The sequence below is a fragment of the Larus michahellis genome, chromosome 11 (genome assembly GCF_964199755.1).
Source record: "Larus michahellis chromosome 11, bLarMic1.1, whole genome shotgun sequence".
NCBI lineage: Eukaryota > Metazoa > Chordata > Aves > Charadriiformes > Laridae > Larus > Larus michahellis.
Genome location: NC_133906.1, coordinates 17,712,253 through 17,830,533, shown reverse-complemented (window position 1 = coordinate 17,830,533; position 118,281 = coordinate 17,712,253). Strand labels below are relative to the sequence as shown.

At 44.7% G+C, this 118,281-nt stretch overlaps 6 protein-coding genes across 67 annotated transcripts in view; 2 read left to right on the top strand and 4 right to left on the bottom strand.

Annotated features, from left to right (window-relative positions):
• The window catches only part of MAML1 (mastermind like transcriptional coactivator 1), a 25,357-nt gene extending 6,470 nt beyond the window's left edge, over positions 1-18,887 (bottom strand). Inside the window, exons 1-4 of one of the 2 annotated variants that reach the window (XM_074603937.1) lie at positions 18,337-18,887; positions 7,148-8,557; positions 4,172-4,441; positions 179-293 (exon numbers count right to left, since the gene is read on the bottom strand). In XM_074603937.1, the coding sequence (XP_074460038.1) occupies positions 179-293; positions 4,172-4,441; positions 7,148-8,557; positions 18,337-18,705 (2,164 nt within the window). In that variant the 5' untranslated portion in view covers positions 18,706-18,887. Of the gene's footprint in view, positions 1-178; positions 294-4,171; positions 4,442-7,147; positions 8,561-18,336 lie in introns of both variants that reach the window. The other variant, XM_074603936.1, reaches the window with a different exon arrangement.
• Positions 18,888-21,660: 2,773 nt separating this feature from the next.
• On the bottom strand, positions 21,661-41,820 carry CANX (calnexin). Of its 4 annotated transcripts, none has more exons than XM_074604482.1 (15): positions 41,744-41,820; positions 33,212-33,400; positions 32,669-32,742; positions 32,101-32,159; positions 31,610-31,751; positions 30,254-30,335; positions 27,793-27,985; positions 26,712-26,901; positions 25,854-25,967; positions 25,199-25,355; positions 24,660-24,875; positions 24,138-24,257; positions 23,901-24,036; positions 23,658-23,749; positions 21,661-23,034 (listed from the first exon to the last, which is right to left on the bottom strand). In XM_074604482.1, the coding sequence occupies exons 2-15, from the start codon at positions 33,395-33,397 to the stop codon at positions 22,981-22,983; spliced, it is 1,815 nt and encodes a 604-aa protein (XP_074460583.1). In that variant the 5' UTR covers positions 33,398-33,400; positions 41,744-41,820; the 3' UTR covers positions 21,661-22,980. The 4 variants fall into 4 exon arrangements, with proteins under 4 accessions (XP_074460583.1, XP_074460582.1, XP_074460584.1 ...); XM_074604481.1 differs by having other exon boundaries at positions 41,689-41,766; XM_074604483.1 differs by having other exon boundaries at positions 41,580-41,758.
• Positions 41,821-54,982: 13,162 nt separating this feature from the next.
• LOC141749960 (leukotriene C4 synthase-like) lies at positions 54,983-65,263 on the top strand. Of its 6 annotated transcripts, none has more exons than XM_074604309.1 (7): positions 54,983-55,137; positions 57,393-57,568; positions 60,377-60,546; positions 61,378-61,477; positions 62,553-62,623; positions 62,853-62,934; positions 63,317-64,112. In XM_074604309.1, exons 3-7 carry the CDS (start codon positions 60,489-60,491, stop codon positions 63,441-63,443), a joined length of 438 nt encoding a protein of 145 aa, XP_074460410.1. In that variant the 5' UTR covers positions 54,983-55,137; positions 57,393-57,568; positions 60,377-60,488; the 3' UTR covers positions 63,444-64,112. The 6 variants fall into 6 exon arrangements, 5 of the variants coding, with proteins under 5 accessions (XP_074460410.1, XP_074460409.1, XP_074460411.1 ...); XR_012589526.1 differs by lacking the exon at positions 54,983-55,137 and adding an exon at positions 65,139-65,263 and having other exon boundaries at positions 57,189-57,568; positions 63,317-63,503; XM_074604311.1 differs by lacking the exons at positions 54,983-55,137; positions 57,393-57,568 and adding exons at positions 58,000-58,095; positions 58,200-60,120.
• A 7,905-nt stretch (positions 65,264-73,168) lies between these two features.
• HNRNPH1 (heterogeneous nuclear ribonucleoprotein H1) lies at positions 73,169-90,906 on the top strand. Of its 50 annotated transcripts, none has more exons than XM_074603661.1 (15): positions 73,169-73,299; positions 73,870-73,983; positions 81,668-81,727; positions 82,751-82,888; positions 83,757-83,912; positions 84,111-84,254; positions 85,765-85,903; positions 86,907-87,085; positions 87,307-87,378; positions 87,479-87,591; positions 87,749-87,884; positions 88,059-88,142; positions 88,278-88,328; positions 89,421-89,513; positions 90,114-90,906. In XM_074603661.1, exons 2-15 carry the CDS (start codon positions 73,935-73,937, stop codon positions 90,236-90,238), a joined length of 1,539 nt encoding a protein of 512 aa, XP_074459762.1. In that variant the 5' UTR covers positions 73,169-73,299; positions 73,870-73,934; the 3' UTR covers positions 90,239-90,906. The 50 variants fall into 50 exon arrangements, with proteins under 50 accessions (XP_074459762.1, XP_074459785.1, XP_074459780.1 ...); XM_074603684.1 differs by having other exon boundaries at positions 90,013-90,906; XM_074603679.1 differs by having other exon boundaries at positions 90,010-90,906.
• LOC141749715 (deoxycytidine kinase 2) lies at positions 74,661-80,840 on the bottom strand. 2 transcript variants are annotated; one of them, XM_074603712.1, is made up of 7 exons: positions 80,655-80,840; positions 79,712-79,827; positions 79,098-79,291; positions 78,688-78,835; positions 77,998-78,113; positions 76,468-76,567; positions 74,661-74,963 (listed from the first exon to the last, which is right to left on the bottom strand). In XM_074603712.1, exons 1-7 carry the CDS (start codon positions 80,752-80,754, stop codon positions 74,940-74,942), a joined length of 798 nt encoding a protein of 265 aa, XP_074459813.1. In that variant the 5' UTR covers positions 80,755-80,840; the 3' UTR covers positions 74,661-74,939. The 2 variants fall into 2 exon arrangements, with proteins under 2 accessions (XP_074459813.1, XP_074459812.1); XM_074603711.1 differs by lacking the exon at positions 74,661-74,963 and having other exon boundaries at positions 76,420-76,567; positions 80,655-80,787.
• Positions 90,907-92,090: 1,184 nt separating the features above from the next.
• On the bottom strand, positions 92,091-108,781 carry RUFY1 (RUN and FYVE domain containing 1). 3 transcript variants are annotated; one of them, XM_074603846.1, is made up of 18 exons: positions 108,544-108,781; positions 104,989-105,180; positions 104,540-104,657; positions 103,886-103,987; positions 103,437-103,560; positions 102,315-102,373; positions 101,522-101,587; positions 100,836-100,905; positions 99,772-99,873; positions 99,226-99,342; positions 98,389-98,556; positions 96,710-96,807; positions 96,117-96,236; positions 95,158-95,287; positions 94,228-94,322; positions 93,708-93,756; positions 93,440-93,517; positions 92,091-92,829 (listed from the first exon to the last, which is right to left on the bottom strand). In XM_074603846.1, exons 2-18 carry the CDS (start codon positions 105,143-105,145, stop codon positions 92,686-92,688), a joined length of 1,797 nt encoding a protein of 598 aa, XP_074459947.1. In that variant the 5' UTR covers positions 105,146-105,180; positions 108,544-108,781; the 3' UTR covers positions 92,091-92,685. The 3 variants fall into 3 exon arrangements, with proteins under 3 accessions (XP_074459947.1, XP_074459945.1, XP_074459946.1); XM_074603844.1 differs by having other exon boundaries at positions 108,495-108,775; XM_074603845.1 differs by lacking the exon at positions 108,544-108,781 and adding an exon at positions 105,483-105,803.
• Positions 108,782-118,281: the final 9,500 nt, after the last annotated feature.

Sequence of the window (118,281 nt, the reverse complement as noted above, 5' to 3'; positions counted from 1 at the left end):
GGCTGTTAATTTGCAACTGAATCAGAGTATAGGTCTAACAGTTTTAAGGCACAGTGACGTGAGAAGATGTTGTAATAAATTAATTAAAAGCCATTCAATCCAGGAAATTTGACGACACCTTGGTTTTTCACTCCTGGTATTTTTTTCTGCCATTATTTCAATTGCCATGTTTACGTACCTGTGAACTGCCCAACCTGTTGCTGGTACGGATTCTGCGGTTGATCCTGATACTGGGGAGGCGGCCGAGTCAGATGCCGCTGCAGCTGCTGCTCTTGCTGCTGCCGCTGTTTCTCCTAAGAAAGGTCCAATGCAAGACTATTAGAAAACAAGCCAAGCTTTTTCCAAGGGTGACTATCCTGGATAAAAACAAGCTATCTGCACACTTTTATGCGGAGCTGGTAATTAAAGGGGCTTCTGCAGCCTTAAAGTCACTTCAGACCTTTGTTCTCAAGATTCAAACACAGTCAATTTAATCTGATGAGTGACAAGACTGGGAACTCAGAGACAACAGGACAACAGCACGCATTACGGGAGTTACTGCAATGCACGTCTGAAGCCTTCAGACATTGGAAATCTGAGATGTTAGTCTTTTAATCAGTGACATAATCAATAGGCATTTTTAGCAATACTCTAAAGACACTGACAGGTACAAAAAGAATGAAAGTGTGTATAAAAAAAATTCACACGTGCTTTTTTGCTCTTTACCCCCAGATGAATTTATTCTTGAGCTCTTTTTAGAAATTAACGAAAAAGTACAAGTCATAAACATCAACAATGCTACACAGCAAAGTAAAAACTAAACATGTAAATATTTTCTAGGCCTTGCCTTCAAAAATGAAAAAATATGCAAACCCAAATTCTTATATACCACAGGTTTTCCTAGAAGATTATGGAAAACTGCTGAACTAGGTTTATAACAGAAGCTACAGAAGTGTTGCAATCATTCTTCTTAACAATGCACCAAGCAATTGAAACAAACCCGACTAATGATTCAAAATAACCTTGCCTCTTTAAAAGCACATCTACTTTATGATAAAATAATTCAAAAAATAAAACAAGCAGATTTTCTATTAGGAAATTTTTTGGGAAAATGAAATTTAAAACGTTGAGGGGAATGTCAAGAGTGTACATGCACTAATGGTACACTCGGAGATCCTGACAGAGTGAACAGCCAACAGGCTGCTTTTACAATATGAAACACATCAGGCATAGTATTTCTGGCTCTTCTTCCACAGGTATCTTCAACCAGACTGAATTTCTGAGATAACTAAGTAGTGATACAATGCACAACTACCTACTTATCTGCAAAGTTAGAGAGAGCACAGAAGGGGACAGAAATTCCCTTCCAAGAGTACTGGGGTAAAGACACGAGCAATAAGCGTTAGAAGAAGAGACCAGCGCAACGTAACCAAGAGGCAGATATGCATTACTACCATCCTTTGGAAACGTCTACAACTACGCAGCTGTTGAGACATGCAGAGGAATGAAGAGGGCAGGCTGCTTGACAGAAAGGACCTGCTGCTTGCAGGACCAGTCAAACCTGAAAGAGGCTGACCACAGAAGCCAAGAAGAGATGCCATAGTTCTGAGAGAAACCTAGAGCTGCAGAACCTGGCTCGGGGTGGGGGTGGGGTTGGGGGGGGAGATGCACAACACCAAACGTAAAGACAGCTTTAGAGTGGCAGGAAATGGCCCTGAAGCTACCTGAAACTGCAATTCTCCTGCAAAATAGAGATCAACGCATTCAGATTTTTTTTTTGTAAAACTCATCCAGTATCATGTATATCCAAAAAAAAAAAAAAATCAAATTAGAATGCTAACAAGATCCAGCTTGACTGGGCAGTGCAACGCCAAGAAAGATGGCAAATGCAATATCTAAGTTTGTTCAGCTCCAAAGCAAAGCTGCTCCTTATTTGGGATGAGAGTCCCGGTATCACTATACAAAGATGCAAGCTGTAGAAGTTAGTTGTAGTTACCGTAACTAAGACAGGAATAAAATATTTTCATAATACTGATATTTACTACAGCAACACGTGCAGGCTAAGCAGAAGCAAATAGGTAGGAAAAGAAAAATATTTCAACACTGTTTGAGGTATGCTACTTATCACCCTGTTAATATCCCACCCGACGCTTAGAGAGGTCTGACACCTGGAAGGTCCATTACTTAGCTAAGGAATCCTACTGGGCCACAGCTGCACGAGCTCTAGTAGAGCTCTAATAACTGCCCTTCACCAGTGGTGCAGAAGTACAAGCAGGATGCCAAGACCCCATATTTCCTTTCTCCCCACCTTCTCTCAAAGAGTACCTATTTGTTAACATTTTGGGAGAGTAACGTTAGCAATTTCTGACATTTGAAACTAACATACAAGTCATCAAAAACTTAATGATTCACTAATAAGTATTATATTTATTTATACACGTTTATAGATGACAGAACTCATACAGAAAATACAATTTTATTGATGATTTGGGCATTCTTTGTCCTTCAGTCTTTGATAGTGTATTCCACCACAATATTCCCTTAGCCCAAATTGTATTTTACCCAAATATAAAAAAAAAAAATATGTATCTTTACCAACATTCATACAATTTTGTTTAAAACATTGCCAATCACATTCTTATGTTTTATCTACACTGGGTGAAGAACTGAAGCGGCTTTTTTGTCACCTCAACCCAGTCCTCAGTTTGAAAGGAACTCTCCAGGTGACCAGAACAGCCATTAGCAAGGACTTGGCACCGCCACAGCTCCACAATGCTACAGATTCTACTATGCCCTTCCCCTCAAAATGGGCTTTCACACATTTGCAGTTCAGAGTCTGTATCATTTCCTTCTTTCTTAAATAAACTTTCTGATAGACAGCTGCTGCAATAAAAGTTAAGATGTGTGTCCCCACACACAACCATGACCTGACCTTCTCTCACCACCTCTATTTTCCAAACTATTATTACAGCAAAAATCCTGCCCACCAGCATAACAACTCCCAACTTTAAAGCTGAGAACACTGAGATTTATCAGCTTCTAACAGTGTTGAAAATTAAGGAAATTACACATTCTCAACTCCAGGAGGAGTCCAGAGCATTTAAATTGAAGGACCCCAGAGCATTTAAATTTTTTTTTAACATTTTTTTAATTCTTGGGAATAGATGAAGTTCACATTTTTTTCCGTTAAACCACTGGCTCTTTTGTTTTTCCATTATCCCCAAGACAACATTTTCCATGTCTCTTCCCTCCCTCCATTATCTTCAAAAGCAAAACTTTTCAGCAGTCCAGATCATTACACTTTTTCCGGAAGATCTGAATGCCAGGTTCTCTCTGCGTCTCAAACCTTCTTTGAAAATTCATCTTCCCCTTCCTTCATAACAGATATTAAAAATTTCTCTGTATGTACATTGCCAGTGTCTGGAAAGTGGCTGCATGGACTTTTAAAAATGCAGAAAAGCACTGATGACAGGAATAAGGCCCTTTGGGTTGATTCCCAGTTGAAAGACGTGCAGAAAGTTTAAAGCTTAGAAAGGTTCACATAAGGAGCCCATTTCCCTGAGAGAGGCCTAAAGCAGCTTTCTGCAGGCTGATGGACAGCAGAGTTAAATTCTTTTGGCAGGGTAAGATGTAAGATGGATGCAGATGTCTAATTATTTTCCCCAAATAAACAAGTGAATGATGTTTTAAAATTTGAAACATGAACTGTTGTGGATCTCGCAGGGAAGAAAGGCAGAAAGCACAATGAACTTACAGAGTCCCTTCCTCATTGCTTCCATTTTTAAAGCTCTACAGAACACATCAACGGTATCCCAACCTTATCTTTTATTTTTGCTCTGATTCCGTTTGCCTTTCTTCTTTCACAAAGAATTACACCACCGCTGGCATGATACATTCTCTCCATGTAGGTGTTGTCTTGTATTTTCACACTACTCAATTCTACCTATTTTATTCTTTTCATTCAGCACAGTGCCTTGTAATAATAGAAAAAGTAAGTCTCAGCAATCAAGTGCCACTTATTTGGGTTACTTTTCTAGAAACATAAAACAGCAATTATACTTACCATACCAAAGCACCTTGTAGTTTACATCCCCTATTTTGTAATGTGATAACTGAAAAATCTCAAATGCTGTTTCATCCACCAAAGCAAATCACCACCAAGAAAAAAAAAAAGACTGCTGGCCCCTCTCACCTGCTCAGCCAGAAGATGCTGCTGTCTCTGCTCCATTAGGAATTGCTGCTTCTGTTGCTCCATGAGCAAGTGCTTTTGTTGCTGCTCTCTCTGCTTCTGCTGGTCCATCAGCATTTGGTGTTGCTTCATCACTGCTGCTTGCTGCTGATTGCTGAGATAAGGTGGGTTGCTGTGGTTACCTGCCATGGAGACATTGGGAGCCTGGGCACCCACGCCAGGGCCCGGGACAGAAACCGGAACACGAGGAACGTTAGGAGAGGGGGTTTGATCCTGCAGAACACAGAAAAAGTGACATGAGTTACAGAAAAAGGTTAGCCCTCCAGAATTTAGAAACTGTATGTAGTTACCAGATGAGCAAAGGCATTTTCATGGTGATGACCACTGTTTGTATGCATTATTTTTATCATTTCACAAGATAAGGAAGAGAGACTTTATAAACAAAGCCTACACAGGGAAGGTAATCATAACACATCTCAGAAAAACAGAAATTGTCAGTTATTGGTTATTTGTACATTTACACTATTTAATAAAATTAGATCAGTTCCTTACATTTTGCCATCCTTATGCAATAGCTTCTTCACTTGTGAAGCTTAATGGAAAAGGCAAAGTGTGATACAGTTTCCAGTTCAGCTAAAGACAACCAAAAACCCATCTATAAAGTGCCAGACACAGAGTGACAGTTTGGAGTTAAGGTCAGAAGCTCCACAACATTTAGGAATAGAGGCTTTAACTTCAGTCCCAAAGTACTTCCCAAAGTCCAGCTCAAACAGGCAAGTACAGCCCTGCGTGCTTCTGCTCAGCCAGGGGAACGACACTAGTTACACACCAGCTTCAGTTTACTTTGGTAGCAGCTTTTCAAATACTACATTTTAAATTTTCATTATACAAATAATTTATTTAAATCCTGCCTCTTCTGTCAATGTTTAATTCCGCGAGTGTTTACGCCTTCCCTCCTAGAGTTGCTTTTTTTAGTATCAGAGCATTTACTATTTGCAAGTGAAGGGGAAGAAGGCTATCCCTGATTAAAATGAGCCTTATATTCCACAGAGAAAAATACTACTATAGATAAGCCTGTTATTAATTTTTCATAAGGCTGCTTTTTTTGGAGATTGGAACTTGGGATAAGCAAAAATAACACGGAACAATTATAATTCAAGATCTCATACTGTCCTTTTTGTACCGGCAAATCCACTTGAAATTTGACAATTTTTAAGCACAGTTCAGCCTCATCACTAATTACACAAACAAATACTACTTTCGAGTTTAGAATTCAGCTAATTTGGGCCACAAAAACGATCAGACAGATAGAACACCTCTGCTGTGAGGACAGGCTGAGGGAGTTGAGATTATTCAGCCTGTAGAAGAGAAGGCTTTGGGGAGACCTTGGAGCATCCTTTCAGTACTTAACGGGGGCTTACAAGAAAGATGGGGACAGACTTTTTAGGGGGGCCTGTTGTGATAGGACAAGGGGTAATGGCTTTAAACTACAAGAGGGTAGATTTAGACTGGATATAATGAAGACATTTTTATCATGAGGGTGGTGAAACACTGGCCCAGGTTGCCCAGAGAGGCGGTCGATGCCCCATCCCTGGAACCATTCCAGGCCAGGTTGGACGGGGCTCTGAGTGACCTGATCAAGCTGAAGATGTCCCTGCTCTTTGCAGGGGGGTTGGACTAGATGGCCTTTAAAGGTCCCTTCCATCCCAAACTATTCTAAGACTCTAATGGTTTCAGCTGTTGGTTCTCACTCTCTGCACTTTCATAAGACACCACGAGCCAAATATACATAATGCTGTGCAAGCTTTTCAGAAATTCTCCAGAGGCGTTCATCGGTATTTCTGTTAATTCAATGCAAGCGTGGCAGTGTAGATAGAAGGTCACTGAGGGGGAGATGTGACAAAATCACCTCTACCCTTCCCTTCTTCTTCCATCAAGATGTTGTTAAGATTGTTACTTCTGTTAGCTTTTGAAGAGATTAATTTTTTTGTGCCTTAGGAAGCACCCATCAATCTCAGATTTTTATTTGTACTTTAGTGTGGTCTTTATTGCAGACTAATCAGATCTTTTTCCCAGGTTTTTTGTTTTGTTGAGGGAACATATTACTAGAGCTGGATCTCCAATGGCTTTCGTTAGAGGAGCTTTAACCCATACAGCAAAGACCTTTCTTCTCAACAAGCCCTCTAGGATGTGCATTGCAGGCACATGTTACAGAATGCCAACGAATCTATACCTCCATCCACTACATAAATTTTCACCTGCAGCATATCTGTAATATCAGTTATATAAAAGGCAAAGAAGCACCATCTGGAATTTTCCTTGACAGGAAAAGCTGAAGCATATTGCCTCAAGCAGACAAATATTTCTATTATTCATTCTTAAAGGTATCATTCTCTCCTAGCCCATGCTTCCCCAATCCCCAGAGACTTAACCAATAACAAATTCTTAGATTTGAAAAATCTCAAGGAATACCTAAGAAATCAGGAATGCAGCCCCCACTTCCACCTTTCATCAAAAAAGAAGGAACCAAAAGCACGTCTTTTTATAGTAAGCCAACTCTGACACAAGTCAGGGACTAAAAAGAAGGTAAAGAAATCAAAGCTTCTTTGAGAACACTGTTTAACACTACAGTTTTATATGAGTTATTTTAGGCAAAAGTTTACAAAGCATCTATTCATCTTCCTAAGTAGAAGCTTCTATGAAGTGTGACATAATTTGTTGCCCACAAAGTATATTAAGCTAGAAATCACACATTACTACATGACCTAGAACCGGCATTAAAAACTGTCCTCAGCAGAAAATAAGAGTTCTTGACTCTTGTCTCAGCTTACTGCATATTAGCATTTTATTTAAAAATCACGTGGCGACTGTTTTGAAACAATACCAAGCAGTCTGTTCTCTAGCCTTACCTGTCCAACACCCTCTTGCAAAACCTTAAATCTGCTACTAAACGAAGGTAACAAACCCCAGAACATTCACCTGACTGTGCGGTAGTCGGTAGGCAATGTTTCCAGACTTGGGTTTCAACAGGATCATCCCATTTTGGTCATCGCTCACGTGAGCCAGCGGTGCCTGCTGGCGCTGCTGTATGTATGCCAACATGGGAGTCTTGTTCTGCCCAGGTACTGTAACCCCCTGTTCACATTCTGCTTTGTAATGTGAGAGAGGTTTGGTGTTCCCATAGTCTAGCATAGAGCCTTGACTGTTCACAGGGTTCTGGTTCAAGCTGTTTTGCTGATGACCCAAAATGTTCACATGGTAATTGCCTCCAGCTCTCGGTGAGCTTTTATTTCCCATAGTAGGCATCATGAGTTTCTGATTGTTGAAGTCTGGCTGGTAAACCGATGGGCTGGTGGGATTTTCCATGGTATATGGGACAGCCAGTGGACTATGAGAAGGCCCAGACTGTTGCCACGTAGACATTTGATTTGTTTGGTGGACTTGTGAAGCTTGCTGCTGGTTCTGCAACATCTGGTCTCTCTTCTGCTTGGCAGCAATCTGCTGAAGTTGATGAGCAGAAGACATTTCTTTGGCACTTCCTGCACCCTTCCCAGGTAACAACACATTGGGAAGAGGCCTCTGGACGTTTTGAGAGTGGTTTGATGCCTGCATCATGGACTGATTAGGATTTTCAGTCATTGACTGACTGGAAGGCTGAAACATAGCCTGAGAACTACCAACCGCTGGAGAAGCGGCACTTACAGGTGCAGAAGCAGCACCAATAAATGCTTGACCTGATGAAGTGGATCTCACCTGTGGAGATCCCATCTGTTCCTGTTCAAAGGGTGCTGGGGAAAACTCAGTCTTTATGTTAATATCTTGTGGCAATGGAGTCTGTGCAGCTGAATTTGAAGAATCTGCATCTTTTTTCTCTTCAAAGTCTTCATTAAAGAGATCCTTCATGTCTTCATCAGGCACTGATCTATTAAGCTCCTCAATAAGTTCCTTCCATTCTTGCTCATTAAGATTAAGATCAGGCATCAAGTTATTCTGAGATATAGAACCCCCTGCTCCAGCAATCATACACGGAAGATCATCTACGGGCTCCTGCTTCAGCTCTTTGTTCAAACTCAGAGGAAACGAGTCATCAGCATCACCACCTCCATTCATTTGCAGGCTGGAATCTGGAAGACACTTCTTGCTGATGCCATCTAGACCCATCGGATGTTTTCCATTAAGTTGTAAGGTATCTCCACTGCCAGATTTCTTGTCAAGATGATGGAGTGGAGACACAGGGGGTATTCCATTGGAAGAACCACTCACTCCACCAAGACCATCATCACGACGCAGTTTCTTGGACACAGAAAATACATCACCATAGCCATTCTGCTGGTCTCCATTCTGAGGGGAAGCAGCACTATCAAGCTTTCTTTTCACAGTCTCATGGAGCTGCTGAAAAAAAAAAAGGTTTTAGTTGTTTAGTTTTATGTTTCATAGATTAGGATTTTTATTTCTTACTAGAACATTGTCTAGCTCTGAATAAAACAAAGGTTAAAAAAAAGGTTACATCTTTCCTTTGATAAGATTTGTTTTATAAGTCACACATGAGATTACTTCCTTACTATAATCTCTTTCAAAAATATGTACTATATCAAACAGAGCCCCCTGCTTCAAACAGTCCTCTCCCCTCCTTCAAGCAAAACCAAAAGCCACCATATACTTTGACAAAAACAAGAAGTTGAGAAATGGCTGTGAACTGGAATATATTATTATTTTTCCTATTCAAAGTGAAAAAAATATTAAAGAATGTTAAGATTCAAATTTTAGATGAGAATAAAAACCTGTATTTTATTTGGCCCATGTACACACAGTGTAATTGTTCTCCAAGACTGCTTTATAAAGCAGTCTCACATTTAAATATTTAGAGAAAAAGAAAACCATTTCTCTTGTGATTATAATTTTTGGAGAAGAACTACATATATAAATTTTGTACACAATCACATTTTTGGCACTAAAGCAAAACCAGTTTGTCACTAAGTGACAAACTAAGTGACTGTTTCACACATGTAAAATGCAATTCAGAGTTCAGTCAATTCTATCACGGCAGAGTAAGTTTACTCCTTTCCTCCTTTCTCCTAGAGTTATTTGCCAGCTGCTCCTCTCTGCACTATGACCACCAGAGCCCCAACCAGCTCAACAGTTGGCTTCTCACAACTAGTGAACGTACATATTATTTTTCTTGTAGTGCCACCTAGAAGCAACCAGAGGGTACAGCAACAGTTTCACAGAGTTTGAGAGCCTTTGTTCAACTTCTCCTTCCTGGCAGCGCTCTTTCAAATATAAAGCTTTTTCCATTGACCTCAAAAACATCTGAAAACAGAATTCATGCACACATCAAAGATGACTATAAACTTTTCTTTCCCTCAGGTGCATTCCATAAAAAAATTTGTGCTTTGCTTGTGCTGGAACGCTACACCAAGACAGACAAACCTGTAGGGCAGAGACGCTGCTGGAACAGAGCAGTGCACTCAAAGAGGGAAAGCTCCCGTCAGCTCCTCTGACCTGTACGAGCGTCCTTATTACATAAAAAAATAGGACCTTTTTACATCTCAGCAGGGCACATGAGGAGAATCCCCACAAAAAAGCCACTCTCCTGAAGCATGGTTCATTGAACAGCAGCTTTCTCAGATGGCAGAAAAGCAGTTCATTAAACAAACCTCAAGACAAGTATGCTTATTTTAATATTACTCGCAGTCTCCACAATGCAGTCCACTAAGCCTTGGGGAAAACTGTCTCATCCAAGAACAAACAGGGGAAACCTCAAGATCTCAGTGCTCAAGCAAGAGGGTGTATGTAGAGCCAGCATAAATTATCAGGAGAATTTTACAGCACTTGCCTGGGCAACAGCATTCTTTGATTTAAGGACAGAAGGACTGGTTCACAGTTAATTGTTGTAATTTTATTTTTTTTTTAAACAGCCTACAGTTAGCTGATCTTTGGAAAAAACACTATTTGATTAATGCTTGCATAGGTAGCAGCAAAATCATATTTTTATCTGAGGGATAGACTGCAGCTTCCCAAGAGACTATAATCTTCTAGACGGTTCATGGAAACAGCAGCAGAGTAGCGAGATCAGCAGAAGACCTAGCAGGATGAGGTGAGGTGTGCTTTTGGAGAGGAGGCTGGAACTTGAATTCTCTTAATTTGAACATTAAGTCTACAGCTTGGAGTACCAGATCTAAAGTGAATTTTTCAAATACCAACTTGAAAGAATAATATTTACTTTTTTTTTTTTTTTTGCAAAAGGCGAAACAACAGAGAGCAAAGAAGCCTCAACGCAATCACGACATTTGGCTTTCAGCAAGTTTGCCATTGTTTACTTAATACTCCAACTGGGAAAACCCAAGCTCAAGGTGGATGAGTAACTTGCCCAAGGTCATATGATGAGTCAATCACTCAGACTTTAGGAATGGATCCTCCTTAATTCTAAATCACTAGGAAAAAACACACTCCCTGAAAACCGACATACAAGTAATAACCAAGTGGTGCACACTGAACATACTCATAGTTGGAGCAAATTTCTATATAAAACCAGAATATATGCCCGTTGGGGTCATTGCTGTAATTATAACTCATACAGACAACTCAAGGCAACTAGGATTTTGGTGGCATTATAGCTATAACTGCACACAGCTCTTCACAGGCTGCAAAACCCACCTGGGTTGCTAGACAAATATTCCAGAAGTTAATCTGTCCTAAGGTATTTGCTACTGTACTACACCATTTGCAATATATGCAACTAACAAGTCTAAGATTAAATCATCCATGCTTATAAGCTTGGATGATTTTTTTTAGACTACTTACTGTAGTCTAAAAAAAGATATAAACCCCTAATCTCCATCACAGGCTCTTTTCCCTCAATAAAAAAAACCCCAAACTTAGGAGCTTTCATATCTGTACGGGTTTTATTGGTTATAACACTCAGATATCTGATTTTTGCTGATATCTTGACTTTAGTCACTCTAGAAAAAGACCTTCTTTCACCTAAACTATATTACTTTGTAAAAAAAAAAAAAAAAAACAAAACCAAAAAACAACACTTTAATAAATTCACTAATGACACAGAATTTGGGGGTGATTGCTTCAAGCCTTGCTTCACCTGAGCTAAATCTAAGACTATTTGAAAGATATCCTACCTGTACGCAACAGCCAAGACACATCGGAAAGACGAAAATCTGCTTATCTTCTAGCCCGGTTCGTAACCAGGACACTTAACTTTTGAGTTTTAGAGGCTATTCACCAACTGCACTTGCATCCTAATTCACTTTTCACATTAAAGTGAGTCAAAAGCCTACTTGCATATAGTGGCAATAAGTCTACACTCAGATTTATGCTACTGTAGTTACGCTATCTACAATACCACCAGCTAAACAGCTTAAAACTAACCTAGTAACAGTGCTCCATCTTCTACCTCCTTTCCTCTCTCAAGAAAAGACAGTGCTATAAAAATTTGTGGGAGCCAAAAGTTACAGGTTCCTTCTCCTCTGCTATTAGAAATATATCCTGATACCTTCTATTTACTCATGTCTAATTTTGAGTAACAGAATCTGAAGTTCTCACACCAAATACATTCATATAACTACCCTGCAAATAATGCAACTTTCTCTTGTGAAATTCCTTTCTTAGACGCATTTCTTACATACTACCTCAGCTCTTGATTTCACAACAGAAAAAGAAATATTAAATTCAGTTCTTCCCCAATTTGGCTATGCCTATACAAATAATCTGGTTTTGGGGAAAAAGAATAACAAGAGCATGTGAGATGCAAGTCAGACTGCAAGCTATCTACATATCAAGCTGCTCCAACAGAGTACTCAAGGCAAGAAAAACCTGTTCTCTTCTGCCAAAACTCAGAAAGAAAAAAAAAAAAAAAGAAACACTGACAAAGTAAAGCAAGCTTCCTACTCACTAAGAAAATCCCTTTAGCTTTGTTATCCACTATCATTCTGTAAGGCACAGTGGCCCTCTGATATGCTGTCCAGGGTTTCCTTAGCAGAATCAATCAATTTTATTTATAATGCATGAGCCAATCCTTTCTATTGTCACAAGATCAGATGCAGAAATGTATTCCCATTTTCTCAGCCTACTTAACTTCCCAACAAAAGACGAACCTCCAAAATCCCTGCTATTTAGCTTTGCCTAAAAGTATCACCCCAAAAGCATTTATCCAAAGTATTCAAACCTATATAGGAACAGTGCAAAGAAAGGGATGTAAGTGGGCCTCAGCCCTTCAGCCCAAGACAGGATGGACTTACAGTTTTTCAAAGAGCCACTGAAGAACCATAGGCTGCACCTCCTCCACATCACATCATCAGAGCTGCATTTTATTCACATGAGCAAAACAGAGACTCCTCAACATGGTAATACACTTGGCAGGAGCACACATGCAAGTCAGGCTGTAACTGTTGATTCCTCATGCGAGGAACACAAACTGATAAAACCCAGGTGTCATCCATCACAACAAAAGGGGCGCCCAACACAAGCAGCCCCTGATCACGTAGTTCACAGTACATACACGCAGTACTTCACTAGGACACAGGACCACAACGCCAGAGATGGATGAATGCCCAGTCAAATGACAAGGCTTCCATCAGAAAACGGACAGCACACAAATAATTTTCATAAAATATATTCAATCTCAAGTCTCAAACCCACCAGTTTTACCACAATGATGCTCAGCCATACTGTGGTCTTGCTGCAGGGGCAAGTTGGCAGACTTCATAAAAACTGTCCACAAACTACCCCAGCAGCCCAACAAGAGAAAACTAGAAAAGCTTTAAAACTTCATCTCCACCTTTTCTGCTGGCAGAGTTGAAAACTTCAGAGTCCAGTGCAGTGCTCTCTTACTGCCTTGGTGGGAAAGGGGCATGAATCACTGATCAAAACAGTGGCACAAAGTTGTTCTGGTGGGGTTTTTTGTTTGTTGGGGGGAGGGTGTTCAGCTTTTTTTTTTATATTTTGGGGGGTTTTTTTTAGATATAAAGATTATTCCAGAAATCAAAACATCAGTGTGAAACGCTCAATACCTGAAGCTGGTTTTAGATAATAATCTGAAGCCAACAACCTTTCAATGCATTATTAAGCATGAAAGTTTAGTTCACGTTGTTTGCTTGAAAGCAAGAAGTCCATCACAATGCAGAATTTTTAAACTGAGGATAGTCAACTAAACTACTTCTGTAAAAATCCAGTAATTTGTTATACTTTGAGTCATGTAACTGAAGACAGTAAATAAATATATACATATAAAATAGAAACCGCATGCAAGTTTCATTTTTTCTGAAAAAATATCTCTTGAATATAGGAGAAACAAAACTTTAAAAAAATTTGGTTCCAATACTGTGCCTTTTAGGCTCCATATAATGTTCTTGTTTAGTTTTTTAAAGCATCTGCTACAGAGATTAAAATATTCTTACAGGATTCAATAGAATTTTAATTTTTTATATTTTATTTGGAAGAAGTTTACCATTTCAGTTCCAGGGTTAAGTTATGTCTACAAAGATTTGTCATGAAATACCAGCAAGAGAAATACAATGCTGGTCATCTTCAAAGAAGAAATGCTACATTACTCTAGAAACGTAGTAAAAATCTAGTTCCAATACATGTCCTAGCTAGATATCAGCATTCTCACCTAGATGGGGAAACCAAAATAGAACATATCTGGTTTTCTGCCACGGAAGTGGTAGTACTGCAGCCCAGGTAAGCTCCCATGAACCAGAGTTTACAGTAGGTCCTCTATAGACACTGATTCTCCTCTCCTGCCTGGCCAAGGACAAGAGCAACAAAGATGACAACCTCTTAAGCTGGAACAACAATGCAAATATCAGAAATTGTAGGGCACGAGTTTTGGATAGAAAACATAACATTTTGACTACACGACACAGTAAGAACTCTCCATTAACTGTGCATCCACCCACAGCTTCCGAAGTTGCACTCCCCCTGCAAGGAAGGCATTTTATTACCCAATGTGTTCCTGCATTCCACTGTGTTGTCAGAACCAAACTGCTGGACTAATTTTAATTTTGACTTTTACTTTAATTCCAGAAGACTTTTGTATTTGGGTGACTGCCTGCTGGAGCGAAGAAGGGCTGTGGATATGCACGTCTATAAATATCCCAAGCCTGCATTAGTCACAAGGGGCAGCTTCTGCTACAGGAATTGTTCTGCTGAATCAAAAAAACTGCTGTGCCTTCAGCTGCAATGCCGGATCCTCCACCTCACTTGAACTTAAACAGCAGCAGCAGATCAGTCACTCCCAGATCCTTACAATTTAGGAAGCATCACTGCATATCTAACTAATCTAGTAAGGGAAACGTTTCAAACATACAACAATACCTCACACAGAATTAAAAGGAGACAAAGAAAAACCTGTCTGAGTTGTTGGGCAACAAACTATCAGACTTGTCAGCAAAAACAAACAATGGTGGCAAGCCTACACTGCACTGTAGTTATGTATAAATAACGTGGAAATAATTTGCTATTTTTGTGGTAAAACATAATTTCACAGCTTAACACCCCTATACCACAGCTTACACAAAAATGAGGTCTTCTGAATTGTTATTGTACTAGCCTGAGCTTCGTTAGTGGAATGCTATTAATGCTTGTCAGTACAATCCAGGCATCCATTCCCTTTAATTTATTACTTTAGGTCTTTTCAACCAAGAAACATTGCTTTGCTCTCCTTATGCTTGAATTTCTTTTTAAACTTTTTACTTGGTGCCTTTGCTTAAATTAGAACTCGCCTACTATTAATGTAAAAGCTTCTATGGCTCCCAAATAAAAGCTGGTCTGCTCTTCAGCTTTAACACAAAGCATTCCCAAGACAGGCCACCAACTAGACCGTCTCTGCCCATGCCAGAAATACTGTTTGTGGTTTTGAGGCAGCTCTAGACAAAGCAAGCCATCTAAACAACAGCCGCTCTCAGGTCGCGGGGGGGGGAAACAGTAAGAAAGAGGGAGCAAGTCTCCTTCCAGGAGACCACATCATAAAACAAGGAGGGGAGATGAAAATCCAGATCTTGCCATTCTCCTTATTCACATGTCAATGAAAGACTTCCTGTTCAGCTCAGTGATACGCTCCGTTATACTCTATCACAGAAATACAAGGAAGCCAGCCTTTCTACTACAGAGAATTTCAACAGCATTATTAGAATGAACTTTATCAAATCAGAACTTGGCAGAGGAAAAAACATTCTAGGGGACAAGTCCTGCCTCTTCCCTGTTTCTCAAAAATAGAAGATTAACACAACAGACAATATATTATCCAAATACTAAGTATCTTCTACTTTGAACATACTCTTAATAATGTCATCTTAAACAACCGAAATGTCAAGTAAATTTCAACATTTGAATTCCCCATTAAATAATAGTCTAAAAAATTCATAAAAATATTAGGAAGCTAACAAATTTTGCATCTCTTCCCTCAAGTGAAGGGACAGGCCTTCATGGTGCACAAATCATCCAAGGTACTTCTGTATCAATACTGTATTCTCTTGGTTTCTGCGACTCAAATTTTAGAGTTGCTTAGTAAGAAAACAAAAGAAGAATCTATCCCTTGCTTCTGATTGTAAGCAAGATCCATCCAACTTTAGAATCTAAAACAGAGAAAAGACTAATGGAAAAGAAAATACCTGATTTTGGCCACATGAAAAATCATACAAGACATTAAGAAGGAAGTGGCGGTGCCATCCTTTTCCCCACGACTATACTGAATTTGCAGAAGACGCTCTGAAGTACAGCATCTGGGAGCACACACATTGTCCACTGTCCACACTTGTGGCAATGCAGCTTCACATCCCTCTACTACAAACCCTCTAACGCTAGATCACAAACTATCTACCTTTACATGAGTTGCTTTCTCTTTCAAGGATCAAAATAAATGCCACATTAACTTTCAACACCAAGTACCAGTTTCCAAGAGAAGATTCATATGCAGCTTCATGGAAAACTCTGGATCGTAACAGCAGCAATAGCTGATATGATGCGTGTTTCACTGATCTATCAGCATTCTTTTGAAAGGAATGTGTGCAGGATATTTTAAAACAAGATAATTTTGGTGTTCATCCAAACTTTATTGAATATTGTAAACCAAACCCATGTCCTTCCTGTACAAAGCACATGCTTGGTCTTGATAACAGCTACATGATTGCTACAGGTAAAATACCAACCTAGAGAGGTACCTTTTATGCCAAAGGAATTAAATGAGCGGCAGAGGGTTTTTGTAGCTGTTTTTTTTCAAAACTTGAATTACTAAGCAAACCAACTTTATACCCTAGTAATGAGGTGATGAATCAGCAGTTGCAATTAAGCTTAGAGTCATGTATCCTAGGAAGGAAACAGCAGGCCAGCACGAGGAAGAGTCATTCATACACTAAAACCCTCTTCTGTTGTGTAAATTGGCCGCTGGCAGCAGCTTCCTGTACAAGAAGGGCTTCCCCAGATGTGTAGTGCATTTCAGAACCTCGTTGCTGTTGAGAGTCCTCATTATAGTGGATGCTAATTAGATCAAATCCACATCCAAAGCAATTTAGAAGAAACATCACCAATGAATTAGAGACATCTTTCTTTTAAAAGATCAATATGAAGATGTGTGGTGGCAGTTTAAGCAACCGGATTTGACATGCTAAAGAGCTCAGTGTGTATACGCATTATTAATGGATAGAGCCCCATATGCAAATAGCCTTCGAGCCCGACAGGAAATAAACAGAAATGCCACCAAGACTTTAGATAATAAAACATGACTTTGAGTCACTTTTGTTCTGACACAAGTTTACATTCAAGATCAGTCTACCAAACAACGGCTACCCGGAAAGTTTTACAGAATCACTGTCAGGAATGCACAAGGTTTCTCTCCTCCTCAAGTACCCTGCTTTAACACCATCTGAAGTGCTCTAACTGTGTCACAAGTATCTTAGTCTGCAGAAAAGTCAGCAAGTCCCAGATTCTCGTATGTATATTAGTATGAACAGAAACAATTCCGCTGAATAACATTTTCAGTTCATCTTGTAAATATTGCAAACTGCACACACGCTGCCTAGTACTAGTTACATTAAAGATAACAACGATGAGCCCCATGTTTCAATATTTCACATCATGACCAGTCATATCCAACTACAGAGTAAGCTCTATCACGATTCCATTTTAAAAATTGTAACTAAATAAGGTCCACCAAGACAGGAGACAATCACATCCTCCTTCCCTTCTAATCTGATCAAAACCACAGACCACCTTAAAAATATGATTTCATCTATATATTAATCTAGAAATGTCTCAGGTTAATCCAGTATCCCATTTTAAAGACACTCACGACAGTACTGTATCATTTTCATGTAGGCCACCATTTAGAAATACCTGGTTTTAAGACAGACAGGTATTAAGACAGGCAGCCCTTATTTAAGAGGTTATCCTACTAACCTACATTACTGACACGTTACTACATAGCAGTATATTTAAAGGGCTCAGAATAAGTTAAGCAATAGCTATCTTGATATACAAACAGGGCTGCATGAATATATCCTGACAACCAGAAATGCTAGAGAAGCCAGAGAAACATTAAGATTTTGAGCTAAGCCAGTTTTTAATGGGTGGAGTGGGATTCCCATAGTGTTCACACCCACTAGAGTGAGTGGCAAATAAGCAGCTGCCTTTCCACTAAAATTTTTTCCAATATGTACCAGAATTAACAGACACATTATTTGTGTTAAAAATACCCCCTCAGTAATAAGCATAACCTTATCAAGTGACTCCACTAAATACTGACAGCCTGAATTAAAGACATAAGCAAGCAAATAAAAAATCCAAAGCCACTGTAGTAGTAATGCTCCTCTGACAGTTTCTACAGGGACATTTTAGGTGAAGTAGCCAGAAACATTCAGAACGCTACTCCGAATGCCTGTAGCCATCACGGAAGGCTACCTACCCCCTATTCCTACCCGAACAGGCAGCAGTTTTTATGCACTCCTCCAGCACTCAAAGGTGACAAGAGTGAAAATAAACCGGTCCCGATCGGCTGCAAAGCTGGAACAGCGGGGACGCTCCGCAAACCGACGCGAACCTCCGCCCTCCTACCGCGGGCCACCGCACCGGCCGGGGGGCTCAGGGCGCCAGCCCGCCTCCACCGCACGGGCCGCCGGCCCCCTCCGCGGCCCCAACTCCCCCGGTCCCTCGCTTACCGCAATCAAGGTGCTGCTGCGGCCGTGCTGATCGCCGCTCGCCGTCTCGGCCTCCAGCCCGTTGGCTCCGGTCCTGTCGGCGCTTCCCGCGACGGCGGCGGCCGGCGGAGGGGGCGCGGGCGGCGGCGGGGCCGGAGGGGGCTGCCGGTGCTTGCCGGCCCGCTTGGCCTTGGCCTGCAGGCAGCGCTGGTGCAGGGCGAAGGTTTGCTGGCGCTCCAGCTCCAGGCGCTCCGGGGAGACGGCCTGGTAGCGGGACTCGCAGGCGCTGTGGTGCCGCCGGCAGAGCTCGATGCGCCGGCGGAGCCGCTCCATCACCGCGCTGTGCCGCGGCACCACGAACTCCGCCATGGGGCAGGGGGGCAGCACCATGGACCGGAGAGCGAGGGGGGCGGCCGCCGCCGTTCACCGGCTCCTCACACCGGCCCCCGCCATGGCGGGGGACTCCCCCCCTCGGGCCTTTCCCGGCCTCCGCCGCTCGCCCACACCCGCCCCCCTCCCGTGGGCCTTACCTGGGCTCCCCGGCGGGCTCGCCCCCGCCCCGGTTCCTCCCCCCGGCCCGGCCCGGCGCCCGCTCCGCTCTCCCCGCCCCACTTCCTCCTTCTCCCCCGAGGCCGGTGCCGCTTCGCTCCCCCCGCTACTCTCCCTCAGCCCTGCCCGGCGGCCGCTGCCCGCTCCCCTCGGGGCCCGGCCAGAGCCCGCTCCGCTCCCTCCCGGCGCGGCGCGGCCCGGCGGCCGCCGCTCTCAGGCACGGGCCGGCCCGAACCCCCGACTCCCCATTGTTATCCGCGCCGCCGCCATCTTGAAATTGTTTTTCCCCTCAAGAGCCGAGTTGAGAATAAATAGGCGGAGCTTCCTGGGTGGTGGGGTACGTCACGCCGCGTAGCGCGTCACGAGCCGTGAGGGACATCCGTCCCAGCCAATAGGAAGGCGCAGCAGCGCGCATGAAGGCGCAGGGGCGTGGGCGGGAAGGGCGGGGCTCCGGAGGCGGCCTTCCGCGCGTTTAAAAGGCAGAGGCAGGGAGGGGGCGGGGCATCAGCGGCGCAGCCATTCAGGCGCGTCGGGAGGCGGAGCCGAAGGTGATTGACAGGATGAGTGGCCCCGCCCTCCGAGGCACAGCGCGGCCCGGCTCACCTGCCGCCGCCGCGCAGAAGCCCTGGTTTTGGGTCAAAACCGTCGAGTTTAGTCAGCACCTGGCTGCGGTGCGGGGAGAAAGCAGTCCCGCCGCAACGGGAGGTACCGACGGGATACCGTCACCTCGTCTTCAGTACTTGAGCCACCAGCTCCCAGCCCAAACCTGCTCCCTCCACTTCGAGTCAAGCAGAAGCGATGAAGGCTGAGGTGGTTTTGCTAATTAGACAAAGAAAACCAAACAAGCTTAAGTTTCTTTATTGATTAGTTTTTACATATTGATTTATTTTCAAGTTGCATCTACAGGTACCTTTATGAAATGGACAGGTCTTTTCTGCAAGTGAAATCACAGTCCTTGTTCAACAACACCCAAAAAACCCACCAAAACCCCTTTTTGGAACCGTGAGGCAACAGCGGCATTGAGTGGAGACCAGTTAGGGGTGGAAGCAGCAGTCACAGCCCCACAGAGGTAGCCACAGCCAAAGTGGAGCATTGCTTTTGAGGAAGGAGGAAGAAGAGAGACAGACAGACAACCACCACAACTTTGGCCTACCGCAATTAGCACTCGTAAGAATCCCTCGCCAGGCCCAGGAGTCAGCCTGAACACCGACACTCACAATGCCTTCACAGGTCACAGCCTCAAGCTGTGATAATTCACTATTTGCCAGACCCAGAAAGCCTCGGTCACATCCAACAACACTTCTGGAACAGGGCAGTTGGTTAAAGCTGCATCTTTATCCACTCCAGGAAAAAAACCTTGTTTTCAGCATTTCTGCTGCCCTGTGTTTCAGACCCTGCCTGCACCTAACTCCCCCCAGGGTTTTGGTCTGATTCACCATCTCAATCCAACCCCCCAGCACATTCGGTGGAGCAGAGCATCCTTTTCAGAAGCCACTCTCCGGTACACAGACACAAAAGGCCCAAAACCACCTTCAAGTATTTGTAAGTTCCAAACCTAGTTCACAGGTCACAACCGAGCAGAGGTTCAGTACTTCAACAACACAACTGTGCTGTAAGAGTTCTCAAGATAAACAGATAACTTTTTTCCTCCAAGGCCTTAGAAACAAGAGCGATTCCGAGGTTAAACTGAGCCACCCAAGTCAGAAAGCAGGATAAAAAGTAACTTTTGGAGTTGTCTATCCATTTTGGAAAGTCTTCATTTATTGTAGTGATTATTTAAGAAGCATACACTATGGTATCAAAAAAAAAAAAAAAGCCGTAACATGCAGACAGGAGACCTTTTCAGGAGATTTAGCAGAAGCAAATGTAGATTTACAATTAGCTTTAATATAATACTATTTAAAAGCTGATAGCAGATCTTAAGTTCACTTTTGATGCTTTGAAAGAACATGTATGCACATGAATTGTTTGGGAATTTAAGGCAATTTGCATTTAAGATAAAAAAAACATTAATAGATTTTCACGTTGTGCTCAAAATGTTAGCTGAATTGAAACCATTTACATATATTTCATCTCAAAGGACTGAGAGTCATAAATAGCAGCTGCTCCTTGATAAAAATACAGTCCTGAGAGCAAGCTAGTAGCAATGCTTAAGCTATGACATCTTCCATGTCAGAGTATAAGCTATTTTTGCAATAAGGAGCAGTATTTACCAGGTGTTCAACAGGCAAAGGCATTCTAAACATGCAATAGCTCCCAACAGAAGTCTGAAATTACTTCCAGTATCTTGCTTACAATAGTTTATTTGCACACCGCAGAAAGATCAAGAAATCCTGCTATGCATTTGTGATCACTAGTCTTTCAAACACAACAACCAAGGGATACAACATGAGGACAGGCAGCAAAAGGTGTTTTACAAAAAAAAAAAAAAAAAAAAGAAAAAAACCCCACACCACAAAAACCACAAACCCCCAAACCAAGAGGTTTTTAGTTGATTGGTTAGATTGTTTGCAAGGTAACTGCAACACTCATCCCTCCCCAACCCCTGGGAATTATTCCCCACACTATACCTATGCTATGACCAAACAACACTGGAGTGTTTAAATTCAGTGCAAGAAGAGTAATTTCAGGACATTTAATTTCACTCTAAACAAAGGCAAAAGTTTATCTATATAGACATCCAAACACCAACATATTTGGTACAGTGTAATGAAGTTACATAGATTTCACCCTCAGAGGTATGCTCTTGTAGTGATCACCTGCATTCCACACAAGAAAGTGTCTGAAACAGTATAATATGGTAGACTCCAACGCTTTAAAAAAATTTATTCATCTGGAATTGGAACTCCCTAACATTCACAATATAATTTAGGATGCATTTGTTACATGAAGAGCAGATAAAAGACTTAAAACAGTTTCACATACCAGTTCAAGATTTTCCACATGCTCCTTCCCCACCTACAATACTGACATCTTGGTTGGTTTTTTTGTTTTTGTTTTTTATTTATTTTTTTCCTTAACAAATACTCAGTCAACTTGTCTACCTGACTACCTCCCCCATTTCTACAGGAGTAGACACACAGTGATAACAGTGAGAGGATATGGGACACTGTCCTATCCAGTGTTTGGACCCTGGAAAGGAGTAGGCCTAGCTATAAAAGTAAGAGTTTGACGATGAGCTGAGAAATGAAGCGCTTCAGCAACTGAGGCAAAGCCGCGCTCAGAAAAGCTGTATAGCCACAGAGAAAGGAAAGCATCAGTGGCTGAGCAGAGGGGAAAGGGGGAAGTAGTCTAACCCTCCCCCCCCCCAACAACAACCCATAATCTTTACAAAGAGTTCAAGAACTAACAAAATCCATTATCTGCAAGGTCTGCAGGATTAAATGCCACATTAAGATGACCCACTCCAAACCCTAGATCATTTGTCAACACTTAACAGGGCTTTAGCCATGCACAGTACGCATGTTCTATAGACTGACTAACCCCTTCCTTCCACCCTTCTTCCTCTTTCCCCTCCCCACAAAAGAATTAAGTTGATTAGAGAGTTTCACTACTGGTTTCCCCATACCTCCTCCCCAGTTTTCTTTTGAGGGCAGAGGGGTTGTCAAATATATCGACAACTTTTCTTTAAACAATTATCAAATTTTAAGGGATATAAAGACACTGGTGCATTTAGGAATTTACATCTCTGTAAAAAAAACTAGTTATAAAACTGCATTTTTATCACCTAGCACTTTCAAGATTCATTGTTATTTTTCACTAATTAATATATTAAATTAAGCCAAGGTTTGAGACTGAAAAAGTTCTACCAATCTACTTAAACAGAACGGAATATTTAAAACCAAAAATGAAAAGGTTAGTTATGTTACATTCCAAAATCCACAGCCCATTATATTAAATGCATTCTTTCTACAGGAATGATGTTCTTTAAAACAGATGATTGCAAATATTTTACTGCTAGACACTCCATTACATTGGATAGTGTGACTGGAACCTGTGGATGGTGAAATCTTGAGGTTTGTCCAAGTTTCAATGTAAGGTGTCCAAGGTCCTCTCCCAGAACCATGTTTTGAAAAAAAAAAAAAGTAATCACAGATCAAGTTCTTACGACTTTTTTCAATCTTTCCTTGGCTTTCTGTTTCTGGGTGATCTATTCACAGTTTCCTCCTCCTGCAAGAAAGTAATTTGTGTAAACATCAAGGAAATAAAAACTTAAGAATACCCTTAAAATACATTTTGAGAAAACCTACAAAGAATAATCTACTTTCAGTTCTACGTCAGGATTTAATTTTTGAAAGGACCTACTGCTGCTACTACCCCTCCCTTTCTATACATGGCAAACACACAAATCCTTTTGTTTTCACAGTGGCCATACACTATTTGCTGAGAGTACTCAACAGCTTCTGCTGCCATAAGAATCCCTTTAACTTCAAGCAACGCTCCACCCATTTTTAAGTCAGCCATTATGTCAGCGTGGAGCACCTGAGGTCACATCCTAACTGCATACAAAGCTGAATAAGCCTTTTGCCTCAAGAAGATGCATTCCACGCAGTCCCACTCCTCTCACAATGCAGGGTCTATGGCAGTGCCTGTAGCAAGGTGCCCAGCTCTGCTGAAGTTGGCCGCAGCAATTCCTATTCTTGCAGGGTGATTAAGTTTTCCAAAGTTCTGACATTGGGAGGGAGTTTCACATGGGCCAGGTTAACTTTTAACACTTAAGTCATGTAGAACAAGCCTTACTGAAGAAAAAACAAATACGCACAAGACTTCCCTCAAAGATTAAGCACTCTTACCTCTGATGCAGGTTTCCTGTCCTCTTCCTCCTCCTCTTCCTCCTCCTCTTGACTAACACTTCCTATGTCAGCATCACTTTTCTGCTTCTCTTCTAAGGGAAGTAAAAAAAAAAAATACCATTCTCATTCCTGACTTACCTTTAGTTCACCATTGGCTTTACTCCACATCTGACAATCCTCCCATTTTATTGTATGAGAGAAAAAAAACCTCAAAACTGTTTCAAGATTATCTAGTTTACCTACCTAGCTTTTCCTCATTTGCTTCCTCTTCCTCCTCCTCTTCCTTGTCCCCTTTGTCTTTTTCTTCCTCTTTCTCCTCATCCATCACATCCGGCTGAGGAGCATCAGTCTTTTTGTATTCTGCAGCACTTGGCTGTTTCTAAACAAAAGTGTCAAAACCCAGCAATTATTTGTGATGCTGAGGCACATTTTGCTGGATCTCTTCTAAACATTATACTAATTATTGGAGGAAATGCATACCTTCCCAGAACAGTAGAAAAGTATAACAAGGAACACTGGCAGAGCCACAGTGAGGATATAGACTACCCAAAGCCAGGGACGCTCTTCAGCGGCTGCCATCATCTGGCCTACAACACCAGACTGCAAGATAAAAAAAATTGTCAAATTTCATCCCATACAGCAAGCCGTAGCAGTTAAGTTTAAAGACACAGAATTTTCAAAGAGGCTTTTTGCAACTTTGAACATTGTATTTCATACGTCAAAAAAATTAAAGGTAACCTGCACAAGTACTTTTTCCATAGTTTGCAAATTAAGAATTAGGCTAAAGTTAACAGCCAGAGCAAAAACCTCATAAAAGAGCAGCGAGTACTCATTGCTATTTATAGCAACCATTACCATATTATAATTAGGAATTGAGATTCTAATCTGGTTTATCACAACCCCTAGCTTTGGTACATATATGTCAATAAAGACTGTGGGAGAGAACAGCAGCAATGCTCCTGCTTTTCCAGTCAGAAGCACACAATGAAACTTATTTCTCACCTCTGCAGCACCATCAGCTGCCTTTTTCAGACCCCAGCCATCACTGGCCCAATCATCAGCCACAGCTCTTTCAGTACAGATGATGAAGTTGTCAAAAAAGATGTCAGAAGTCATTGACCATAGCTCAAGCCCCACAGCACTGAAGGGAGTCATCTTGAAAGGTTCCAAGTCTTCAAAGAAATCTGGGTTTGGGATCTTCCTAGGTTTCCATATACCCTAGAAAAGACAAGACGTTCAGCCTCATCTCCTAGAATACACTTTTTATTTTTCAGCCCATTTTGAACTGAGAGAAAGACCAATTCATTGCACTTAATTAGAATGTCTATGGGTGCAAGTCATCAGGGTTTGGGAATCAATTTTCATTTGTGCCACAAAGTGAAGCCAAGTAAAAAAAAAACGCTTAGAATCTGTCCACTTCAAACACAGTACAATCATGACAGTGTTTCTGTTCTTAATTACACCTGCTGAATCTAGATCAGAATGATTTTTGTAAGAGCAATGCTGCACTGTCCAGCAGTCTACGCAATAAAAATACCAACCTGATAGTTCACGTTATCTATCATAGGAGGCTTCCATTTGCCTTTGTAGTTTGGATTGTCAATCATTGGTCGCTGCCAGGTACCACAGCCAGGAGCTGTCTCACATTTAGGATTTGCAATCTGAGGTGCCTCCCATTCACCATCCATATCCTCATCCCTGAAAAAGGAAATTCTGTTTTGAAGTCCACCCCTTGCCTTAAAACAGAATAAGACTTAGGCAATGTCTGATTTATAGGAAAATTAAAATTCCTGCCACAAAATGGGAATACTGAAACTTTATAAAGCATAGGTCTGTAGATAAAGGCACTGCAGAAGGAATGATGATTTCAAATAGCAGCTTGGAAGCACAAAAGCTCAACAAAAGCCTGTCTCTGTGCACAGCCTCCCCCACTGCCTCTTTCAAGTGTGGTACAACCGCAAGATGACCATCTTCGCCCTGTTCAGCTTACAATCACAGCAGAGTTGAAGAGTGCACAAGTGAACACAAGAAGCCAAGATTCCTCTGACCAACTCTGCCTTCTACTTTTGAAGCAAGATAGCCTGAATCAACAACTTTGTTAGTGAGCAACAACGAACTAGCTGTTCTTATACTTGTAAAAGCCAGTACCAAAGCCATGAAATATTTGCTGTCATTTGCAACAGGCAGTAAACATACCAATCTTCAGGCTTCTCAGCATCAGGGTCCGCTACATATTCTGGCTCATCATCCAGCCAGCCCTCTGGTTTCACAGCATTTTCATCTGCAATCTTTGCAGGAGCATCCTCATCCCTTGAGAACACATTATCATGTATTAACACAGACAACATATAAAAGTTCTTAACCGAAAAGCACGATTCTACAGACTCTGAACAAGCCCACTGATTAGACAAGCAGCCTGCTTCACACTTCTCACAGGGTAAGTGTGACAATGTGATTTCAGAACAGAATTGCCTTGCCATCTGTTACCCATACCTGTGCCTCATGGAACAGTCATGGCACCAACTGTAAGGTAATATTAATTTTTTAAAACCAATCTAGGAAGGGCACATTACAACAAATCCTGCATCTTAGCGGTCGCTGCAAACACACATTTGAGCTTGAAACTGAGTATGGTTCACAAAGCATCGGTTCAACAGCAAAAACTCAGTATCCGTTTCTGATTTAGGATGTCAGATATTTCAGTCACATGTAACTAGGCATTACACAAACAACTACAAACATCTTACAGTTATATCTTCTGCAGCTCATCTTTTGATCTCATGAGGGATGAAAGCATCAGCTAGCATAGCTGTTTCAGTAAAGGCTTCATCTGTGGCCAGCACAGTAACTGGAGCACTAAACAGTAATTCCCAGAGGACATGGATCCTGTCTGCCTTTGTCTACCAAACTGCTGCTCAGATACCTAAACCGATTGTGTTTTGATTGCAAGGGTGAGACTCAAAGCCTTCTATAAGTCATATGAGCAAGACTTTTTGATCAGGACCAAATTATCAGGCTAAGGCCTCCCTCAGTTCCACCCCTCCAACAGCTTACCAGTCATCCGGTTTAACAGCATCTGGGTCTGGGATTTTTGGTCTCTCATCCCAGTCCTCAGGCTTCTGGTCATTTGGGTCCTCAATCTCTCGGGGTGGATTCACAGGAGGAGACATATCATTTAGCAAATTCCCACTGTTGACAACCGTTTGATCAACCAGTATTTCAAAACTATTATCAGGATTCAAGACTGTAAGGAAAGAAGTTGATGTAGCCATTACATATATGATACAAAGCGTGCATCATAAAGCATCGCTCACCCCCCACTGTACAACTAAAACTTCAGCAGTCCAAGCTACCACCTACCCAGCAACTGTTTTAAAGAATCGTTAAAAACCTTCCTCCTTAGGCCAACGAGTAACCAGTGACGATGTACCACATCTCACCTTGTGAGAAAGAAGGCTCATTGCAAGAGTCCTACTTTAAATATGCTAAAAACACAAAGAAGCTTGTAAAGTGATTTACCAGTTACCACAGCAAGTTGACTTCGGCACAGGAAGTTATTGCTTTATAGTAATAATGTATGTATTCATATTCTACTCAAGAATAAGACTACCTACTACTGACTCACAGGATTTTAATCTCACTCCTTTATCCATTGCTGCCTCTGTAGTAGGAAAAGCTAGAAAGATCCTCCCGAGTACCCTCTGAAAGATTTTAGTCACAGCTAATATACCAGACAAGACCTCGTACTTCAAGAACCACCGAATTTGTCTGGTACTCTGAAAGCAGCAGGAAAAAAAGACTATCCCTCCAAATGTAAAGCCTAGTATATCCCAATTTACTAGAGGGCAGCATTCAAGCAGTTTATAAATGCTGATAATTATTTTGGATATACATAGCATATCAAGTTACTCGTGACTGCTCTGAAATTCAGTTCTCCTTTAACTATTAAGTTCAAGGTCTCTCATGACCTTTCTTACATGAATCAAGACTTCTTGCAAGGAAGAAATAAGCCTTTGTATAATACAGCCAGATTTTGCATTCAGAGCTTTCAAGTGGTTTTTAGTTGTATTTTTGAGCTTTTGAATCAGGAAACATAGTAGCAGTTGTTAACATGCACAGTTAACAGTCACCATACCCAGAGTATAAAGATGGGTCTTCTTATCAGTAAAGTAAGTCTTCAGGTCGGCATCTGGACGCTTTGCGTGCTTTTCCTCATATTTGCCAGTCTTTGGGTTTTTGTGCCGGAAGATGAAGTGCAATTTATAGTCCTCTCCACATTTGTCAGGGCCAAACATGATTGTATACGGAGTTTTGTCATGGAACTGATCCTTTAAAAACAATACAAAACTTCATTCCATTATTTTGAAATATACTTAAGTCACTGCCTGTCATAAGAACTCCCAATTCATTAGAAATTACTCTGCAACTTGGATATCAACCCAGTGAAGTACCCACACTGAAGCTTGTATGATGAATACAAGCCTCCAGAAAAAACACCAAAATTATCCCAGCTACTTGATTTTGCACCCTTGGTCTCCACTTCCCAGATGGAAAACAGCACCTATTCAAGTATTATCAAAGAGATAAATGTAAGTGACAACCACAATGTTTAGGTATGTTTCTACATCACGACAAAGGATTTTGTTGAGAATTATTAGTCATTTAGCTTAAATAAGTAAGTTTTAATTAGAATAAATTACTTAGGTTATAACGTGGTGCGATTTATACTGCTTGCCTAGCTTTACTTAGCAGGAGGGGCTAGATTTGCTGAAGCCTTTAGGCAGCAATAGAGTTAATTTTCTCAGTAATTTTCCTAGCAGCTGGTACGGTGCTGTGTTTAGTCTTATAAGAAAAATGTTGGTAACACACTGATGTTTTGGTAGTATTTTCCCCTAAGTCTGGGACTTTTCAGTTCCCTGAGTTCTGCCAGTGAGCACAGGTGCACAAGAAGCATAAACCAGAAATAAGGAGGCCACAACCACCAGCAGAGACCGCAAATCAATGAGGTAAGAACAGTCAACGGCCTGCCTTGATGCAGAAGAAGAATCCCATAAGACCCCAAACCAAAAATCACTATTGTACTAAAAGACACATGAACAGCATGCAAAGAGCACGAGGGGAGGGTGTATGGATCACAAGGGCATAACTGCCCAGGGATTTCTTTGTTCATGGTCCCTCTCTGGAGGCACCCAGCTAGTTGACCCTGCTGCTGCACCTTTCAATTAAGTTATTTATTTTTATAAAATCTGATGCCTGAGACTCAGCTGTGGGAAACCTAGGGTCAAGCCTCAGGGAGAAGCTTGCCCAAGAGTAAGTGTATGAGAGGAGTCAAAAGGAGCACCCATCGTCTCACTGGAGTCACCTGCCACAAAGTGACTCTGGTCCAAGCAGTCACAACTCAGGTGGCGTGCGTGCAACTCCTTGAATAGTGTGGGAATGCTCAGGCAAAGGCTTCTCCTTTAACAGATTTTAAAAGCTACCCATATAGAAGTATCAGTTGCTGGTAATAATGAATGATTAGCTAGTCCAGTGAGTTTCTTTCACACAAAGTGAGAAGCAGCATTAACAGTGAGGCCAAGTTGTATTTAGTTTACACACTTATGAACTGGTATAGGGTCTCAATCTGAGACCTAATTGGATATAATAATCTCACCATTGAAGACTGCAAAACAAGTCTTTTTGTTCTTGCTAACATTATCTTAAAATTCAATGCACATATGGAACTGGTTAGGCAGCCAAATAGTCTTTTGGGTGTCTTTTTAATACTTTGGAGTCTGCGTTAATACTACAACTCCAGTGAGACTGCAGAATGACAGGAGAAGGAAGGGTAACAAGTCATAAAAGGTACTTCATATAAAGTCTAGGAAGACGGCAAAAGAAAACCTGTAGGGTACAAAAGCCTGTGCAAGGTGACCCAGCAGTTAAGCTTTGTCTGAATAGGCTAAACCACTTTAGGTAGGTATGTGACTGACAGGAGAGAAAATGATTCTTAATCCTTGGGAGTTGTAGCATGGTCTTTTCCAATGACCACACTTCTAAGACAATGCGTTCAAGGTTCATTTATGAAGCAAATAGTTCTATATAGCTAGTGTGAACATATAAGGATGTATCCAGTCCAACCTCAAGACTTTTTTAAAATAAACTCAGTAACAAGTGGGTTCACCTGACAAAGGCAAGGCAATAAATGCAAGGTATATTTTTAGTTATTTGCATTAGTCTGTTTTAGAAGATGAAACACGGAATCTTCCTTTTGCACAACAGCTTCCTGAGGTTTCTCCTCATAGACTGGTTGCTTTCATAAGATACCTCCTCTTTGGTCCTCGAACCTAGGGAAATCTGAAGTATTGCAGACTTTAGCAAAGCTCTAGAACTGTTCAGCTACTAGGGAAGTCCAGAGTTTTCACTCAGGAGTCCAGAAGATTTCAGTATTTACCTTCTCCAATTGAAAATAGTGGGAAACTGCTGAGTGCAAAGCACTTTGGTGATCAGACCCTAAATATGCCCGCACTGCCTTTACTGAAGAGGTTTCTTCAGGTAGAAGCAAAGTGAAAAAGCCTCCTTTCACAGCTAATACTCAAAGTAGCAGCATTACTCACCAGGTTCAATTCGGGGGTTTTTGAAAGCAATTTCACATAGGCCCCACCACATTCTATTCCATTTTGGAAGTTTACTTCATACCTAATTTTAGTTTTGGACACAGAAGGGGAGAAACATATTATACACAATGAAAAATTATTTCTGTAATACACAATTACAAATTTTCAAACAAATGAAGAGTAAGACTGTTTTGTTGTTGTTTGCTTTAAATCATGTGCCCAGTGAATACCAAAATACACACTGAACTCTAAGTACTAAGCAAATATTCACAAGGGCCTGAGAAACAAGAAAAATTGAGGATTTAGAAGACTTAATCTGAGAGAAAAGATTAAAGGAATTGAGTGCTGGTCTAGAAGATTATGATCTAGAAGTAGAGAGAAGGAAGGAAAAGCTTTCCAATGTGTAAGACACTGCAATAGAGATTAAGGCAAGCCAATTATTTTCCCCACAACTACTATGGCAGACAGACAACTCAATTTGCAAGACTACCAAAGCAACAACAATTGGATCCCAGGAGAAGCCCCTTTAGGGTTATAAGCATACAACAGTATATTTAGGAATGCCAAGGAGTCTGAAAAAGGCAAAACATCTCTGTCTGGAATAGGCTAAGTATGCTTGATCCTCTCTCAATGCCAGCAGCTGGAGTGGATGACCACTGGGATTTATTTTTAGCTTTGTATTTTGAGCCAAAACTAAACAGTCAGGCAAAGCAAAGTGACCAACTCATTATCTTATGCAAATACAAATTAGCTTACTCTGTTTAAAACTGATAAAGTAGGTAGTAATCCACAATTCAGCTGTTCACACTGAATTATTTTCTTCCCCTGACTTGCTATTCTAACATACATGCAAGTAGATTCTTCTACATCAGTCATGGCCAGAGCTAGGCAAGCTGTTCATCTTCCATGACACAGGAACTAAGACAAAGGAAGGAGGAAACGAGTGCATCTTTACCACTCCATCCACTCCACCTTGGAAACAGGGTGCAGTTCACTGCATAAGGAAGTACGCTGACCTACATACAGACCAGCTTTTGTCCAAAAGGACAAGGATTTTCACAATTAGCAGTACAAAAGTCAGTTGCCTGACCTTGTTACTACAATCAAATTGAAGTCCCAAGACAGGTTACCAAGTCAAGTTTTTATAGACTTCTTTCCTTTTCAGGCTTCAGAGAGACCCATGCTGTTCCTAACTTCCGACTTTGGGAATCTGGGTTGCTATTTTACTCTTACTTAAACAGTATAATAATAGGTTACAGCATCTTGTGTCATCAAACAGCTCAGTTATGGAATAAACATCAGCCTGCTATCATGTCACCCTTGAAATAACAGAACATTAAGTTATCCTTTACTTACTGTATAATAAGGGGTTTGGTATCAAATACAAAAGGCTTTGAAAGTTTGGATGAAATCGCATGATGCTTGGCTCGAGTTACCAATACAAGCCCTTTGTCTCCTGGAAGCTTAGTGTCCTTCATGTCTTGGACTTCCCATTTACCTGGAGAGAAATTAACCAAGTGTTATCAAAACTTGTTCAAGACAGTCTTTGTTTAGCCCAATTTTGAACAAGATAGTCAGCATTCTGTTCTGCAATAACACACTATAGGGTACCTTATCAAGTTATTAGCATAACATCTTCACTAATAATTATTTTCAAATATCCAGTTGGATATTTTGTCTAAATCAGACCTACACTTCATATTGTTAGCCAGGTATATAAATGCTCCTCACATTTTCTTCAGTAAACACAATTTTAACTGGGAAAGAGAAAAAGACTTGCACCTATTTATCAGATGTGGGAAAAGACATCAGAAACATTTATCATCCAAAGCCTGTGTTGGACTCACCATCATATTTGGCAATCTCATCATCTGCATCATCTTTTTTGGCTCTGGAAAGGATCCATCTAGAAGACAGATATCAAATGATTAGAAAACCATACTTTTTTCCCCACTAAAAATACTGCCCTTAAGATAATGCTTGCTGTCCTGTGACTACACTCTAGTGCCTTGATCCCCTGAGGAGTTCTATTCCCATGTCTGCAAAGGTTTCTGCATTTGCCACTTCCCACCCCTAAACTATGATCATGGCCTCAGTGTCTTGCTCTTGTAAAAAAAAAGTAATAAAGGCAGTACCTCACCATCCTCACATTACTTGAAGAAAGTAAAAAGTCAGATGGGGATTAAAACATTACACATGTACAGTTCACCTTCCCTTTGTTACTAGAACTTAAGGAAATACTAGTTTAGCTCAGTACCTTAACATATAGTCTCATATAGTCACTGCTGTAGTCCTCCCCAATCACTGCCCTTTCATTCAATTTTGAATAATACAGGCTCTAGAAAGGGTTTCATTGCCTTTCACCATAATTTTCAATTATTTGCTATATTGAATCATCCTTCAGATTATACTCACCCATCCAGAGTTCCTTTATCAAAGGACTCTGCAAAATACACCTCACCAGTTGGGACTGGGGCCTTGTAGGTAACCTATTGGAGAAGAGAGGCATTTATGCACCTTTCAAGGTATATTCTCTGCTCTAAAGAAACACAGGCACGTACAGCTCACATTCCCTCCCTACGCTCAAGTACAGCTTACCTTGAACACCCTTGCAGCATAAATACTGAAGTTACGTAAATATTGCTGCTTGTGCCAAGCGATTGTGCTCATCCGCAACTAAAACTAAAAGTATATATCTAGCTAGAAACATCAGCATTAAACTCCTGATAATCACATCACAGGTTTCAAGGGTGGATCTAAGTTTTCAGGAAGAACATGGGGGGACATGAGAATAGGAACGAAGCAGCTGGGCTTAACTCCAAGCCCTAATCCCAGATAACATCTTTAATAACATCACAATGTATTAAATGTTAGCTAGGTAAAGACAACTCTGATCAGACTTACATTAACCACAACACAAACAGTAATTCAATTTTTGAAAGAAGTTCCATGCCAAACCTTTGGAGTTGGAGGAGGAGTGCTCGTTTCAGGCTTTAACTCTTCTACCTCCTCAATGCCATCGTCCAAGTCATCCTCAATATCAACTACATCATCACCATCATTGTCATCATCCATATCATTTGCCTGGACAGCAAGAGTCCCGAGAGCTAGTAGGGTCACATAGAGTAGCCATTTCAGCTCCATGATCTGAATAAATAAGACAAGGCAAAGAGGTCAAGCCAGCACTGGACACAGAACGAAGCATTGCTTCTCAGTACAAAACCAAGCACCCAAGACAACAGGTGAATTGTCTAGTCATACCACTGAAGAAGTGCAAACTTATCTTTCAGCCCCAGTTTTTCACTGCATCTGGCTGGTTGAGACCACTCCAAAAGCTGGAGGGCGATACAACATAAAGCTAAATATTTAATACAAAACAAGTGTTAACTGAGTGGAGGACCATGTGTGCAAGTTCTGCAGATCATGCTGCAGAAGGGTCATAGTGTTGCTCTTGCACTGTCACAGTCCATAAGCAGAACAGCAAACTGTTGTACACAGCACTACAACCTATGTACCTGCAAAAGCCTAAACAAAACACCTAAAATGCATCATGCAGAAACTGAAATTTCCATTCAGGAATTGAAATACAATTAGCTAGCTCTTTCAAGCATGGAGAAATCTATGAAGTAACGAATCCTCTCTCCCCTGTTCATTATTTTTTTGTCCTTTCAACTGTGGGACACTAGCATTTTCATTCACCAGTCCCCTTCCCCGGGTTTTATTCCTGAATTACTGCCAACAGTCATTGATACTACTGGCAGATGCCTACAAGTAGTTAAATACCGAGGCAGACTCAGGAAGAAAATTTCTTACTATTTAACAGTTGGTTTGATTCCCCTCTTTCAAGCTCTAATTTAACAGCATAAGAAGAAAATCTGTAACAGAAGCTTAACAGAATTAAAATATCACACTTCAACTAATTTGTAAGGTGCCCAATGCATTGCCACACCTAATACATGGTAGATCTTGGCAAGATGTAGCTCAAAAGACCTTTGAGGAAATGGGTTTCAATTTGACTTTCTTTCTAGAAAAACTAGATCACTGCACCTTTAGGTTGATACAGAAGGCAACACCCCTAGTATTCTGCTCAGTTTATCTGCCCCAAAAAGAAGCAAAACACAAAACCAACCTATGCCTTGATCACCTTTGCTCCTTTGAATCACATTCCAAATTTTTCTTCCCAAACCAGAGTTGTAACTGAGTCTAACACTTTTTTTTTTGAAAACAAGTACAAAACCAAACATCCCCTCCTTCCCTTACACTGCTGCCTCAGGCTGTAGCCCTGTAGACTTCCAAACATAACTCAAGCAGAGTTAGTAGTGTCTATAGGGGCACAAGTTCATGCTAGAGAACAAACTTTCAACTTTCCAAAGCATGTTTAGGCAACTAGAAGAATTTAGAGTCTTAAAGGCTTAACAGCACTATCCAATACTCCAAAACTACGTTGCATACCAGATATACCATTCTTAGCTTACTTTTTAACTTCTAATGATGGAGAGGATGTTTTATAACTACAACAAAACCATATTTTAAAGACTTGTGCTGAGGTCATGCCCAGTTTGTCACTACAGCAACATGCAACTGCAGCCAGTTTTCTAACAATAGTGATGGCCTTGAGGATTACGGTCTAAATGTGCGCTCACAACCCCCCCCTCACGGTTCAGGCAACTGCCCCGAAACACCTCTGAGCCAAAAGGAGACCATTCACAGCATGAACAGCTGACAAAAAAATTACTTTCAAGTGTGTTACATATGAGCAAAGCATGTTTGCTTAATGCACAGTGTACAACCAAGTCTGAAAACAGTTACAGACATTGTAGCAGCTCATAGCTCTTATTACTAATGTGGGAACCACAATGCAAAACCAAGGAATGAAAACTGTCAAGCAAACACTGGTTTGGAAGTTCAAGTACCTCTTACATAGACGGCATGTTCTCTACATAAACTCATGCCCACCAGCACAAAAAAAAAAAAGTACAGAAAACAAGAGCCTGAAACTTCATTTGAAAAAGTGATTTTTAGAGCCCTGGATGTGTCCTGTGTAACTGACGCAGCTACAAATGAGGTGGCACAAGGACACCTTTCCAAGGGAAGGGCTGACTTTTCTCTTACCAACAGGGCCTCACCAAACACATTTTTAGCACAGCTAAATTCAGGAAGATTTTACGCCAAGTTTTATAATGGCTTTCAAATTGTATTATGCAGATAGAATGACCACTTCATGATTTGGAAAGTGATACAAGGAAGTTTATTTTAAAAATATAGCAAGGTTAAAGATAAGTCAATACTCTCCTCTCCTTTGAAGCGGAAGGAGTTTCTGCATACCTCCTCCCAAGCCTGTTCAAGGGATATTAATGATTTAGCATACACATAATCCCTTAAGTAATCTCACACTAGCCAACCAGCAATAAAGTTTTGATGAAAGAACTAAATCACCCCCTTCTAACTTCCATGCCAGTACTGAGTCCATACGTGATAATTACCTACTTCACAATCCCACCCCAACTACAATCCTTGGGAAGTATTTGTCAGCAGAAAAGGGACTTCGCCTCAGAGCGCAGGCAAGGCTGGTGCAGAAATTCTTCTGTCAAAGCAGCCTAGTGAAACCAGGCAATTCTGCCAGTGACCCATACGGCAGGGGCAGAAGCTATGGCACTGTGCACATCTGTGCTCCTGATATAACCATAGGCACCTACCCTGCAGGTCTACATTTATCAGTTAATGCTCCATCTGAATTTGAGGCCTCATCGAACCTCATTTCAGGGCAGAAGTACTACCTGTTGACATTCCCAAGCAAGCTTCCTTTTTTCCTCCCCAGAAAAGAAAGCTAGAAGCATGAAGAGAGCTAATCCATTTTCATGTTCTTGCCTCTTTGTCATCATTGGCAAGCAGTATTCACAAGTTTATATCCCTACAGAAAGCTGTTTAGGACACCTCCTACATATTAAATCAGTCCCAAATTCAACATAAGCTGTAATTCATACACCTTGAGTACAGACTGGTAGCATCTCCTGCAACTGCCAGTTTTCATGCCAAGCTCCTTATTCTGTTAATCTGTATCAATATACAAACTAAATTATAAGAAATAAAAGACACCGTGTTCTCAGAAGAGCAATTCAAATGAGGCACACACTTTCGATATTTAAAAAGCTACTTTTATCCGTAACGGATGTACTGCTACAGGAAAAAATTTCAACTTCACACAATCCTTAGGGACACAACATAAACATGATTATGCTGTAGTAAATTAGGTTATTCCTAAATAGAAGATAGAATGGGAGGGGAAGAGAGAAGAAACTCAGGTTTTGTATAAAACAGGCATAAACCAATTTTTCAGTGGAGCTTTAACTTGCCAGCAACTATGGGTGTTCCATTAGTCACCTAAAATGTAGTCTAACCTTCAGACGCACAGCCACCTACTCTATTATGATCAGATTTCTCCCTTGAAGAAGTGTCCTATTTCCAAGCAATTATCATCATTAGCCATTTTTTTACTCTGCCTGCACTTCCCTTCTTTAGGTTTAACTGTGTGATATTTTTGAAGGTTAGTGTATTTCTGACCACATTAACTGCCAAAAGACTTTAACAAAGGAACCCTTTCATAATAGGCAAGAGCTTGTGATGTCTCAATTCCACTTGAGCACAACCTCATTTTCACCATAACACTGCTGCATGTCAGAGAAAACCAAAACTTCATCTACTTTTTTTAACAAGGTCTTCAGACACTTACAGACATTGGCACACCACTTGGATCAAAGGTACTGTAGTATAATACTAAAGTACTAACTAGGAAGAGAGTTCAAGACTGCCAGGCCTAACAGATCATTTGTTCTATGTCTGTGTGTCCACCCACAGCCAGCTCCTACACTAGAAAAAGCACAGGTGACGTAAGTACTGTTCACCAACTCCTGACTGTCAAAAGGCCGAAGCACTTGCCCCTGGAATTTACAAGAGCTATAGCAGAGTGCTGAAAACAGACACCTGGAACAGCTGCATGACACAGACTTCACTTTTTACAAAGTAAAAACTAAACCAAATCGGAATGAAATTCAGAGACAAGATCAACTTCTTGCCATACAAGTAGCACTCTTAAAATGCAGGGCTAAGCAATGGGCTAACCTTTGGATTTCAAGGCTACCAAGGAAGTCATGCAGCTTCTGAGATTTATTTTTATTTAGAATTCCCCCCTCACTGTGCATAACAGGGAAAGTTGTTTTTAATTATTGGCATGATGCTGGAAACAATTGACCCATACAGCAGTCAGTTGTCACCTCTCTAATATACATGTCCTGGGGAAGGACAGACAGCAAAAGCACCCACACAAAGGATGCTATCATACTTCCAGAACATACTATTTAGAAAGTAACTTCCCTGTCAGGTCAAACAGAGCCTGCAAAACCAGTTTAATCATCTCCTTGGTTACTAATCTATTTGAGTGGTTCATCAAGCCAGTTCTTAACACTGCATATTTCAGAATGTATAACTACATTGGAATTGCTACTGGCTATCTAGTTTACTACTGTTCTGCTTTCAGCTGAGATAATGTTCTTCCTAGTAGCTTCTGTGTTTTGGATTTAGTATGAGAATAATGTTGATAACACATATTGGTTTAGCTGTTGCTAAGTAATGCCTATATTAAGTCAAGACGGGGGTTGGCCAGGGGACAGGAATTCACAATTGCTGCTCAGGACAGGCTGGGCAATCGATCATCAGGTGGTGAGCAACTGTATCGCTCACTCATTTTATATGTTCTTTTACCATTATAATTATTATTAGTTTCTCTTAAGTTACTATTCTATTAAACTGTCTTTATCTCAACCTATGAGGTTTTTTTTCCTTTTTTTGCCATATTCTACTTGGGGGGGGGGGGAGGGAAAGCAAATGAATGGCTGGGTGGTCCTAGTTACTTTTTTTTTTTAGAAGAATTAACAGTCAGATGAAATGGGGCTTATTAAAAATAAGTCACTATGAACTACACCTCGGCAATTTAACTGGAAGACATCTGATTTCTATTTCAGCTGCATCTGAAGTGACAGCTGAATGACTTAAATATAGGAAGAACAAAATTTGCTAGCTGTGTCCTGTGTTCCAAATACTGAATTTCAGTATGTTATTTACAGTGGAAGCTCACCAGTAAAAATAGGCACAATACATCCTCAGGCAAGACAAGAATTATAGAAGAAAAATTTAAAGGCACAAAAGTAAAGAAATTCATCACAACAAAAAAAAATTGCAATGAGACAAGAACAGAAAGGCTGAGACACAGATACTCATTTTCACTCTCAAATGAGATTTTTATGGTTTCTGAGCAAAGGCTTGGCTACCCTACTTTGTAGTCCACTAGCTTCTTAAAGTCAGAGCTACTGAATAGCAGAGGAAACCTTTTCTACATCTCACAATCACTCCACCTTCCTCATCCTGGCGCCTCTGCGGTGCCAGGGTAACTGTTTACACAGCCTCATGATGAACCAGCAGCTGGTTTAAGATGGCTGGAAGTCCTTCTGCCGTGTTATTTTAACCCTGAGTCAATACTCCAATCCAGTAGGCAAAAGCAAAAAGAGCTGTAGCAGGACAAGTGAAAGTACTGTGAGATAAAGTAAGTAGCCAAGGATAAAGGAAATTAAGCTGTTGGCAGCAGAGTCAGCTTAATGCCATAGTTTCATGTGCAGTTCTGTCATCTGCGGTTGTCTAAGACCCCTCTCTAGGCAGATTTGGGAGATCTACGCTCTATGACAAAGCTGAACAACCACGTGGCCAAGCACTGTAATTTCAGCAACCAGTACATTATCTCATCACCCCTCTGTGAGGAACATAATGAAATTATATTCGTATATGCAGTAATTTGTATGATGCAGACAACGTTATTTTTCCCCTTAAACACTTAGTTTTGTAGCTAGACAGCTCCCAGCACTGTGAAGATTCTGCCTTTAACATCATAGCTCAAACAGCAGACAAGGCTCAACTAAAATAGACTTGCTCACAACAGGCCAGAGGCAGGAGCTCTGGAGGGAAGAGTGGTTTGCTGATGCCCCCTTCCCCCCCGCTTTTTTTTTTTTTTTAAATATAATTTATTTTTAAGGAGGGGGTAGCTAGGATATACTGCTACATGAGGTTTGAGAAAAAAGTCTCCTGGAAAGGATTACCCAAACCTCTCCTGGAGAGCTTGATAGTCCCACAGAAAAAAAGTTGCCTTCTGTTTGGGTTGTAAGGAGCACAAACCAGGCAAGAGATTAAGTGTGAAAGGTGACAGCAACAAAGCTTGCTTTTATTAAGCATTTCAAATATGCCAGTTTCTAAAAATAACGTACAACAGTGCAGATACAGTAAGGGAGAAAACACCATGTACTGTTTGTCAGCAAAGAGATTACTCCCGCAGAACTGGAAGTCCTCGGAGGGCAAAGACAGAACTGCAAGGCTTTTTAACCATAAAACAGATGGGCTGCTAGGGAAATTACATTAGGCAGGGGGAGATCTGGAGGTGCCCCAAGATCTTTCAGACCACATTCAAGTTTGCCCTGCTACAGAATTGATTCCAGCAAGAACAGACTGCCATCACAATCACTACTAGAGGCAGAAAAATGAAAGGCCAGAAAAGGAAGCAAAAGGCAGGGCTAAGCACAAGTTACAGTGTATTCTCAGTAAAGGATTTATTCATTTACTTAAAGGGAAGTGCTGCAGCACATCAAGTGAGAGGGTAATCTAACGGAAGTTGCAAGCTTTCTTACGGTTTTGCATTACGCTTCCCTTCCTAGGAGGGCAGCTGATAACAGGAAGCAGTTTACATCTTATGCTCAGCTTGTGATGTTGTCTGTGAACCATACAAGTATCCCCTTCACAATTTTTTTTTTTTAACTGAAATTCTGAGACTTCATATAAACACAAAGTTTAACTTGAAGCTTTTCCCAGTTTTGCTAAGTGTTTTGGATAAGCCCATGTAATATGACCAAATAAACAATAAGGAAGTTTTTGAAGTCAGTTCAAGTGCATCAGAGTGAACCTAGAGTAACATATTTCAACCTGTATTTAACCAGTATTTTATCTGTATTATCTCATATATTATTACAGTTCCGCTATCTCCTTGCAGTATTTTAGCAACAACCCAAACCACAGCGGCTGAAGTGTCCCATAAAACCTGTGTGTTAGCTATACATATTTGACAACGTTAAGTAAACATACTGAATTTAGAATTACATTACATTCCTAGAGACTAGTTTTCAGACATCTAACATACTCTAAATAAGTTACAGAAAGAGCTTTCCACAATGCTCTGCAGAAATGCTGCAACATTAATTACATTAACACTAATAAAGTCTGGACCTTTACCACTACTACTACTATTAATACATGTCTGCTTCCCTTCACAACCAAATCACCTGCAGCATTTCTCCTTCTACAGACCAGCCTAGAAAGTTCTTAACCACAAAGCTGCATGTGAAAGTTCGCTCTTCAGAATCAGTGCAGACAAGAAAGCAGGAGGCTATGCATGCTTTAATTCAAAGGTGTGGTTTGTTGGGGTTTTTTTGTTTGTTTTAAAAGCACACAATACAATCCTCAGCCAAAAATTAAAACCAAGATGTCATATATACTATTTTGAAGACACTCAACACAAATTATATTCAGGCAGCAAAAATCGAGACGTACATTTCGGGTCCCCAAAATTCTCAGACCTTGCTGCTGCAGTCTCCTCATTTGTACTTCACCTTTGGCCTCCCTCGCTCTCTGATTACCACATCTTCCCCACCTGTTGGGCCTCCAGTTCTGCGCCTTGATCTCCCCCCTTCCAGAGGCTTCTGCTTCCCCTCGCACAGCCCAGACCAGGCCACACGCCAAGCTCCGCACCCACCTCCCCTCTATGCGGGCCTTCCTGCTCATGGCGAGCGTCTTGAGGCAGCTCAAGACGATTCCCACACGTTAGCGGCCGACATGAGAGCAAGAAGCCAGATAAAACCCAAACCCATAGGCCAGCCCACATCCACCTCCGACCCCGGCCTCCCTCCCTCTCTGAGGCCGTTCCGCGTCGTGCGGGGGCAACCAAGTGTCCCACCGGCCCTGCCACAAGCCGCTCGCCAGCCGAAAGGTCCCAGAACTTACCAGAAGACCCGCCGCTCCCCGCCAGGCCTCTCAGAGGCCTACAGGGGACTAGCGGGCTCCGGCGCCGCCCGCAGCCGCCCCGTGACCGCTCGCAGCCGCCGGGACTCCCCAGGCACGGCTACCCCTCTCGCCCCAGCTCCCGGGGGTCCCCGCTCCCCCCCACACCCAAGACTCCACCGGGCCCTGCCCACCGCACCCTCCCCCCCGGGCGGGCCCGGCTCCCCGGCCGCCTCACCCCGCTAATCCCCCGGCGTGCCCTGCGGGCGGGCCCGCTGCCGCTCCCCCACCACGGCAGTAGCGGAGCCGCCCCGGTGGCTGTAGAGGCGGGGGAGAGTTGTACTCACCCGCCGCAGCCCCCGTCCGCCGCCCCCAGCCTCCCCTCCCCTCCGCGGCCCTCACCTCCGTCACGTGTCCGCGCGCCCAGCGCCGCCGCCCGCCTATCTAACAGCTCGCCAGCTCCGCCCCCGGCCCACCTCGCTCCTCCTCTCCCATTGGCCGAGAGCGCGCCCGCCCGCCCACCCCGCCGCCAACTCCACAATTTTATTGGCTAAAACAGCCGCCGCTCAACGACCCGCCCGCCTCAAAACACGCCCCAACGGCTCTGCCCTTCGTGGAGCGCTGTTATTGGTTGGTGGGGTTGCAGGAAGTGGCGGGTGATTGGCTGGCTGAGGGGAGGCTGTTGAAATGTGGGCGGGGACCCAACGACTCTCCGTTCAGGGCCGCTGCGGCGGCTGACAGGGCGGTGCGGGCGGCGGCAGCGGACTGAGGCGGTGAAATGGACAAACGGCCCGGGGCATGGCTTCCCCGCCGCCTCACAGCCCCCGCGCCGCGGGGACGGCGGCGGCCCGGTGATGTGGAGGGGCCGAGGTGGGGGGACACCCTCGCCCTGCTGCCGCCGCAGGCCCTCAGGCGAGAGCCCAGCGGCCGGGCTCGCTTCACCGCACGGCAGCGGAGGAGCCCTGGGCCTGCCCGTGCAGCTGGAGATGGGGGGGGGGGGCTCACCCGGGAGGTCTCTCCGTGGAGGCCGCGGCCTGTCTCAGTGCTTTTGCACCGTGGTATTAAAGAGCAAAATCACCTTTACATCTGTCCTCTCGTTCCTTAGCTCCTTAGAAAGGGTTTTCAAGTTTTCCTGCCTATTCATAAAATACAGTATATCTAATATTTTTTGCTCCGTTACAAGCTGACGGTTTAAGAAAACCAGAAAAAGTGATGCACGCTCCAGTGTGTTTAGAACACAGCAGTGCTGCTCAGGCAGCCCCTTGTTTAAAGGCCTTGTTTAATAATCAGAGGCTTTAAGCTGTGCTATATTTCCAAAATTAACATCACGTGTTTCTGTAGAGGTGAAATACTGTGTAAATGCTCAACGTTTACCCATCCGAAAAAGTACATAAGCACAGGGAAGTGCAGCAATAGCTGTCCCTGCGGTACTGACAGGGAAGAAGAGGATGGAGGAGGTGGCTGGTTTACACAGGACCATGCAAGAACCTGTCAGAGCACAATGAAACTTCAGGAGTCCCTGTCTCCTGCTGCATACGGATGGCAGCGTGGGATAGTTGGACTCGATGGTCGTATGGTTGGACTCGATGATCTCAATGGTCCTTTCCAACCATGAAGATTCTATGATTCTATGGCAATGAACCGGGCCCTGCGATGAGGAGTCCTGTTACCCTGTCAGTAAAACCACTTTCAAGTTGTGTCTGAGGTGTTCCGGCTGAGAGCAGTTAAATGGAAAGCTGTGTCTGAACTGCCCAGTTTAAAGCCAGCTCCTGTGTGGTCTGTAGGGTGCGGCCTGTTTGAGGAGATAGGAGGTATTCTGTAGGAATACCAAATTCAGTATTGCTAGGAGGAGTGAAAAGATGGAAGAAAGAAGAGGGTTTTTTTTTTTTTGTAAACATAAATCTGTTTTGAGTTGATGCAATGAGTCAGCAACATAAGTCTCCCCACAGAGAAAATTCCACCGCGTTAGGACAATGCAAGCAGGGCCCCGGCGCTCAGAAATAAGGCTCAGCATAAATGAAATCAGCAAATCCCTGTTTACACTGAAGTTTGGAATCAAACGCTCGCATTTTTCCAGAAAGCCACCAAGCTGGCTTCTAAACCTCCCTGTTGAGTGAGCTACACCCAGAGACTGAACAGAAGATGCAGAGAGATAGGCAGGGAAACAGCCACAAACAGGCAGCGCAGGAGATACCAAGAGCTTTAAAGAAGAAACTAAAAACACCACGGAGGAATGCTTTAAAGGGTAAAAAAGCAGTATAATTTAGCTGTCTCCCTCGCCAGTCTAGGCAAAATAACTTTTTTCCACCAAATATCTTTTAAACCCCTCTTTGAAGCAGGTTATTAACTTAAATATAACTCGCAGGACAGCACAATACTACCGCTGCAATCACACAAGCACCAGGAAGTCAAATGCCCACGCGCATGCCTGTCACACATGCCTCCCCGTTCTCTCCCACCCTTTCCCAAAAAAGAAGACATTCCTTCCTTTTACAACCTGCTGAATCACGGCACAGGCAGGCAGCCCTGGAGCCCGCTCCTGCCTGTGCTGCTTTGTCATCGAGGGGAACCGAACAGCCTAAGTTTGCTTTTTTTTTAAAAAAGCAGCTGCTAAAAGCCTATCTTATGCTGTGATTTTCAAGATGTTTGAACTTAGATAAAAGCAATATAAAATCAACACAAGAAAGAGAGATAATACAGAAAGAAAAAAAGAAAGAGGGATAAAGGGAACAGAAGAAACATGCACAAAGATTTAACTCCTTTGGCAGCCGAGAAGGTGATATTTTTAGACCAGGCTATGGAGTGCCAGGGCAGGGACGATGAAAGAGAAAGGGAGAGCAGATACCGCATGGCAAACATGACATTGTCAAGGGAAACCATTTAGACGTGTTCAGGCTTTGCCGCAGAGTTGCCTCGTTCCACTGATAAACACTTGGGGAGCGTGCTGTTCTCTGATTTTGGCAGTAAATTTGGAAAGGCAGAAAACGGGCAATGTGGCGAAGCTGGCAGAGCCTGAACATGCAGAACTGAGAGGTGAGAGGCAACCCTCAGTTTATAAGGGAACCAGCTTTGAATAATTGTGTTTTTGGGAACTTCTCTTGCCCTGACTGTTACCAGACAGAGAAACCTCCCACGCTTTCAGCCAGTACTTTTCATTCTTAATTCCCTCTAACCTCGATCTCTGAAGTGTTTCTTCTTCCTTAATTCCTTCAGAGCACTGCCACATCGCTAGCACTCTCCTTGCATTTCAAGCATTAGTAGTAGATCTTTTCAGACTCATTCTTCTCTGGAAACCTGGCAAGAAGTGAGTGGAAAATCAAGCAGGTCAGGGTTGCGGGACATTAGGGACACCACACTGACAGATAGCCTGCAGTCAAGGCAGATGACCAGCGGGAGAATGCTGACTTTTGCTCTTTCAAACTTTGAACTGCAGGAGGGAAGACAAGCTCACATCTCTGTACGGGGCAACGTCCATGCGCCCTGGTACGCTTTTCATGGAAAACACATTTCTTTACAATGACATCTCTGGAGAGCATGCCTGAGGAAAGGATGGGAAAAGATACACTAACATTATCAAAACGGGGGGTCTAAGGAAATAATAAAGTCCTGCCGTTTTCAAAGCTAATAAGCGTGAATGTAAGAAGTGTTATAAATTAATTGCAGTAAGAGGAGGCAGACTGAGTAGAAAAAGGAAAAAGCAACAGAGAACCAGAAGCAGAGCACTAGCAGATGGATGGGAGGAGATGGGGAGGCACAGTACTGAGGTGGAAGAAGATAACCTGTCCATCTGATACCATTCGCACAAGCTAGGAACTGCCCCTGGGACCAGGGAATGTACGGAAAACTTCTGGGACCCAAAAGCTCAGAGTTACCCCAGACAAGACAATAAGTGCAAGTTTGGTCTGGACCTAAGCTAGGGAAATCCTGATGCTTTCCGTGGGTTATACACAGCTTTTGTGGCTCCCTTAGGCATCACACCTGTTTGCTGGGCACGCTTTGGTTCCCACTGTGCCCCTTTCCACCAGTTCTTCCAAAGACCAGATGTAAGGTTTGCTTGAGAGTGGCCCTCAAATATCCCCAGAATTGTGTCCTCCTTGAGGGTCTCACACTTGAGGCATTTTTATCTGAGCATGGCTGCAACGCATGCAATAAGAGTTGGACATCAGACACCTTCTGCTGTGTTGAGGTTTTGCTGTTATTCCCTCACTAGGAAAATGCAGATTATCCTTCGGATGCAAACACAGCATCCCGCAACCAGCCAACGCCTGCCAGCAACAGGCTACCACCACCTTAGTGGCCTGAGTGCATCAGCAATGCCCAAAACTTTTTGCAAAGGACAAACGCTCGTTCCACACAGCTTGCTGAGAGCCGGGGGCACAGAGAGGGGCCCTGAGTGTTATTAGCGACGAAGCCAAAAGAGAGAATGCTGTGCTGAAACAGAAGGTCTTTCTGCTTTAGCTCGCACGTTTCAGATCAGCCGGGGCCGATAGTGACTGATGGAAGCTGCTACCCCCCAGCTCCTCGTGGCTCCGTGCTAATTCCTCTACGACTGGTGTCTGTACAGCAACACGCAAACCCCCCGTGAGTCGGTACCGCCTTGCGTGTGGCCAGCCGGGGGGCTCCCCACTTCAGGGCTTGTTGTTCATTTAGAAGCAGTTGTTTTGCCAAGGTAGCTTTTGTTTGTTTGTTTGTTTGTTTGTTTTGAAGAATAAAAAACGTTTTCAATTCTCAATGGTCAAGTTTCCCAATGTCTGAAGTTTTGACGGACTGATTGGGTGCAACTAATGGCAACTGAAATTCCTCTAAAATGTAGAATATCACAGGGAGAAAGGAAAGAGGTAAACGGGTTTATTATTTAGGAGAGAGAAGGGTGGGACAATGTCCGGAGTGACTCTATGAAGGAAGGCAGGCAGAAAAGCTCCTTTTCTCCCATTCCAACATGTGATTGCTCCATGGCAGGATTGCCCAGGAGCCCCCCACCTTTGGCTTCAGGGACCACGACCGCCTCCAGCCCTGCCCGAGAAACCAAGCATCTGGAGCCAAATGCGACCCTGGGGTAACTGAGTGCTTCCCCGGGCAGCTGCCTGCCTTCCCCACCACGTCCTCTCCTTAAAAATCAGGCAGAAGTCATGGTAGAGCAGCTGCATTCCTGACATGCCATGTACACAGCGCAAGGCCACCTCGCACCCCTGGCCTGTCCTAATCCTGACTTGCTGAAGTCAATAAACAGGGAATTCGCAGCACTTAACTCGGTGACCTCTTTGGACCTGACACTCTCCCACTCGCAACCATCAGCTCCTGCCGCCGAAGAGGCTGGATCACAGGAGACAAATATTTCAGTCATTTTGGTGGGTCTTTATCTGTGTCTGACCAAAAAACCCTCATCAGTCTCTTCTTTTAAGGAAGGCAGGAACCCAGATGTGGTTGGTGCTCTGCATGCTGGCTTTTGAGCCTTATTTTTTTTTACTCTTCTGTACTGCTTTCACTTAAATCTCGCATGTGGTTTCACACTGAGCCCATTTCTCTTTGCATTAGCTGTGTGCCACCCTCCGTGTCGCTTCCTCCTTTGTGCTCGTGTGGCTGCGCCGTGGCTGGAGTTGGGCATCTGTCCTGACTGAAAACAAATTCAGCAAAAAGATGCATGGTTTGACTTCAGCTGGACTAGCAGGATTGGCCTTTTTAGGAGCAACACAGATGTAGGTATGCTTGAATGACTTGTGAAATTGAATCTCTAGCACCATGCCTGCAGGGACGGTCACAGCACAGCTGCGCTGCGGCCACGGTGGCTGCAACCCGCCGACGGGGATTTCAAGTGCGCTCACTGGATCCCTATTAATCACTCGGTCATACGTCAGAGCTGCAGGGCAGAGTGACTTTGCACATTTAGCTCCCCTTCCAAAAACAACAACGGTGCTGGAGAAGCCCTGCACACGGGAATGGTCCATGCTGGGGGTGGCCCACGCCTGTGCTCACCCCAAGAAGGTTTCAGCAGATGGAGAGGCAAGGTAGCTCTTTGTGTGCTGAGAATTTCTGTCCATTTCTCAGTTAGAACTTAATTTTGTTTGTAAACAGATGAAAATATTTATAAATTGAAATGACTTAAGAGCCATTTTCTGACGCCAGTTTCTGAGCTTACAAACCCACCAAAAGCCCTGCAGAAGTTGCAGTCACCAGCAGCTCCTTGCACCTCCCCTTGGCCTGGCCTGAGGTGCTTCTTCCCTGCCTCACCAGGGCTGGTTTCAAATCCCTGAACCGCACATGGTGTCTGCATTTCCTTCCACTACTTTGGGTGTTCCTTGACCCAGCCGTGCCTGGTGGGACGGTGACCTGCGCAGCCAGAGATGTTCTGCCCCAAGGAGGGGCCAGCAGATCTCTGGCACGTTCATCCCAGGCTGGCATCCCTCCCTTTGCAGGCAGGACATCGCCTGCTGCGCCCGGGGGGCTGCAATGCTCCCAGCTAAAGCACCTCCAGCACGTTTGCTGCCCTATGGCTCCTTGTGCATCTCCCCCTGGAGACCATCCCCACCTTCCTGTTCTCATGTTTTTATTTTCCTGTCTCATATAGCTATTACTCAGAAAAAAAAAACAACAACACTGATGCACATCTATTTCCCAAAGAAAATGATAACAAGGCTCTCTTGGCAAGATGCAGTCCCGTGTGCTTTCCTAAGGACAGCGAAGGGGGCTGGACAAGAGGACCGTACCCAGGCACAGCGGAGGGAGAGGCTCCTTTTGCTCTTTCTCCCAGGGGAAGGTCCTGCTGAACACCCACTGTTCACATCTGCAGCTCCCCACTGCCTTCTGGTGGCAAAAATGCATTAAAATCTCCCTCCCGGCCTCGGCTTCTCCTCCCAAACCGGCACCAAACACTTGTGCTGGGCATGTGGTTTGGGCCCCCATCTTGCACCCTTCCCGCCGTCGCCTGGCTCTCCCCTCCCTGCAGAGTTGCTCTGAAGTTCCTCCTCTTTTCTGCACGAAAAGGCTCAATTCTGTGCCTGAAAGGAAGGTGGGGAATAAGCAAACCCTGTGTTCATAAGGGTCTGACTCTGCCTCTGGGGATGAAAAGTGTCTCCAACATTTCTCTGCCTTGTGGGGCTCCTGGCAGCCCTTTGCCAACGGCCCCAAAAAGTGCAGGCACCTCCGAGGCGCTCTCTTGCTCCGGCTGCCAGGCGTTAGCCCGGGAATGGTGAATGGATTTCCATCCCTGGTTGCCAGGAGCAAAGCAGCCAGGAGTGAAGGGTTTATAGGATTTGCTGCTGCTTGTATTTGTGATAGTCATCTCCTAGGAAAGGATTAGCTGCTGGGTCCGGAGGTGGTCCCGCGCCCACCTGGCCTCTGAAGTCCAGCAGGGACAAAGTGCTTGCTAAGGACTTTGTCACCACCGGAGCGAACGGCTGCCAAGCCGCGCTGTAACCAGGGATGGCAGTGAAGTCAGCACGGATGCGGCAGCAGGACGAAGAGGAGGACAGCGGCTAGCCCCGGCTTCCAGCCCCATGCGTGGAGTTGTGTGCAGTGAAGGCGACCTCAGCTGCTCTCACCTGGTGGTCTGCCAGAGTTTTCTGTAGGAATACACTGCATTTTCTTGCATTGCTGTGGCTGACAAAGCCAAGATAACGTTACGGTTGTGCCGTATGCATTCCCTCCCTCATTTGAATGGTTACAGAGGAAAATTTCCTTTGGTTTGCTAGTTCTTGTCAGTCTGAACTCCTGCCCGAAAGCATTTGGTAATGGGCAAAAGGTGTGCACTCTGGAGAGGTACTGGAGATTTCTTTCATGAGAATATCTATGTTTACATTGTACCTGAGGCGACTGCTCCCAGGAGCTCTCTGAAGTGTAGTGTGAACGTGAGACACAGACTGTGGTGTCCATATTGTCTTTGTGGACATCTGAAAACCCTTTGGATGGGAAGCCAAGGCTGTCCACGTCACCGACAGGTGCCCATGAGAGGTCTGCAGCCCTCCCCGGCATCAGCCTGAGGGCTCTGCTTTGGAGCTGCTTGTGGATGACGAAGTGGAGACGAGGGACCTGATGACTGTTTCTGCTTATATTAACACCAAACATTTCTGTCCATCCTGACTCAGACCAAGGCAACAGTAGAGCCTGTCCTCTAGGCTTTCCTACTGAGTTTGGGTCTTGCTGCCACTACTGTTTCACTGCCACTGCTGCATGGGGGAATGACAGGAAACAATGCTTAGTGTTATTTCAGAAATCAAATAACTTTTTTTAAAGCAGATCTAGGCAAGAGCACGTGAAACGAAGATGTAAGCGCGAATCTGAAATCCACTGGGTTTTCTTCTGCTTCGGATTAAGGAGGGTGATTAGCGTGGCCCTAAGGGCGTGATGTTCTCGCTGTTCTTCACTGTCCCGAGTTTAGATTCTCCCCAGTTTTCAGTGAAGCCGTCTGAAAAGCTGGAAATTGTTAAAAAATCCTAGACATGGCTGTTCTAATAATGTTTCCAGGGAAAACAGTGAGTCACGGCATGAAAAGCAGCACCGTGGCTCTGTGCAAGTGCAACAAGTGGTGCAGTATTCTCTGCAGAGTTCGAAGATGCAGAAGCTTTCTAATGTAGAAGCCCAAGAGAGTGTGGAGGTGGGGATTTATTTCAGAACCGGCTGGCTATTAAAAAATCAGACAGAAGTTGGGGGATGAGAGGCTTCCTTTGATATATGGGCTGGTAGCAAAATGAAGGCAGTCTAGCGTCAGTCACAGAAAATGTCTGCGTGGCACCAGAGTGAAAGGAATGGTTAAGGTTACACAAGTGAAACTTGACAACCTTTGCTCTTATTTTCAAGTCAAATAGCTTAGAGATAGATCTTATCACTCAAGCCTTGAATTAATCATGGGGCAAGTATTATAACTGAAAGAAATAGATCAAATTAGCAAGGCAAGCTGCTACCAAGCTCAGTAGAAACTCAAAAGAATGAGGAGGAATTAAGAGACAGATCTGATTGAGACTAATAAAAATATCAGCTGCGCCCCAGGGAATGTTGCTGTTCTCAAACACAAATTCCGGTGTCAAAAATAGGGTGCTTTGATTTTCTGTCAAGAAACCAGGCTAGGTAAGAGCTGGAATTCTTTAACCCCGCTGAGAGGAACAGGCTTGTAGCTGAGCTGCTCCCTCATTTGCCGTTGTAGAAACTGTGGATTATAACTACCTGGTGCATATCAGACAAGCTCGCTATTTTGGTTTTACATTTCCAGTTCATTCCTTTAATTTATTTGAAACGTTTCCCCCATTAGACTCTCCTTTTTTGCAAGTGCCTATATGTGGAACTGGAATCGGTGGCTGCCTTTATAAAAGCACATCATTAGCTTCCCCTGTTATTTTGGGACATTTTAATCTAAGACCTTGTCCTGTGAACAGGTACATTTTTAATCTGTCCATCAACTCAGTGACAAGGGTCTTTCCTTTTGTTCCCGCTGGACAACCGTTATCCAAGATCGAAGTGGACCGAGCTGCAAGCTTTCTGCAGTCCTGGGTAGACTTTTGTTAGAGGTTGTTTTCTGATATCTTTTTACAAGGCAGCAAAAAGAATCAAAGAGATCCTCCTCCCTGTATGAATATAAAGATGTGGATCTGAGGCAAAGTCAGAAAAAAAAACCCAATTAAATTTAACGTGAAACCTGTTTCTAATTGTTTACTAATTTTTTTAACTGATTACTAAACCAGCGTCTGCTTTACAGCTCTTCATAGATTTTTTAATATACAAACGCGTATATATATTAAAAAGCTGTACCTATATGTATAATAAAAATCTATATGTAATAAAAAGATACCTAATAAAAAATCTATTTGTATATCTCTGGCTAAACCCCTCTATGTTTAGGGTTAAGAAGATCACTGGTATGAGAAATGTTAAATACCAGAAAGGGTTGATCATTAGAGGACTTTGTGAGGAATTTGAACTCATTTTCACTGGAATAAAAAAAAATGTTCTGCAGAGAGCAGCTGGCCGTGTTAATCTACTGTAAATATTGAACCTCTGGAAATGATGGATGGAGATTTTTCTGTTTTCTTTAGTAATAACCTGAACACTGGCCCCTGATAAGTCCTGTACCAACAGACTGGATTGTGTACTCCTGAGTAGCCGCATCCTTCTTCGACAGAAGTTAAAAATTATAGAAACCAGTAGTGTCCTAATAAAACCTCGCACGAAAACTTGAATTAAGGATATCTCTGTCAGGACCTTATTGTCTGCTCGACATCCACGCAGCTATTTATCAGACAAAAGAAAAGATTTTTCCTTGCAGCGTAGTCTTTGATGTTTCTTTACAGAAAAGGTGAGACTGATCCTTAAAGTTAGCGTAGAATAAATGCCCTTGTAGGTGAGCATCCACGTTCTCCTCGACACGCTTTTCCAAACTGAGGTTCAAGCTGGAGTCCCAGTTCTCTCGTCCATCTTCCCTGCTCCCGGTAACTGGCTGAGACGGGATTTTTCTTGCCTGTTTGGCTGTAGACAGTCCCAGAATCTCTCCCGTTGCTTCGGAACTATCACTTCTTGTCTTGTCTGCATTAGAACGTCTGGCAGACGGGCAGTTATAAACAGCAAGCAATTACTAGTTTGGTGATGTCAATGAATTAAAATCCTATTTGGCTGCCTTGGCCTTATAGCATTGGATTATATTAGCAAATGATGAGCAGTCATACGGTTATTGCTAATTCTCTATCTGTGGCACGTGGCTTAGAGAAAGATCTTTTAAATAGATTGTGAGACACCAGTGCTCCTCTTGGGCAATCGCAGGAATTTGAGATTGAGCTCCCTTAAATCCCTTTCTTGTATAATCTGCTTTTATTTTTAATTTCTAGTGCTGTTATTCCCGCTGCCAAAAGCTTAGTTGTCACAGAGTTACCAGAGCTCATTTGTCCTCTCGAAGGACAAGGCAAATTATCCTTTGGTATTTGCAGAACTATAGCAACAGCCAAAAATTTCAGAGGGGTATTCAGGAGGAGAAGACCAAGACAGTGAATAAAGTGCACAAGCTGTTACATGTAATCACTAACACTGTACAGGGCATAGCGTCCGTTTGGGATCTCTGCAGGTGCTAAACAAAAGGCCTAAATTGCAGTGACCAACACTAATGTCAGGGCTTTCAAATACCAAAGACTGAGCTCCTGTGTGCTGTGCTCAACGCTGCTTTGCCACGCCAGACCCCGGATAAAAGCCTCCTCCGATCCTGCAGAGGTCGGGGATGGATGCTGTCCTGCAGGCACAAGCCTGCGTAGCCGGGAGGCATCCGGCACTGACTTGGGCTTTGAGAATTTCTTTAATGGCAGTGGCTACCATCAAGACACGCAAAGTTATTAGGCAGCATCCCAGTCCTGTGCCGTGTGGAGTTAGATGGGTGCTGGAAAATGGGTTTCCTTAAGCGTGATGCAAAGGGCAGCAGGATCCACATCCCAGTCCCGTCCCTCTTGCTTATTGCCGTCACAGGCACCAATCAAAAGGAGCACGTCCACATGGTTTACAGACAATGCATTGAAAGCGTGATGGCTTGTGAGGGATTTATATCACTCGGAAAGCAACTTTTCCTTAAAACAAACATTGTGTGCACCTGGCTGGAAGAGGGCAGTGGAATTATGTCAGGAAACTGGAAGCAGCGGCATATTTATCATGTAGGGTTTACAAGAAATCTGAAATGATGACAGGTTTTCTGCCTTTTTCCCCAGCAGGGTACCGGTAGTAGGGCTTGAACCAGGAGCTCAATAACTGCCTGGTGTCACTTGGTGAATCCTCTTCTTGGCAGAGCACTTATAGACACCATCCATCCCATCTCCAGGTTTTGGGAGGCAGACAGTCTGCCAAGTAACATCGCTTCGATTGCCATTTCAGCCTCCCAGTGGTTAAAAGCAGGGGTGTGCAGGCAAGTTTGGTATTTCGCACCGTTTCTGGTTGTTCTATTCTTTTACACAATTGCATCACGCAACCATTTCACACCCTAAAAATACACCCAGCTGGTTTTAAAGCAATTCCTTTGTCCCACTGTGGGATTGATCACCACTTTCTGGCTGCTGAGAGGCAGTTTCTTGCGTTTTGCACAAGCTCCCTGTTCTTGATGAGCTGCTTCTCAAAGGCCTCTGGGAAGAGCAAGGTTTTCTAACTTAGAGACCCTGTCTGTCCGTCTGTCTGTCTGTCCCGGCTTCCCACGACGCAGCCCTTAGCTGCCTGCCTCTGTGGGCCAGCACACCCGTAGCTGGAGAGGCTGAAGTTGCTCAGAAGGTGCTAGAAGAAGACCAATGCCAGGATGGGTGCCCGCCCCCAGTGGCACCTCTGGGATTTCTCTTGGCCCAGCTTTGCAAGCCAGGAGAGGGGACAGAAAGGGAAAGGCTCAGAAGGAGCCTCCACTTCTGGTACCTTAAATGGTGCCCCCCCAACCGGAGACGCTGGGGGTAGGAGATACCTGGTCGTGCTGGTGGATAGCAGAGCTGGGTCAGCCTTCATGCGGCACCTGGGCTCCACGTGAGGCCAAGGAGGTCCCATGGCACCTCTCCCCAGGGGCTGTCCCCAGCCCTGCTCTCCCTGCGGCTGCCAGCGCTGTCATAGAATCACAGAATCACAGAATCACAGGGTTGGAAGGGAGCTCTGGAGATCATCTAGTCCAACCCCCTGCCAGAGCAGGGTCACCCAGAGCAGGTGGCACAGGAACGCGTCCAGGCGGGTTTGGAATGTCTCCAGAGACGGAGACTCCCCCACCTCTCTGGGCAGCCTGTGCCAGGGCTCTGCCACCCTCAAAGGAAAGAAGTTCCTCCTCATGTTTAGGTGGAACTTCCTATGCTCAAGTTTGCGCCTGTTACCTCTTGTCCTGTCCCCGGGCACCACTGAAAAGAGCCTGGCCCCATCCTCCTGACACCCACCCTTTAAGTATTTATAAGTGTTGATAAGATCCCCCCTCAGCCATCTTTTTTCCAGACTGAAGAGACCCAAATCCCTCAGCCTTTCAAATGCGCCCAGGTCAGCTCGACCTCGTCCAGGCTCCCACACACAAAGGCTACAAGAAGGTACAGCCAGTACCCAGAAACGTGTCCGCTCCCAGACTCGTGTCTTGCCCCATGCCCTGTGGCTGCCGCTGGCTCCGGGTCCTGTGCCAGCAGGAAACACAGAGACCATCTCTGTTTAATTTCTCCTTTGGAGACGGGAGAAGGGACAGAGCCCGTTCGCGTTCCTCTGGGCTCAGCTGTTTACGTGACCCGGGCAGCCTCTTCACACGGCTCACGCTACACTTGCAGCCTCGCAGCTGCAGCACGGTGTGTGTGTGCCCCTCGCTGGCAGCATCCCACCCGCTACCCGAGCTCCCTTCCCTGCCTGGCTGCCCCGTCCCCTCGGGCACATCGCTCCTGGCATCTTCTGGGGGCACGAGAGTGAAAGAGTTCAAAGAACAACAGTCCAAATGATGACCTGCCCTCATCTGCAGCATCTGTCTTCGGTTCCTTCCCAAGATGTATTTCAAAACCTTTTAACACCACTGACGTCAGAGGAGCTCTACAGAAACATCCATCTGTCTCCTAACGCATCCGGCGGCGCTGCCCTCAGCATGGTCTGCCCTCGCACGACCTTTTCCACAGACCTTGTCCCTTGTCCCCTTTCCTGTGCCGGTGGGTGGAGGCTCTGTGGTCTCACCCTCTGTGTTTGTCCGGCTCAGCCACAGCCCGGGGCGATGAACAGGGTGACAGGGGGCAGGACGCTCAGCAGGTCCCACCAAGCGCCATCCCGCAGCACCAAGCAAGGAGAGCAGAGCAGCTCCGGTGAGGGTGACTGGGACAGACACAGCCCAGGGGTGGCCACGCCAGCCCATCGCGGTAAGTAGCATCCAAGGAAGCCGAGCTCAGGGTCAAGGCAGATGGCCGGACACAAGTGGCCATGGCAAAAAATGAGTGAGAGAACTTGAGGTTGAATGCAGCTCCCGACAGAACCAGGGAGCCCCCCCAGAGGTTTTTCACAGCTCACACGTCTCTTCCCAGCAGTGTGGTCCCTGCTTAGAGCTGGCCTCCAGCGCGGGCAGCCCAGCCTGCATGTCTGTCCGCATCACACTCCGCTATCCGCAGATCTGCCCCCAGACCACCTCCCTCGTCTGCCCAGAACTCCTCCTTTCCTCTAACCCTGTGTGGGAGAGGACTTTGGTGTGAAAAGTCACCATAACGGCAGAGGGATCGCTGCCCTCCTGACTGCCCCATCTCTGCACACACGACCCTACCCAGCAACACCTCCCCAGTTCAGGCAAATCCCCCCCCTCTTCCCCCGTGCCTGGCAAGCCAAGGGTCTCTCCTTCACAGGAGATCTATCGGGAATCCAGTCTCCCCCCTAGAAAATGTCTCCTTCGCGCTGCCCTCGCTCAGCCCCTCTCCGATACCCTGCCCAGCTCTATCTCATAACTGGGCAGGGCTGACCAGAATCCAGCTTTCTGGTCCAAACAAGCTAGAAAACCTGAATAGCTCTATTTCTTCACCCCTATAATTTAAGGAAAGGGAAGCTGCACTCCGTGACCACTCGTCAGCCTTTGATGTATGTCGATGTGCCCCGTAGCCTTGCAATTTTTTTCCCCACATCATTATAGGGTAATACTAAGTGTGTGTTAACATAAGAGCTGCCAAAGATGTTTGAAAGGCTTGTTTGTCCCTCCGCAAAGGGAAATCCTCCCCCTCCCTGCCATATGCACTTATCACTCCAGAGATTCATTCTTCTTCCAGCTAGTCAGAAGTGCCGTTGCCTTTCTGGCGTTGTTCTTTTTTTGTTTATTTTCTATTTCTGACATTCTGCTGAAAAGGAAATAGGAAAATTGGCAAAACACATGGAAAGGAGTTGCCTCACGTGACAATAGCATGAGACAAGGCAGGACCAGAGAGGGATTTAATTTGCCTGGTTTAATATTTTTAACAGATGTTGACCATAAAAGAAGGGGTATTATTCATTTGCATGTATCAGTGCCTTTTGATGACGGGTTAAGGGGAGAATTTTGGCATTGCTTTCATACTGATGTACTCTCCAGTCAGATTTAATAAGAATACAGATAAAGCTCACCAAACTCCTTCCGAAGGAAGCTTTAAAAAAATTTTCTCCCAATTATCCCTAACTAAATGAGTATCATATACTCATTTATGTAGTTTCTGAAAGCCGCGGCTTTCCATCTTGCTTTTTAGAAAATGCCTTTGAATGTTTTCCCCCGTTTTATCTTTAAAGTGAAGCCCTTCACCTTTGCTGAGATGAGAAGCGCTGCCGGTAGGAGCGCTTGGCCGCGGTCCTGCTCCTCGCAGTGGCATTCAAGCAGCAGGTTGAAGCAGCCCAGAGAAGACCAGTTTTGATGTTGGAAATTTTGCTGTAACTAATCATTTGAGAACGTTTATGTGATGTCTCTGACGTGCCACAGATCCAGAAATCTCAGGCATATCTGTCTGAAATCCGTCTAGATCAACAGGCTAACGTACACCTCCAACACAGACTGTTTGTACTCCAAGGGATGCTTCCCATAATGCCAGCCTGGGTGTTGCTGGCAAAACCAACCATTTTGCTGTCTGAAAGGAGGAGCCTCCGTATAGATGCTCATTTTAGGGAAGACACGGTAATTCTCGTCATCTGAAGTTTTTTATGGTTATTGCAAAATGCAGAACCCAGGAGACGTTTCAAAACGCTCAGGAGATCTGAGCCAGTTTGCGCCTTGCTGGGAGCCCTGATGGGAACCACAGAGCAGAAATTCCCTGCAGCTGTCCCCACTTCCTGGGAACACGTGGCCAACTGAGTCTTCGTACGGGATGAAATTGCAAATTGGCCTTTTCTGGCCGTGTTCTCAGCCCATCCTTCCTCTTACATCTGCAAAATCCAAGAATTCCAGGAAAATCTTGACACATGTTGGTCTGAGTTAAGGAAGGCTCCGCAGGCGTGGGGGGTCAGGGAGGTGCGTCACCCGGCCCGAGGGAGCCAGTCCTTCAACAGACTGAGATGCTCGGGGCTGAGCTCTCTTTCATTCTCTTGAAAAAAACTTTTTTTTTCTGTCTGGCTTTTAATTCTTTTGAATGAAAAAACCTCTTTCTTTTTTTTTTTTTTCCCGTGTGGCTGTTAGAAAGACTTTAACTGTTCCCGCAAGCAGTCCCGTGGTGACGGGTTTGGATCTGCTCAGAGGCTGCAAAGGCATTCAAAGGGAAAGGAAGCACAAGCGCCGATGAGATTAGAAAATACTTCCATATTTTTACAATAGGATTGGAAGGACGGGGCGCCTCCATGCTGCACAGCTGAAGGGTAAGTTGCTCAGCTGCAAGGTATTCCCTCTTCCACTGATAGAAAGCTCTTGGCCGGTTGTAGTCTTATGGAATATGTTTCTAGGGGGGTGATATTGCCCGTAACGTTGCTGGACTCAGCGCTGCTTCTCCTTGCCCTGCTCCTCCTGGGGAGTCATGGGTACTGCAAACTCTGTGGCTGCTTAAAACTCCTCCAAGCCTTTTGTGTTGCTTATTTTTCTTCCCAAGATTCTTTTTAATCCCGATCGGTGTTGCAGTCCAGCTCGCAGTGTGGCCCTACAGTGGTAATTGGGAGGCATAAAGGATTAATGGTTGCAGGAGGAGGTGGCAGAAGCAGCCACGGGCAGAGAGAAATGCTTCTGGCGATGACTCAGGGGGAGGTGCGAGGAACGTTGGATCGTGACAGGTCCAGCCGCCCCGTGATGCAGGGCCACATTCACACGGTGCAACCTGGGGAGCAGAGTACACGCCGGGGACAGGGAGAGGGGGACCGCGCGCTTTGCTCCCGCTCAGCAAATCCACCCCGAGGTGAGCCTGGGACCACAGAACTTGCCTTTGCTTAGGAGGAAATTAGGCTGTGTCAGCCTCGGAGGGCGAGGTTTTGCAACACGCTGATTCCAGTGTCATTGTAGGCAGATGATGACAGCGGTGACGCCTTGTTCCCGTCTCCCCACCCCGGCTGCCCCTCCTGCCCCTCTCCTCCCACAGACCCAGGGATGCGGTGCCCGTGCAGCCGGCTGGGTGCCCCGTGCCGCCGGGAAGCCCGTCTCCCGTCGCCTGCAGAGCAAAGAGTCTTCTGCCCGATCAAGGGCGTGATCCGAGTCACTGCGCTGTTGCGTAGTCGTTAGGTTGGATGCAAATGGCAGGAAGGTGGCGGGGGCTGGGGTGGCGAGGGGGACCTTGTCTGCTGGCCGGAGCCAGCTGTGGCACCCTCTACACAGGGATGCTGGTGGCCACCATGGTCCGCGGGATGCTAAAGCTGTCTGCCAGTGACAATCCCAACATCTAAGGGCATTTAATGCTGGGAGGAGGGTACTTGTGTCTGCTCCTTGCAAACACCGAGCGAGAACAGAAAATAAGGCGAGTTCTGATGGTGACAAACAGGGACAAGAAAAACATTGTGCCCTTCAGGAGGTAAAGACAGCTTGAAAAATTATGCCTATGGGGGAGGGAGGAGGAGGGGAGGCATCTGTCCTTGTTTGTTCATTCACGTTTCTACTAACCTTTATTTTTATTATATTTAGACTACGCTAGATGATACTAGAAGTATTTTGCATCTAATGATGATCTGGGGAGCGGGAGTGCTCTATGGCAGCCTTTATAGCTCCTCCTGGCCCAGGTTTCCTTACACATATTTGACAGTTTTGATGCAGGTTACGCTGCACTGTCATCCGGCGGAGGTGTAGGCTCGGATCGGTTGTGTTCTGTTGTTTTGCTTTATATTTTCTTTTGCTAGTGGGCTGTAATCAGACAGGAGCAGAGGGAAATCAAACGTCGTGAAGCACCGTGAGACCTCTGCCCTTTCTGAGCTGACACGGGAAAGTCCTTAATTTCTTTGACAGCTAAATGAGAGAAAACGAAACACAATGTTCCTTGTGTTTCTAAACAGTGGCTGGAATGAAAAAGGACCAATTCTGGGATGAAAGAGTTAATCTTACAGCTGGTGCTTGAAAAACGGTGGTGTCTCTGTTTGATGTTTGGAGAAATACTGAGCTGGGACATGGTTATAGCCTCTGCGGGTGCCCTTGTAGAGAGGCAGAAAACTGGAACCAGCTTATTGCTTCTTAGAAAGTCTATCAAGGACATCAGGCATACAGTGTAATTTCTGTAAACTGCTTTAATCTGATCTTATTTTCTATAATAGTGGTGTTTAACGGTCACTTTGTCTTAACCCGCTTTCCTTTTTCCCTGGTCCGATGGGAAAATCCTTCGAATGGCGGGAGAGGGAGGACACAAAGCCATCAGTCTCGGCAGCTCGCGGCCATGCCAGCTTTGTGCTCTTGGACAGGAATTAGCTGAGTGGATCTCCCCTGATGTGTGAAAACATCATTTTCCTTTTGCCGTATCCTGATGAATTCTGCAGCTTTTCATCCACACAGAACTCTCTCTGGTGTTTGCGATAAGAGTTAATTTGGCTGCGGATTGATCAGAAGCCTTAAATGAAGAGCTCCAGCCTTTCCAGTACGAGGGTCGGCTCTGAAAACCTCTCGGTGCCTGACAGTCGTTCTGCAGGACCCATCCCCAAATAAAGTATCACCACACGAGATCTGTACCTTTTAGACTTTAGCACATCATATCTTACCGTTGCAGTGGGTTTTTCACTCGGGGGCTTTATTTGATGCTGTCTCAGTATTGTGGCCGTAAGTGGTGCTCTGTGCCCGGCGCGGTCTGTGCACATACCAAGAAACGCTGCCTGTCCGGATACGTACCGTCAAACGCTGCCTGTCCTGGTGCTCAGGTGGTGCAGAACAGCCCAAGCAGGGCTGTGGTTTCTCGTGCAGCATCAGCAAGAGGGACGTGCCTCAGCCTTCCTTAGGAGCGGTTTTAAACCAGGTGCCCCGGGGGGGAGCAGATTGCTGGGCTGTTGAGATTTGTCCTCCCATTCGGCTCCCAGTTCCCCTCTCTTATCTCTCATGCGTTCACTCTCTGCTAGCTTCCTCATAATTCATTCCTGGAAAAGGGAGGGTGGGAACGGAAATTCTCCATTAGGCCTCTCTCCCCCAGTGCCACAGTGTATATAATAACAGGCACGCCAGACTCCTCCTGGTTTTAAGCACCACGTGCAAATCTTCCCCTGTTCAATTTACAGCAAACCTATGCTGCCAGCTACCACCGCCGACTGCCGCATCAGCGAGGACTAAACCTGGCCAGAGGAGCTTCTGATCAAGAAATCAGATTTTCTAGGGTCTGGAAGAGTCAATATGTTGGATCGGATTCATCTGCTGGCTGCTGTGACAGTCCTGGGAGTCCTGGAGCAAGGTAGGGACCATTGGATTCTCATGCCCAAGTACTTGCTGGGTCAGTCTACCAGTCTACTGCACCTCCATTGATTTCCTTTCACTTCCATATTTCATTTCTGCTGTTGCACTGGCACTTCCCTGCTTTTCAGACAGTGGACTGATTCCTTGTCTGGGTTTTGAACAGTATTCAACAAAACGAGTGCCTTGGGAAAACCCTCCTCTGAACCGACCTACCTCCTCAGTTCAGAAACTTCTTGGTAGATCTTCTCCTCTGCAAACATATAGAATTACTTTCTTTGAAAAATAGGTTTAGAGCAGTTCCTGAGGTTCGTGCAGACAATAACATACAAAGAGCACTGCGGTGAGGAAAGGTGGAAGAATGGGCTGTGGTGGGTCACACGGAACATCTCCCAGCGGTGGTTCCACATTGCATGACAATTTAATTCAGTGTCTGGGTTGCTTATCTGTGGCATCAGTTCCCTCCCTACTCAGCTGTCACGATTTAAAAGGGGAAAAAATTAAAGATTGAAAACACCTTAAAATTGTCAGGAACAAAGTGCATCTGAACTGTGTAACAATTTCTGCAGATAATACATGATCTATTAATTACGCAAAAGAGGAAGCAGATATCCACTGGTGGTAAATGACTGCATGCTCCTTGCTTCACTGTTGCACTTGGTCGTTCTTTTCCTTGTCTGAAACTTAATCTGGGATTTTCATCCTCTGCTATGCAGGGGTGTAAGATTTGGAGGAGACTGCAGAACTTCTGCCCTTACCTCTGCCAGACCCCTGGCCCCACCGTGCCCAGCCAGAGGACTGACCGCTGCTACTTTTCTCTCTTTTGCTGCAGCCTACTTCTTCCTCCAGGTGATCAATGCCAGGAGGGCGTTTGGCATTTCTCCTCCGAAGATCTCAGGCCCACCTGAATTTGAGAGGGTCTTTCGAGCACAGTAAGAAACTCCTCTTACAAGATGCTTTCCAGATCTCATGGCTAACGGCACTGCCCCTCCCCGGCTTTGCCATTCGTTTCTCAGGACTGTAATTCAGCAATTATTTCTCAGGAATATTTCTCAGGACTGTAATTCAGCAATTACCCACCTCCCTCGGGGCTAAATTGATGGGCTTAAGAGTTGGCATCGAGACTGTGTCCTAACACACCAGCCATTGGTGACACAAATCACACAGGAATCTCTGCTATACAGTGAAGGGCTGCTAAAGACACAGTTGGTGCCTGAGACTTAGGCTGGTTTTAGCCAAGCGGTGTCAAAGCCTGAGGCAGCTTCAGCCCTGCTCTGAACCCCGCTCGTGGGGAAGGACAAGCTCCCAGAGAGATCTCAGCTGGGGCTGCGACAGGGATAGCCACAATCCAGCATCTCTGCCGGGGCATCTGTGCTGGGGCTGCAGTGGGGAGGGAGGCAGAGAGGGAAAAAGCTTCCGCTTTTGCTCTAGCTGAGCACTGAAAAAAAGGCAACCTGGCAGCAGGAGCAGCATCCCCCACCATCCCCTTCTCTGCTCCTTTGCTGGCCTGGATTCAGCCTCATCCAGCGTCTCTTGGTCCTGCCGCTTTGTCTTTGGGGGGACAGGGCATGGAGTACAAACAATCCAAACAGCACAGTGCTCCCTCCCACGCCTGCCCAGAGTCCAAGCTGCCCTGGCCTTATCTGCTTCAGGTGCACTTCATCCTCTGCTGGGGCAGACCTTCCTGCGGCTTTGGGGCTTTTACAGCAGGGTTTAAGCTGCAGCACTCGGGAAGGGGCAGTGGAGGTGTTTCATGGAGCCTTTTTGTGCACGGTCTGACCTGGGCGTCTTTTACTTAATTTCTTTTGCCCTGGAGACTCAGTTCCTTCCTCTGTTTAACTCTTGTGAATAAAGGTGGGACCGGAACTGTAAGGGAAAGTGCAAGCCTGGAGGTTTTTATGGTGACGTCAGCTCTAAAAAGCAATAACCTCTGGAAACTGCTAGGGGAAGCAAAAAAGGAAGATCTTCCTCCTTTCCCTTGTTTATGACCTTCCTTTTTCCTGCCAGGGTGAACTCCTCTGAATATTTTCCCATTTTCCTGGCACTTCTGTGGCAGGCTGGACTCTTCTTCCATCAAGGTGAGAACCCGTTACCTGGTTTGTCACTGGATCTGTTTTCCTGAGTGCTGGCTCAGCCCTCAGGTCCTGCTCACCTCCTGAACAATAAATAAGGCAGTGATTCTGTCTCTGATGGGAGGGTAGAGCCAGAGGACACAAAGCCTCTATTCCTTCACTCTGGGCTACCTCCTTGGCTCAAAGTAGCTCTAAGAAGCCTTTGGAAATGGTCACCGTAATCTCTCAACTGCAGGTCTGGCTGCAGCCTTGGGTCTGCTCTATCTCTACGGCCGCTACTGCTACTTTGTGGGATACAGGGCATCGTCCTCAGACAGGTAAATGCCTCTGTCAGCCTGGAGTGCATGGTAACCCCTGCAGATTTGCATTTGGAAACATCATGTGCTTTGGGAAAGCTCAGGACTCCCTTTGGCTGCTTCTGGGCACCTGCGTGACTCAGCCTTGCCAAGCTCTCCCCAGGGAATAACGTGGGCATGGGTACAGGGCTGGGCCAGAGACACAGATACGGGGCAAGGCTGGAGCTGGTCCGAGCCCTTGTCGGGGGGTGTGTGCTCCCTCCAAGTGGGAGCAGGGCGCGGGACCCCAGGCAGAAAACAGCGAGGGGCTGCCTTTCCACCCCCGCTTCTCCGGGGAGGAAGGGACCGTTCCTGGGCCAGAGCGGGGATGCTCGGTCTCAGCAGGCTCCCTCTCTCCCACCAGGCTCACCCCAATATACTTTAGCAGTGGAGTTCTCTGGATTCTCGCTGCAGCGTCAACCCTGGGCATCTTGCATTTCTTCCTCTCTCACTACGTGGGGCTGAACGTCCTCCAGCTTCTCACAGCATGACCTGCTCCTCTGTCCCTCATCGGTGTCCTCGCCTTCGAGTCCTGCTCCCTCCTGCCCAAGGTAACAGACTGGCTGTACCTAACGCAGCACAAACAACAAGTCCACCCTCACCTGAGTTTTTAACACCTCCCTCCCCGCTGCCCAGCGCCGGCACGAACTGCTGAGCTCCTCAAGAGTTATTTTTACCCCACTTGGTACTTTTTGTGCCAAGTCCTCCATACCTGGCAGCTCCGTCACGCCTGATGTGGAAACAACACTCCAAAACAAGGAGAATTTTAGGAACACCAGACACATAAAAGCAAGCTCATCTCAGGCTGAGCTTCCCAGTGAGCCACCCCAGGGAATCGCCATGCATTCCCCTTTCTCCGGTGGCTCTGCCTTCAGCCCAGGCACCAAATGCGGGCTCATGCCAGTTTTCCAAGGCCCACACCTAAGAAAGGCATTTGTTTGAAACCAGACGTAGGCTGAGGCATAACAAAGAAGGCGAAACAGGAGCAGCCACCAACATGTTGTGTGAAAGTCTGTTAGTGCCCTCATAATGGCTATTAGCCATTGCCTGTGGGCGATACCGTAAATGAGACTGCGCAAACTCATAACCACTACTGCATGTATAACTTTGAATACTGCTGAGTGACAACGTGCACAAATAAAAGGACCCTGAGCTTGCTGTGCTGGGTTTCTCCATGTGGGTCTGCAACTGGCAGAGAACAAAAACACGAGTGTTTGAGCGCGAGGCGGCTGCCTGGCTTCCCTCACCGTGCAGCACAATGCAGCCTGTGACCCGGTGTCCCGCGGGAGGAGAGCTCTGAGTGGGGAGAAGCTGATTTTCAGAGGTGCCGAGCTCCCAGACGGGGGGCTGAGCCGCTCAGCACCAAACAGTGGTCCCCAGGGGGTGGTCTGGCCAGTGCTCAGGGGCCCCTCTGGGCCTGGCCCCCCTGCGGCAGGAAGGGCTGGATTTTCACGGGAGCTCAGCATTCACAACGCTGATGCTTTTGGCCATGGGTCCGCTCGTGTTAGTGACACGGCTCAGAAAACGCCAGCGGTGCTCCGTGCTATCAGCACGGGGGGACTTCACGCCAAACCCAGACAGCGAAAATAACTGCATTAACATGCTGCCAAGTCTAACCACATTTTAAAGCCCACTGTCCTCCCCTCCCTTCCCCAGCATTTTGCCTATCTAGACTGTAAGAACAAAAGGCAGGGGGGTTTTGGAAGAAGTGATTAATTTTTCACATTGTTTCATTTCCTTCCCTGCATTTTAAATTGGCTTATCCAGCAAAGCCCCCAGTCCATTTCCCTTTCAGGCTCTCCTGCCTTGGAGTCATGCTGCCGTGTTGAAGTTGGAAAACACTGCAGGGGAAGGCTTAAATCTAAGCGAAAATAACTGTACAGCACTTGCCTCTGCAAAGTTCTCAGTGCAGCAGAGCCCCATCCTCACAGGAACCCCCGGGTGTCACAACAAGAAAAACAACAACAAAAGTGTCACAGCAAGATAAACAAAACCAAAAGCTTTCTTCTAGCAGTTTTGGTAATACACTTTGGAAAAGGCTGAGAACGATTTAACCCGGCTGTACCTTAGCAAGGCCAGGGAGGAAGAGACATGCCACCTGCCCCCAGTGAGACCTTACTTAGCCTTTACATTAACACGTCCCACCATCTCCTGAAGTTAATTCTCAGTCCTCACCTTTTTACCAGCATAACCAGTCACCTGCCAGAGGGTTAATACAGAAGGACCAGTCCCAGCTGCCCGTGCAGGTCCTGGATCAGTGTCAAAACCCTGCTGTCTCCGGTCAGTCCAAGCTGGTGCTCACCGGTTCTGCGGACACAACCTCCACCTTTTCCCCTGCAACCAGTTTTCTAAGCCCGCCGTATCAGCCTGGAGCCACTACCCACCTCAGCCCCGCTTGTCTGGGCTCTGCGTGTGACAGGGCTGCAGAATGACTCAGAGGAGGGAAGTTAATGATTCAGCAGCGAGGCTGTGGCAAACCGGCTTCTCCCCCTGGATGCAGAGAAGACCATCAAAAATCTCGGTGCAGCACAGCCAGGCTCTGGCCCTGGCTGCCCGCTGTCGCTAGCTCTGCCACGGAAAAGCTGCACGGCACATCATCCCCTTCAAACAATTGTCAGAGGGGTCGTTTCAGGTGCCTCTGGCAGAAAGAAAGCTCCTCCCCTCCACCCAGGGACGCTGTCATTACTCTGCTACTTCATAACCGTCATCAGAGAAAATCACTTTGCACCGAACCACGGTTCAGCGATGCAGCCGGTGGTGCTTTCAGGATTTACCCAACTCAAAACGCTGCTGCGGCCGCACAGCGCGTTGCTGCTGCGTGAAACCTCTCTGCCCACCTGCGGCTGCAGCAGCGACGCTGCGGGGCCAGGTTCGGCCTGGCAGCGTGTGCGCGGGGTGGGACGGGGTCTCCCCCTGCCACCCCAAGGTCACGCAGCTCCGGGGCCACCGTCCGGCTGGGGTAGAGACCGTCCCCGTGAGCCCCGGTTTGACGGCAACCCAAGCGCCCTGGCACCGCTGCACGGCCGACGGCACGGCCGCCACCTCCACGGCTGGCAGGGTGAGGGTCCTCGCTGTCCCCTCCCCACCCGGGGCGGGGGGGCTGCCCCACGCAGCCGCCTCAGCTCCCCCCACCTGGGGATCTGTGTCCTGGCTTAATTTTTTGGCTGGTCTGGCGACCTAAACTGGATGAGGGAAGAGCCGGGTATGGCGGGGGGTGGGGGGAAAGGCTGTGGCGGCAGCGGAGCTGAGGCCGGGCTGCTGCGCCCGTAGATTACGGACCCGCAGGCTGTGCCTGACCCCCCCCGCTCCCTCCCCCGTCCCTCGCCGGTCCCCGCCGCCCCGGCAGCAAGCTGTGCCCGGGCTCCGGCCGCCGCGCTCGGGAGAGGGCGCTGGTGCGACGCGGCTGCGGCCGCCGGGACCGAGGGGACCGGGGCGGGGGGGACCGGGGGTGTCGGGGGGGTCCCGGAGCGGCAGCTTGCGCCCGAGGCGCCGGTCAGTGCCCCCCCCCACACACACATAGGGGCCCGGGGTATCGCGGCTGCACCCCGAGACGTGCCCAGGGCAGGGCAACAGAGCCACGGCGGCACCCCTGCGCCAACCCTCCTGCTTCCAGCTTCATCTGTGCTGGGCCGGGGCCTGGCGTTAAAGTCATTGGGGTGGGGAGACCCAAACCACGACGCCTGAAGCCTCGCACAAATCTCCTGGAGACGGCTGGCGACAGACACGAGAGCCCTCTGCAAGCGCTTTGCGGGTTCCCGGGCTCCTTCCTCCCCTTACGGCTGCCAGTTCAGCGTCAGCAACAGAGAGGAAAAGGTTTGGTGTGGGATATTTGGAAGGCGATCCGCTCCGATACAGCCACAGGCAAAGCAGCCAGCTGGACAGGAGGCCATCGGAGCGTGAAGGAAACCTGCAGAACCAGTGAGAACTTTGTTTATCGCAAGGAAAGCGCAGGCTGAACTTGTAAACAAGCCTCCGTCCCCGGATGGGGCTTGATCCCACGTGAGCAGACGAGTGACGATGAAGGTGCACAGCCCTGTCCCCCTGATGAAGCAACTCCCATCCGCTGCAGGGACAGCCGGCACGCACGCGTTCCCATTTCTGTGTTGGTAGGAACCTAGCCAGGTTCCTGTAAGGCTTTTGTGCCATGTTGCAGAAGTTCGTAGCTTATTTTTTAATCTTGAAAACTTCCAGGGCGCCCACGTGTAGTTTCCTGCCCGTCATGTGATGGCCTGTGCCGGATATGTGCATAGACACCATCAGGTTTACATCTGGCCCCCAGCACTGAAATGCTGTGCCCTGGGACTAGGGAAAAAATGCACCTGAGCCTATGGAAGAACACCCTGGTCCCTCCGGAGCACGGCTTGGTGGTGGGACGGAGCACACCCTTGAATTTCCCTGGGAAGCAGCACTGCTAACTCTCTTTGGGGGTGTGTTTGGGAGGGGAAGGGCCTGTGGGGCTGGGAGAAGAGGGTGCAGCTGGTGGCCCTGGCTTTGTGGCACTGGCATGTCACCCAGGTTTCCATGGCACCAGCATCCATAACACGGGACCAAGGGGAGGGAAAGAAGTAGGTCAGACTGGGCTAACAATACCCAGACGTGTCTGTCTATGGCTCAGCCTGATCCAGGAAAGGGTGTGAAACAGAAGAGAAAGGGAGAGGGAAAAGACAAAAAAAAAAGGGGGGGAGGGAAGGAAAACACAAAGTATCCATAGTTTGAGCAATGCATTTCTTTCCCTCAGAAAAATAAGGACCTTTTAAAGCCACCTTTGTGTACCAGTACTGAGAGACAGAGACTAGCACCCACCTCCTGCCCATCTGACAACAGACTACAAGGGAATTCAAATGCTAATTTGGAGCCAGACTTCTCAATGGCTCTTTATTTCTGCAGCAGCTCCAGGACCAGAGCTCTGGGGAGCTGGGAGGATGCTGGTCTCTGGACCAGTACTGGCAGATACTTTCCTTTCTCCTCGTCGTTCCTCATCCTGGTTTGGTTACCCCCGTGTCTTCGTTTTACTTCTTTACATTCCAGTGACTTGAAGGGCGAGGAAAACGAAGGGCAGGCACGCTGGAGTTGTGTAACTGAAATAACTGCCGTAGTGACCCATTTTATGTGCTGAGTCTGCAGAGGCCTCGCTGTCAACATTACAGCGTTTTGGTGCTTGCCGGCGTGCAGCACGGTCCTTCTGAATGATGTATCCATCAGTGCCAAAACCAAGGAGAACATTACGGGCAGTAATACCCAAGAACCCTCTTGATCTGAGTACAGACACAGAGATCCGTGGGGTGCGTAACAGAGCAAGATCAGAGGAAGGAGGAGCACTTTGCTGGGGGGGAAGAAGAGGGTGTAGGTGCAAGAGCACAACCCTCAGTGGAGAGGCTGAGGTGGACTGGGGTGAAGAGCGTGACTGTGGCTGACCCGTGTCATACCTGTGGTTTGACAGCACCGTGTTTGGCTCAAACGCCACGCCATCGCAGAAGAGACACAGCCGTGGCTGGAGGCGCAGGGTGTTTCAGACAGGCCCCTCGCCCGCAAGCAAATACTCCCTTTGCATTACCACAGGCCACAGCCCTACGCAGTAAAAGCTATTCCTGGGTTAGATAGTGGGGCACAACCCAAGAAAAACCAAAGCTATCTGCCACTTTGTATGTTAGCAGGTCAAGACAATGGAGGCCAGGAAAATCCACACTCTAAAGTTGCAATTTCCCTCATCTTCATCAGTTTTATATCTCCCAGCAATTATCACTTGTAAGAGAGCACCAAGAATTCATCTTTCCCCTGGTGAGGGCAGAGCCACAGTATATACAAGGTGGACAGGGCTCAACACGCCCCTTTGTGAATGCCCTCCCTCCAAAGGAAAACAGATATTTGCTGTGGTAGCTTAGGAAAGAGTGTGTCCTGCTCCAGCCCTCACTGATGCTGTGCCTGACTCTTGCCTTCAGGGATTTCCAGTGTCCAAGAGCTAAAGGTAAAAGCTATGTATGAGGAGCAAAAGGAGGCTCAGCACACAGGAGGACTCACAGAGTGCTCCTGGAGTGAGAGAATAAAAGAGGATCTGTGCCAGCAGCACGTGCATCAGCCGCGTTGCTTTGACATTGTGCTACTTGACAAGAGAAAGCTGGGTGACCCCAAGCAGCTAAGGACACATTACCTGCAAGGGGTGGAAGTCGGGGATCATCATGTCAGCGAGGATGAAACCAGTGTGCTGCTATGGTCACCGCGCCTGAGCCTGCTGTTAAAATAGTGCCTAAAATAGGCTCCATTTCATGAACACATGTGGCTCGAATAACAAGAGGTCAGGCACCACGTTATCTGTCCTGATACAGATCCTGCAGCATGCTTTCCCCAAGACTGGACTCTTGGTCACGCCACTGTAAAGTATTTACAGCTTTACAGCTCATTCTCCTCCTAGGTGGAGTAAGGAAATGCGGACAAGGCTTGTTGCAACAGATGCAAATGGACACTTGCCCACCTCCCTCCTGGCTGGTGCAAGGCTGAACTGCCAAAGAGCTGTAAATGTTCTGCCTGAGTGAAGAAACCTTCTCGGAGAGCAGCCTGATGAGCTCAGTACGGCACTGCACGGCCAGATGGCTGCTGGATCAGAGCTGACTCATGCTCACCTAGCTCAGAGTCAGGCAAAACATGCAGATACCAAAAGTATGCTGGGAGAAGACACCACTGTAACTGCGTTCACAGCCAGGTAGCTAGCCATAGCAGTTAAAAACAGAAGGTATTCTGCCAACGGCCATAATTATAATGGTACAAAAATGAAATGTTAACAGCCCTGAGTTACACTAATGAGCAGAGAAGCCTCAGACAGGTGAACTCCCAACAGAGCCCCGAGAGGATGCCGTCACCAAGGGAGCAGAACAGAGGCAATTCTTCCATTTCCTTTTGGCAAGGGATGCTCGGCATAAGCTGTGCGTAAGTTGGTGATATAAAGCGGTGATAGATTCAAAGAGTACAACAGTGGCCTCAGAGAGAAGGAGGGACTTGGGTATCTGCTTTTCCCTAAAGCCGTGTCTCTTGGCCTCTCCAACTGGTTCCCAGACTGACTTGGCTTCTTAGTGAACTGCAGCTCAGGAAAGCTGGGAAACATGAGCTCTGCCCAGTCTCTGCTGCAGACCACCATTTTCAGAGTAATGAAAAAAGATAAAAAAGGTAGAAAGTAAAGGTGAAGTATAACCAAAAAGCCTCTTAAGTCGCCCAAAGCAAAAGTGAGAGGGAGGCTGCCTTGGCAAAGCTGTGAATTGGCAGCATTAGCAGATGATGAACGTGGCCCTGTTATCTAATATGGCAGAACACACATCATGCATATTTAATAGCATTGTTTAGCTTGTATTTGTCACAGTATCACAGCTAGAGGCTGTTTCTAAAGCCACGGGTAGCAACAGAAAGGTTATAATTGAATTCTAGGGCTTTTGACTGGAGGCCACACATACGGAAAAACCTACAAAGCATTGGTAGCGTAAGACTTCCATGCGTTTCCCATTTTCCAACCTCAGATGATAAAGCAAGTCAGCTGCTAGCAGTATTTGTTGAGAGTTAATCAGGTTTGCCGATTAACTGTAAGATCCCGAATTATACATGCTTAAATGCAAACCCAAGGAACATGCAACACACGTAGCTGAGACATGAAGGATGAAGCTTACAATGGAGGCAGAAGAACAAATGGATAACGTACAGCTAGGAAAGAGAAGGTGCATACAGTGATGGGGTCGGGATGATGGACAATGAGTTCTGTCATCTTTTCAGAGCAGGTATTTAAATTCTGATCACTGTTCTCTTCTCCTAGAAATGGCAAATGCTGATCCATAAAAGAATTATTGGTAATTTTTTTTTTGCATTGCAACAGTATCTCCAAAATCTACTCAGAGATCAGCATCTGCATCCCTTCCAGACAACCAGAGTGTCTCCATATAGGCTTAGTCAATAAAATCCTTGAACCAGAGCTGCAGATTTTCTCCATTATTTTCCTGCTCAGGAAAGAAACTTAAGCAAGCTAACAAACAGTGATTTATGACTGATACCAAACAGAAACATCCTGAGCAGGCATCAGGCTTCAAGCAGTTTTACTTTGGTCCAACTTAACACATCTACTCAGCTTTGTGCATCTCTTCAGGTTGGACTGGTGCTCATGCTGTCCTGGTGCAGGTCTCTGCTCCCAGCCCCACTCACCACGAACTTCGAGGGAATTGGGGATGTTGCGCAGGGGCTGTGTGACTATCTGGCAGATCATTTCTTCAGATTTCTACCCAAGAAGCCACCTCTGCCCGTTTTCTAACCAGATGGCCTACAGAAACCAGCAGTATGAGCCCGGCTTAGATTACAGCCCTCCCCAGGCTGACTTGAACAAGGCGAAATTTATCTTCTGGGAACGCAAGTGGGAAAATGAGAGCAGCTTCTCTCCCCAGCAGTCTGAGCTGCAGGTGTGCTTTTCCCCTTCACAGGAATGGGCCAGCAAAATTCTGAAGTAGAACAAAGCCCTTTCAGAGAAAAACAAGTACCTGAAGCCGTAGCTTGAGTTGCTGAGACAGACGTACTGACAGACACACTGCAGTTCAGCTGTGTCTGCTGGCAGGGAAGGTACAGGTGTCAGGCTGGCACCATAAAACAAAACAGCCAGGTAAACTGATGACAACTCTGTCCTAGAAGAAATCATGGAAGCAAGACCTGGAAGTTCGCATGTGTAAAATATAGACATAGTTGTTTTCTTGCTCAAGAAAGCTAATAAAATTCTGCATCACGTTTCCAGCAAGATTTTTATCTCCCATTTCATTCTTTGCAAGTGCTCACATACCATGGGACTACTATTGCCTGCAAAAGCACTTGCCAGAGATGGCCTCTCAGGAAAAGGGCTGCTGCTGTTAACAATAACTCCATTTGAATTGTTTATTATTTTCATCTTTCAAACACCACATATACGTTGGCTAATTATAACTCTTCTGATAACTATTTATGTCTTTGTTTGCCTCTGCTGTTCACAGTCACATTCTTCCCCTAGAAGTGGCTGTACCCAACTTCCTGTTGGATGTGTCAAGTTTCAAGGCAGGGAGGTATTTTGCCTACACCTAACAGCAATTACATATTTGCAAAAAAGTCATAAGACCTTTCTTCTAATGCTGGAAGAATATGCATGCAGCAGAACTTCATCCCAGTGTGAAGAGATGAAGATCTTAATTTCCTAAGAGACCTCTAAAGAGAAAACTTACGTCAGAATGCTGTTTTGACTACAATAAACATATGAACAAGAAAATTTGGGGCAAACCAGGCTTTATTTATCACTGAAAATAGCAAGAAATAGCAAGATGGCAAGATATCAGGCAGTACAGCCCACTGCAAAGCCATGAAGTCACGTGGATCACAATGCATAAACAACAGAGAACCCATTTTCCCTCATTATTCAAATGCAGTAATGGGGACTAAAAAGACCAATCAGACTAATAAAATGACACACAGAAAACGCAGCCCAGTCTAGGGTTATTAATATACATTAGAGGAAGACAAAAATTATCATTAACTCACTGTTAGAAACGCAAAGGCTTCAACAGGGATTAGCAGAGGGATTCGCTTGCCACTAACCACTCAGAAACAAAGCTGCGAACAGACACCACACCTCCACAGGCCTAAGGTCACTACTTATCTGTTCGACCGCACTGGCTCCCTTACAGCTCTTTTAATTTAAAGTTGGTTTAGCTAATGATTCTTTGCAACAGTATTTTGCAGAGGGGATTGGTCTGGTTGGGTGCAGGGCAAAGGGACTGCAGTGTGCAGGGGAGGACGGCCATTCGTGTCACCCTCCCAGGGCACTCTCCCATCGGAGACCCAGCGAATAAACCTGCCCAAATAAACAAACAACAGTCGCTCTGAAAGCACGATCTGGAAAGGTCGGGGTTGGCGGGTTTTCAGCCGCTGCCGTTACTATCCCCATTGTTCGCATTTCCGTGGCAAACAGCGTCACCTGGGCAGCGGGAGGGCGGCCCGAGCAAGTCCTTCCTCGCGGCCTTCCTCGCCGCCCAGGCCGCGGCCGCCATGTCGGCGCTGGGCCTCCCTCAGGCCGCGCCTCGCCCTGCCCGGCCGTGCGGCGGCCCCTCGCTCCCTCCCCCGCCGCCTCCGGGGCCGGCAGCTCGGCCTGACCCCCCCCCGCCGCCTCAGGGGGCCTGCGGCCCGCTCCCCGCGGGATGGGCCTGACCAGGCCGCTGGGCCCGCGCCCCGCCGTGTGCGTATGTGTCCCCCCCTCCCCGCACCGCCGCGGCGGGAGGCGGAGCCCAGCCCACCTGACGGCGGCGTGCGCTGCTGCAGTGCGCGGAGCCGCCGATCCCCGCCGGAGCTCCGCGGCCGCAGCCCGCCGTGAGCGGGGGTGCTGAGGGGGGGGATGTCGCGGCGGCGGGGGAGGGGGGGGAAGAAGGGCGTAGGGCGGAAAGCGATCGGCGCGGCGGGCGGGGAGGGACAAAGCCGCCGCCATGTTGGGGGTTTGGGTGGAAAAACTGGCGAGGCGGGCCCTCGAGCGGGGGGGTCGGGCCCGGCCCCCAGGCTGGTGCGCGGGGGTTCGCCGCCGTTACGGCCCCCTCCCCCCCGGGGCGGCCGCGCTCCTCACAGCGGCCCCCCCCGCCCCGGCCCGGTGCCCCCCCCGCGCGCGGGGGCCGGACGTGACTGGCTGGTTTAATTTGTCACGTTGCCATTGGCTGGCGGCCGGCGCGTGACGTCAGGGCGCTGCGCAGCGCGGCCGGCGGGTATTTATAGGGGCGGAGGGGCGCTGCGCAGCGGCAGCGAGCAGGCGGGTCGGGCCCGGGAAAGGTCGGCTACTTCATCGCGCCTCATCCCCCCCGGCGGCGGGGAAAAACCCACCGGAAAGCCCCGATCCACCTTCGCCGGAGTGTCCCTTCGGCCGCCGCTGAGCTTTTGTTTTCGTTTGCGCAGCGCCCGAAGCGCCCCCGCCGAGCTTTGTTCTTCTCCCCGGCCCCTGAGGGGAAGGCGCGGCCAAGATGGACCCTTGTCACACTGAGGAGACCGAGGGCGAGATCCCCGGCTTGGGTAAGGCCTAGCGGCGCGGCGGGGGGAGGCCGCGGTGAGGGGGAAGCGGGGTGAGGGGGAAGCGGGGTGGGGGTGGGGCGGGGGGAGGGGCGGCCGGTCCCGCCCGCCGCGGGGCCCCGCCGCGTCCCTGCCTTGGCGCCTGATGGCGGCCGTGGAGGGGGGGAAGGCCGCGTACCGCCCTACCGGCGCCGGGCGGGGGCGGCTATGGCGGCGGGGGCCTGGCCCGGCCGGGTGGCGGCCTGGCGGCGCGGCCGCGTGCGTCGTTCCCCCCCTCCCCCCCCGTGTGCGTCGTGGCGGGGCCTCGCGGGGGTGGGGGCGGCGGCAATCCGGTCCCTACCTCCCGCTGGTATCGTGTGGGGTATTGAGGGGGGAATCCGTGAACCCGCGGGGGGAGGTATAAACAAGGTATGTTTAAATCGCAGTTTATTGCAGGTGTAAGCCTTGCGACTACAGTAACCGCCATCCCCAAGTAGCGTAAATCTCGTGAAAAACAGCCATTCAATAAAGCAGAAGTTGAAAGTAAAGGTTTCTGGACGCCATAACAGTCTCGTTTTAAAATGGTGAACTCTGCCAGTTATTGCAAAACAACCCTGCCCCAGTGCCTATCTCTGTTTATTGGGTTGTCAGCCGTTGATAACTGGCTAACTCCTCCACTGTTAATGCCGGTTATTAGTCAATATTTTTAAAATCTTTATTAAACAGCAGAGAATATACACAAAGAACACTATCAAAGCACCACATATTTGTTCCTTTTAACTATACAGAAAATTCTACCAAAACCACACAGGTCAGACAAGAAAAAAAAAACAACAACCAAACCATATTTTGCACTTCAGCCTTGCCTTAAAATAAGCTAGAAAGGTAATGCATTCAGGTAAATTGTCTAAGAAAACACCAATTGTTAGGTTTAACTCTTGCACTTCAGGGACTTGTCATTCAAATTAATTTTCATGTTCTTAAGAAGTCAGGAAAGACTTGACCTGTGAAAACAGAAAGCATATATATTTGCATTAAAAGAAAAGCTAAATCATTATTTTTTTCTTTTTTGGGAAACAAATGGTTTGTTACTGTACCATCCCCAGTGCTGTTCTGCCTCTACGTATAATTCATGACCTGAAATGCTTTTTCAGTGTAGCAGACAGCTGTGAACCCAACATTTGTAAGTTAGTACTTGGTAGAACTGAGTAACTTGATTACTCAAAAATAGCAAGTACTTATGAAACGCAGCATCTGGAATGTTTTACTGAATGTTACTTAATTAGCTTGCTGGTACCCGCCACCCCAAGCTGAAAGTAGAGCTGACCACCTTGTATACTGTGTGGTGAAGGAGGTTCAGTGGAGACAATGCTTTCAGTGGGGCAAGTTGAAAGAGCACGTATCAGTGTAGTCTGGTTCATAACTCTATTACTCTGTTAACTGCTGCTTTCCATGAGTATATAACTTAAAAACAAGTATCTCCAGAACTGAACATTCTGCTCCCCTCCCCAGTTTATATAGAACTATTTAACTGGGAGTCATTCTTTAGTAGTCTCAAATTGATGACCCAGAACAAGATGGAGAAAATGGTTTATATGGTTTGACAGGAGGGCTCTTCTTTCCAGCTTGTAAGAATAGTCTTGTTGGGGCAGTGGGGGAAAGGAAGGCTGAAGCGTTGCAGTGAGTGAAACAAGTAATGTTACAGCTCTGCTTGGAGGGTTAGGGGCTCACCCCATGCCTTTTAAGTATTAGAGTTTTTGGTTTGGGTGGTTAGTGTTGTGGTTTGGTGTTTTTTTTTATTTTTGTGTGTTTTTTTTTCCTGGGCACCCAGCACATGGCTCCAGCAGAATAATTTCTTTGGGCACTTAATTTCTAAGTCTTGCCATTCCTTGGAATTGGCAAACGCTTTGACTCAAGTGACAAATTTATTATCACGTTGTTAATTCAAATGGCTGTTGACTCTCCCTCACAACTGATTACTTACAAGTGTAATTTCATGCATTTATAACTATGTGGAAGATTCAGTTATCTCTGCATTTGTCAGATGTGTTGTGCTATGTCCAAGAAGAGCCTAGATCCCTAGAATGCAAGGGGGCATAAATAGCTCCAAGCTGACTGCAGGATTTTTCTAAGGACATCATGGCTGACATGAATTGGACAGTATCGTTCTGTGAACTATCTAACTAACAGTATGGCAGTGCAGATGTGGCAGAGAATAGTCTGACTACTCCAGCTGCTGCGTACTTGCATCCCCCACAATTGCCCCTCTTTAAAAACACCCAGTTTTCTCTTGAATTGTGAGGGTAAGGACGTGGGGTAAAATAGTTGGATTTTTTTTTAAGAAAGGCAAAAAGCCTTTTCTGCAACTATGTAGCTTCCTAAGTCTGTGAAGGAGACTGATGGTATTAGCCCCAAACAAGCACTTCATCACAAATTTTAAGAACATAAATTGATAACTTATTACTGCAGAAGAAGAGCAGATATGAGGAAACATTTTTTAATACTTACCTTATCAATCAGGTACTCCTGTTTAATCTTATCATTCTTAAAATCTTCATTAACATCCAAAACTAGAATGGGAATTTCTCTAAGGTTCTCAAAATCAACTCTGTTAAATGGAAGAACATAATGCTAGTAAAAATAATATAAAGTACCGTGTATAAAACCCAAGTCAAGTCTGTCCTTAATTGCTCTTGTATAACCCAGTCAACATTGTAGCTCCATAACTTTATTGTATTTCACTAATCTGGCCTTTTACAATCTATTGTTATTTTACAAGTAGAGAGAAAAGATAGTTTATGCTTCTTTACCTCATTTTTTGTTATGGAATCAATTACCAGCAATGTGATTTTGATAAGAGGGAGTGGTGTTTGTTTTTTTTTTTTTTAAATATCACTTGCCCTCTGTCTCCCCCACCCCTTTCTAGTTAACTGCTAATCCATTTACTACGATGCAGTTCTAAAGCTTCCTTTGGTGGGGATGACCTCTTTTAGCAGGTTATAAGACTGGTATTTAAAATGGCTCGGAGATAAGCAAGACCATTTTGGCTACGGGTTAGAAGCAGACAGGAGCAGTAGTTCTGCAACTGGATGTATTGTTCTCTTAAACCAGTAGTTATTCTCTCTTCCTACGTGTGAAAAGCATTTCTAAAATGCAGTAAGTGTGCTGAACAACATTCTTAACTTGTGTTCAAAGACTTAAGCGTTCCTATGAAAAATACAGGAAATGCTCACTCATGAGTTTGGAACGAGTACACAATGTAAACGCTCCCAAAATTCCACAGTATGCAGTTCTTTCTTGTCTGCTAAGTATTTGGGTCATCGTATATGAAACTTAAGAGAGAAGATGTGACTGATAACATACTTTTCCTGGAATTGTTATGCCTCCCATTCAGTAGAATATTTCAGGCTCTTCTAGGGGAAAATCTGAAGTCTGTTTTCACATTTAGAGATTCTTCAGATGGGAAAACTAGTAAAAGTCAGTAAGGATGTCGAGGGGAAAGGTATGTAGAGATCACTTAGTCACTTGTGTGTAACAGTGCCTGCCAAAAGCCTTTCTGATTATTGTTTGTTTTGAAGTCACGATTAATATTTAAACCTTGTTGAAACAGTCATCCTAGTTTAAAGGTATTTGGGACCTTGCCCTCCCTTACATTGGAACTGGATGCTGCTTAGTAGGTAACTTAAGTGATCGGACACTGAACACCATTTCAACTCTGTCCTATTCCTGTGTACTTCCAGTTAACAAAATTCATATCCTTGTTGGGGTTAGAGCTACATAGCTTTCTAGTTGAAGAAATGTTCCATCTCTTGGCAGTTTTTATTTCCCCACTAAGAGACACCCTCCCTTTGCATATAAGCTAGAGAAGTCATATCTGTGCCAAGAAACGTGTAGTGGGTCTAAATAAGTCCTTCCAACTGTAGCTGAGTGAAGCTGGACTTAAACTTAGTTTTATCCTTAATCAACTTAGCATATAAGGTAGAAAAGTAAGAGCCTTGCCGGTAAGTTGAAACTTGTCTGCAGAAAATAGGTTCGTACCTCATAGTCTTTTCATGAAGCCAGGTTTCATGTTTATAGTGGAGGCTTTCCAAATACTCAAGCTCAATTCCTTGCTCCTCTTCTCTTCCCCTCATCTGTAGCCTTTCCATGCATTTCTAAAAAAAAAAAAAAACCAACCCAAAAAATACAAGCCTGGACATTACTCATGAGTTGAAGGCTAAATTAGCTAAACAGATCAAGTGGTCCTTAAATCAGAAGGACTAATGCTAGACACTAGTAAGCATTAATTTTAAATGCTAGACTGAACATAAATGAATTAAATCTAGAATAACTTTTGTTTAAAAACAAACTTGAGACACGTTAGCTAAATGTCAGTAGTTCTTACTAAAAGGTTATATTCCCTTCCCACACAGTCTGGAGTTGAAGTTAAGTCAAACTTCTGAATAAAGTTCAATTTCAACCTCAAATCCTTACTGAGAGTAAGTTGGTGACTTAAGTTGGTGCAGTTGGTGACTGCAGTGTTTGCTGACATCAGAACAGCAGTTCAGATGGGAGGGTTTTTAATTTGGTTTCTGAATGAGATCTGAATTTACAATAGGCTTCCCATTACATTGTGTTGGGGGGAGCTAATTCAGTGTTAGTCTGCAGTATTATGTCATGAATATGTAGGTTTTAGTACCCTCTTAAGCTCCTGGAAACAAAAATTGGAGCTGAAAACTGTGAACATACCTCAGGCGTGGTTCTTAGGTAGATAATGCCATCCAGTTCTATATCCGATTCAAACTGATTCAAAAGCCATGTGTGCCAGTCCTGATAAATAGCCCACTCTGTTTCATTAATATTTCCAGACTCGAACAGGTTAGAAGCAAATACATATCTGCAGTGAAAGGCATTAGTCTCATGCCAGGAATGACCAAAGCAAACTAAAACACTTCTCACTAGAATCAGAATCATGGTACTGAAAAAAAATAGCTGCCTGCTCTTGCAGTATTCTTAATACTATCCAACTCCCACCTGTTGAATCAAACCTGCTCCTTGCAGACAGTTTAATATCAAGTGTTCCCCCAGCTCAGTGTCTTTGAGCATAAAGACCTGGAGCTGTTAATATGAACTCTTTGTTGCATTGTGAGAGTAGTTACCTGTCACTGTACACAGATCTCTCGAAAAATTGCACTGGATGTTCTGCTTCATGTAGCTTGGCTGAGACGGGTTTTAATTGTGCTCGTACTCGGCTCAAGCAAGCATAAGTCTGAAACGTATAAGCCCATCTGGTGGGTTTATCATACAGCATTTTAAGTAGATTTCCTCCGCTCTTCTGAGATGTTGAAAGCTCCTAGGGGACAAGAGAGAAAACTTAATACAAGCATATTTGTGGGATTGTACTCCTTTTCCTTAATCTAGAATTCTGGTATGTTGAAGTAAGAATTTATGGGGTTCTTGGTTGGTTGTGTGTTTGGGTTTTCTTTTTTTAAATGCTTAGGCATAGGAATAAAGAGATTTGTTTCTCAGCTGATGGTAGTCTTTATGACAGCTTCTTTAGGATAGGTTAATGACTGAGTTCCAGGCTTTAATGTGATTCCTGGGGAGTAGAGGTGGCTGTTTGGAATATGCATTTAATTGTATCCTCCCAGGTAGCTTTTATAATGTCTGACCAACTGGTATGATAGTGGGCTCCCACCAAGCGTAGCTGGATGTGGCATGGCTCCCCGGCCAAACCCCATGGTTGGTTCTGTGCCCCATCTCCATCCCCTACCTCGTACTCCTCCTCAGCTGTCTGGACGTTGCACCACTTGGCGATGGGCTCGGGGATGATCTCCCACTCATCGCTGTGCTTCTCGAGCAGCTTGACGAACGTTGACTTCCCCGCAGCTGCGGAGGGTGCAAAAAGCTGGCTGAGGGTGTGGAGCTGACAGGTCTATAGCGATGGCGTGGCGGTTGTGAGGCCTTTTGTCGGGGCTGTAGGCGGCGTGGCCGCGGTGTGTGAGGTGCGGGGGAGCCCGGGAAGGTTTTGGGGCGCTGGGGAAGGGCTGGCGGGCCGCCCGGCCGCCTTCCGAGAAAGCGGGTCTAATCTCCAGCGCCAGAAGCCGTGCTTGGGCCGGGCAGCCGATAGGGACCGGCAGGGCCTCCATTTTAGGAGCAGGCTGAGCTCGGGGCGGGCCGTGGCGGGGGGAGCCGCCCGCGCATGCGCGGCGCTGGGGCGCAAGGGTGAGAGGAAGATGCCGCCGCGCATGCGCGGTGCGGGCGGAGAGATGGCGCCAGCGGGCTTGTGGCGCAGTGGCGGGACGGGGCGCAGGCGGCGGCCCCACCGCGCACGGGCTCGGTCCTTGAGCGGGCCGGGAGTGTGGGGATGGTCCCGGGGGGTTCTCCTGAGCCCGGGAGGGACGGGATGGTTGTTCTCTTCAAGCCCACCCACCGCGGACGAGGACACGGCGTCCTCGCCGTGTCCGCCCGGGTTCCCACCTCCCTTCCCCCTGTGATGACGTCCGTCCCCGAGTACCGCCGGCAGCGGGTCTCGGTCCACGGGCGAGTGAGCGGTGGCCGCGCTTCTCCCTCAACCATATCCCCCCCCCGTCCCCTGCCTTCCTGCGGCGGTGGGTGGAAAGAGTCCCTCGGCCGCCCATCTCCCGCCGCCATCTGCGCCCCCTCAGGGCGCTCCCGAGGCCCCGATTGCCGCTCCCCTCCCCCGGCGCGCTCACCGATGTTCCCCTCGATGGAAATCTTCCGGAGGCGCTTCTGGAAGCTGGAGTCGAGGGAGCCGGCGGGGCCGCGGCAGTGCCGCTTGGCGGGGGTGGACATGGCTGCGGCACGCTGGGCCGCCGACCGCTCCGTCCCGCTTTAAGCTTCCCGCCAGCCGGTGGGCGGGATGGCTGCCGCCACTCCCCGGGAAGAGGCGGAGGCGATGCTCACCCCCCTTTCCCTCCCTCCCTCCCTCCCCGCCGCGGTGGGCTGCAGGCCAGGCCGGGCCGGGGGAGCGCCGCCGCCGCGGGGGGTTAACCCGGGTGTTCGGCGAGTGAAGTTGGGCAGAGCCACTGCGTTCAGGAACTTACCGTAAAGCGGTTCCGCTCACTGCTTCGATTTGCATTAACGTATATGAGTTCTTCGTATTGTTTGGTTTACAGACATGAACTTGAGAGCATTATCTCTTATTATTTTTCAAAAATCCTCCAGCTTTGGGGGGAGGTAGCTGTTAGTGGTCCAGATCGGTGTCTGTTAAACTAAACGCTTCATGCAGCTCTCTGAGGGCCGAGGCCGGGCAGGTTTGCAGGCAGTTGGTGAAAGGGCTGAGCCAGGGCCATCGGTCAGTGTTGGTGTGGTGGCGGAAGATACATGGACAAAGGGCTCGGTGCTGCCGGGAGCAGCTTGGCTCCGGTGCCCCTGCCAGCGCTGGCCTGCCCGGGGCTGCGGAGTCTGCCAGACTCCTGGCACGGGTTCTCTCAGCTGGGTGGGCAAGCTGAGACACAAACTGCCTGTTCTTTGCAGGCTAAAGAAACGGGATGGAGGATTCTCAGATGATAGTTTTTATAGGGGTGCAACTATCCAAGGCGGTGTGACATTAGTTATTCCCTGCCTCTATAAAAATGAGATTCAGGGTGAAATCTAGCTAGGTCTGGTGTGTTTGGAGGAGATGGGAGGGAGTTATATTTTCCTTTCTTTTATGATAATTGTGACCCATGTCTCTTCTTTCCCCCATCTCCTACAAACACACCAGGCTTCAGTGACCGAAGCGAGCAGATTGTTTCACGTGGGGTAGCGTCAGCATTTGAAGCTGGTAAGTGCTAGTTCCCACACACCTCTCTGTGCAGCAGCCTCCTCGCTCTCCCTCCCACGCGTGCCGTGCCGCTGCGGGGGGTGGGCGAGTGTCGGTACCGGGGACCGGCCGTTTCCCCTCCACCACCCCCCCGGGGCCGGGCGGCGGAGAGCGGACGGGGCATGCGCGGTGAGGAGCGCGGCGCTGAGCGGCGCATGCGCGCAGGCCCGGCCCGCGCTGAGCGCGGGAGCGGGCGCGGCGGCGGCTTTGTTCAGCGGGGGGCAGGAGGCGACGCATGCGCACCAGCTGCCGGGGGCGGGTGGAAGACCCCTAGACTAGCCAGGACGCATGCGCAAACCCGGCGGGCGCGGCGCGGGTGCGTGTCCCGGGGCGGAGGAGCGCGGCGGTACTACGGGGCATGCGCAAAGCGGGGGCTGCGGGGGCGGGGCCGGAGCCCGCCGGTTGTGGACGCGCATGCGCCCCGCGCCGCGCTCGCAGCCAGGCCGCAGCTTCCCCTTCGGCAGCCCGCGCTTCTCGGCGGCCGCTCGCCGCAAGCCGCTCGCCGCAGGCCGGTCTCCTGCCGGCCACGGGTGCCGTGCGCGTCGGCGGGGGACTGCGAGTCGTTGGGCCCACCAGGGCGGTGTCTGGGGCTGGGGTTCTTTGTGCGGCGGAAGGCCCGGCCCAGCGGAAGCGGGACTACCCGCCGCCATTTCCTAGCGCGCTCTCGCCACAGGCTCGCCCGCTCGCTGCCGCCTGACTGGGACTAGGCGCTCTCCGGACAGCGGATCAGGCTCGGAGCCCTAGAACCACCGCGGAGCCCCACCATGTGTGCGTGCGGGGACGGGGGCTGGGCGCGGGCCGGGGGGGCGGGCCAGGCCAGGCGGGAGCGGCTCTGTGTGTGTGAGGCGGGCAGCGGTCCGAGGTAGAGGAGGCTCGGGGGTGGGTGGGCGCAGCAGGCCAGGGGGGCCGCCGGGCGCTCTGAGGGGGTGCGGGTGGCGGCCGTGCTGTGCGGCATCTCAAAGGACCTGCTTTGGTTTTCTCCAGCAACCACAGAAACTGAGACGGAGCAGAGCCTCACCCCCAATGTGATGCTCAACACGGAGAGCAGCGAGGGATACGTGGTCAAAGTCAGGGGGCTGCCTTGGTCCTGCTCCACGGAGGAGGTGCAGAGGTTTTTCTCCGGTAAGCAGAACTGCGTGGGGAAGAGGGGTTTGGGAGAGAGGTTGGGCTCTGTTGTCAGTTCTAGGTTCCTCCTGGGGACGCTGTGTCAGAGGGAGTGCTGCAGTGAGCAGTTCCAGGAAGTGTTCGGGGCACTGCAGTAGCTAGTGAAGTTTGCAGTGCATCAAGTGCCTCAGCTAGAATGTGGTGTGGAAAGCTAGGCTTTTGTTAGCAGGAGCTAGACACAAAGGACCTTAGTCTGGGAGTTGCTGGGATAGCCACAGCTGCCTTAGCTTCTTGAGCAGCCAGAAGACACTTTAAAAAAAAAAAAAACAAAACACTTCATAATTCTTGCTTAGGTTGAACTAAATGAATTTTGTTCTTGGTGGTGTCCTAATAGGCTCCCTTGTGTGGTGTTCTTTCCCCAAATCATTAGCATCCTGAAGCAATAAATAGCAGTGATAAATACATGCACTCTTCATTGAATGAAGATTTTAAAGGTGCTTCATGACGGTGGCATATCGGATTTGGTTCTGATTTTGTTACACTTGCACTGATTGTTACTGCTGCTTATTTCACTTGATGCTGATGAGAAAGTCTAAGTTATGATCAAAAGCAGATAGCACATTCGACGAGTTGAGGCAACAAAGCTTTGAAAATAGATAGCCAATTTGCATTTATCCTTAATGTTTTGCTAATCTTCAGACTTCGACAGAAGGATAATTTGACGTTAGTCCCTTAGTTTATTGGTCCCTATAAAAGTTATAACTGCTGTTTTTGTCGTCTTGTATAAATTGATAGTTGTTAGTTTTTTTCTTTTAGAATAATGGAAATTTTTAAAGTTATAGCGTTCCTTTAATAATTAATTCTGTCCTTCCTGGTTCATTTTCAGACTGCAAAATTCTAAATGGGGCTTTGGGTATCCGTTTCATCTACACCAGAGAAGGCAGACCAAGTGGAGAAGCATTTGCTGAACTTGAATCAGAGGAGGATGTGAAATTGGCACTGAAAAAGGACAGAGAAACAATGGGACACAGATATGTTGAAGGTTTGACTCAGTTGGTCTAGTAACTGACTAAATGTGTTTGTGCTTGATGGGTTTTTGGTTAATTGCTTTTCTGTCTCTTTAAAATGCATGTGGAAGGACAAATGGACTTGTATATCATAAGTTGACTAGTTTCAAGGCAAATGGCTTTTAAAACTGTTGTGTATTGCAGAATGCATTAATTCTAAGTGCCTTTTACAGTTTTCAAGTCAAACAACGTTGAAATGGATTGGGTTCTGAAGCATACTGGTCCCAACAGCCCTGATACAGCTAATGATGGTTTTGTACGTCTTAGAGGACTCCCATTTGGCTGTAGTAAAGAAGAAATTGTACAGTTTTTTTCAGGTATGTGGGATAAAAGTAGTAGCTGTAGCATTATTGGTCTATGCTAAAAAGGAAAAAAAAAAGTCACCACGGATTGCCCAGTAGTACTTCCAAGAGTATGCTGATGGGTATTAAAAGTAAATAAGCAATTCTTCATTAGTTATCTGGCTTTGAGGGATCAATTCCTAAAGCACTTGTTTATTAAATAAATGAGGGAACTCTACAAAGCTGCTCTAATTGTACTTGGTGGGACATACTGTTCCAAGTAAGGGTAGCAGAAAAGAGTGTCTTGCTTTCTAAATTAAAAGTGAAAATTCAGATGGGAGGATGTTTCCACCCACAGCCTTACATGGCTCACGCTGTTCAGTGAAGGATGTAGAACACCACTGCTGGTCTCGGTGCAAGGAGCAGGATCTGAGGAAGGGTGTGCATCGTGCCCGTGATTTCTGGAACTGTAGATTTAGTATTGGGTAAGATTCCAGGAAAAAAAAAGCCTGCAGAACTCTACCCAAGTACAGATTTCCCCCCTCCCCACTCTTGATGTTGTTATCAGTATTCCCCCCTCTTGATATCGTTAGCTTAAAGTTTTGGTAGGTGAAGAGATAATGTCTTGTATTGACTCAATCTCACTTTTTTGCAGCTGTTGTATGTTTTAGGAACTGGAATACTTTTCTAAATGCCTAAGAATGAAATATGTTGATCTATCAGGATTTAACTTGGTAGTATTTTCAAAGTACTAGATTTCTAAATGTGAGCATTAAAATTAGTTGGAATGTTTTGCTGTAACAAAATATGATTGAGCGTACTGTTTTGCTTTAAAATACAGTAGAAATATTTCCAATTTTACAACTTCAGAACTTGTTTTTTGTTTTCTGAATCAGTAGTATATTGTGAACAAGAGCAATTCCTAAGCATGTGCGTTTTAAGTTGGTTTTTTTCTTACGTGGTTAAGTGATTCAAGCTTTAAAAACTGTTCATATGCTTAATATACAAAATGTGCCTCTTCTGTTCAGAAACTAATACTTTTGAAATTACTTCATGATTTTTTCTTAATTAAGCACTCCTAAAGATAAAAAAATTAATGCTGAAACGTGATGTTTGCATAAGACTAATTATTTTACCTGAGTGACTTCTAGTAAAAATACTTGTTATATATTTAAGCTGTTTAACTTGCTGTGTTTGAATTTAAGTTTTAAAAAGTTCATCTTAAATACTTTCACAGAATTGAAGAGGTTTGTAATTATATGTGAACTTCTTAATGCACCCTGCATTAGATGTTTTGTCTGAGGAGTTGTCTGTGATGCTCAGAACACTTCTGTGCTCTGCAGGGTGGGTTAAGAACGTGAACTGAATGGTATGTGATCGTGGATCTCTGTCGACATGCTTTTTCTTCTAGTGTTCTAGAATCAACATACCATTCACATACAAGTGTTTAAATTCTGGTGTATTTAAAGCTATAAGAAAAACTCATGACTGGGCTTGTGATGTTAATATTGCCCCCCTACTGGGGTTATTTGTCCTTGGGTTGAAGGGTTGGAAATCGTGCCAAATGGGATAACATTGCCGGTGGACTTCCAGGGGAGGAGTACGGGGGAGGCCTTCGTGCAGTTTGCTTCACAGGAAATAGCTGAAAAGGCTCTAAAGAAACACAAGGAAAGAATAGGGCACAGGTGGGGATGGATGGTTGGTTGGCTATGTCACTTTTCTTATGGTAAACAATTAAATCCATATTCTCTCTTCTGAAAGTGTTAACATCCGAATAGAAATAGTATTTTGGTCTCTAATTTGTTGATCGGTAAAGGTATTGCTAATGTGCGTGTGGCACAGGCTGTTTGGATCTACCCAAAACAAAAGATAAAATTGGACTAAGCTTAAGTGTGCTTTGGAAACTTGGTCGTGCTGGAAGAGTGCAAAACGAATAGCTTGAAAGTGATGAAGTTGAGAGACTATGGCTTTAACTTCTCAAATAGCACCAATTATGCCTTTAGCTCTAAAGACATGCACAGTACTCTTATTACCATAAGAAAATGTGATACTTTCTAAACTTGTTTTATAAGTTGAAATGTAACAAATTTTCTTACTGTATTAATCTTCCATGTAATAAGCATAGCTTTCAAGAAATTGTCACAAAGGGTTTTTATTCTATTTTACTTGTGACTATTTTTCATTGAAGCATGCACTTTTTTGCCTACGCTGAATCACTGAAGCATAGGCTGGGTTCACTAGCACATGCAGAGCTTTTTGTAGCATCCTGATGGGTTAAAATCTTGGTGGAGGCTGGGTTTTTAACCCTCTGTTTACATTGCCACATGAGCAAAACAGTGCTGAGTTGAGCGGACGTCAGTCCCTCCTATGTTTTCTGACTAACACTTTAAATTGGGGGGAGGAGGGTGGGGAATCAATATTGCTCCCCCACCCTTAAGGTTGGGATACTGTGAAGTATGAGGAGCATGTAAACCCTTCAGTAATTGTAATTTCTTGAAAATACACTGATTTGAAAGTAATGTAGTGCTTATAATACTATGTCATTGCCTACATAATGTTAAGAAACCTGGCTTAAAATATACTGCCAGTTTCGAGGCTATGACTAAATGGCTTGTTTTTAATGTAAAGTTGTGAGGTATTTGTGGAAGGAGTTTGAAGACTGACTTCTTTCTGTGGAAACACTTCTAGGTACATTGAGATCTTCAAGAGTAGTCGAGCGGAAGTGCGCACTCACTACGACCCTCCACGCAAGCTGTTGGCAATGCAGAGACCCGGTCCTTACGACAGACCTGGTCTTACGCGGGGATATAACAGTCTTGGTAGAGGAAGTAGCTTGGAAAGAATGAGGCGTGGAGCTTATGGAGGAGGTAAGTATGCAAAGTCCAAGAGGGAGCTGCTCATCTGAGAAGCAGCGACACTTGGACCTGGTAGTGTCTTCCCTACTTTGTAACTGCGGGTTTGTATATGTCCTTGGCTTTATTTCTTCTAGAAGAAATGGAATGTTCTAATACTAGTTGTCTGCAGTGTGTTCGTGTGTATTTGGATCTTGGTGTAGTTGAAATGAACATGTTGTCCGATCTATTTATAGGTTATGGAGGTTATGATGACTACAATGGGTATAATGATGGCTATGGTTTTGGTTCTGATAGATTTGGAAGAGGTAAGATTTCTCTAATAGGAATAGTAACTAAACTTTCAATACATTCCAAAAGAAACTAAAATACATCTGAAAGACCTAGAATGGACTCTTTTCTCTGCAGGAATGTCGGACCACAGATACGGCGACGGGGGATCCACCTTCCAGAGCACGACTGGCCACTGCGTCCACATGAGAGGTCTGCCTTACAGAGCTACGGAGAACGACATCTATAATGTGAGTTCAACATCTGCTGTTCTCTTAAGCGCATGGGCAGCGCATGGCGTGTTACTGGACATGTCAACTGCACTGCAGTTAACGAGTGTTCCTTTAGAGGAAACGGCCAGACTGTTGCATTGGTGCGTTTTAATCTGTGTGACTATTTCGTATGTAGTTCTTCTCACCTCTGAACCCTGTAAGAGTACACATTGAAATCGGACCAGATGGCAGAGTAACTGGAGAGGCAGACGTTGAATTTGCTACTCATGAGGATGCAGTGGCCGCAATGTCCAAAGACAAAGCAAATATGCGTAAGTACGACTGTTCTGAATATGTGGCTTTAGGGAAAACATGGCACTGCAGTGTAGTGCATCTGCTCTAACTGGAATGCCAAAGGTTTTATTGCAGCCTTACTTGAGCAGTGAGGCAAAACTGTGTGTGGGTTTGGTGTGAAATGCTCTCACGGCAAAATTTCTTTCTTCCAGAACACAGATATGTAGAACTCTTCTTGAATTCTACAGCAGGAGGAAGTGGTGGTGCCTATGGCAGTCAAATGATGGGAGCAATGGGTATGTGTCAGCGGTCTAACTGCACTCCTAAGCAAGCGCTTGATATTTAAGGAAGCTGGCTAATGTTATACAGCTCCTGCTTATTCTATGCCTGGCATAAAAACTGAAATACAACATTCTGTCTTAATCACACAGTCAAGGAATCGGAAGGGGTAGTCCAAGATTGGAACACTAGCACATTGCCAGGTATATGAACCTTTTGGGAATAATTTGAACAACTAATAGGTTGAATAAGCTGTGGTGCTGAATGTGGTGTGCCTGGTGGGATGAGTGGCCCCTGGGAGCGTGGTGGTGTGGGAGTGAAGCGGGAGATGCCTGTCCTCTTACTCTCCTTCCCCCTCCCTTTTCTCTGGAGACCGGAACAGACTCTGGTGATGGAGGGTGTATCTGTGGAATGTGGCCTGCCCTTCAAGACTGGTCTTGGTGGCAAGGGAGAATCTATGTGGAATTTGGAGAAAGGGTCTGAATTGCTCTAGCAAACTCCAAAATTGTTTGAAAATCTAAAACGTGTGTTTGCAAGACAAGCCTAAAGCCACTATTGTGTCTATAAAGCAGATACCCTTCTTGATACCTGATTTGTCCGGTCTCTTAAAGATTAAGGCGGTGGTTGGTTTTTTTGGGGGTTTCTTGAGGGTGGAGGGGCGGGTGGGTGGGTGCGTGTGTAGATACTCTGCTGCTTTTACAGTATTTTGATTACAAAATGTCTGAAGTCTAATGCTGATACTTTAACTACAGAAAAGCTTTGTGGGAGCATAGACAAGTGCTGAGGTGAAGAGCAGTAGTTAGTAAGCTTAAGTGGAGGTCTCCTGTAGCACCGCTGTGATGCGCAACCAGTCTGGAACAGCAGTAAGTCTGTCCGGACTGTACCCAAACCAGTAACTCCAGTTAATGAACCGGCATGCCTCCTGGGTGCTGTCACGGGCTGGTGTCAGGTCACGTAAAGCCCAGTTTGAGTCTCTTGGGGTGTCTATTAGGTACAGCAGCAGATTGATCCATAGAAAGTACAAAAGTAAACCCTTCTGCCAGTGCTTCAGAATCACAAGCACCTGCTGTGATTCTTAAAGCTCCTGTTGCTGCTTGATTGTAGGAATGTCTTTAGAAACCTGGTCACTTGCCTTGAGCTGGTTACCTTGTGTACTTGGGAAGAAGGTTAGCTAGCTGAGAGAGAGCTAGTGCTGGAGCAGGGGCGCTGTCAGTTAGGCGAAGGGTGGGTTTGTTGATAACGAGCAGACTGTGTGGCCAGGCAAGCTCTTAACGTTTTCATCCTTAACTTAAAAGGAAGCCAATCCAGTTACGGTGGTCCAGCTAACCAGCAGCTGAGTGGGGGTTACGGAGGAGGATATGGTGGTCAAAGCAGCATGAGTGGATATGGTAAGAGCATTTCTTCACTGGTTTTAGGTGGGCCAAGTGCAGCTGGCTTAACGTGCCTTAAGGTGCTGTTCAGTGCTGCCGAAGGGTCATGGTACAGACCGGGCAGCACAAGCCCTGTGACTTGGCTATTGTGAATTTTGGAACTAATGGCAAACTGGAGGGGAATGGATTCAAAGCACGAACTTGGAGCTGGGGGGGGGGAGGCGGGGGGGGGGAAATGTGGGAAATGATTCTGAAAGGGGTAGGAAATGCCGGTCTCCAGACTTCCACTGCTCTGATCAGGTACTGATTCTCAGTATGGAAGCTGGAGACCGACCTGGTTTAGATAAATGAGTGCAAACGGGGGAGGCTGGGTGCTCTCTGCCTCCACACAATGGTAGAAAACACTGAACTCAAAAGGAGGGCGAGACAGAGCTGGCTCTTCATTGAACAACCAATAAACTTGATTTTGGGTCTGGAGCTGTAATGAACTGACGCTTTGCAGTGTTGGGCACAGTAGATGGTGTTTACGCGGTGGCCCAGCAAGGACAGGCGTTGGGGGAAGGATGCTACGAGTCTGCCTGAGCCAGCTGTGAACCTGCTGTCGGTTTTCCCCCCCAGACCCCGGGAGCCAGGGCGCCATGAACAGCAGTTACTACAGCAGCGGGAACCGCGCGTCCATGGGAGTGAACGGCATGGGCGGCATGTCCAACATGTCCAACATGAGTGGTGGCTGGGGAATGTAACCAATCGCTGACTTTTGGTCACATCTTTTTTTAAAAAACAAAAAAACAAAAAACTAAGTTTAACAGTTTTGCAATACGAGCTTGTGATTTATGCTTTACTGTAAGTGAATTCAGGATTGTTATTTTAAAACCTTTCAGGTTCAGTATTTTTGAACATACAGAATGAACATTCATCTAGGATGTAATAACCAAGTTGAGTAAAGACTATAACTGTTAAACAACTTCGAGCGTTTCTCAAGTTAGTTTTGTTGTAGGAGTGTATTTAAGCAGTAAGCGTATTTAGGTTAAAGCTGTTTGAATTATGTTAAATGTTGCTCTTATACCATATTACATCCAACACTGTTTTGAATACATGTTGAAAGAGACATGCTTTTTTGTAAAGAAACAATATAGGGGCTGTGTCTGAAATTCAAAGTGAACATTTGGCATGTTAGTTCTAGTTTATTTCTTTTAATATCCTGTAAGGCACGTTAAAGCTTTTTTTTTTTTTTTAAGTTAATGGGGGAAAACATGTTGAGACGCAATACGGCTACTTTAGGATTTTGGTCTTGGTGTTCGTATAAAATTCTGAGGCCTTGATTTAATCTTTCATTGTATTGTGATTTCCTTTTTAGGTGTATTGCGCTAAGTGAAACTTGTTAAATAAATCTTCCTTTTAAAAACTGGAACTCATTCCTTCTTGACCTCCAGCTTCTGGGGTGTGCCTACACCTGCAGAAGTGTCGCTGTGCTCCGGTGGCCTCGGTGACCGTAGTACTCTAATGTGTGCCTGCCATGAGCACTGAGACAGCTCTCCCGTGACAGCTGGCCTTGGGGGGTGTTAGTGACACTTGTGTCTCAGCCAAGGGGGGTTAGTGAAGCAAACCAGCACCTGCGGGTGCTGAATGTGTGTGGTTTGAAGTGCCCCAGGGCTGTGACATGACCAAGCCCAAGCCGATGCTGGGGTGATTCTGTACTTGTGGGCATCTTTTGGAGCCAAAGTGCTGCATCAATTGACGCTGCAGCTTAGTGCGACTGTGCTTCAATAAATTCAGCTTGTCAAACATCATGCTTAAAGATGTGGTTTTATAAGCAGCTGAGTTACAGCTTTTCTGCAGCAGCAGAGCTAGAAAGGGTGAAATGCTGAGCACTTCCTGCTCTTGCTGGGGTTGTCTTTGCTGTATTATAACCCTGTTTCATCAATGGGATGCTGCCTGCAGTCACGCATCTCGGATGTGGGAGGGTTGGCACCAGCGTGCACATCCCTGCTGAGCTTCCACCAGAGTTGGGGGGAACTAAACAGCCAAAGGGTAGAGCAGGGTCTCACTGTGGTTTGTCCCGTTCTAAATGAAGCCTTTGAAAGAAAGGTCCTGTACACACGTGCGTGTCCCTTAGCCTGAGAGCAGTTCTGCACCACGTGGCACTCACCCAGCTGTGTGGGCACTGCTGGGGACAGGGCTGCTGTCACCTGCCCCCTCCACTGATCACTGGTGTAATTCAACAGCTCTGAGACGCAGCAGCGGAGCTGGTGGGCCATTAACACTGTGGGGCAAACTGTGCTGCTGCCTGTCCTGCCCCAGCAACAGCCTGGCTGAGGCTTGAGAAAACGTCGTCATTAACAAGAGCCATGGACTCCTGCTCATTAAGGCAGGGGCAGCTGCAGCAACCTGGGGTCGCTGCTGTGTTCTGGGGAAGCAGGGAAGTGGTCGGTCACCACCGCAGAGCCTTGGCTTTGGCACCTTCCAGGAGAACGCTGTGAACATGCGCATACTGGTCAGTTATTAGAGATCCATTTCAGTGGCACGGCCACACAAGAACATTCTCTTCTGGGCTCCATCACTGACAGCTGTTAAAAATGAGAACTTCAGTCTTCCTTTCAGTTCTTGCAAAAGGCTTTATTGTGTAACTACCGTACTGTGGTCACAGCGACTCAGAACAAGTACACGGTGTAGTTTTTAATTTTGCAGTGAACAGAAGGCACATTCATTGACACTCATCATAAAGCTCTTCCTATAGACAATTCATAAATTGACCTTTCTCTGTACTTAGAGCAAATACAAAACTGTACACAGCCAGGGAGACAGAGGCGCGCCTGTGGGGAAAGCACAGAGGAGCCGAAGTTAATGTGCAGAAAGACAGTGGCATCTAGAGGGATCAAATAAACATAGAAATGCCATATACAAATTTTAATACAAATATCTATAAAAATCAGAAAAATGAATTTGCATTTTAGTTTCAAATAGGCCTTTAAGGGAAATTACAGGTGATAGCATTTTTTTTTTAATTATTCCAGTTGGAGAAACATTAGCTTGCATAATCCCTACAAATTATTTTACACTGCTCTGCTTTACAGTGGAAAATATTAGAGCCCAGGCAGTCTGCTGCACAGACGATGCCTGGAATTCAGAATTAGAAAAATAATGGCTACTTTTCCAATGCTAAAGTGGTCCTGTCACGGTTACGAAAGCCTTAGGAGGAATTAGAGGAACACCGCTGAAGGAGTAAAGTGTGACAAGTATCACAAACACGGACAGGTTTCGGATACGATGGCAGTGCAAGTTCGTTACTGGAACAAGTGTTGCAGAAGATGTCCCCACAGTTTCTGCAGTGATGCTGCAAACAGAGAGTTAGAATAAGCACAGCTGCCTAAAAACAGGCGTCAGGAAGAGAGAAATCAGACCTTGTAAAAGGTTTCCGAGTCCACTGACGTCACCCTCCAGTTCCCAGCAGGCCCAGCCCTCCCGGCAGCACCTTCTCCCACAACCCAAGCAGGGCCATCCCCGCACAGTCCCCGGCTGCCTGGGATGTCAGGAAAACACGCACAGGCCGGTTCTACACAGAGGGAAGCTGGTGCCTGGGCTGCCGGGCGTCCCATGGGGGCACAGCGAGCTGTCCCAAAGCACCGAGCAGGACCCTGCAGCAGCCCCCTGCCACCAAGGCACAATCAGGGCCTGGCAGCATCCAGCCCCCACCGCCCACAGTTCAGGGAGATGAACTGTCCCCCCACCCCGAGAGAACACCGCCCACAACAGCTCCCTGCCAAGGAACGGGCCCCAGCAGAATTTTTAGGATGGGAAATATCAAATTACTTCTCCATGTAGTTATCATGCCAACAAGACCTGGAACTGAAGCAGCGTCAGTCTTCCCTAGCAAAGTAGGCAACAGCACAATTTTTGCTTTCCGTGACAAAAGGAAAAACAAATAATCCACTGAACAACACTACCTTCCTTCTGGAGATAGAGAATTCCTTTTCACATTGCTTGCAGTGTGTTGCTTCATCATCCTTCAGCCAGGTATGACCCTAGAAAATCGGAATGAAAACCTCACTGTACAAACAAATAAATTTATAAAATAAAATTCAAAAGGCAGCTTATCAATATTGTTGGTATTTTTGAAAAGCCATTTTTTAAAGGAGGATAGCTGTGGTGAAATCTGATGGTGTTAAAAGAAATGCGTATGTTTAGTCAAAATATCCATGAGATGCAGAGTACCTTTAGTGCTTTATTTACTTCCTTAATATCTTCCATCTTCAACTTCGATCTGGAAAAAAATAAATAAATTACTCCCTCTGCTATGACTTTACATTTAATTGTGTTCAATTTCACCTGCCATTCCACCGTCCGCCCACTGAATCTAAACTGTTAATTCTTCAGTCAGCTCCCTGTTACAGCTCTGAACCATGCAGTACCACCGGGACGCTCTGTCACCTTGGGGCTTGCCCCCTTTTCAGTATATTCAGAAAAATACGGGAAAAGCACAGTTCCACTGTGAGAACTAAGCATTGACTGCGTTGCTGCCTATCTCAGCCATCTAAGTCAGCTTACTCAAGATCCTTATCTTCTCTCACTTCTATTTACTGGCTGTTTCGTTTCCCATGTGTAGTAATTGCCTCCTAAAGTTCTCATGTTGGTTGATTTTTATAACTGGATGCATTTTAAAATTACTCGTGTAATTTCGATATTCCATTCTCCACGTTACATCGTGTGGACGAGTTCAGTTCCCAGAACTTACTGGCTGAGATGAAGTCCCATTTCCTGAAGAGCTTGCTCCTGCTCCTCACAGACTTTCTCTAACTGCTGCTTCTCATCTTGCAGTTTTCTCAGTTCCTATAAAATAAAGCATAAAATGAAGTTTTTTGTGTGCTAAGTTTGACCTATAACCTGTGTTGGTCGATCCAAACTACCCAAGCAGTTCACAAGAGTAAGCTCATTTACAAAGCCACCTATTTCTAAGGTGTGATTTTTAGACTTCCAAGGGTGAACTACTCATGGGTTCTTGTAGAGCACAGACACTGAAATCATTTAACCATAATTACCAGAAAGAGAGGAAGATTTTTCAGACTTTAAACATCCTTAAGCATAGCTAAAATGCAGCAGTCCTACGCCCACAAACGTGCATATAGACAGATACTGGTGTACAATTGTGCCTTCAAAACCTAAACTGCTCCATAGACGGGAGCAAATTCTCTTTAGGTTAACAACAGTGTTCATGCTTAAAAAGCAAATGGCATTCAGTTGTTCTGAATGCTTGAGAACGCGTTCTTATTTTATTACATACAGTTGAAAGACCTCAGACTGTGTCACCGAAAGCTCTGAACTTGCCACTTCCTACCCGAGCAGCGGTATCTCACCATGGGACAGCTGATGAGCGTTTTGTCCCCAGCTGTCCCCCCTCAGCTTCAGCTGCAGACTGGTGAGTGCCTCAGACACACGCAAAGCTAAGGCAGGGCAGGCACAAACCACCTCTAGCTACGCTGTTTTCATTGCCTGAGCCCTGTATTGGCATTTCATGCGCAGATTTGTGTTGTGTTATGTCAGCCACGCTTTTGAAACCACTCAGAGGAGAGGGGTACAGAAGAAATACTCTACTACAGACGCAAACGTCGCACTGGCTCTAAGTCAGCTTTAATCCTGAACACGGGCACATTTGCACTGTGCGTACCTTCTTCAGTCCTTCCATTTGTTGCAATTCTGTTTTAAGCAGAGTGGTAGCATCCTTCTCTTGGTGTAGTTCTCTTTGCAAAGTTTGTCTCTGTTCCTTTTCAGATTTTAACTCCTTTTCCAGAGTTGAGCTATTTAAAAATAATTCATTCTAAGAAACCCTATAGCAGAAAAATATCCTATAGCACTTAAGGATAGCAACTGTATGAGAAGAAGAAACCTTGTCCAAAAGAGGGCAAAAACTAGAGTGGTGTTCTGAGAAAGGAAAAAACAGGGACGTTATGGCAGCAGACATCAAAAACTATATTAGCATTTTCAGGTCAGAGAAAACAAGCAGCAATGAACGGCTAGGAGAAATAAGAAAAAAAAAAAACAACAAAAAACAAAACACAAACCACCCCGAAACAAAAACCCAAAGCCAATCCCCACAAGTACATATTTGATCACCTGTGTTTCAACAGCCATGTTTAAAAATGACACTCTACCCTGAAGTCTGAACAGTGAAAGGAACATTTTCTATACGTATTGGAAATCTTTAGAGGATTAACATTCCCTAAGAACACCAGCACACTCCCCCAGCCCCCAAGCCCCTCCAGAAACCCCAATCCTTTCGGATGACAGTCACTTATATGCTCAGCCTACAAGCATGACTGTGTCTATCTCCTGATTTAGTAAAAAAGCAACTGAAAGCTCCATTGCCAGTCAGAATGACCGGATTTCTACCGGCACTCTGTGCTCTAAATTGGATGTTCTGGAAAAAGCATTTCAAAATCCTCTTGCTAACTGTGCGCTATACAGAAGTGCTGTGCTTTCCTACATCTTGCATACTTCTGTTAACTCTCGTTGAAACCAATATAATTCAAACCTACCCCTCTTTAGACCTTAGCACAAAAGGAGTAGAAAGCACTCCTTAAAGAAAAGGTAGAAGTGAAGGTAAAAAAACCCGATCAGATTAAATACCATTTGCTATCCATCTGGGACATCTGTTGCCGGCAAGTGTCGAGCCTGCCAGCAAGCTCTTGCTTCATCTTGTTGCATCTTTCTTCTGCAGCCTGCCTTGCTTTTTCTGCATGCTGCAATCTACAAAGTAAGGAACATGTACATTTGTTGTCCATTCACATACTCCTTACCTACACCCTCTCCTTCTGTTCTTTTAGATTCACCATACAGATCTTTATAAAAGCTTGAACTGAAAATGGTATTGGAGAAATAAAAAAAAAAAAAGAGACAAGTTTTGAAAGCAACTGTTTCTGAAAAAACACCCCCAAAAGCGAGAGTCATACCTATTCTTAAAGTAAAGTCAATGTCTTTTTAAACAGGCTGCCTATGGAAAGCCCCACGGTTTTCAAATGGGTCAATTACAGGCATGTTTGCCTGGAAAAACGGAGCAGGCAAACACAGAGGGTGATAAGGAGGAGAAAGGAAAAAGAACGTCATGCTGGCACGCACGCACAAGTGTCTACAGGAGGTGTATGAGAGGTCATCCTATAAAGGTTTCAGTTGGAAACTTTCTACTGACTTCAGTGTTGACTTTTCGAGCTTGTAATTATTACCTCTCTTCCATTTGTTTCATAGAGGACATCATCTCATTTGTTTTTCCTTCAAAAGAGGATATTGCTTCTGCTTTCTGTTGTAACGAACACTCTGCATTCTGTAGGAATAAGTGAATAGATATTCCAGGTAACGCATTTTGCTTTTCTAAAGCACGAAGTGTTAGCGTTTAATGAAAGCCTGCTACTAGATAAAGAATGTTTAGCTTGTTATAGGCCATGCCTGGGTCTAACTGGAATGTACAAACAAAACGCCGATAATGCCAGAGCAGATACACCTCAACTGTTTTTGTTAAGAGCTCAGAAGAAGACCTTAACTGTACGAAGTTTTGACCTATGAGATCAGCTACAAGACAAAAATCTTCTCTTTAGAAACAAACTTGAAGAAAGAAATTATCAGATTGACAGGCTAAGAACATCAATTATGATTTGAATGTAACAACTGCACTCAGTGGGAATGGAAGCAAGACGACAAAAAAAACCCCACCAAATAAACACTGCTTTGGAAAGCGAAGACATAGCTCAGCACTGGGGTTTCACTGGCCGTTGCCTCACAAGTTTCTGTGCATCTGTGAAGGAGGCAAAGGCCTGGATAAAGCCTGAACAGGCATCAGGAAACAGTCCATAAAAAATGAGAGAAACCCCCTATGGATTTCTGGCACCAGGTGTAGGAGGGGCAGTCTAGTTAAACTCAGTAACGTTAAAACTCATTTCATTAATGGAGACAAGCTGTGTACATTCTGTGTGCACACTACTACGCCATCACTTTGTAGAAATGCCTATCAGTATATTTTTTGTCCAATTGAAAAAAACCCCAAATATGACAAAAGACCACAACCCACCAAAACAACAAAAAAACCCCACAAAAACATCCCCAAACCCCTGCAACAGGTATGACACATAGGATGGAGAAAGCAAACTCTAAGAACTGCCAGAGTAAGGAAGAGACTAAGAAAAGAAGACAGGCCCAGAAAGCAAAATGTTTTTCATTTTACTTCTCTAACCTTCTTACATCTGGAAAGCCACACCTTATGCTACAGGGCTATAATAAAATACCTAAACCAATCCAACAACTTTTTGGTAGCTCCAAAGATCAGCCTGACCACGGAGTTCCAACCCCCCAAATCCAGTGTTGCTGCTCCACTGGCTACAGCACTCAGCTGACCATTGGACCATACAGGCTACAGGAGATGGACAAAAATAACTGATAGTTTTCTACTGGTTTAGAGAGGCTTATTGTTGTTTTTCTATAGTAAACAGTGTTAAATATGGTGCAGGTGAAAGGCAAGACACCACAGATGGGAAGAAGCAGCAAGAAAGTTTTTGGCTGCAGTAAGTAATTTTTTTAAAGACTAATCATTCAGTGTTAGAACAAAGGACCTTTGCAAACACCTTTTCCCCTGTGAGAGCTCTCCATTTGTCTCAGCGTTCATTGGATAATCCTACAGCACACTACACAGCATACTCAAGAAACCCCTTTTCTTTCCAAACATACCCGACATAATACCAATAATGAAGCATAATAAAAAAAACGAAGAAGTTTGAAAATATATATTCTTCAGAATATTGTTGCACCTAAGTATTACTTCATATGCGTAAGTGCATATGCACCCCCAGTGCACAATTAATGTGTAAAAGACCACCACTACAGCTGTTCTTTCTATTCTCCACTATGTACATACCTGAGATTTGTGAAACATCTGCAAGTTAATAGCCTTCACTTCTTCTAGCTGTTGGCGAAGTGCAACTAAAGTGTCCTGTTTTTCATGAGTATCTTTTTCCAGAAGTTTCATGGCAATTTCCATTTCTGTTTTCATTCCAATTTGTAGCTCCAACTCTTTCTCTAGTTCCTTACAAAGAGATTTCCTAGTTACTGCTATATAGTCATATGCCAGGGATATGCATTTCCAAGTCTCATATAATTCCATACACAAACTGCGTATTACTCTGAGATAATACTGGACTACTGAGTTAGGCCTCAAATAATACATTAAGTTAGTAAGACCAAAATACTATTTCAACTCTCTGGATCAGGGCAAGGGTGCAGATTTGCCGGCACAAAGCGCAGAGCTCAGTGTGTAACTTAGTGCCCTGTCAAATGAAGCATTTCTCCTGGCAGCTGGATTTGGGTTGACTTAAAGCCATGGGCTTCAGCAAGCCTGGCCAGCCTCTTCTCCCATCACTAATTGCTCACTGTGAAAGTGTTGTGCACATACGGTATTTTCCTCCATAAAGACAGTTGCCTATCTTTGTGTTTTGGTCTTAGTGTCTGCTATAATAAGGCTGGTCAGTTCTTAAACGGGGAAAGACCTTATATTTTCAGCATTCTAAAAGCCCTGATTTCCAGTTCTTTACAGACACCGTTAATGACCAACGTCCAGCATCTTGCTTGCAATTCCTTTATGAATTCTGAATAGCTGCAAAAAGTGCACAGCATGCATCTTATATTTAGAATGCTACCTGAACGTAGGCAGAATCCCGTATCTTTCATTTCATTTTCTACAGTAAAGTTTCCTTACCAGCCTAATTTTTTTTTCTTCTTTCAGCTGCTTCCAAACATCACTGTACATTTCGTCAAGACCCTGGCGTGACTGCTTGTAAGTATCCAATTCTACTTTTGTATCCTCTTTTGTTACCTACAAGAAACATTAGCAAAAAAGCCACCTAAGATCAGAAAGGTATGTATTTAAAGTATGCCTGAAGTTCTTGTGTGTTAACATAGTATTTCTACATGCTATTTCAAATAAAATCCTACTATTTTCCAATTAATAAGCTGGCAAACATGAATAAGCTGAAATTTCAAAGAATAGAGTACAAATAAAAAGAAACCATTCTAATACTTTTAATGCTTTCTCCCTTCTGCAGGTGTATGTTTAAGTGTGTAGTAAAGAACAGCAAAATCTAATGCCTGTGCATACTATACACGAAAAAAGTGATCTACACAGTAGCATTTTAAACCACACTTAGCATTCCAGTTCAAAGTGCTTTTGAGAGCACTAACTACAGTTGATCAAGAAAGAACACTTATTTTAAGGATCTTCATAATCTTTAAATAGGTGTCCCACCTCTACACTTTTTTCACTCCGTTCACGAATTAATTCATTTTGTTGTTTTAACTGCTGCTGCTCTTCCTGAAGTGATCCAATTCGGTCAGTTGCTGCTGCAAGCTGTTTACAAAGAGAACATATCTATATTTAATCACTGTACAAGCATGCAACATCTGGAGGTATTCTGAAGTTAGTAGCTCAGCCTTTGTAGCAGGTGCGCTGCTCACTTCCCCTTTTGTTCCTTTCATTGTCCCCAGAAGCTGCTTGACCCTTTTGCAGCCACACTCACTGTACAGCCTCGATTAATAAGTCCACCAATGTTTGTTCACTTGACTTCTGCTTCACACCCTCATCAGTTATTTTTAAATATTAACCGTGCAAAGAAATGCATCCTAGTCTAAAAGGCTAAAATCCACCACAGATCTGTGATCTGTGGTGTTCCTTCTGGTATGAACTAAGAGTCATACAGCAAGTCAGGGTTGACATTCACTCGTGGAACTTTATGGCAGTTTCAAGTCAAGATACCCCAAAAAGTATTGAAAAATCGGACTACAAAGATACACCCTGAACTATATACATATAAATATAGACGCACATATATATATATAAACCCACCACACCACCAAAACCAAACCCACCATTATTATGTATGCTGCTGGATTTTATTTCAGTTCCCTGCTAGGAAAGATTTCCTAATTGAAATGTGCTTCTTTTCCTTCTCTTTTTACAAGTTCTGTTTAACTCACATGAAAAATACATGTGTATGGGGAGAAGGAAGAGGGACAAATCATGTTCATTACAGTGGTGGTATGATTACTTTTGGGTGAAGACACCGTTGCAAGACAAAAAAATTGATTAAGGAAACACATCTAACAAATTGGTGCCCAAAAGCATTCTAACAAATAACATAACGTGGAAGCTTTCCACAGAGCTTTCCCCATGTGCCAACTCATGTCAGTCCTACCAATTCCCCACATTTCACTAGTATCAACTCAAATATTTTTGGTCCTAAGATATGTTCTTAGGGAGTTTTGCCTGATAGAAAAGAGCTACGAGAAATATTTAAGAGACCAGACACAAACCTCTTCCTGGAGTTTTGAATTGGTCTTTTCCAAACAGTCTATTTTGTTCTGAAGATCTGCAACCGTGCAACTGCAGCAAGGAAAAGAGATGCATAAAAACAATAAAAGAAGTGCCAGTGTTCAGCATTTATTCCTATCCTCAATCATACTTTAACCACCTTGCATTTGTGAACAACGAAACACTTCAGTGAGCTGGCAAAGAACTCAGAGGAAGGACAACTGTCCCTATTAAGCCCTGAGAGGATCATGCACTTCCCTACAGTTGACAGCCTACTGTATTAGTTGGCAGCCCTGTTCTGGCTTAGCTTTTGCAGTCTTAATATCCCTCTGATGTTCAAGAGGGTAAGTGGCACCGGCTCCTCCCACTGAGCAACCTATGGGGGAAGAATAGAGACTCTTCCTCTAAAGAATGAATTTCCAGATGCACTTGCAATAGTTTTCTCTTGAAAGAGTAGCTCCAAAAGTCTCAAAAATTCAACTATTATTACACAGACTCATTTTCCGCATTGCAAATGCCATCAGAAGAGTAAGATTACAAAACAAAACTAAGATTTTGAGAAATAATCAGAAAAGGAATACCAGTATCAGGCAAAAATCTCCAAGACTGACAGCCGAGACATTCAAAGCCATACTAGAAAAGCTAAACAGGACAAGTATTTGTACATTAGAATAGATAAAAATCCCACCTTAGATGTCGGTTAAGTTCTTCCACATAATGTTTCTGGTCAAGGACAGCTGTAATCCCTCCATCTCTAGTTGTGAAAGAGAGAATGTATTGACTGAGAAGAACTCCTTCATTCTAGAGTGTTTGCTTCTACTACAGTTTTCAGCATAGACTTGCAAACTGCATTGAAACCTTTTCTCTTTTTCTTATAAAAATACTTGTGCCTGAGCTCAACTGGAAGCACTAGGGAGACAAAGCAGCTCTTCAGCTGTTTCTCCTCAGCAGCTAAACAGTAAAGTGTGCTGAAGTGCAGGAAGCACACAAACTATTAAGTTCCCTCAATTCACTATGGGTGTTCTAGATACAGGGATGCTAACAGTTGCAGTCTCTAATTCACCCAACATTTCACCCAAAAGTATGTTTTTCCTCTATAACTGATCTCTCCCACAAAGGCAGCTAGTTAATTGAGCGCGTTCCTGAAACGGTGCTTGGAAACAAAGCAGTGATTTAGCAGTGGGTGACCTGGCAGATCATGTCTTCTAAAACCCAATAAAAACACAACCTAAAATTTTGGGTGCTTTTCATTCGGTCCAAGCTCAAGACACACTCTCCACACTGTGTTGCTGTGAAAACCACCACAAACTCAACTTTAGAAAGTTAGTATTTTTTAGCTAACAAAATCTATTTTGGATTCTCATTTTTGGATGATTAAAAGAGTTGAAGATCTCTATCACTCATGTGCTCCCACAGACTGCCTGCCAGGTTTGTTCTACAAAAAACGTAACAATTTAGAATCACTAATTCACCATACATACTGTTTGCCATCACTGTCCTGCGTTTCCTTAAGGTACAAGGAAAAATCAATCACTCCAACCTGAAAAATATATTTAAGACATTAACACCTCCACATTGCAAGTCTGTGTAGCAGCAGGCATTACTTTATATTTGGAAAAAGGTAAACATCTGAAGTTTAAGTTTAGAAGGACAGGTAATACCTGTATTCTTCCTAGCTGAAGCAAACATACAAACTAGTGTTGTTAAAAGCATGAAAATAACCATATTCAGTGTGCTCAGTTTCTAGCAGTTATCAGTTTTGACAGCATTTCCATAAACTGCTACTTAAAAAGATGCCCCCCTGCCCATCTCCTCTCCCCCCTCCAAAAAAACCCCCAAAACAAACCGACAACAAAACCACTTAAATCATGCTTTCTAAAACCAAACACAGTATCTTATGGAGAGAGGACATTAAAGTAATTCTTTGAGTTCTTATAAAGACATTAATAGTTAGCCATGTTCACAATTTGTAGAACAGGCAGGATAATGTCAACATTATTTTCTGCAACATTATCTTTTAAAGAACAAAAAGGTTAATAAGAATAAAATTACAGCAACATATATTTTTAATTTACAGCTTAGAAAGAGAGTTAGACTTCTGTGATGCTATTGACCCATTTTGTCAAAGGTTACCTAATTCAAAAGTAAAACAGATTGTCTGAAAGAGGACATGGTCTCAAATTATAAAATACTCACAATAGGTTAAGCACAGATTAATGTAAGGGATTTATTTGTTTGGACCACAAATACCTCAAAACATTCCTTATCCTCCTGGGCTGTTTCATTAAAGCAGCAGAGGTATGTGACATCACGTGCACACACACACCAAAGCCAAAAGGAAACCACTGTTCCCTCTCAAAACAAAAGCTCCCGTAAGTCCCTAGGAAATTGATCTTGATAACATATCTCTTGTAATTAGTTTAGTTCATCCAATTTTTGATTTGCCATAAGACAATCAAATGCCCATTTACGAAAACAATGGCAAACCATGGCTGCATAGCACATTTAAGAATTCTGGACCCATCTCAGTAAAGTATTTATGGACGCGCTTAATTCTACTAGAATCTTATGCAGACTGATCTTATTTAAGTTTTAATCTTCACCTGCGAGTCCAAGTCTTCTCCTTTCAAGCAAAGGTTTGCATCAATAACATTCAGTCCAACTAGCAGACCCACAATGACTGCTCCTTCCTCCTCCATCATCAATGCATCAGGTTCGTAAAATTCACTAAAAGAAATATGATAAGGCATCACTGCACATCATAATAATTATAATGGTGCTTACATCACTGAAATCATATAAATAGTAACGTAGTCCTTATAAAGCTCCCTCTTTGCTAATTTATTGCACAAGGTGGAAGATACGGAACTCTTGCAGGAAATACTCTACTCGCTCCTCTGCAGGTTCATTGCAAAAACAATGAACAACTTGCTCCTCTGCGGATTGCAAGAAAAAGCTTAAAGTTAAACTAGTCAATTAACAACCTCTTACTACAGCAATGCAAGGTTGCAGCGATTCAGTGAATACAATCTACGTATGTCTGTACGGTTACCTTAATAGATGCTTATGGTCCAAGAGTACTTTGAGATAATCCGCCAGTTTCTTTTGCATGAGTGCTAGATAAAGCCAAGCCCTTCCTCTTCCTATGGCAGTCCTAAAATGAGAAGTTGTATGTTTTGATAAAGCCAAAATTGTTTATTAACTAGATTTATGCAACTCAAAACTCTCTCTTTACAAAGTGTTCTCTCCAGAACACAGAAGCATTTGGGTAAATCCCATTGCTTCTTCCTAACTGAGAAAGACGTACATATCGTCAACTACCACCACAACCCAACTACTAGCATTAAAACTAGTATCTTTTCATCATCCTGAATTATATAAATGAAATACTACTAGCACATGCACAAAATTAGGCAAAGACATAAAGTGACAGAAAGAAGAGGAAAGAAAGTATGTGAAGACTCTACAGTTATTTTTAGCAAGCTTATAGAAATTCCCAAATGCTGTTTTTTAATCTGACAGCATTGTTTGAATCAGAAGCACAGAGTATTTTGACATGTCCTCCTTATCTCTTGGAGAAGTCAACGCCTCCTACATATTTTTCTCTTTGGGAACAAGATCTCATTAAGGAAGGCGAGAGACTACACGAAGGATTCTTTTTCCCAGCGGCACAAGTGAAATGCATCATCCCCAACAAACGACTTACTTCAACTCTGGCAGATTTTTAACACTAGTTGCTATATCTGATGCTTCAGGACAAAGTTTTTCCACTAGCTCCAAAGGACCAAAAAATGATTTGTTCTGTCCAATAAAAGTCTTCTTCACTAAAAGGAGTATACAGGAAAGTTTGTGAGGAAAAGCAACAAGCTTCCAACTCCAGAACTACAAATTTTAGTCTGTGTTTTACTTTGTCTTACCAGCTCTTAATATGTCAACAAAAAGGAGGCATTTAAAAATACCTTGACAGTTTAGGAGGCACAAAATACGGGGTATATCAGAAGGTTACCACACAGTTGTATCTGTAATATTGATTAGCATCATACAGCGTGTGCGATTAATGTCAAACTAGAGACATGGCAAGACACGACACGGACTCATTCATCGTCCTCTCCTCAGCGTGGCGGCCGGACCCCCCACAGGGGAGCGGGTGCCCACCTTTCAGGCCATGCTTGAGGCAGTGCTCCAGCACCACGAAGAACTGCTGCAACGGAGGGAAGTCGGAGTCCAGCGTGCGGCCCAGGCTCAGGGCCGACTGGATCAGGATTTTGATGCTGAGCTTCATCATGTTCATGAGATTGGCGCGCTCCTCCATGGCGTGGCACCGCGCACCTGGGCGAGGGGACACGGCTGGAGAGAGAAAAGCTGTTTTTAGAAACGCGCTCCTCCCGACCCGGCACAGCGCTGGCAGGAGCGGTGCCTGCCCGTCTCGGTCTCCATCTTGCTGCTTGAGAAGAGCTGGGTACAGGACACAGCCCGGGTGAATCCCACCCAACGCGCGCATCCAGAACTGACACCGGGGGGAGCGGGGCCGCTGCCCCGGCCCTGCCGCTCCCAGCACCTGCCGTCCCCTGGGGGGACACGGCAGATAAACCGCCCCCCCCACCCCACCCCGGGGCCTAGCGCCGCCTCAGCGGGCGGCGGGGCCCTACCTGGGCCGAGGCGAGGCGACCCCCCCTCCCGCGTTACCGCGGCGACAGCACGCGCACCCCCCACCGCCCCCGGCGAGCTCTCGCGAGAGCGCGCGTGGCAACGGCGGGCCGCGCCCAGCGCCATTTTGGAAAGGGTTTGTGCTGCGTGGCCATGGCAGCACCGCCCCTCAGCCATCCCGCCAGGCCTTATCGCTGCTCCTCACCGGCACGGCGGGACGGGCCCTCCTCCTGTAAACCTGAAGGAGGGCGTGACAGAAACAGGCTGCTGGCTGCCAGTTTTCCTTCAGTCAGCAACAGGTTCTTGACAGGGGCTGCCAACAGCAGGCCGGTGGCCACCTAAACTACCTTCTGAGCCAACGCTGTTGCATTAGGAGAATCCTGTCACCTGTGGATCAAATGGTCAGACTCCCTTGCAGAAACAGCAGTTGCAGAAGATCAAGTCAAACAGGTAGAGCCCCTGCAAGATCGTTAACACTATTCCTAACACCATGCAGAAGTCTCTTTGGGTACTATTTTTCATTATTACCTTCCTTTTTGTGCACATAAAGTTGATTTAGGATTAAAAATGAGGAAAACCCCAGAAGAGTGAAAGGAGGGAGTCATTCTAATCAAACAGATCTTAATCACAAAGCACACACAAAGTCCTGTCTTCTCAGTAGCCTTTTGTATCAGTGGCTATAGTGAATGTAGTGGATGCCTCAAAATTGCATATAATGTCTTGAGACAAGATTGAGGATTAAAAGGGCTGTAATATTTTAAATTTTGATGTCAATATTGTCACGTTATACATCAGGAACAGAAAATCTGAGTTTAAGTATTGGAGTGTTTCAGTAGAAACTCATCAACTTATTTTGAGGGTTTACTGAATTTGAATTTTTACTTTATCAGCAATATTTTGCTTGTAAGCCTTGCTCAAGATGCACGTATTATCCACAAGACTTCAAAAAAAAAAAATACTGTGAATTAAATGTTCTTTATGAACACTAAATAGTGTCTTAATAAGTTAAATAATTACTTGAACAATATTTTTTAGACTGTTGCAAATTTACAGAGTCAAGTACATATTTTGCAAGCTGGTACATGCAAAATAAGACAGGTTATTAGACACATTACCAAAGCCAAGCCTCAAAGATTAGGAATCAGGTTACCTAAGTGCAAAAGATCACAGACATTATGCTGCAATCTTTAAGAATGTAGTCACAGAGTCTCACATCATTCAGTTAAACAGATTTGTTTTAACATATTTTTGAAGCCCCATGCTTTGTTTACTGTAATTATTCAGCACACTTTGAAGTCAGAAAACACGGAAGAATGAAGAAAAGCTAACAATTCTCCATCTCGTGGTCTTTAAGACTGCAAGTCTCTCTTGATTTGTATTCTTTAGATTTGTAGCTCCCTGCTTTCTCAGCCAGGTAGGTCATATTTTCTTCAATGGCAAGCACTGGTTTTATGATGTCTCTTTCTGTATGTCCAGCTGACTGCACAGTGTGCAGCACAGGTTACATGCTATCAACAGATCTGAAGTAGCACGCAGAGGTTACAAAGTCTCTCAAAAAAGATGGCATCAGGGAACAAGTTCCTAGCTTTCCACAAGTGGCCTTGCAGGCCTCAGCTTATTTCTTAAAAATACATGCTTTAAATTGAATTTACAGTGCTTGGTCAAAGGTAATAATGAATAGGTAGAACAGGTGATCTATTACCTGTTCACGTTTCATATCTAAGTTATGAACAGATTTTCTTACAGAATTTTCCATAAAACTCATCAACATATTATCCAAATACTTTGAACAATTTGGGGAGGTAGCACTGTATCCCCTTACTTTACAGATAAGAACCTGATAGATTATGGTAAAAGTTCCATGAAGTGTGGGACCTCCATTTCAGGCAAGAGAACGTTTTATTCCCCACCTGTTGCCAAATGCTATATGTTGTTTTGATTTACATCTATTCCCAGCATTATTCCAAATGCAACTGAAGAAAATGGGATATCCTGCCCTTCGTCAGCTTAGATCCCAGGTGCTCAGGGTGGGCATCCAGGAAACAAATCTGTGAGAAGTTTGGTGTGAGACTTAGAAATGCAGGGAAAGACAAGAATCTATTTTTTATCAGGACAGAATTAATCTTAAACTGTGACTATGCAACATTGAGGAATTTTTACAAAAAAATAAAAAAGTTCATCATCAGTACTTATTTCGCTATGTGGTCACAATTCATCCCCACACAACTCCAACTTGAGTAATTAATATCAAAATCAAAAAGGTCAGCACCAGTTGGCAAAACTGAGCTCCATTGCTCTGAAACCACTGAGCGCTAGCCTGACAGCCTGGGGTACAAGACTCCAGGCCCAATTATTGCTATATTTGAATGCTCTTGTTTCCATGTTATAGATATCACTGAGATTTAATTTCCATATGAATTCAACTAAAGGCTTTTTAATTCAGTTCTAAGAAGCCTGTTCCATAAATACGTATGGTTGCTATATCCATCAGTAGAGCTGTTTAATAAAGCAAGCTGTGGTTAAATAGAAGGCATTTTTTTGGCAGTTAAAAAGTAATTTATAACAAATCTGTATCTTAGTTCACTTGTCCACTTTCTGACCTGAAAGCTACATGAGAAGCACAGTACAGTTCCTTCACTGAACCAGCACACTGAGGACGGATAACGAATTGACTAAATCACTTAGGAGTGCAGTCAGACTGCTGCTGAGGTGAACTCCAAGGGAGGGGGAGAAAAGGAATCAAGTAAAAAGCTTACTGCATAAAACTAAAGTCAATTTCCCCAAATATATTAAGAGTTTAGGATTCTTCTGATTACAATAAATTTTGTGAAGTTCTACATCTGTGTTGTTTTTATAATTTTGCTTAAATAAAAAAAACAAACCTGCAGCATCAGATTTTCTAAAATAAATTCAAGGTATTAACCATGCATCACTGACACTAATCAACAGCACTTATGGGAGCAAACTTATTTGCGCACCATAAAAGCAAGTTTACTAAATAAACATAACCATACTTGTTTTTGCTGTGCTGTCATTGCTGACTGGTTTGGATATGAATCCTACCAAAGATGCAGACTTCAGAGCGTTGCCGTAGCTCAGCGCCAAGTTCTCCGAGGCTTTCCTGGCCAGCGACAAGATAGGAGCCGACCACCTCGCTTCCTCCGTTTTCTCTTTTTCCTCGTTTTTTAGCTCAGTCGTATTAGGAATCTGTTTTTTGTCAATAATCTCAAAGTCTTCTTTTATTTCCGCGGCAGATGCGGTGCAACTCTCCCCTTCAGCCATCTTTAACGTGTCATATGACACTAGTCATGAGCAATCGAATCGGCAGCCCCACGCCCTGCCGCCCTGCCTGCCGCCGGTTGGAAGGCAGGTGCCGTAGAGCCACCGAACCATTTTAAAGCAGCTGCATGCATAAGCAGGACTATAAGACAAGCCTTTCCAGAACTGAACAGTTTGCTTGATGTTCTGAGTTAAAGACTCGGGGAGTAGTGAAAGACAAAGACAGAGTTTACTTTGAAACAAGTTGTGAAAGTAACAAAAATACACTTTACAGGTTTTTATTACTACCTGTCTTTCCAAACTCATTTTCAATTAGAAATTTTATAGTATCTTTTGACATCCCAGATTTATGCAGTTAAGTCGTGACAACTTAAAGACATCTTTATTACTCTGCCTATAATTTGAGTCATCGCAACTTCATTAGAATGGTGGATGGGTACAACAGGTTCAGTGTTGTGAATCGCGCTTGCTCGCATCACTGATGTTACAAAATAACTGTAGTCAAGTAAGGCTACTTCATTAATGTGTTTGGGCTGTGTTTGGTAGAAAAGATTTATCGTGCAGGGGAACTGAAATTACCTGAGTATGAATATTTTACCTTACTGGGTGTCTGAAATATTGATGTAGCCTACTGATGCATGGCTTATTATCCTTTTTTCCATCCAGCAACTGTATGTGCTTGAGATACATCACTCATTTAGTCATGAGATAGTAGATGCTGCATATTAGCCTTTTTGCTCTATAGAGGAAAGGGATTTTTTGTTAAGAAATGTGAGAAGGAGGAGGGAATAGGAGAGTTGAAGATCAGTTTCAGTAGTCTTGCAGCAAAATACATTTTCTTGTCTGTATCTTATTTGTTCTTCTACTATAAGCTACTTTAAGATTGATTCTGCCGTCTTGGCTTCTCAGGCACTGAAAATTTAACAACTTTTGTTCCACAAAAGCACAGGAAACTCTTGTATTTTTTTTTTAGAATTCAGAAGTCAGCAGCCTCTTATTCAACCATGATTCATATGAGCTAATCATAGGCTTTAAGCTACTTTTGCTAAAAGGTTATACAGATAAGTTTACTCCACCTTGTGGACTCCAGCAGTATTTGGCTGTGTTTATAAGGGCAAAGTATCTAATAGCTTTGTATGTTGCTATCTTGTAGTTGACTATATGAATATACCTCTGTTTGACTTGAGTAAGTCAAAGAATTGACATTGATTTTCTGCCTTTTACTATCCACCCAATATTAGATTCAAGGCAATATTGGCTAGAGATGTAAAGCAGAATGCTAAGCATCGAAATAACTTTTCTTTTTCAATACATTTGAAGAATAGGGCATAAAAATTTGTTGACTGAGAAAATAAGAGCAAACCAAGACTCCTGTTTCCCTCTCAGTGTGTTGCTCCCATAAGGTAATGTTGCATCAGACTCCCCTTTACAGCCTTAATATTTTTACAAAGAAGGAAATTGTAAGTGAAAGTACCACATAGTCTGTGATCATCTTTGCTTATGTTACTATTAAAGAAACATTTTATTATTTTATTCCAGGTGTCTGCTGAGATCAAATAGGAAACTTTATACTGTGCATAAGAAATTTACTAAAATTTTCTTGTTACACAGCCATATGATTTAATTGTACTTCAGTTATTACTATTTGGTCAAAATGACTTCAATGTTATGAAGTCAGCCACTGAATGCATTAAATGCCCTCCTTCCTTACACCACTACTTATTTTAAAGCAAGCAAGTCTTGTAATATTGTAAGTGAGCCCTAAGTTAAAGAGGTTTGGTTTTTTTACAAAGTACAATTTCCTAAGGAGTCATTTGGGGCAGCCAAGGAGGATGTAGTTTATACAGGACACAGCTTTAAGCACAGGAAAAAAAAAAGGGGGAGGAGGGGGAAGTGATGTTACTTTGGTTTCGATTCACAGATTTATCAAGGAGGGGCACTATGCATGAATAACACTGTTCAGTTTTAGTTTTGAGACTGGGCTTATTTTTATCTCTGTCTTCTGCAAATTATGATATTCCACCACTGTAGTCTCTTTACAGATCATTAGTCCAGCTCTTGCTACTCATGTGAAGATGAACAGTGTTTTCTTTTGAAAGACTATTATGTGACTTGTCTAGATCTGCTAAACTACATAAACGTCAATTCTGTGTAATCACAAAAACAGAATTTTTGAGACTTAAAAATGTTAGAGCTCACTGAAAAGTTAATCAGGGAACTAAGTGACTCACTACTTTTTGCTTTTTCTAACGATAGAAATAAACAAGATGCTTCTAAAGAAAAAGTATCATTTTGAATCTGTCTGAGCTATGTGAAATTCAGTTCCTTTTTCATGCAGATCTTGCATGGCCTTGTTTGGTTTTACCGTCCCTTCCCTCCTCTGTCTTCTTAAAAGAGTGGAAAAAATAAAAATCACATTTGAAATATTTAAATAATGTTGAATTCAAAGATTATTCCTGAAGGATTCCTATTCTAATCAGGAAATTGCATTTAAGACAAAAGTCTGGCTAGCCAAATGGAAGATAGTTAATTTTAGAATAGGAGAAGCTATATTATTTGTGTTCAGTGACGTTGAAAGGAATATTAATTTTCAGGCAATGGTACTTAGCAAGACAGTTTATTTGGTTAATTCCTCTATCTCACATTTTTTGGGCTAATGTTTTAATAAACTCTTTTGCCATTTAACATTTCAAGTGAATCACTTTAAATATTTAAAATAATCAAAAATGCCACTGTATGCTAAAGGGTGAACTTTCATGATTAGCTGTCAATTATATTACATTTCTATAACATCTTCAATCAGCAAAACATAGATCACATTTCAAATGGAGTAGTCAATTTTTTTGACCTTTAAAAGGCTAGTAGTAATAAATACCAAGCGTAGCTGTAGTTGGAATAACATAAAAAAACCCGACCCTGGTCTGTTGTGTGTTTAACAGCATGTTATAGAAAATTCACAGAGCAATACAAATCACAGTATTTAGCAAGAAGAATTCAGTGTTTGCTGAGTACAGCTGGATCCACCAAGTTGTGAGCAACCACTTTGTGCTACCATGATGGCAATAAGCTATACATGTATGTAGTGCCACTAACAAAAGTCATCTTCCAGCAGCATCAAATACCAGTAAAAGGGTCGTTGCTTATGTTGTACTATTCCCTCTCTCCCCATTCCTCAAACCACTAAATCATTCTTCCCCTTCTGGACTGGGATAAGTGAATGTCATTTGAGCAAAAACAGTATTAGGAAATGATAACATCTTTGCTTTAGGAAGTCATAAAAAACCCCCCTCACACCAAAACCAACCCCTCAAAAAATTCCACAGCAGTGAATAAATTCCCTCATTATAACAGTGATTAAGTTATTAGAGGCAACAGTTTTAGCTGTTGTTCTACCTCTAGTGCAGCTAATTAGCTAACATCCTTTCCATTCACTTCTAATCAAAGCATGATTTCTTTTTTTTAAAAAAAGGATTATTTCCAATTGTGTCATCTCACCTGTAGAGTGAAAGAAATCATTAGCATTTAAAAAAACCCCAACAACCACATCTTTATGCTCCCTGATCCCAATGTACCAGCTAGTGCCATCCTTGAAAAAAATTCTCATTACTACTGAAAGAATCAGCTGTTTGAAACTCATTTCAAAGGTCATTAGAGTCCCTGAGAGGAAATGGAAATAGTATTAGGTGGAAATGGGTGTCACTGTAGTAAATTAAGGAAAAGATAGAGTCGAATATTGAAGAGAAACTTGCATTAAGATATTGGCATGGAATCAAAAGATCAGCAACAGAATTCAGTATATATTTAAATCAGCCAGTTAAGACCAAATATTCAAAAGATATATATTAAATGACAGCCTGAGGAAAAATGTAGTATTGTTCTACTCTGAACTATTGCCTGCTTTTTAGGAAAAATACCCGACCTTTTAATAGCAGCATAGTGAACTGGAATATGGAATATCAGAAAGGAGGTAAAAAGAACACAATGATATTCCTTTTTGTTATTTAACATGTTATTTGTTGGTACTGTAAAAAGAGAGGTAGCAAGCAGAACTTCCCACTAGGTGACACCACGGCACTACTTTATTCACAGAGCAGCATCTAACATACAGCAAGGACACACTGAGAGCATATATCATGTTATGAAGCTACCTGGGAAAAAACAAATAGCTCACAAGGTGTCACCTTCCCAGCAGGCGCTGTCAATACCAGATTTTTGTGCCAGCCTTAAAAAACCACGTGGATTTTAGAGACAATCTTTAAGTGGTCTTCTGTTGGGAACAGAACTGAGCAACATCACATCAATGCCTCTAAAAGCTTTACTTTCTTGGAACAAAGTTTTTAAAATAAGAAAAGAAACAAGCTAGGATGCTTACCTGAGCAGCTCCTGAAGTTGTAGTGCTCGGTGATATAAACTGTGCTAATAGAGACCATTTGGGGAAAGGGAAGTAGTTGCTTGGCTAACTTTTATAGGAAGTTCAACTTGTGACCGTTGAGTATGTGTCCAGGAACATTCTCTAAAGTATTCCTACCTGTTAATGAATTCAGGGTTATTTACCAGTTCTGGAGTTTCATGTGGGATTATGAAATAATTAGTATTTTACAAAATATTTTTGTCTGTTAAAAGTTGTTACATAATTTTCCAAGCACTTTACAAGAATTGGGAAGTTTGGATAAATGGTATAGAATCATAGAATGCGTTGGGTTGGAAGGGACCTTTAAAGGTCATCTAGTCCAACCCCCCAGAGTAAGCAGTATAATTTGGTCTAGTCTACAGACCAAATCAGAGCACATCTGTTTGAATAGTGTAATTTATGACTTCCTGACCTCTGTGGTTTTGGGTTGCATTTTTCATGGCTCACCTGTTTTGGTTCTTACTAGCTTGGCTTTTTTCTACTATTGCATGCAGACAATTTTGGATCAAGCGTAATTTTAAGAGTTTTATAAAAGTGGTGTAAATTGACTAGACTGAGGGGCACAGGGTCAGAGGAATTATAAATGCGATTACAGGCTGAATCCTAGTAAGATATGAATGCAGTATCTTTGAAATGTGCTGACATTTTTGCTATTTAATGCAGTTCTCAATTAACACACATGTGAATACTTATATGTGACTTGATTAGCTGAAGAAATGGGCTCATATAATTCTATTAATGTAACAGAAATGTTGCAAATTGCAGAAAACATTGTTAGATATTATATGATAAGTCAATGAAATACCTTATACAGTCCCTAGACAAGTCTAGAAAAACACCTGTATTATACACAAAAACATTGTTACTTATTTTAGTCATATAATTTAAAAGAAAATATTGAGAGTTCATTAAAAATTTAATCTATTCTCCATGAAGGTTGAAAAAATTCACACTCCTCCTTAAAAGAGAATTCCCCTCCCCCCAATAAAATGGCATGATTTGCTATATCATAGCTACAAAAAATTGTGAGACAATCACTTTATCTGTGGTGAGTGGTTCCCAGTATTTCAGGTTTCTCCCTTTCCTGCCCAACTGCAGACACAAGTTTGGTTATTCTAGGCTACGCAGTCATTTTCTGAAAAGCTTTACAAATTTGCAAGTTTGCTGGATGCAATAGAAATGTATGGAAATTATTTTAATGTTACTAAATAATGGTATTATAATAATGGCAGAGTTCTAGAGGAGTTTAAGTTTTTGCAAAGTACCGCACATGTCAGATAACAGTGTTTTGCTTTGCCTCCTGTAAAAAAGGAAAAAGGATAAATTAGGCAAAGGATATTAAGTTTCCTACAACATATTTAAGCGGTAAGTTTCTTCCTCAATAAGAATACTAAAAGAATCTTTTGCATTTAAGATACTAGGGAACATTTAGGTGCTTGCATACAATTCTGGTGATGTTGTGCTTGTGCATCTACTTGTATTTTTGCAAAGCTTTTGACACTGTTTCCCACAGCATTCTCCTGGAGAAACTGGCTGCTCATGGCCTGGACAGGTGTACTCTTCGCTGGGTAAAAAACTGGCTGGATGGCCGTGCCCAGAGAGTGGTGGTAAATGGAGTTAAATCCAGTTGGTGTCCAGTCACAAGTGGTGTCCCCCAGGGTTCGGTGCTGGGGCCGGTTCTCTTTAATATCTTTATCAATGATCTGGATGAGGGGATCGAATGCGCCCTCAGTAAGTTCGCAGATGACACTAAGCTGGGCGGGCGTGTTGATCTGCTTGAGGGTAGGTTGGCTCTGCAGAGGGATCTGGACAGGCTGGACCGATGGGCTGAGACCAATGGTATGAGGTTCAACAAGGCCAAATGCCGGGTCCTGCACTTGGGACACAACAACCCCATGCAGCGCTACAGGATTGGGGCAGAGTGGCTTGAAAGCAGCTCGACAGAAAAGGACTTGGGAGTGTTGGTTGACTGCCGGCTTAATATGAGCCAGCAGTGTGCCCAGGTGGCCAAGAAGGCCAACAGCATCCTAGCCTGTATCAGGAATAGTGTGGTGAGCCGGACTAGGGAAGTGATCATCCCCCTGTACTCGGCACTGGTGAGGCCCCACCTCGAGTACTGCGTTCAGTTTTGGGCCCCTCGCTACAAGAGGGACATTGAGGTGTTGGAGCGTGTCCAGAGAAGGGCTACAAAGCTGGTGAGGGGTCTGGAGGACAAACCTTATGAAGAACGACTGAGGGAGCTGGGGTTGTTTAGCCTGGAGAAGAGGAGGCTGAGGGGAGACCTTATCACCCTCTACAACTACCTGAAAGGAGGTTGTAGAGAGATGGGGGCTGACCTCTTCTCCCTGGTAACAAGTGATAGGACAAGGGGAAACGGGTTCAAGTTACGTCAGGGGAGGTTTAGATTAGATATTAGGAGACATTTTTTCACTGAAAGGGTTATTAAACATTGGAATAGGCTGCCCAGGGAGGTGGTGGATTCACCATCCCTGGAGGTGTTTAAAAAAAGGGTAGATGGGGCACTTAGGGACATGGTTTAGAAGTGGCTCTTGTCAGGGTAGGCTAAAGGTTGGACTCGATGATCTTAAAGGTCCCTTCCAACCTCGATGATTCTATGATTCTATGATCTGAGGGCAGAATGTGGCACAAACTGGCTAAGTCTTCTCCACAAATAATTGAGGTCTTATAACGAGTCACATCCGTAAGATGCAGTAAACAAACAGCTGAAAAAGATTGCAACAGGTGGTGTGAGAAGTGTAATTCCAGGCTTTTTTGTTGCCTTTGATTTTCTCAGTTTTCTGATTGCTTTGTGAATGACTCTGCATACTAATTAGTAAGGTATCTAGAGAGCCTAAACTGAAAGTGAAGTCAATAAATCTTTAGCTAGATTTTTAGTTTTTTTTAAATAGGAACAGTATCTTCTCTCTCTCCTTTCTTTTTTTTTTTCCTCAGAGCTTTTATCCTTGCAGAGCTGTAACCAATAGTTGGTTTGCCACATTTAAGGATAACTCCCAGACCCTTTGATTCAATAGGAATTTTTACTGGGGGGAAAAATGAACTAGGTGTTTTACAGATGTGCAAAAGTACTTTAGTTATTGACAGAATCAAAGGGAAACATAAGCTTTTGGATAATACAAGCGTATAGCTCAGTTAGCTTCACTGTTTCTGTTATCAGTTCCCCTCACATTACAAGTTAGGCTAATTTCTCTTAAAGCCTTTCTATGCTTCAAGAGGAAGATGGAAACTTGAGTAGGCAGGTTAGATGTTAACAGTGAGACTGCTTAGCGATCTCTCACCAACAATTCTTTAGAAATATCTTCCCTACTCCATTTGAGGGAATTAATCATATGTAAGCATCTCATCTTTGGAAACAGAACTGAAAAACATAGGACACTAGTGACTCAAGTGGTTTAAACTAATCTAAGCTGGGCCACAGGAGTACTGCTGTTCTCCTTTTCCTCCAGCTGTGTGTTCCCATTTCTTTATAACAGCACTGCTCCCCATCTGACCTCTTGATAAGCCAATCAAAAGTAAAAAATGTCAGGAAATTAAGGTTGTAGCTCTCTAGCAGCCTAAGGCAATCTAACTGCTGGCTGCGTTGTTGCTCTCTCTTGCCTCTGGCCAAACCCTTTCTCCTACTCCCTTGGTCATTGGGTTGCTGAGCCTTTTCAGTGCACTGAGTTGGCAGAAAACTAATACAACAAAAGTGAATAGTTTTTCTGCTGGTTTAATGCACTGGAACAGCTCATATTTTCCAAGTTGTGTGCTGGAAGAATCACTCGCTATATGGATGTCCTGTCCAACCCCTGCCTGCCCCGAGTTCTTCACAGAGACTCCCCATGGCAGATTAGCAAAACCAATGACAGATTTACTAGTGGAGTGCTTTATCTTAAACATCCTTTTTTCCATCTTTTATCAATCACAGGGGCTCTTGGCACCATACCACCAGTAAATCCATAGAGAAAAAAAGACCGAAATTTGAAAGAGGAATCATTGCCTTGGTAAATCCCAAAAGCTTCTAATAACCAATGGATTAGGGACTTTGTGATTAGGAGTTGCATCTGAAGTAGCCATGTTTAAATAAAGAGAAAATATGATCTGAGACATAAGGCTTGTATGCCCAAGAGCAAAACCTCCACAGAAGGCTCCAAGTGATTATTCTTTCAAATTTGTTCTTTTTAGATCCTCAATTTATACTGTTCCTGACTTATACTTTTAACCTTGAATGCAGGTGGTATTGTCATGTGGGCATAGGTAACTTCCTTCCTTAAATCCTGAGAAATAGAGCAACCAATGAAGCATTACAAATTTTTCATCTAGAAAAAAATAGAGGGGTCTAATAATGCCAAATACATTTAGTGTGCTACACATGGCATCCGCTAGAAGTGCATACCATGGCAAATTTCTGTTGACACCTCACCTCATGTAATATGGATCTCTTTAAACTATCTCACATGATCAAGAGAGTTCCTTTTTATACAGAAGACCTCCTTCTTAGGGGTGAACTTCAAAAGCACACAAAGATGAAAGTTACAGAATTTCTCAAATGGTGAAAGAGCCCTAATTTATAATAACTAGGGTGGCAATAAAGAAGTGTAATAATGGCTTCAATGAAATGAAGTGGAGAACATTAATCTTTTTAGGTGAAACTTGTTTAAAATTTTGAGCTGCATGAAAGGAAGAGACCTCTAATTGAATTGCCACTTTGTGCAAGTGGTGAGACAAAGACACCTCCGGTAGATGGCTGTGTTTTGTTAACAGAGAGTAGTAATTGGCACCCAGCTGTTAAGATATAGTGTCTTGCCATCTTTCCTTTTCCTCTTTGTTCTATTAATTCCAGAAGATTTTACACGTTGCCCTGACTACTGCTTGGAAATATGGTATTAGTAACTGTAGCAAAATTTTCTAGTCTCGTGTTCAAATAATCTCCCTCTTTTAAAAACCAAAACAAAAACCCCAAACCCTCATCTGAAAATGGCCCTATTGACTGGAGCAAGGAAGAAAAATGTGAGTCCCTAAAATAGTAATATAGGCTGAAGTTAAACAGTTTTGTTGTTTTTCCAATAAACATAAAGCAAATATTTATTTTTTTAAGCATAATAAGAGCAATA

Coding starts and splice junctions, on each gene's coding strand:
- HNRNPH1 (XM_074603659.1), top strand. CDS start 73,935: ATGGACCCTTGTCACACTGAGGAGACCGAGGGCGAGATCCCCGGCTTG. Junction 85,904..86,906: donor AAGGAAAGAATAGGGCACAG/GTGGGGATGGAT, acceptor AAACACTTCTAG/GTACATTGAGATCTTCAAGA. Junction 87,592..87,748: donor CGGAGAACGACATCTATAAT/GTGAGTTCAACA, acceptor TTTCGTATGTAG/TTCTTCTCACCTCTGAACCC.
- RUFY1 (XM_074603844.1), bottom strand. CDS start 108,762: ATGGCTGAAGGGGAGAGTTGCACCGCATCTGCCGCGGAAATAAAAGAA. Junction 105,181..108,494: donor TGACAGCACAGCAAAAACAA/GTATGGTTATGT, acceptor TTCTCTCTCCAG/CCGTGTCCCCTCGCCCAGGT. Junction 94,323..95,157: donor AAATGGAAGGACTGAAGAAG/GTACGCACAGTG, acceptor TTTATTTTATAG/GAACTGAGAAAACTGCAAGA.
- LOC141749960 (XM_074604309.1), top strand. CDS start 60,489: ATGTTGGATCGGATTCATCTGCTGGCTGCTGTGACAGTCCTGGGAGTC. Junction 60,547..61,377: donor CCTGGGAGTCCTGGAGCAAG/GTAGGGACCATT, acceptor CTTTTGCTGCAG/CCTACTTCTTCCTCCAGGTG. Junction 62,624..62,852: donor TGGACTCTTCTTCCATCAAG/GTGAGAACCCGT, acceptor TCTCAACTGCAG/GTCTGGCTGCAGCCTTGGGT.
- CANX (XM_074604482.1), bottom strand. CDS start 33,397: ATGGAGCTGAAATGGCTACTCTATGTGACCCTACTAGCTCTCGGGACT. Junction 32,160..32,668: donor GATAAAGGAACTCTGGATGG/GTGAGTATAATC, acceptor TCTGTCTTCTAG/ATGGATCCTTTCCAGAGCCA. Junction 31,752..32,100: donor TGAGATTGCCAAATATGATG/GTGAGTCCAACA, acceptor ATTTCTCTCCAG/GTAAATGGGAAGTCCAAGAC.
- LOC141749715 (XM_074603711.1), bottom strand. CDS start 80,754: ATGTCCACCCCCGCCAAGCGGCACTGCCGCGGCCCCGCCGGCTCCCTC. Junction 79,828..80,654: donor TTCCATCGAGGGGAACATCG/GTGAGCGCGCCG, acceptor CACCCTCCGCAG/CTGCGGGGAAGTCAACGTTC. Junction 79,292..79,711: donor CAGCTGAGGAGGAGTACGAG/GTAGGGGATGGA, acceptor CTTGTCCCCTAG/GAGCTTTCAACATCTCAGAA.